This window comes from Acipenser ruthenus, chromosome 15, assembly GCF_902713425.1.
Source record: "Acipenser ruthenus chromosome 15, fAciRut3.2 maternal haplotype, whole genome shotgun sequence".
Lineage (NCBI taxonomy): Eukaryota > Metazoa > Chordata > Actinopteri > Acipenseriformes > Acipenseridae > Acipenser > Acipenser ruthenus.
In genome coordinates, this window is record NC_081203.1 from 26446757 (window position 1) to 26590935 (window position 144179).

The 144179-nt window shown below is 35.8% G+C and overlaps 1 protein-coding gene across 4 annotated transcripts; it reads right to left on the reverse strand.

Moving 5' to 3' along the window:
* Positions 1–24779: 24779 nt before the first annotated feature.
* Positions 24780–98106, reverse strand: LOC117422593 (serine/threonine-protein kinase D1). 4 transcript variants are annotated; one of them, XM_058987640.1, is made up of 19 exons: positions 97344–98106; positions 58546–58684; positions 47831–47962; positions 46939–47099; positions 45350–45373; positions 43176–43386; positions 42327–42404; positions 41312–41510; positions 40903–41026; positions 38848–38925; positions 37449–37728; positions 36422–36471; positions 34874–34946; positions 33925–34031; positions 33410–33571; positions 31301–31399; positions 30721–30988; positions 28613–28698; positions 24780–25792 (listed from the first exon to the last, which is right to left on the reverse strand). In XM_058987640.1, exons 1-19 carry the CDS (start codon positions 97506–97508, stop codon positions 25574–25576), a joined length of 2655 nt encoding a protein of 884 aa, XP_058843623.1. In that variant the 5' UTR covers positions 97509–98106; the 3' UTR covers positions 24780–25573. The 4 variants fall into 4 exon arrangements, with proteins under 4 accessions (XP_058843623.1, XP_058843622.1, XP_058843625.1 ...); XM_058987639.1 differs by having other exon boundaries at positions 36422–36474; positions 97344–98105; XM_058987642.1 differs by lacking the exon at positions 45350–45373 and having other exon boundaries at positions 36422–36474; positions 97344–98105.
* Positions 98107–144179: the final 46073 nt, after the last annotated feature.

A 144179-nucleotide genomic window follows, 5' to 3' on the forward strand; every position in this document is an offset into this window, starting at 1 on the left:
AACAGAACTTACCTATTTTTTAGACACCATGATACATTGTCCCAATAATGTTCATATTATAAAATATCATTTGTAAGTTTAAAACAAATAGTTAACAGTAGACAACATTTCATATAATAAATAGATTCATTTAAATAAATTGGTTCATTTATTTTAATGCACACTGTTCCCGCACACCGCCCTTTTACCGGCTCATGGCACCAATGTTACTAGGAGGCCGTTGAGAACAGTGACCCTGCACTCCACAAATGAGGCTCTTAACCACCATGCAAAATGCCAGGCTCTTCTGCACTCGTGGTATAGCTCTTCTAACCTCATCTCATCTCATCGACTGTGGATATAATGGCAGTGCATCACACAAAAATAAAAATTACACATAGAACAGTGTCATCATGATTTACCTGGGTTTCCCTAATCAACTGCAACAATACATTGAATACACAATATATGATAACTTTCAGTTATAAAGAAGGAGCTTCTTGATCTGTATCTAAATCTATTGGGATCTATTGTGGACCATGCTATCAGCAATTATGTAAACATTTTTGATGATATAGAAGTATAAAAAACATAAAACTAAGAATAGATCTGAACAGAGTCCTGTACCAACCTGTTTGGATTAGCAAGTCACCAAAACAATTATTTGTTTTTTTATAATCCTAGCTAAATATTTCACTTTCGTGGTTTCAAACAACACTATTTGGAGTAATCAGACAATTCTCTTTTGTTGTACTAGAAATTGAGACTGTTACAGTTTGCATTTTTACATCTCATCACATTTTCTATTCCCTGTTGTATTACTTCAAGTCCTGAAAGGTCAGAAAAGGTCAGGACCTTTTTGACATTTCTTCAAAAATTAGGTTGTGGGCATCATAAACAATAAATCTGTAGCCACTTCGAGCCAGTCTGGTGGGTCTTATGTATGTTCCTTTTATACTGCACCTGTGACAATTGCCTTGTGTTCGTAAAGCTAACAGGAGTCAGGTTAAAGGTCAGAGGTTGAGGCACTGTCAAGAGGAAGTTATTCTTCAGTCCACTGAGTCAGTTTTCATTTTCATCTTATGTGACATCCATCTGTCAATCAGGGAATTAAAGTTGTTGTCCTGTACTTAAGGCTGGTATGTCACAAAGAATAGTCCCACTCTTTCTTACTTGTTTACATCTAATTGCCCCTTTCTTCTAATTTAAACCTGGATCAAAACTGACTTTTCTCCCAAGGTGTTGTACTGTTTTGTGAGAAGCATTTGTCAAACAGCCTTTAGTAACTTAAAAAAAAATAAGTACTGTGAATTGGTATGGATTACAAAACTATGTTTCAAAAGGGGATTAGGGCTAATTACGTTATTCGGCTACTATTACTTTTTTCCCCTCATAAATAGATAATGACTAGATGGCAAATAGATGTGTTTTTGCCTCTTACTGGTCCTGTTTTCATATGCCACATAGCACTTTAGTTTTGTATATGTACAACTTTTCAAGTATCATACCAAACCAAAATAAAGCAGATAAAAGCCTGTTTGTTTTCTTCCTAATGAAAGCATTTCTTTTAAAAAAATATTGACACCCAACAGTCATCTACATAGTTCTTTTTCAGTTCATTCTGAATGTGCATGATTGTGGAGAAGTAATCAGATGATAGACTAGGTCATTATTATGCTGTAAACAGAATAAAAGCCGTACAATTATCACTTAAGAATCTGTTATAAAGATTAAATAATGCATCTATTTGTTACATATCTTATATACATACCGTATTTTGGTATAGACAATATTATCTAGTTATTATTAATAACTGTAGGCTGTAGCTATACTGTGTTGTTAAAAAAATGTAACTAAGACATAAGAAGATGATATGTAATAAGTAATAAAGACACCTACAGAGAACAATGACAGACCACCAGAAAGATATGGAGGGGCCTCATATGACCGTATCTATATTCTTGTGGTATTTACTTCTTAGATTTGGGCTCCTTACCCTTTCCTCTAACAGATTTTTTGATAAAATACAGGTTTGGAACCATTTTAAGGGTTAAACCTTGTTTTCCTACAGCTGCCTTACTAAGCTATGGTTGCTGATTTTGAAGAATTCACCTAGCAAAGTAAAGTGCCCCAGTTTCATTTTAAAATCTTTTTTTTTTTCTTCACATCAAGAAAAAAAAAACTAATAATAATAATATGGGATCTAACAAAAAGATTATTTTGATGCCTTCCTAACGCCCTTATTTTTGTAATCAATATTACTTATAATATTCTGCCTTTCCCCGCACAGTGTTCAATGGAGCATTAAAGGATTGCAAGTTGGTGATTAACGCAGCAGCTTCCTATTGGCGTATACATGTTTTACCCGCCAGGCACTGGGCAGTAAACATAATGTAGTCGTGGCTGTTTTTGGTTAGAAGAGGGAACAAAACAAACCTGTATTTTATTATTGAATGTTTCAGATGTTTGGAATGTTCTCTCTGGAATTTTTCCATCTCAGACACCCAAACTCATGGAAGTCCCGCATCAGCCGTGTATTCTTTTAAAACACGTTCAATATATAAAAGTGAGTGCAGTGGTTCAGCATGCTGGTGCGCTGACCCCCTACCTCTGACTGCGATCGCTGCACAGCTGGGAGTTTGATCATTTACCACAGGGGGTGCCTTTTCTCTATCAGAGGCTTACCGTCTACCCACTAGAAAAGAATAATACACGGTCTGCATTCCATACAGAATTGCCCATACCTGCTGTAATGACACAGTACAGTACAGTAAACTGGCTACTGGGAGCTGAAAGGCCAAACTTTAGAGCATTGCAATAAAAGTCTCTGTGTGTGGGCAAAATTAATCTCCTGTGGGCTTTAAAATGATTATAGGAAATTAGATGTGGTACCTATAAAGCTCTGTGATTTCAGGCAGTAAATAAATTCAATCAGGGCTGCTTTGAGTGCTTCAATGTAGTACATTTCAAAAGACCAGCAGCAGAAGAAGGCAGGACCAGAACAGTAGTTTTGTTGGAATTACTTTTTTTAATGTATTAAAGACATTGTAGGTCGCATAATAGTTCCATACAATTTCTCTTTGTACAGCAATTAATTATATAGGTCTCAAATGAGCATTTCTGAAAGAAACACATCAGTGTTTACAGTCACTGTTAACAGTCAGAGGAAAGTAAGACCTCTCCCCCACTTTCTGTTTGTTGTGAGTATGTAACATCTGCAAGGATTGTAGCCAAGTATTTTGTCAGATGCCACTGAGACAGGGGTTATTGAAACTCAAGTGATAATCTTCCCAAGCTTCAAATAATAAATACAGACAAAACTACTAGACCAGGAATGCTATTCAGTAAAAATAGAAAACAGAGAAGTGTTGAAATGAATAAGAAAGACAAATTTTGAATGGTTTCCTTTCATTATTTCCGAAAACAAATACTCCATCTAGCCCTGTCATTTCTAATGGAGTAACTTTTCAAAATGCATCTCCACCAGATGATGATGATGATGATGTCAGATCATTCCCGTTCTTTTTTTTTTTTTTTTTTAATGTTTTCCAGAAGTGAATTGTTTGATGCTTCATTTGTGTCAGCGACGTCTTTAAAATGTAGCCTGGGAAATTCAACCATTTTGACCGATGGAGACTCACAAACTTCGGTTCAACAATACCGAATCAGTCACTGACTGGAAGCAGGGTATGGGCCTACACAGTGATTACCCGGTAATTACGGTTTCTAATTATATCTGAATAATAACAGCAGGAGTGAGTTTTTACCTTGCAGGTAAACCATCAAGGAATAAAAACATATGAGACTAAACCAGCTGGAGCAGCACTGCCTTTGTTTCAGTGCTGCACTGCATGCAGACCTCTCAGGCAGGCTGTTGCACAGATGTTCCTATTTAGAAACAAACAAGCCTGTATGGTAAACTAAGACCCGACGCGCAAAGCAGAAACAGTTTTATAAAATATAGTTTTTAGTGAATAAGCTGTAACAGGTTTTAAAACAAATGATGGCATACCAAGTTATCAACAAGCACTGACATTATTTTATTGAGAGAAGGCTTCTCTTCATAAAGGAAGTTTATACTTTCAGGATTTATAGTATGTAAATAGAATAAGAAAATTGGCGTGATAATGATATAGTTACATGCTTGTCAGAGCACTGGTAAAAAATAGGTAAAAATAATAATTCTAATATATTGAAATTCAGAAGATTTTTTCGAGACAGACTGTATAGAGTAAACTGTTGAAATTAATCAGCAAATACTGAGAATTAAAAAAAAAAAAAGCTTTTTGGAACAATCTTCAAGAACTTCCAGGAGCTAATGGCGTACAAAAGCTGTGTTTATATTTGTATGTGTGTCTGCATGTCTGTCCTTGGTCATACCCTTTCTCTGTCACGTCTCTGTCCATTGCTAAACTATTTGCTAGTTTGGCACCTACAACTCTGAACTAACCTGAAACATTGTTCAAACAATGCAACATAGCTGCATTCTACACAATAATCCTGCAACATTTGATTTGTATGATCTTCCTTCATATTGGGCTTGAAGTGTTTGCAGGTGAATTAGTGTCAGTTATGGGTTTTATTTTGTGTGCTGTGTTTGATAATACTTGTAATGCTGTGCTCTGGCCATCAGACATGTATTTGTTTATTTTCTTTAGTTGATCATATATTTTAGGATAATGCATATTCTTGATGGTCAGTCAATAGCTTAAACTATTCCAATTATTATTGCATTTGTTAGTTTCTTGTGGGGAAAAAATACATAAATAACTAGTTACTGTTTTTCTAAAGTATTACCATGATAAAACAATATAGCAGCTTTGTGGAAATGCTGAAATTTAAAAGTCATTAACACACCCAATGTGTTTGCCATATTAGTCATGGTCTAGTGTACACTTCAGGGGGGAAAATTGAGAAGTGAGCCCCAAAATGGTGCTCCTATTATTTCAATGTCTGTTTGAATTCCAAAGTGCATTTCCTTATTATTCAATAGCAGGTCACATAGGAGGGTAGCAGAAGTCTTTGGGAAGCAACACCTGCAGTTACATTCAAAGGCCTGACATTTGCAAGCAGCTTCTGAAGTGGCTGGGCATTGTCCTGAGGTGAATAAAGGACCAAGTTTTCTACCTGAACAGCTGAAGCATTCCAGGACCATTACAACCCTGGTGCCTGATTTACAAGTAATGAGTCCTGCTGACTTCAGTTTGTAAGAAATGGATGTCCCACAGGGTCATCCATTTCTAAATAAAAAAAGGGTTGGGGTTTTTAATAAGTTTCCTATCCACAGATGCCATCCACCTTTTATTCTATTCTTTCCGTTACTATAGTCTTCACAGCGATTCCCAGAGTTCTGGTCAACACTCCCAGCACTGCATAGCATGCAGCTAGGCAGGGAACCCACAAAGTAAATACTGTACTGTATTTTCATGTGGTAACGAAATAAACCTATTAAAATGTAATCTGAGCAGCACTGTAGTTGTGACATATTTATAATTTGAGTAATTTGTCATTTTCCTCATATTCAATATGACCTGCTGAGTGCAGCAGTATTGTACTGAAATAACAATTCTACATCGTTTGATAACGTGTTGATGATTAGAAAATGTGTGTGGACAATTAAAAAGAAAACATGCTGCAGATTCTGAGTAAGGCATTCTATACAGGTTTCATCAGTACAGTACCTGTCTCAATGTTTTATTAATTGATTTTTTAAATGAAACACTGGAATGGCTTCTTGGCCTGCAACAAATTTCAACAGAGCCTTTCGAATTATTGTTAGATTTGTACTTTTAAATCAAACAACACAAAACTGAAGAGATGAGACTTTGATAGATCTGACAAATGTGCCCCACTCCTTTTTATTATTTCTGCTCAAACATGATTATTTATTGTATTTGTTATGTTCTCTCATTTGAATTTTCTCTTACTACTGATTTTACTGTATTTTATAACTGCTATTAGCTGTAATGTGATATTTTTTAATGTGATCCTTTGTAACAACTGTAAGTCGCCCTGCTAAGAAATAAATAAATACATAATAATAATAATAATAATAATAATAATAATAATAATAATAATAATAATAATAATAATAATAATGTGATCTAAAGTTTTTAAAAGCAGCAAGATCAATCAATCAATCAATCTTTATCTTTTATATAGTGCCTTTCATAGTGGACCACCATCACAAAGCGCTTTATAAGAAAATCCATGATACTTTAGATACAGAGAAATGCATAATACATGCATTTCTTTTTGTGTAGCTTTTCTAATTTTCTTTTTAAGAATAATCATCTTATATAATGAGGTGACCTATAAGAAGCTAATGCACCTGATAATTCCATGGTTAATGTTATGAGTTTAGCTATTTTGTGCTTGTGATATTAGTTTTTGGATCTTTCTTGAGAAAAGTATTTGTGAGTTATTACAGGAATATATTGATAGGGGTCATGTGCAGTTAGTATGGGTGAAATGTAATAATACAATTAGTAATGCTTAGAAAAAATAATTAGAAAGTGAAGTTAAAGTCAAGAGATACCTAACTGCTATTTAATATTACAGAAAAAAAAATTAATATACCATATTATTTTAATAAGATAATCTATGCATAATGTATGGCATACAGTAGGTCTGTTGATTAAAAATTAAAAAGTCATTGCTTAGAAAATGAATGTCATAAATGCAAAATTGAATTTTTTAATTGCTTTTATGGAAATGCTTTTTAATGAAATAGCTCATGAGAGACTGTAACTTCTGTCATTGGAAGTTAGTGGCACAACGAATGACATTAATCTTATTAGCTGGTTAAAATCAACAGTGGCACAAAGGTTAATAATATGGCTATAGTGGTTTCAGTGTTTAAATGGTAAACAAATATAACAAAAATCATAAACAGCATAGCACTTTATGTTTAAAGTTTGATCGAAAATGTACTGTTTCACGGGGGTCATGATTTTATGAATTTTTTGGTTTGTTGGTTGAAGAAATGGCATTGTTTATAGTATCTTAATTTTTATATTAACCATATAACTATATGTGAAAAATTGTCATAATAAGTATAATATAAAGATGACTAGAAATACTAAATCAAGTCTTATTTTTCAGTGAAAATGTGTAAAACACTTTAAATGGTAAAGGAGCATTCACACAGAAGGTTTAAATGTACAGCCTTAGTTGACGTCTAATGTTCTTTTGAATTTGCATATAGCTATACAAAAGTTTAGAACCACTTTTAAAAGGTTGCAGGATTTCATTCTTGGCCTGATAATAACGGTAATGCAAACTGCACTGTTATTACAGGACAGCAGTACTCTGATGTTACTGTCCAGATTGGCTTTGTTCTCTTTGTTTTATTGTCTTACCACACTCTAAATATCAGAACATACATGTAAACCTTCTAATCTTGTGCTTTTATTTTCCAAAGACATTATATTATGGTGCGTGGAATTCAGCGGTATGAGAGATGGAGCGGGACATGAACCAAATTAATATTATCTGAAGCTTGTCCCCCATTGACTTCCATTATGTTCTGGAAGGGACATGCACAGTATCAATGTGATTATAATACCATGTATGTTATTAACTGTCTCGCTAAAATTTTTGATAAAACAAACATCTTGAGAAACCACAGATAAAGGTATTATAAATAACCATCTTCAAAACATGCCTTTAAATAAAAGGTGGGAAATGGGCACAGTTTCTTAAAAAGAAAAAGGGCTCCTGGCTGATGTCTAAGTTTGCCTGCTCACCTGTTTTGTCCACACTTGCAGTGAGAGATGAGTAATGGTCAGTTTGCACATAGACATGTTCCATGTTGAATAGCACTGATCCCATTGCCCACCCTGGGTTTCAGGGCTCAGTTTCTCTCTCTGTAACAGATGTTTTGTGGAATTCTATTTTTCATTGGGTTGTTTTACATAAAATACCATTATTTTTGCTAACATTTTAATTACTTTATATTGTGCTTTTAATGCTTCTTACGCTTCAGTGTAGGTGGCTGCCTTTGGTGAAAGATTGGATATAATCAGGATTATGTTGAGTAATAACCACCCTGAAGTTGGAGATCTGTCTGTTTAAACTTGTGTAGCTCACTGTTGTGCTTGCTTTGCAAATACTTAACTTTGAGTCGTTATTGGTGCCATGTCGTCCAAAGAAAAGTACTCAAAATTCACAGCAAGGCAGCAAAATTAATTATAACCGTGGAATACTATGGTGGTAATTTTTCCTCATGCTGGAAGATTAATTGCATTGCACTTTCCATGCACTTCACTAAATGATCTGATGAATGTATAATCATTCACAGATTTCTTCAATGCTGAAAATTGATTACCTTTGATTAGCCCTGATCCGCACAAAGAGCCCTGACAGAGTATCAGTGAAACATTGAAACATACAGACAAAGTAACAAATGATTTAATTACCAGTGTGCCTGTTAATGTAAGATTCCCTGCAGTGATCTTGGCGTATCAGGGCTCTGTAATATACCTGTGGTTTTTGTTTAATTCTGTTAAGGTTTAGATAATATTTCCTTGTATTCTCCAGTTTTTCTACTTGGATATTTGAAATGCTGTAATTGCTTTAATTGCTACAGAAAGGTAGTAACAATTTTGGAAACTTTACATTTAACAAGATAGATTTGTGGTGTTATTATAGTACTTTTTAAATAGAGATTGTACAAACACATGATGTGTTTTCCAATGAATATCAGTTATCTGGTGATTACACCCTTGCATACCTTGTTTATTCATTAACAATATTGTATTATGCTTGTTGGCAATAATATCTTTTGCATATAAAATAAATAAGTGAGATTCTTATAATGCCTTGCAACCATAAGGTATTACCTATGCTTAAAGCATCAAATATAACCTAATAAAATGTATCTAAAAAACAAACAATACCAATATAATTTATAAATTCTATCCTTCAAAGAGGAATGGTGTGGTACATGTAATAGGGACACAGAATTTTTATATAGACTAAAAATATGCTTTTTGACAGTGGCGTAGTAAGAAGAAGAAGAAGAAGAAGAAGAAGAAGAAGAAGAAGAAGAAGAAGAAGAAGAAGAAGAAGAAACACTAACATGTTTTTGATTATAATACAAGATCATGTATTTTAAACTGGACCTTCATCATAAGATGACTTCATTTTTAAAATACCATAACTAAAACATTGTATCTATCAATTGTCTTAGTGGGCTGGAAGTGACCATAAAGCACTAATATATTATATTATCAGTATTGTTTGATAGGTGTAATATATGTGAAATCTACCTGTGAATTATTAGATATACAATAAAATAATCACATTATTCAAATGCAAGTTAGTCTCAAGGGGAATTCTTAACCTGTATGAGTTATACTTATAACCAAATTTGTGATTTGCTTTGAATCATGCAGGATTACACTTATCTGATATAAAGCAAAACAATGAATGCTTTCATTAACACATAAAACAGATTTGCACATTACAATTAAACAAATATTAAATAAACAGAATTAGCTAAGTACGGTCACATACTTCAGATAGTTTGGAGCAGTATTACTTGTACAAATTGTCAAAGCAATGGTTTTAAAAGGTGTTTGATGTGTTGAAACAGAGATAAATCCATTGCCTCACACAGCACAAAAAGCTTTTGTTTATGAAACATGTGACAGTGCTTAAAATGTGAAACTCACAGGTCTGGCTCATGTGACTTTTTAATAAGGAGTACAGGGATCAGCTTGTCCAAAAGGCAAAAAAGCTTTTTTTGTAAAACATGTAAAAGACTAATTGCAACGAGCATTTTAAAGCTGAGGGAGTACATTCATTGAAATTGGTTGTAATTAAGATGGCATTGAATGCACAGTTATTTGGAGGTATATTTAAAAAGAGGAATGATAGGAATGATAACGCTGTAACAATTACTGTAGACATACATTAGCTGAAATGTGTATCTACTTGGCTTATAACTTTTACTTGGTTATGAAAGTCATTATTCTCCACAGATGCATATGGCATTAAAGTGTACTTGCCAGAGATGTACCACAGCACTTAACATATGGAAGTACTCCTCAGTTGTGTAAAAGTAGTTTCCACAAAATGACACCAGTTCACACCATGACAAAAATGATGTATAGTTTTACTTGATCTAAAATAATATGTTATGATTAACTGATTCTGAGAGCTATTGTCTTTAGGCTTAGATCTATGTGTGGAGCAGTTGCCTTGCTGGGACCTAGGAGTAGACTTTCCATTAGAGTCTGCCTGAGTGATTTCTGACTCTTCCTGTTTGGGTGAAATGGAGGGGGGGTGGTTCTGCATGATTTCTTGGGTTGATGAGAAGCAATTATGCCTTAAATGAAGTCATTCTTGTCTGCCATTTTGTTTGCATAGTTTCCAGTGTTCATCTGTTATTAAACACATTTTTAAACTGTAAGCTACTTTCAAACAGACTTTTGTTTCTAATATAATTTTGCAATCACAAAGAAAACAGAAGTGGGCGTATGAAATGTGTTCTACTGTGGTCACTTGAGCGAAAAATCAAATAACCTAAATTGAAAATTAAAAAATAATATGGAGATGGAGATCCCTGCCAATTTGTCTGACGTGGGAAGAAAAACAAAAACATTTAATGTATCTCAATATGGAAGTTATGAATTGTTTTTTAATGTAAGAATCTGTCTCAGAATAATGCCAGTTAAAGCTGCAGTTTTCAATGTTTTATTAAATACTAAATTAATTTAGTAAAAATCTATTTTGTATTATTTCCACCTGCCGTAGTAGTAGTAGTAGTAGTAGTTGTAGTCATAGTCGATAGATGATGACTATGATAAATGAACACATAGGAGAGTGTGTATTACTCGTTAACATTATCTTTGTAGTACTCAGATAGTAGCTTTAGGATATAGAATACTATTACAATGTTACCTTTGAACCAAAGTAGGTATCCATTTCTGTCCAACCCCTTCCATAATATCTCCCTCAAGCTGAATGTGCTCCACACATGCATTTAAACTCTTGTTGTTGTGCTATGCAATGAAAAGTTTTCTAATTTAGGATTCAAGTAAGAGTTCCACAATCCTGCAAAATTCAGAAGATTTGTAAAATTCTCCATATAACTCCCACTTCTTTATATCTGCAATGCTTAAGGAGCTGAAGTAATAGGAGCTGCTTTTTGGATTAATTCAAAAGTGAATGTTTCACTAATTGGTGTGTTTGGTACGGCTTAATTTTGCATTTACTTAATTGATTTATTTAAAAAAATGAAACACAAACTAACAGCCATTTTGTTTTTATGACTAGAGTTGCAGTAGATCTAAAATATAACAACACCCAACTTTATCAAGAGGGAGAAAAACACAGACCATGTCATTAAAACTTTCCATGCATGAAAGCAAAAAGTTAATAATACAATTACTTCCAAAGAAATGTTGTATTAATAAAATGGGAAACACACTACACAGAATACAGATCAAAAAAGGCACCACAACAAAAAAATGATTGAAAGGTTTCCATATCTTTTTGTCTTTCCTTAACCCCTAAATTGCCAGTTTCGCTGATCTCTATTCTCTATCGATTTATCTTCAAATGGTCTTCCATTTCAGTCTGTTCATGAATTGACATTATACTGATTTCATTTTAGTTACTTGATTTCTTCATCCTTATTACTGCACGAGGGACCAGAGAGAGGAACACCACTCCCTTAATACATTAGATGTGTGATCAAATCTTTTACACAAGTCCCTGCATAGCAGGGCTCTGCACCTGATGGATCAAGAAACATGAGTTTCTCTTTGGGTAACTGTAGTAGAGAAAACAATATTCAGACAGTAACCCTAATAGTTTCAATATCTATTCTTACTTTTATTTTGTATCTAGACATGTTGTATGTTTAGGTTTTTTGGTGTCTAAATGCTTTTTGGTACCACTGCATTTTGTTGCCCACAGGACGCATTATTAGGGAAAAAAACTAACATCTGCTTCCTTGAGGTCTGGTCTTGAATGCAGTGTCATTTGTTATGTGTGTGTATCATATTTTTGGGTATGAAGGACCAACATTCATGAAAGTAATATCTTATAGTGACAGGTATTTCTTAAAAGTCAATAGCTTCATATATGGTACTGAGCCCATGACAGCCAATGCATTACTTGAAATAAGTGCGATTTGAATCACACTTGCATGGTTCAGCTTGCACTCCAGATTTCAATGTTTTTATTACTTGAACCACTGAGAACCTGGGTATTAAGATTCTCTATGTACTTACAGTGCTGCATGTTTGATCATACAGAGTAGGGCCTCTACAGGAATTATGATTATGGCGTCTAATAGGTGTTTAAATTATTCTGGAGAGACACGTGATGATTCCTCAGTGATTGCCACTTTGATAATTCTTTCAATGAAGTGTTGAAATGTGCTGTCTGTTCTCCAGAATAATCCATAATCATCACATTTGAAACTGCCGACCTAGTGCTTCTGCTATCAGCCCTCTAATAAAGTCTGTCGGATCAGTCCATCATGACTAAATCTGATTTTCCACATATCTGCTACATATTGCAAGCATTTCACATTTTTTTGTCCAAGTCATAGCACCAAGTGGCCTTACTAATTTTTCACCCAACCAAATTGGCAGAATGACATGCATTGTTAATATCAAGCTGCTAATAGACTATTATCTAATAACCATCAGTTCCATAAAGATGGTGTTGCTTCATATAAAATGTAATTAGATGTTATGTCTTAAAACATTGTTTTATCATTAAGACCCTTTATTAGACCAAGACTCAAATTTACTTCTATCACACTTTGGGTGATTTGCAGAGTCCTTTTATGATTATGGTTTCCAAGGTGATGTTAGGCACTACATCCATAGACAACAGCAATGTCACCAAAGTGAATAAAGCAGAACAAGGTGTGCAAACCAATGCTAAATTACATGCCATTACTGTTAATACTGTCTCATTAAAATAGCTACATTTCTGATATCTTGCTTCAGGCCTAATTTCCTAAATCAGCCTTTGCTCATACTGTTCATTATAATATCTTGAGATCTTAGCTTCACACTAATAAAGATAAAAATTGAAAATTGATCATATTTTGCTGGTTTGCAAAACCTGTTCTGTTTTTTTTCAGATAGGTTTAGTTGAACCTATAGATATTGCAGTAACTGCATTAATACAAATTATTTGTTCTCAAAACAGGAGGCAGAGCTTTTTGCTGACAACTTGGAGCTTTTGACAGACTTGTAGTATACTTGTAGTCATGTGCCTCATGTGCCAAGAACATGGAGAGAGGTTTAAATGAAAAATATAAACTGACAAGAATGTTTTAACAGTTGAGTTGATAGGTGTATAAATACCTATCCAAAGGTGTGTAGTGAAACGTCACTCAATGCATGAATAGAAGTGCATTATGAAAGTCAGACAATAATTATTACTGGAACTGTATTTTATGGCTTTCTAGGCAGGGGGTGGCAATTTAGCAAATTGTACTAAGGTGACCCCTGCTGTTTACAGGGATGATTTCAAACTTTGTCGAGCTCCTACAAAACAGCAATCCCATAAAACATCACTGCAGTACAGAAACAAGGCTTTGATGTATATACATACACCAGCATGTCTGTCCGAGCTCATCTCCTAAAGCATTGTTTTTCAGAAATGTGCCCTGCCATACACTAGAAGTTTGCGTGTCAGTTATGCTTGTTATGCCTGCACTCCAATGCCAGCTATTGATTTTCAACCACTGAAGAGTTTTCTCTCATTCTGGCAGGGCAATGTGGCGACCCAGAACAAATTGATTCATGAATTCTCAGGGTGCAAATGAATAAGCATGGCAGCATTTCTTGGTCAAACAGCTTCTGTAAAGATATGCTGGCTGCATGTAAAGTGCAACTTAAACATGCTCAGTAAGGTGCACCAACAGAGCATCAGATTAAACTAGCTGCAGGTTTTAAGGATGGCTATTAGAACAAATCACTCACTCTTGGATAGCAGTTGCTGTCATCATTTTTACAACTTCAATATGTTGTAACTTAAGACTTGCAAATATAATAGCTTTTTTTATTCCCCACTGAGGTATTACAGAAATTTGGTCTGGCTAGAGTACCGTGCCTACATAGGGTATTGAGAAATGTACCTTCCCATCATGCTTTGCGGCACTGTGCACAGGGGCACAACCCTCCTGCTGATTTCAGGACCCCACATCCCCTTCAGCTAACTGCCTGACATTTCAGTGAACTACGCAGTTGAAATGTTATACAGTAATTAATGTTGATCCTAGCACACACGCAGCCTGCAGTACAAATTAGGATGGAAAAGGTTATCATAATATTTAGCTAGTCCAATTGGCAGACTTGAACAACTCCCTGTAGGGGGAACAGGGAGGAAAAAGCATTTTAAAGTTTTTGCATTTCTGCACATAACACTTTAAGATGCTCTCTACTTTGCAAAAGTTCTCTAGTCTTTTGACCGTGTAGATAATAGAAGGGGAGATGCAAGTTTTACAGTGTTTGACTTATTGAAAACATGTTTCTTTACAAGGTATGAGACCCTCCTGACACAGCAAATGTGTCCTGTCATTAAAAGGTATTTGTGGACACTGTCAACGTCTTAGTGATTGAAACTCTAACATTAACAGCATACTCAATGTTGGAGCTCAATTCCAGGTACAGAAAGCAGCTGGAACCCTTCTGACTATCAGTAGTGCCTGAGAAATACCCTGAGACTAAATTATTTAGATTACCCCATTGTGACCTGTGTAATTCTTTAAACGAGCTGTGTAGCCACTAAATGAAAGAGTTCAACCATCTGTAGAGCAAACAGTCTTTGCTTACTTTCACCAACAAACTCTCATATTAGCATGGTAGCTTGGTGGCAAAAGCATACTCCAAGGTTGTAAATTATACCAGTTGAATATAAAGGGTCTTTTTTTAATTAATTAAATTAAGGTGGCAAACCACATTTCTGTACTAAATTCCAAACTTTATTATTAGTATCAAAACAAACTTTCAACATGTTGTTTATTTCTTAAAATGTTAACACATGCTTTGGTTTTGTCGCCACATGCCCCCTGGTGACCGCCTTCATAAGTACAACTTGAGAGCGTTTTTAGTTATTGAAGGAATAAAGCATATTTGAATGTACTCTAGCATGTACAACCGCTGCACGCCCGTTACGCTCTTTGCCTACCATTGGTTTGCAAAATGTCTGCTTCCTAATTATGGACTTGGATGTAATCGCGTGCGGTCGGTTGAAGCGAAACCGACATTTTACATTTAAAGGCTTCTACTTTTTATTCAGTGGTAGTAATGAGCAAACGGAAGCAGATAAGTTTGAAGCCATGAAAAAGAGCACAACATATTTCTTCTTAGCGCCAGAATGTCTGAGGGAAAAAATATTTTATTATGTCTTATATTAAAATGAATAACACTGTAGCGAGTTAACGCAGGCAGGCGCATCACACAGGGCGAGGCAATCCACGCACATGTGGTGGCCGGGTGAGCGGGCGGGCGCTAACACGGGAGCTCTCGCACTAAATAACGCCGATACCGCTGTACAAGAGCTGTCTACCAACCCTGCTACAATACATTAACACATAAAAGTTGTGATTATTATTATTATTAGTAGTAGTAGTAGTAGTAGTAGTCGTAGTAATCGTAGTAGTATTGATGTTAAATGTTTAACTGTCTGTTTTGTCACAACGTGTAAGATAATAATAATAATAATAATAATAATAATAATAATAATAATAATAATAATAATAATAATACATTTATGTTTATACGCCATGCTTAGAGGGTGGGTAATGATTACATTAGTTGTAGTGATTGTGAGAGTGAGATTAGAAATGGAACCATCATAACAGATTTGCGAGCTAGTTTTTCCGCTAGTTTAAGTCTGTATTTCAAACAGGTTTATTTGTACCTTTACTGTTGTCGTGGACTATTTGGCTGTCAGTGTAGTTGTTTTTCTGTCTCGATGGCAGTGTGCTGTGTTCATTCATTTTTAGAAAGGGAAACGGTGATGCAATTTGATTGCGGTTTTCTAATGTGACAGTGTAGGTGCTGTGAAACTCAGGAAAGAACAACAATGCAGCGCTCTGGTAGGCTGGAACACTTTGCAGCGTGTTAATGCACAGTCCTTATCGGCGTGAGATTGGATGTCGGTGTGGTTCAGTTTTGCGGTCCTGTGCATAACCACCAACAAATGCATTTCTGCACAAACAATATAGAATACAATGATAAATGCCCCAAAAGCATATGCCTGTACATTACTCTGACAATATTAAAAAAAAGAATATAATAATAATAATAATAATAATAATAATAATAATAATAATAATAATAATAATAATAATAATAATAATAGTACGAATGTTAACATAAGCGTAGACCCTTACATTTGGTTATTGCGCATGCTGCATTATAAGGTGATGGGTTCAGAAATGGGATGAAACATAAAGACAAAATGTTATTACTATTCATGTTCTGACACACTCGTATATAATGCAGAAGCTTTAAGTTTATGTAATAATATGGTGCCGAAAGATTTGGTGTTATTTATTTATGTATTCGTATTATTTGGTTTGTTTGTTTGTTTTCGCTTTTAAAGCACCACCATTATTATTTTTAAAAATTAATTAATTAATTAATTAATGTGTATGGGGCTTTTGATCACCTTTAAAGATTATATGCATAAAAACTGTCAAGAATTGAATGACATTTGGAAAAAACACAAGAAGGGCAATTCGTCTTCTATTTAATGTTTGTTATTCTATGATAAAGAGATAGTTGGAATGTGATTCCACTTACCCGAGTGTATGGCCGGTGTACCTCACACATGTAAACTGTTTGTTGTGAAGATCCCGTGTGTTTACAGGGGCAGAATGCCTTCAAGGATGAGTAGCGCTGATACCACTGCAGGTGCAGTGCAGGTTCTAAAAACAGGAACCTGCCTTTCCTCTCAACGATTTTCTCTTTCATCACCGCAATGGATTAACTGTTCACTTTAAGAATTACTTGGGGATAAAGGATGCTGCCCGCCACGAGTCCATCAGAGTTTCTCTGGTTTAATCTGAAGGGATTATTAGGGTTAAATTGTTATCTATCATTGAATCACTGCAAAGGTGTCAGTTAAATAAAAACAAATATATTGTATAGGCTAATCCTCAAATAGAGTTGGGTTGTATAAACTGTTAAATATATACAATTATAGGTACCCGTATTGGCGATCTATCTAAACAAAAAACGCATAGCCTATACTATATCTTCAAACAAACAAATGCAGCGTCGTGCCAACATAAACATATCAATCGTTTTTGGAACGTTTTAAAAGCCGTCAACGTAAACAATATTGTTCAATTTCGTTCAATTCTCTGTTGAAATTAATAATCCGATGTTAGGACTGGCTGTTTTTTGATTTTTTTTTTCTCTATTCGGCATTGGTTTTTGCTCGTGTATGCTCTGTATGTATGTCAAAATGAACACATAAGAAATATTGTATTGTTTTGCTATTGTTTTCTAACAGAAACACTAAATAATTCAGATGTGGGAAACTATTATACTTGTTTTCCTATAAGTGAAATTATCTGTGCCAACACTGGCAGAATGAATACATGAGTTACTAGGCAACAATCACGTTCTACCCTTTCTCGCAATATGCTGTAGAGCATATGGCTTATTATAAATGGAACTGTGACTTCTCATTAACATGCCAGCAACAATGTCAGAGCTTACAAACTGAATAAAGTTACCACTAGGCTACGGCTAACAACAATATATTCGAAAGCTGCGCACGTTTGCCTTTTATTAAAATTTTCATCGCGATTTGAAGAATTGATTTGAAGAACGATATACATATATTTAACTTATATGTCACTTTAATAGGTAACAATACTTGTATTTGTAAGCAATAGTTTTCTATACTTTTTCATAAAAGGTAATATTTGTACTAATTTTGTTACATGTTGTATATATATATATATATATATATATATATATATATATATATATATATATATATATATATATATATATATATTAAGGTGAATGCTTCCTTTCCCTTAAACCGAGAACCACGAAATACGAGGATTTTAGAAGTGGGAATTGGCCAAATCTGACGAATAGATTTATTCGAATAGCATGATTATTTTTTCTGACAAAACACCCTGCAAATCAACATGCCCATATACTACATAACATTTTCCAATTGCGTTTTAATTATTTTGTTATCAGATTATAATGTAAACCATCACAGTAATATATACATATTATGTGTAATATATCGAAGTGTGATAAAATGGATTAGAAAACGAACCACCACATATACAGAAAAAATAAAGAGACGAGTGTAAGCATCTAATACAAATGAAACGCGTGGTTTGAAACGGGTGATTTTACTAGAACACACACATTCCGATGGTGTGTGAATAATAAACATGTAATTACTGGTTGTGGGAAGCAAAAAGGTAGCTTATTGCTTCTAGGTATTGTTAGTTTCACCCACTGATATAACCAAATTATCATATGTAATTGCTTACTGCTTCTGTTACATATAGGATCTCAGCTGGGGAGATCAGTCAGCATAGTTTCATCCGATGCGTTATCTGTTATTTAATGAAAATTAATACACGCTTTCATTTGTTAAAATGAAGATCTGTCTCTGATTTAAGATGATTTAATTATTTAAGTATGTGTCTTAGTAGGCTTCTTTATATACTGTATTTTAAGGTTTTATGTTTGCCTGGACCACATAGATGTTTATTTTCAATCGAAAGGTTTCCGCGGCTCACAGACGTCTGAGATGTAAGTTTCAGAGGCTTGATTTGTAGAGGAATTAATTTGACAGCGAAGTAAGAATCCGTCCTTCTTATCGTTGGATCGGGTTCCTGTCATGTGGTTTACACCTATTGGAGGCAAACGTTTTCTCGTACACCTGCTTCCAGGTTCCATCGATTGTATCTGAAGCGTTGTAGTTTATTTAGGTATCCAAGAGCCGTAAAAGCCAGATGCAAAAAAAAAAAAAAGTATTGCAATCCTTCCTTTATCTCGAGTTGACTGTTTGTTTTTGCATTGATGTATGTATGAAACAAAGAGGATTTAATCATGTCAAACAAAAGGCTGTTGGTACCCAGAGGGTTCTCATTTACTCTGCTCACAGTGGCCTGGTTTCATGTTGCACGTTTTCCTCTGTGCGGTCGCACAACACTGACTTCCTTACCTAAGGCTTAAAAGTATGAGGTGTGAAACCTCTTCTTTTGTTTTCACAGGTGCACTTTACCAAACAACTAGGAATATTAGGGTCTTAATGTACAACAGATCCGATATGATAATCAGTGTGCTTACCAAAATTAACCAAACACTAATACTGCTTCGTTAATTGGATTTCTGAAAGCAGTAATCGCTGTTATATATATTAACTGTTAAAAAAAAGAAAAGTCGAAAGATATCAGTATTTAAGTCATTCGTATGTTCACACTATTAAACAACGAATGTGCTATCCAATTAAAACAAACATGTATAGACCTAAATATATTTATGACATACATTCACTGGCGTCCTTTTTATGCTGCAGCTTTGAATCATGAATTAGGGTCGCGTAAAACGTGCGCATTCTCGCTACTGTCCCAATATTGCATTATCAAGGTACTAAACCTACAGTATTCTTGCGTATTCATTTGTTAATACAGATCCTATTTGTGAATGCGAATCATATTTTGTTTGTTTGTTACGTTTAGTGCGTTTTGTAACACCTTTGTCCTATCTTATTTATAGATAGGCCTAGATAGATAGATAGATAGATAGATAGATAGATAGATCATCGATACATTTAATCGCTATCGAGATTATTATCAGAACATAATTTAATTTGCATCGGATATGGTTCTGTTTCAATTTTAATAATACGGTTGTAAGATAAAAATTATTTTTGACATTTCTGTTTTCACACCTACTGTATCGGATAATTATTTAAATAACCAACGTCGCGTATCCATATATATATATATATATATATATATATATATATATATATATATATATATATATATATATATATATAATTTCGATTACATTATATTACAATATTACAATTTTTTTTGTAAATATCCGATGATTGTTCATCGCCATATTTCAGTTTTTAAAGGCAATTCCTTTCGTGTGTGTGTGTGTGTGTCTATATATATATATATATATATATATATATATATATATATATATATATATATATATATATATATTGAGTCGTTTATTTGACGCATTCAGAGTTTGATTCTCAGTTACCTCAGTGTTTACAATTTGCGTTGGGAACATGTGTTAAGTTTAGATAATTTATCGCAGATGCCAACAGAAAATACAATAATAATGTTGTCAAGATTCTTTTGGTTGGGTCTAATGGGTGAAGAAATTGTTTTGCTTGGAGTGCCATCTGGCGGCAGAAAGATATTAACGACGAATCAGATTTTCAATGCGTTCGGCTTGTTGTATTACTTTTTCCCCCCAGCGTTCTAAAGAAGCGTTTTGGTATATTATGTTGAAACGTATATATCTCTGACGTGTTGCTTTCAGTAATTTTTCAGCTTTATTATTAAAATGGCGATTGATTTATTAAATGTTATTGTTTTAGCTACTGACCCCTGGTTAACTTACCAATCATGTCTAGAGGTACACATGTATCTACTTTACAATGTAAAACAGTACTGTTACCTGTTAGAATAGAATGTAATAAACCATGATGACAATGATATCTTCAAAGGTGTTTCTTGTAAAATATTGTCATTGTACAATCTGTTGTTTTTGGCTTGCTTCCCTAAGTTAATACAAAGCTTTGCTGCTATTGGTAGAAGCAAGTGTATGACACACACTTCATTGAGAGAGGAAGCTTGTGTTCATGTAGCTCAGACTACCTTGTATAATGTAACTGATAAGCCAACAATGTCTGTTTTGTGATTAAGCAGAGTCGACAGAAGGTAAACTGTGGAAGAATGTTGTGATCACTCAGCCATGAATTATATTTCAGTGAATGCACCTTTATGATATGAAACATTCCAAAATAGCTTACACCCCACCTCATTCGTGAAGCTAAAATACCACAAGGGGGCGAGAAAGTCCTGGTCACTAAATGGCATTTGCCAAATCTGCCCCACCACAGTGTCCTAAAAATTCAAAGGAGAGCTTTTGTAAGGACCTGTTTTCCAGTAGAAGATCCTGAGTATCTAAGTTTTCCTTTATAAAAAGAATTCCCATAGGGTTTTCATAAGGTATTGCATTGCTAGGGCCAAGTGAATGAATCTGATTTGGTTTAACTGGTCATTTTTAAGGTACTAACATGATACAGATAAAGAGCTCTTTCTGTCCACATTATGTACTTTATTTTTGCTTTAAGTAAAAAGATAAGCTCTCTATATGATATGTAATGGTTTATATTCGAGGTGTTGAGCAGCTCTTCTCACTATTTTCATACAGTTAAATACTGTAACCATCATCCAAGCACACTGGTTGCAGGGGGCTCAGACTTCAGTATTTTCATCCACCCTCCTAGTGCATTAAGTACTGTAGTACAGTGGAGTAGTGAACTGTGTTGCGCTTGAACTAAACAAACAGGAGTTTTAAGTCTAAATTGCTCACCCACCTTTCAGCTCAGCTAGATTCAACCCCCCCTTTAATTTTCTGTCCTTGCCCCTTTTTAACAGTCTACCCTGGCCTGCCGTATCAGACACAACTGCACTGTACATTTTTACATGGAGTATAGTTTATTCATTTGAGATGAAGCCTGGTCATTCTTTATCACAAGTTATTGACAAGAATCTGAGGATATATGGTAAAGTGTTATTCTGTCCATCAGCACAACCCCCTCCTCAGGTGGCTGAAGGTCTGTGCTGTGCCTTGAGCATCACAGCATACCTGAAGGGTGCGTTATATCAGTACAATCCACGCCTTCACGTGTCTTATTGTTTTCATGTTACATTTTTACAGGACATGTTTATATACTTTCACATGATACAGGAAGCTCTTACTTTGCACGGCATTGTCAGGGAAATATATACTACATGTTATTGCTTGGTTGAAAGCAAGGAGAAACTTTATTGAGCAATATGCAGAAATAACCTTTTTTATACTTAAATATTTTTTATTACATTTTTAAATAACATACATGCAATCTTATAATACAAACATATTGTTGAATATATCACTTTAACATCTAAACCCACAAACCATACCCATACCTTCAGTGATAATTATTACATAATAGAAATAGTATGATAACAAATGGCACAACATTTCTTTTAAATCACTAAAGTAAACTTTTTCTTTTTCACTTTGTGGTTCGTTTTCTAGTGGATGTTTAATCACACATTTTCCATTATCCCACTCACTGTGATGTTAATATGTGGTATCTGACCTGAATTATATAAAAAAAAAAAAAACAAGCTAGTTTACTGATGAGTAGGTTGAGTAGGATAGAATTTAATTTATTAAGCTATCCAAGGATGTAGGATACAGTTTCATTAAAAAAAAGTTGAGAGTATAAAATATTAACTGCAGCTTAACTTTGGTCTCTTGCCTAAACTATGAGTATAAATCCTCATTAGAAATAGATAATGATTTAACCAGTTTGCAGTCCCAAAGGTAAAAATGCAGAGCAGAGACACCCAAGGTTCTAAAAATGAGCAAGGATATACAATTACATGGTCCTTGAGTGCTTGTACCTGTACACATTTGAATTTTTGTTTGGTCCTTTGTCAATTAAGTATTTACATCAACATGTCACACAACCAAGCAGTGTTATCTGTTGTGAACGTGTGTAATGGGTTACAGGAAGGCATTTCCGTAGTATTTTAACAGCATTGTTTTTTTTGCATCCACATAAAGCCCTCCAGGTGTACAAGGTTATCCAGCAATAAGGGATTTTAATACTAATGTTTGTCTTTTTAATATACACTTCCCCTACTCTTGAAGTCCACCATTTTCTAACCCCAGTCTTCCCATTTTAGTACTCCGCCAATCAACATGTGCAAGTAATTAAAACCTCCAACTGAGCCTGATTTGTGTTATGTCTGCCTGTGTGAGATTGGGCAGACATAATGGGGAGGGATGAATGAGTTGGCTTAAGATTACAGTGGATGCCCCTGGATAAAACAGGAAGTGTCCTCATGGTTAGCGCTGAATGACCTTGTGGGTCTTTAAACCTAGCTTTACTTCATCTTCATATTTACTTTTATTCATCACTTCAGAATTTCACGATTTAGACTGTAGATTTCTCTTGTAGTCTGCAATACACACACACACACACACACACACACACACACACACACACACACACACACACACGTACTCAGGCTTGGATGGTCCTTAAAATAATTCTCAGTTGACAGGCACTGTATCTGTTTTGTTATTGGGTCACAAAGGTAAAATACACTATGATACCGCATCACAAAGACCATGTTGGCAGTTTGTTTACAATGTAGTTGTAGATGTAGATGCATATATGAAGGAATAATGTTACCACCTACACTGTAATATTTTTAAATTGTAAGTTAACAGCCCAGCTTCGTTTTAATGTAAATCAGCTAACACTACTGGGACATTAACCTTAAGGTAGAAAAGGGTTTAGAAAAACAAGCCTCCTGATAAACCCATCTACTGACAATTTTCACTTTCAGATTAATTGCAAATGAAAAGAAAATTGGCACAATTGTTACTTGCTGTTTTCACTGAGTTTGTTATCAGGTCATCGTTTCCTTCTTGAGATCAGGTTTAATAGGTACGTACTGTAAGTAATTAATTAAGTCAATATCTAAACATGAATAAAGGTGGAAGGATTGTTTTTACCTGTAAGGTGGTATTAGATAATTGAGGATTGATCAGAAGGATCTTCAGAAGCTGATTTAAGTGAAAACAGTCATTTACTGTTTGATCCTTGGATTTATAATGTTCACGTAACTCTTGTTGTGGGGATCTTATAGTCTTTGGTGGTCTCTGATATTGTGCAAGGGGGTGGGGGATGGGGTAATCTGTATCTGATTCTGCTTAAAGACTTTACTCTGTAAGACTAAATGTAAATACACCTGGTTATACTTACAATTGAAATAAAAAGGGATTACTGTGATCTACAGAATACAGTTAAAAGTGCATGTTATTAAGACGGTCAGTAAACTGACATTTAGGAGGGCACTTGCCAGTAAGTGGCCATGTCAATCTGTTACAGTATAGCTTTATAGGGAGCTACATTTCTGTGCATGTGCAGAATACTGTTAGGAGTAGAAGTAAATGGATCGAGGCTGAATGCCAAAGTCTGTTTACAGGCTGGGAGTGCCAATACAACCCATACACAGACCCTCATAATCCCATAAATATACTATGAGAATCAATATTGCTGCAGCATAGCTCAGAAACATTGAAAATGTTAAAGGTCCAATACTACCATTCTGTGCAAAATCGCTTCTTGTAAAAGTTGCACAATTTCCAAATCACAGACCCTAACATCAAAAGGTTCAGATAACCAAAATGGGCATGGATCTACAGGATCAATCATAATTAAGATGTCAGAAAGCTCATGGGAAGGCTTTGGAGAGAAAGTTGAAGCTTTTTTTGCTTAATAATTCCAAGATGAGCGCTGGCAGATATATGTGGATTGTTACAAGACTTAATCACTAATATGTGGAGACCCCAAAGGAAGAGAAACTAATGCAATACTACAATATATTAATATAAACAGCACTGGTTATAGAAGTGATACTGCACAGTAATTTGAAAATATATAAAACAATAATGAAACACATCTTGCAGATTCAAATGTGATGTAATGATCTACTTCACCAACAGAAATCTTGACAAGACTTTTATTGAAAACTTCCACAAAGAGGCCACGTGATAACAAGCTGCTGAACTGCATTAAGATCCATCTTTAAGAAAAGGGATGTCATTTCATCAGAACTATCCTGCAATTAACATGTTTCTAAGGCATTAAGGCTTGCTTTTTACATAAAGCACTTGCGCTATAATTGTACAGTTAGGTTTGACCCGTTTGCTCATAATTTACTTCTCTTTTAAAAGACAGCGTTCTGACGGTCTTCTGTGAAAACAAAGACTGCCTTCTTCATGGATCAGTTGATCTAAAGGAGTAAGACAATGCTCCTGAACAGCAGACAAAACCTAGGTTCTGAAAAGGTTGCTTACAATACTGCTAATAATAATAATAACAATAACAATAATAATAATAATAATAATAATAATAATAATAATAATAATAATAATAATAATAATAATAATTTACAAAGACAATACTATTCAAGGTGACATATCAGGGTAATACAAGCAAAGGCACACTTTACAACATTCTTTGTTTGACAGAAAAAAATCTGGAAACAAATGACAGACAATGATAGCTCTTGTGTTGAGAGAAACAGTTGTCGATTTCACATACTAGCATCAAGACGACACAACCGTTCTTTGAGGAGTTGGGAAACTGAGATGGGTAATACTTTACAATGTTAAGAAGATGGCAAGAGTACATTCTAGATTGTGCTATTTTTGGTGGGACGGCAGTTTTTGCAAGGCAAAAGTTAAAGCTGGCGGTTGTCTTTTATTAATTCCACAGTGTAAGAGGTCCGTGTTGTTGTTTAGAGGATGCTGACGCGCTCGCTGAGGGCCCTCATCTCGGCCTCCTCTGTCTCTGGCTCCTCGCTGCAGTCTGTGTGCTTGTTCACCAGGTGTGGTGGATACTGCAGGCCATGCTGTCCTGCAAACTGCTCCCAGCGTGAGTCGTCGCTCTCGTGAGTAATATAGCGCTCTCCCATTTTACATTCAAGGTCCCGCAGATCTAGCCATGTTTGGTAGTCCTGTAATTAAAGAAAAAAGGGACAGTAAATCAGGGTTTGCCTGCTATATTATTGAATACAGCTATTTTTAAGCTTCCTGAGCCAATGACTATTATGAATAAGGCTCTAAAAGTTTAGGCTGTATTTTAAACGTTTAATCAAAGAGGTCCCATTTTAGGAGGATCTTGCACTGATATTCACTTTTTCAAAATATTTCAAATGAAGACTGTAAATACTAATAAAAGGTTACTTTTTGATTGAAAATATAAGTTTAAACTTTGATTCACATCCTTAATGAACCAATTAATATATTATAATTATTGAAGTGTAATCTATCTATCTATCTATCTATCTATCTATCTATCTACCTATCTATCTATCTATCTATCTACCTACATGTATATGTGTTTATGTAAGTTCCTGTAAAAATGATCTACTGATTGTTTCAGCCAATCCATTATCACTGCTAAGAATGCTATCTTAAGCCACTTTCACACTGGCATGCTCTACCCGGGTCGGAATCTACCCGGGTCATGTGAGTCGGCTACACGATTTCACACTGTTTTTGATCTGTTGCAATCTAGCTCATGGTGTGTCTCAAGCAACAAAAATATAGCTAAACAGAATAAACAAAAACGTTCTTTGAGGAAGTGAAACCTTCACGCAGGTGTGGCTGTTTGTTATTTCATCCGGCGTCATGCATTTTGTCTCGCTCCACCCGGGTTAAAGCGTGCCAACCCACATCCTGAGGTGGGTCACTGGGACCCAGGTTAACCCAGGTACGACCCAGGTACATGGTTTCACACTATACAGGATTGTGACCTGGGTAGCCAGAACTCGGGTCTGGACCCGTGTAGGAGTGCCAGTGTGAAAGGGGCTTTAGAAAATGAACTACTTCCCTAATTAGATCCAGTACAAAATAAAAACAAAAAAAAAACTTTTTTTTTTTTTTTTAAGTGGGTGAAAACCCACCAAAATGTCTTATGACATCCTTTGACCACTTCAAGGTTCAACAATTACAATCTGCAAAGGGAAGGTGGAGCAATTGATCTAATGGGAAAGGATTGAGAACACTAAAATCTGCAATGCACACACAGTGAATCACACCAGAAAGAAAGGTAAAATGACTGTATGGCCAAAATCAGACCCCAAAGACAGTGACATAGGCCATTCACAAGTCTTGCCTCTTCAGAGGGTGGGGTCTTTATCCATGCCCAAGTTACATTTACAGCCTGTGTTTATTTAAACAACTTATTAGAATCATGCTGTGCTTTACAGGCAGGTATGGCATGCAGAACTGTTCTAAAAACAAACCTTTTATGCTTTCTAGACAGTTAGAACCGGTAGAGAATAAATATTTATGGCTTCAGAGCAAAAACTTCCAGAACTTTTATATAGACAAGACTTAAATGTTAAATAAAATAACCTGTAATCTCAGATTCTTGTCACAGACATACACAGAAGACGACAGATTGTTAGGTTAACTATGCTGAATCCTTCCAGTCAGCCGATAGTATACACACTGGTCTCATTCCTTCTGAGTTATTTAAAAGCCGGCAGGACTGCTCTAAATCATTTTTACATGGTTCATGGTTGCTTGAATTGTATCTCCACATTGCTGACACACTACAGCTGTGTCATTTTTGCACAGGCTATACTATACCTACTCTACTAAAGCAGCAGTCTAAAGACTCTACGGACACACCAGCTTATCTTTTCCAGCAGTCACTAGTGTTGTGTCATCAGTGGATTTCAAATCGTCTATCAAATGAGGAAAAAATGCAAATCAGGCTCTGCCCATAGGCTGAGGGCTACAATGCCATAAAGTCTCAACCCCCTGATCAATGTTCCAGCGCTTCAAATTGGCAAGTTATTAGTGTTTTTGACATGTTATTGAGTCTGCTCGTGTTTACAGTGATGCAAGCACCAGTATGATTGTATGTTGGTGGGCACAAGACAGATGCTGCTATTACATGCACCAGGAAGATCTTTGTACGAGTGGCACTGAATCGGGTGGCTCGACAGACGTCTCAAATTTCAGTGCCAGGGTCTCAGACAGTACCACAAACAGTATATTGTGACTAAATTACATCTACATTTTATATGTGGGTTCTAAAGAAAAAATGAAAAAGAGACCCCCATTACAAACTATGTGTTTATACCACCACCAATGAAACAACTGTGAGCTTAATTAATGCATTTCTTTCTTTTACAAAATTTAAAACTTGAATTGATTTAAATACTGTTGGTACTAACATTGGTCACTGTTTAGATCCATTGAATAGATCCCACTATGGGTGTATGCGTGTGTGTTCACTGTTACAGTGCCATGTAATTCAAGGGTATTATACTATGACAAGAAAGCCACAATAAACTTATAAAAAGCATTTCTTCATACTTTATTTTTATTGATTAAAATACTGACTCCTAAAATAGAATGGGAGCAATGACAAGGAAGTACTTCATTTTTTATTATTATTTATTTCTTAGCAGACGCCATTATCCAGGGCAACTTACAATTGTTACAAGATACCACACATATTATTACCCATTTATACAGTTGGGTTTTTACTGGAGCAATCTAGGTAAAGTACCATGCTCAAGGGTACAGCAGCAGTGTCCCCCACCTGGGACTGACCTTATGACCCTCCGGTCATGAGTCCAGAGCCCTAACCACTACTCCACACTGCTGCCCTATATACCCTGCAATTAATTAACCCAAATATCGAAATGCTTTAGCACTGAAAATGAACAAAAATAGCAGGCAGAAAGCTACTAGCTCAAATAAAGACTACGGCAAAGTTGATAAGTTAATGCTTTTTCTAGCAACGAAAGACTTACCTGTAACCAGGGATGACTAAGGGTTTTGTCCACACTGTAGCGTTTCCTCATTTTCACTTGCAATAAGTTATTAATGAGATCAATTGCTGCAAAACAAAAAATATCTTCAGTAAACATGTTAACATAAAAAGGCTCAAAGGTCTATATGCAGTGTTCAATAAGGGAATAAGGGCCAAAGCAAACAAAACGTTAAGCTTATTTTAGGGGGTCTGTGGATTTTTGACCTTGAGGCCACCAATTGCAAAACCCATCCATCAGCATTATTCAAATGAATGGACAGTCACAAAAATAAATATACCAAACATAAATATATAAGCCTATTTACAGATGCTTAGTTAAACACAGCAAATGTATCCTCCTCTCAGTACAACAGCTGCAAATCTCTTAAACTGTTCTTAAATTACTTTTCAATTGCTAACTCAATCTAGAGTGCGAACGTGTGATGTGTATTGTTGTGTGATTGTTAAGCAGCACTATAAAAAAAAAATCTGGGTTCATTTTCAGGGCAACATGAGTCACAGCAAACTCATCATATACTGTATGTCATTAAATACAATATCTGAATTGCCAGTTTTGACTAGTAATTGGTTTGAAAGCAGACATGATCATTTAAATTAGGTTTTAAGGGGGTCTTCCATACATGAATGGCAGTCTAGACCTATACATTTTAATCAGATCTACATTATAACTAAAGAGGACACAACATTCCAATACCAATGTGGATTGAAAAAAAAACAGTACAAGTGAAAATGTACACGTGGATATGAAATGAAATGGAAAAGGTGGAAAATAAAAATGTCTGCAGTTTGGGTCTACGTATTGAAAATAATTGTACTTTTTTCTGCAACATTTATCCTGATTTTAGTGGTTGAGTACAGAAAAATGTAAAATACCTGACTGGATGACATTGTTATTCTACTTCAACAAAGGAGGCTAAATAAATTGAAGTGTTCATAAAAGAAAGCAAACATTATTATCCTAGGGAATCATATCTGCACATTCTTGTAATCTTTTTTACTTAAAGACTAACGTACAAATAAACACTGGAGAGCTTTTCATGTACTGATGTATCGTTCAAACAAAGGAGCAAAGATTCAGGTTCTGTGACTGTTATGGTTAATGCGCAATGTAGATGGCAAGATACCTTTGAAACATGAATTTGCTTTTGCAGTAACTCATGAAGGCTGACTCTGCCTCAGTCTGAAACAAGGACTTGGAGGCTGAGGGTGGATGAAGCACTTATTCTAAAGATGACCAACACAATAGAACCCTAAAATCCACTTGTTTGACATGTGAAAGCAGTCATTTATCTAGGTGATTTTGTCAGTTAGGCCAATACACAAAAACACAGTAATTCCTTGTTAAATACATTCTATAGGTCTCAAGTCTTTCCCAAGCTAGCTTTATTAAAATTGTACCGAAAGCAAATATACTGTAGCTCAGTTAATACAATGATGCCTAAATGGACAATAACATTGCATATTGTTATATTATACTACAATGTCAAAGAGCAAAGAGATTATGTTAATCAGAAGTGAGATACAGTACATTTACATGTATAATTCTGTCATTGATAACCAACCTTTCATCATGGCACACAACCTTAATACTTATAGTTCTGAGTCCTATTTAATTTATTTTCACTTATTAGAACAATCCAAATCAGTGCAATTGTTTTTTTTTTTTTTTTTTTTACACATGTTTGTTTCTCAAAAAAACACAAAGAAACTTATCAGGATAAATCTAAAAGACACTTTCTTTCACTGCTGAAGAGCCATTTCTGAGTTCTTATGTGGCCACTAGCTAAAAAGATCTTAAAGACAACAAGGGCCTTTTTTTCACAAAGCATGGTTTTAAGGAATCATTTATTAGGGAATGTTTTTAAAAGCCTGTTTCCATTTTCAAGTTTGCAGTTCACAAAACATGTTGTATTGATTTATTTGTTTATTTTCATTTTTCAATGTAAAGAACATGTTTAAAAACACTCAAAAAAGGTTCCTTGACTAAACAGTCTTTTAAGACGCCCTGGGTTCTTTAAGCTTCCTAAAAGCAAACTGATACAGTACAGGCAACTTTTTGGCATACTAACAGAACATTAATTTACCTACCTTCTTGGGAAGTCTCCTTCCAGGGGTTTGGGGGATACATGAATGCTGCATTCTGGATTTGATCATGAATGTCTTCATCTTCATTAAATGGAAAGGTGCCACTGAGGCTAACATAAATGATGACACCAACAGACCACATGTCCAGCGATCTGTTGTAGCCCTTGTTCCTCAGGACCTCTGGAGCCAAGTATGCAGGGGTTCCCACCACAGAACGCCTGAAAGATTTCTCCCCAATAATTCGTGCAAATCCAAAGTCACACAATTTAACCTTGAAATGAAATGTAAAACAAAAGGTTATACATACATTCTCTTTCTATATCATACCAAACTGTGTTGAAATATGTTTCTCTAATATATAACTGTTTTAAGAGAGTGGTTCAAACAGTGCACAATTACCAACATTAACTACTGAAGAAAATGCTCTCCCGGTGCCTGTCAACAAATATCTGGACAATAAAACTTTTCTAAAATAACAGTTATGGGGCTAGATTCTCCAAATCGTCATTAGCTCAATCTTTTTTCATAAAGGACAACACACCAATTACAATTCTATAATAAAATAAATGTATTATCTGATTACCTGTGGAAAGGGATCAGCTGATGCCAGTAATACATTCTCAGGTTTGAGGTCACAGTGAACAATGTTTTTAAAGTGAAGATGTCTCAGTGCTACAAGAATCTGGAAATTAAAGACATTGATCATATTATTGCAACTATTCTAATTATAATGTGCTAACAGTGAAGCACTTCTAACATTAATGGCTGGTTTCACAGACTCAGCTTAGTACTAATCTTGAATTACCTGCCCTAAATTAATATTAGGTAGTCCAAGATTAGCCGGGTTAACCGGGTCTGTGAAACCAGCTGATATGGTGAGTGTTTTTGTTTTTTTTTGTGGTCCAATTCTTAAAACATGATTTCACATTTTTATTTCAATACATTTTTAAAACGGATTTTCCATAATTTGTTTGCTTTTCAAAGTACTTTCTAACTGTGTATGTTTTAAAAACAGTATTCAAAAGGCTCCCGAGTGGCGTATCCAGTAAAGGCGCTCCGCGTGGAGATCGCATGTTCAAATCCAGGCTATGTCATTGCCAACCGTGACCGGGAGTTCCTAGGGGGCGGCACACAATTGGCGGAGCACCGCCCGGGTAGGGAGGGATTAGGTCAGCAGGGCATTCCACAGTTCACCGTGCACCAGCGACCCCTGTGGCTGATAGGTCTGCAGTGGAGCCATTCAGATCTGTGTTGTCCTCCGGCACCATAGGTGGTGGCTTTGCTGTGGAGCCGCAGTGTGAAAAATGACGGATTGGCAGGAACACGTTTCGGAGGATGCGTGTTTCAGCCTCCGTTTCCAGGGGAGTCGCCAGGGGGTTGCTGTGGCGAACCGGGATAAAAATAATAATTGGGCATTCCAAATTGGGGAGAAAACCGGGCTAAAAACCATTGGTGACGACTAAATTTCTTAAAAAACAAAAAAACAAACAACAGTACTCAAGAGCAAATGTGAGATAAATGTGTGCTGTGTGCTGTCTTTTTGTGACACATTCTGTAATCTCTTTAACCATGACGTTCCACTGGAGCTTTCATAATGGTTCATTTTTCTTTTCAAAATCTTTGAATGCATTCATCCGTTTTAGGTATGTCACATTGTATTTAATGTTCCATAAAATCTACAGTATTTGACATTCCCAGACTGGCGAAATGCCATCTGTCACAGATTTACATGCTTCCTCTGCACCACCTTGCCCCCCTGCATGCCAATGCCTTTCTATCTTAACCATAAGGAATATTTTAACACAAATCCAGAAATACACTTTTTACATTAAAACCAGTCATCAGGGTCCATATTTCTATTTTGAATAGTCATAATGGGGTTGCTTGTGTAGGAATGCAGTGTGCTACCATGTAACGTGAATATTGTGTTGCCTCTTGGGACAACTTGAAAAGGGGGTGTTCAACTTGTTTTCCTACCCTGGTGTTGACATTTTAAATAGATATGTTTATCGATTGAACACCTTAAGGGTTACAATATAACTATCCTTGACTTAAAAATAAGCTCATTTTAGTGTTTAAGGTTCGATACCTGTCCTTCCTCTCTCTGGCAGGTAATGTAATTTAATCTGTTGTATGGTCTAACTCTAACTAGTCTTGTGTTGTATGGTGGCTTGAGGTGTACAGTATATGAAGTGCTTGTGACAGGCTTCCCGTCAATATAGCACCTTGGTTTTTAGTGTTGGTGCAAGGTGGCAGTTACTGTCTGTGTGATAATTTTAAACATCACAACTTAAGCAATGTACGAAATAAACAAGCAACATTCCTGCGGTTTGGGGGCAGTGATGATGTCAGTGAGGCAGAGCTGACATAATAACCAAGGAAACAAGTGATATGGGGCTCTAGAAAAGTACCATGCATGTAATTAAAAATAAAAAAAGGGCCCAACAGTTCAGATTTGCCTGAAATAAATGTGCTCATTTTTTAAACTGAATCTAAGTGCTTTCATTTATTGATATACTGGTAACTAAAAGCAATACTGTATTATTCTATAGGTATACATTTCCACATGAATCGATGGCTCTAAACAAACCATTTAACACAAGCATGCTTTATTTTAAAATTAAACACATATTTAGCCTAACAGAATAATTTTTTTCATGTACTGTATGCACTTTATAACCGAATGGCCTACCTGCGTAATTAAAAACTTTGTAATGCGCTCTGGCAGTCTTCCCTTTTCGCTTGACAAGATCATTTCCAGCATGTCGCCATGGAGCTTCTCCATGACAACAAACACGCGTTCAGGAGTCTCAAACATGCACTCCAAGTTGACAACACCAGGATGATGGAGGTTCTATGGATGAATACACAAAAAGCTTCCATTAGAGTGTTTTCTCCCCGTTTCAAGCTTCCTTTCATCTGACATTGGAAGGGGATTTCTAGCAACTAAATGGATGTTGTTTAATAGCAACATAATGGGGAAACTGAGTTTAATTTTGTAAAATAGTAGTTCTAAGGGTGCTTTAATTGCAAAATGTAATGACTATAATTCATAGTTTCCTTTCATTTTCGAAATATTAAATTATGTTTTTTTTTTATTTTTAAACAGTGGCTATTAAGCCAGTAAGAACTCAAAACACATTAGTTATAATGTTGCACAAAGCAACTCCATGCAGCCGTGTCACTGTTATTATGATTTTATTTTACCTGTAAAATAGCAACCTCATTGCGTAGCTGGCTCTCCTGTTTGGTTGGAAACCTTAGCTTATCGATTATTTTGATTGCAACATCTCTTCCTGTCTTTCTGTGTTTTCCTAAAAGAAAGACAGATTCAGTTATCACCTACACAATATGACGGAACTCATTAAGATGTATTATATATTGTACATCAGATTATAGCTGCCATAACACTGTGATTGGGGTGTAGGGCTACTATGGGCAGATATGATGGCATTCATTCCACAAGCCTATTGGATACTGATGAATCTTCAAACCATGTGCCTGCAACAGTGTCAATCTATTGTCAAAACATCTGCTGTCTTACTGAAACTGACTGTCAAAGGGAGTGCTTTTAGAGAATACAGTGAAACAATTTGCATAACAACTTTGGTTAGCACTCCTGTTTCAGAACACAGACCACTCGATTTAAAAATTCTGTAACCTCGTCCAATTTATTTATTTATTTTTTCTAAAGAGATTTTGCAAGATTTTCACTAAAAATTAGATGGCACACAATTTAGGGATTATTGACTTGCTGTAAAAATGTGTATCATATTAAACAGTATATACCCTAATTACTTCCTTTTAAAAGATTGCACAATTAGATTAAATGAAGAGAACGCAAATAGAAGGGGGTTTGGAGCAGATGAAACATGAAACAAATTACACCTCCAGAATTAACAGCATGCATTTTTTTCTCTAAATTGCCTATCAATTTCTAATTAAAAACAAATTTTCCCCCATAGTATTGCAAGCTTTGTTACTTTGTTTTAGATTTTTTTTCTTGAAATTTAAATGAATGTATGATTACTTTTAATCTCAAAACACTGTCAATGTTAGCAACACATTCATTTCACAGATTTCTTTTTTTTGAATATATAAAGTTCATGTTAATTAACTGCAGCAAATGTCTCATATTTATAAGCATGTTAATTACCTCCATATACTATTCCAAACTGTCCCGATCCTAGCACTTCATCAGGGAAAATCTGGTAAACCGAGCTAATGTCCTGTTGGAAGGAGAGGAAGGTTTTATAGATAGAGACATTTTTGCAGTTGCTTCTTGTTTTGACTTACAGTAAGGACCTCTGTAATATGACACTTGGCTGGTGCCAGCAAAGAATGAGAAAGACCACAGAAAGAAGCATCTGTAGCACTTACAAGCCGTATAGGGATAACCTGTCGATCTGGGGTTCTTCATTGACCTTATAGTGTGTTTCAATGTGCTTTGCAGTTGTTGGCTTTGCAGATGCTTAATTTCTTTAGGAACCTATGCATTCACATTCACAAATATCATCATTATCAGAAAATGAGTGCAATACCAAACCTATTAAGAAAAGTTTATGTCAAGACTTATAGGATAGACAGTAAAACAAAAATAAGGACAATTTTCGAATCGAATTCTTAATCAGGTAAGAAATTATTTATTATTATATTATTAAGAAACACAGTCTTCATTTTTTCTTATAACAAGAAAAAAAGTATTAAAATAAGACATTTTTTTCTAATTAAGAAAAGCATTTTTGTCAGTGTAGTTGCTTCTTGTGATACCTCACATTTACCATCTGTTTTTTCAGTAGAATAAAACAAAAAACAGCAAACATTGTCAATAGAAACTGCTAAAACATTTGAACAAAAAGGCTGCATTGTTGGCTAATCACAGTTCAAGCACAGTGCAAAAGAATACATGTAAGGGGCCTGATAAAACAGGTCCCTGGTGTTCACTTTCTTTGGAGTCAGAAGCCTCACAAGATGTAGGAAAATTAACTGTACGATCTGAACACCAGACAGTTAGTACTGTAGGTTGGGGTCTGTTTCAATATGACCTTAAACTAAACCATATGGCTGCTGACGTTATACATGTTCTATCCCAAAATAAGAAAGGCTAAGGTGAGAGATTAGTCTGCCATATCTCCTAAGAAGACCTGACAGGGTTGAGGCAAAAAAAAGTCAACACGCTGAAACAACAGTATGCTGTATTTGTGCCAGAAAGGGCTTTCAGCCTAAGTGAGGCCATACTGTACATTGTTATTCATTCTGCATGGCTATTTATCACATAGGCAGCAATATTTACATGCTACCCAGATACTAGGACATACAAGTAAGACGAGCTTAGACCCAAGTTAATTTAATTTCTCTTACATTTAAATATGCTTTGGTAAACAAAGGCAATATCCTTGCTATGACCTCAGGTTTGCAGTATTGAGTTAAAAAGACTTTTCATTTGGACACACAAGGTTAAAAAAGCATGCAACTGACTCATGAATACACAAACACCAACTAATACTGTCCACAGCTTTAAAGGGATGTGTCTTTCTGCAGATTAGGCGTGTACCTACTCTTAAATCAGGAGCTTAACGGTAACCCTAAGCCAGGCACGAGACTATGAGAAAAGCATGTCGCTGATAGTGCAAAAAGCGTCCCAGTGGGAATTAAGGGTATTGCAGTATATTAAAGGCATAATAAACAAAATGTAGTTACTTACCACGTTTTCCTGGATTTGGCAGTTGGACACAGAAATGCTAACAGAAACATCTTCTGTTGGTTAAACAAAAATAGATACGACTCATATGCTTATAGCATACAAATACAGAACAGGGACCAAATAAGCCTATGAAGACAAGGTTACACTTTCAAATTGCTATATAAGTTGAGTTATTAATTTCTTCCTTATTAAAATAAAGTGTATTTTTGTCTGTTTCATGTCCAATGTTCACAACAGTCAAATACAGTATGTCCTTATCTATGATAGGACAGAAATGCTCCCAAGTTAAAGCTCAATGGTATATTCTTTACTGGACTCTCAGTCACTACCTCAGTGGAAAAGTAGTACTAGTAGCCAATCACATACAGTAGCTCTCAGATTAACTTGATATTTCTCATGTAAAAGAGTATCTTCCTACATATCCCACTGCTTAAATTCCTGTATAACCAATTCAAATATATGATGAAATATTTTCTGTAAAGAACTATAGAATCCATGTTAAATATGGGACATTCTGTAGTTCTGAGAGCCATGCAGTTTACAATAATGTAAGATCAGGTCAGACCGTTACAGACACTTGTTAAAGTGTCATTTGAATAATACGATCTTTGCTGTTATTTCATCATGAAGTCAGGAGTAGCTTTGCAGTAGTTTTGCTAACAACATTTTAAAAAATAACTGGACTTAGTGGGTACTTTTCTTTTGAGTTTCTATAGCAACAGACAGTAAGGATACTGGTTTTGCTAATAATTTATTGTAGTTGGTTTATTCATCACTCTTTGGGTATGCAGGTACAGTGGAATGAACATCCTTTTACCTTCATTACCTTGACTTGTGAGCAATGATGCCATACACTGCATTACAGCTATTACTGCAAAACTGTAAACATAGACATATTGACCAAATTCGTTACGAAGGAAAAAGACACCAATGTAAAAGCTGGCAAAAGTATCAGACCCGACCCATTTGAAATAAATATCAAATCAGACAAATAAAATGAATAGATTTATACAACAGAGACACTTACTGTGCTGGCCATGTCTTGATCCATGCGAGACCCCTTTTGGAATGACTGGCATTAATGCATGCTGTATGGCCATCTCCCACATCCTTGCAACATCGTGCCCAATACCACTTATGAGCACATTGTTGTTAACTGGTGTGTTCCCGGTTTTGACTAAATTTTCACCAACACTATAAACCATATTTGCAGTGGTGATCTCAAAACAGTGCGGATTTACGCCTGGAGGCAACAAGCTTAAATTTTTTGCCGGCTCCAAGGATAAAACTTCAGATAATGGAATTTCCTGGAAGAGATCATTAAAACAGAATTAATGAAGCAAAAAGATAATTAGAACTTTAAAGTAATTATACTTCACTATTAAGAGACATAAAATATCCAATTTATACCCAAAGTTAAATGAACAACCACAGCATTTTCAGTTATCAATATGTTTAGCTTAATCAGTCACAGTGAACTATCTAAAATAAAAGCAAAGCCATTCTCTCCCTTTTAATTTAAGCGTGTGATATTCTTGATTTATTCTTGGTACTTGTATCTTGAGTTTACATCTAATTGTATAGGTATTTTGGTCAAATGGTGTGTTTCCTCATTGAGGTATATATTCAATATTCCTTACTCTACAGGTTTTTGCTCTTGTCAAAGTGAACGCAAACAAAACAAACTAATACATGCCTCTTTGAGTAAACATCTGGAGCAACACAAAAGAAGGAACAAAAAGCTGTTGATTTGGTCCAAAAGAATTAGAGAGGAGGTGGTTACAAAAGCTAGAGCAGGATATTTACAGCAAGCAGTAAAGTCAAGAGATCCTCTCTAAATTAGCCATGCAAACAATACACAATCAGGGAGAAAGATGTTGCAAAACAAAGGATAAACCAAGACAGTCATTTTCTAATTAAAAACATAAATGATGGTGATGCAACTGTAAAAATGCCTTGATTGTCCCCCCTTTTTTAGAGGTCATATACCAAATGATCAAGCTCCATGAAAATATAGATATGAGATTGTGAAAACAATGGTTTACTTGTTTACGGACATTTGTTATCATCACACATGTGCTGGAGACTTCTCAGTACTGTGCATCTAATATGTAGGGAATGGTCTGAAGGGACACCCTATGTGAATCCGACAGTATATTTGCATATACACACATTATCTTTATTAAAAAAAATATATATACAGGTCCTGAAGATGCCACTGAATAATATATTGTTCAATTACTTTATCTTGATAGGTACAACTACATTATTCTTAGCCCATAAACTACCAAAAGAATGTGAATAAACAGAGTACGCTGAATATTAAATAATACGCAATCAGAAATTGATGGGCAACCCATTTGTTTCGACAGTAGTTTGTCCAAGGTTGCAATCATTACTAATAGAAAGTTTAAAGTGTACTTTACCTTGTAGTATTTGCTTCCTGTGTCATTCTGAAACAGTGTAATACACTTGCTGTCCAGTCTCCAGTAGTGCCTCTTCCGCTGTTACAAAGAAAGACATGCAGTAAATCCCATTAGTAACAGTCAGATTAAGGCTTGAACAGATAATCCTCAACCAATGAGACCCCCAACTGTCAGATGCCTGTCTGGCTTCTATCCCAGCAAACCCTGTTGGGACATGTGCTTTTTAGGTGACGCTCAGATGGAGAGAGGCGAGAGTTTGATCAGATTTAGTCTGAGCTCATTCACATGTTATGAAAGAAAAAAACACATGTAAACAACGTAACCTTCAATCTCATACTTCTATTGCTGCTTTAAGAGTTTGAATCTGGCTCTCAAAGAGGCAGCAAGCTAAGTGAGATCTTATGTCACAATTTTACTAGATAGAGAGAGAAAGTTTCTGACTGAGCGGTAAATACAAAAGCTTAGCCAAACTCTGATAATGACATGTAATAAAATACCACTTTAAATGAATTGTTTACAGCGCTGGACAGTATCAACATACATGGGAGAGTGGGCCTGATCCCAGGTATTTTCTGATTACAAGGCTGTGTAAAATGTTTCTATTTCTGTTTTTTACAAGAGGAATATTAGAGGAATAAACAGAGCACAGATGAGACAGAGAGAATTCCTTATAACACAAATGTCCTCTGCTTAAAATAGAAAGATTTTTACTTAACAAATTGCATCTTATGAAATACAACAGTCTGTGCACTGCAAGAGAACCAGCAGCTACTACAAGGATAGCGAAGGACTGTATACAAATTGTAAACAGACAAAAATATAATCAGCATTCCTCAATAAAAGTATTATTATTATTATTATTATTATTATTATTATTATTATTATTATTATTATTATTATTATTATTATCGTCATTATTAAGTTTCTACATGACTGTTTCTCATTAACTTTTATAGTCTACACACACACACATATATATATATATATATATACATACATACATACATACATATCTCTTAGGGCTATCAATTAATTGCAGTTCTGTGAAAAAATCACTTCTGTGATTTTTTCAACGCACGTTAATCTCATTGCTGTGTCTTGAGTCTTTCGGCACACCATACTTCAATCCTGACCGTGGCTTAATTTTTTTAATCACGAGATTAACTGCTTGACAGCCCTAATATATATAGACTTTTTTGTCTGCTTCTATACAGTATGTTATGTACTATACCTTCCAGTTTTAAGCCCTTGATTAAGCGATCAGGAAGGAGGATGGTCACCATGAGATAGCCACACTGCCAGGGGCTTATAAAACACGAGGCACACTCAAGCATTCCTAATCCCCTGGAGTGTGGTTGTCAGCTCAGGGCAATCCAATGGAATACATTGGAATTTATTTATTCCCATGTTTTCTTGATTTTACTGCTTTTGCATGCTCTTCTGTATGGATGTCTGGATATTTGTTTCAGTGAAAGTTTGTATAACTTGTGAACGGCTTGTTGCATATGTTTGAACACGTGTATTTTCCTTCACAATGGTGGGGGAATGAAGCATGTATTTTGTTATTGCAAAGAATTCCCCCACAAACTACTGCTCGCTATTAATTAGCGTTGGAATGAACGTTGGGGTATTCATGTTTGAATGTTCTTTCCAAATGTAAATGAATATTCAAATTTTGAATTAGCTGGCAAACACAAGTCATTTCTTTAAGAAAGTAAACAATCTCTGTGTAAAATAAACATACGGTACCCCATCCAATCAAATAATTAATGGGTGTCCCCCCCCCCCCCCCCCCACCCACACACACACACACACACACATTTATGTATTGGTTTGCTTTGGATACCTTTTTGACACAACATAATTGTCTTTAATAACAGCTTTATTAAAATATTTGGCCACCAGGGGCCATGCGAATCGAAATAAGACGGGGAAAAATGACAGTTAAAAAAGTGGATACTTAAATGGCCCAAATATAAATGTATACACAGATATTTAGACAGAGATTGATAGAATATACCAATATTGATATCAATCGAGGTTAAAAGGTCTTACCATGGTATCCTTATTGGTAAAATGAACCATCCATCCTTCTTTCATCACATTGCTGCTTTTCCTTTTTGTGTGCTTGACAGACTGTACCACTCTCATCAAAGGTATATTGTTGCTTGTTGAAGGGCTAGGGAGAATTACAAACAAGGAGAATTAAAAACGTATCCTTGTTACTTTCACCCTCAGCCTATCAAAGAGTGAGCACAAAGCACAGCTGCTATTTAGAAGGTTCTGAAGCATGTTTCAACTTTGGTTCAGACATTTTGTCAATATCGCTAGTTTTTAAGAGGCATAGCAGTGTACATGCTAAGAAGGATAAAGGTGGCTGGCACAGCAAATACAATGCATATTGAAGTGTTGGCAATCAGCATGTACAGTACCAACTGTGTAATGTATGTCAATGCCTTCTGACCTTATCATTCTATTGGAGTCATCATGGTCTGGATCGTGGTCATGCATTTCTCCAGTGTCACTATGGCTCCCAGTCATTGATAATTCGTGTGCCATGGATTCCTCCATATCATCCAGAAGCCCACTGTTTCGTTCGCTGTCATTGTCATCACTGCCTTCTTCCATAACAATGTCCGACTCTGCACCAGGACTGAGTAAATCTAATCACAATTATAATAACACATATGGTATTTTCTATACTGCCTGAGCACAGACCACATGAACTCAGAATTCAAGAAGTACATTCATCCAAAAGAGAAAACTAAATGTTGGTGTTACAAAGCTTCCAATTCATGTAAGAGCTCTTAACTTCGTTGCTTCTTGCTAGTCTTGTAACATTCATCTTTTTTTTCATTTTACAAAAAAATATGGCAAACTTATTGGGGTAAATATGAATATAGCCCAAATGCTCTAATCAAATACACCAATAATCGCTACTAAAGGAACAGTTTCAGACTGACAAGGCATGCCTAGGTGATACATTAGATGTTTCTGAATTAATTCTAACAGCATGACCTGAGTTGATTGAACACCAGGTAATCTTAAACCAGAGTAGCTAGTAAAGCTTTAGTCTAAATCCATGTGGGTTAGAAGGCACTTCAGATCCAGTCCAGTCTGAGGTCAGATTAGAGCCATGAAGGCTTCACCTACACTGCCTCTCCAACAGGGGTTACTGTGGATCAACCTGAAAATGTCCAGCCCTTCTAATGAACTTTACTCCAGCCCTTCTGCTATCTGTTAGTGACATTCACAATCCAAAAGTGTAAAAACAACCACTAGGGTAACTGTATGTACATTTTAACAAATGAGCCACTAGCCCTGACATTTAAAATCATGTTCATATTCGTGCATCCTCTTCTCTTTTTAAAGTGTTAATCTTAATGTAGTTGTGTTTCAACAGAATAAATGATTGTATCCAATGTTGGGATTTTTGATATGTATAAGGTGTGTTCTGAAATTAGTATTAAGACACTTGCCTCCATTAATGGCTAGTTCACCAAGACAGTTGTTTGGCACTTTGGGGGCACAGCGTTTATGGCAGTTGAACTTGCAATCTATAAGAAAGAAAGAAACAAACAAACACACATCAAAAGAAGATTTAATTGTGTAGTTATGCCATACGTACTGCTCCTTATTGATCCACTTTGGGGTTGGGTGGGGGTCACAGTTCTATTTTTATATATACAGTATATATATATATATATATATATAGAACTACTCAGTCTAAAGGACTGTAAAGCTAATCCAATTACTTTTTCTGTATGTATGCTTGTTATTTCCAATCTTTGGACTAGATGATAGTTATATAGGAACCCCCCTCCCCTCCTCCAGGTACAATTACAAAAACATGATTTGCAAGCTATTCTGGCTTAATACAATATAGGAATGTGTGTAAATTAAATGAAAGATCTGAACATAAAGTTGACGTGGTGCTATGAAAACCAACCGATAATCACCAAGGTGTGCGTTTATTTGACATGAATTCATAATTTCCTGCAAACAAAAAAACAAAAGGGCATATTTCCCTACAATAAGGGTATCAGTTCACATGTTAGTGTAAGAAACCGTTTACCATAGTAAGTTAGCAGTTTGCCTTGTAACACTTTGCATTTACTATCCAGGTTAAACATTGGTTTTGCAGTACCTTGCCATAATTCTATGTGTTTTTACTTTCACTTTGCTATTCTATCAACACAGTCAACATTTGAACAACAAAGATGAGTCAGCAGTCTAGCCTTATTTATTATGATCTCTTTAGCTGTTGTAGGCACATCAGTTTTGACAGGCACATCAGTTTTGACAATGCAGAAGTGAAGGATACCTACCTTTACATTGCAAGCCCTGCCTAAAAAGCCCTTTAAGTAGCTTCTTACAGTACTGGCAAACAGTGGGACGTGTGTATGAGTGGACAACAAGAGTGTGAGGTACTTTCACTTTTGACAGCAGGATCTTGTCCAGTTGAATCGGGCGTCCAATGTATGACTGCGAGTTTGACCTCTTTTCTCGTCCAATGAATGACTCAGACTGAGTTTTTTGCTATAAGGGAATGTAAGAGGTTGGCTTTTTACAAAATACAACCCTAAATACTGTACATTTAATTCCACATTACAAATTCCTGTTGACTGCATACATTGTGAAGCGCATTTCTAACAAAAATGAACATTTCTTTTCTTGCAAATTTGCAGATTTTTGGTAATTATGTAAGTTCGATGAAACTGTTTGGCAAATAATATATTTATTAATGTTCAAATTGCACTGTATATTAACAGTACTATCCATTTTTCAATTGTTTACATAGTTATATCTGCTTGTCACTATTAAGCATGCATAATACTACATTGGTATGTGCAGAGTATTACAACTAAATAAGCAAAAAAACAACAACATATCAGGTTATAACATTGTCTAGTAGATAATAATTGTGTGAGAAAACATAAATAATACACAGATATACACATACAACTAACAGGTTTAAACAAAGACATTTAAACACAATTATACAAATACTGTATGAGGAATAGATATATATATATATATATATATATATATATATATATATATATATATATATATATATATATATATATACAAACCACCCACTCGCCCTCGATATATAGCGGATTTATATTGGACCCCAACACCTGCGATATATCGAGGGCCGCGATATAGCAAGAGACCCATAGAAAAACAAATAGGCTAACAGATACTATACAACCACTCCCTCGTTTTATCATGGGCATATAAATCCTCTGCGCATCCCGCTTTTTCTCATTTTTCGTATAAAAAGCAGCACACCGTTTTAATTCATACTGCGGAGGGTAATTGCTTCTCATCAACTTAAGTCTCCAATTAATTTCATGAATCTTCCTCTCCTTTCTCAAATGCCCAAAACGCTGCATTGAAAGAATCTTTCACAACACAGGAGGCTTGTTGCTAGGTAGCTGACGTCACTGCCCTGTGACTTCTGCTTGTGCATTGCTTAAAAAACTGCTTCAGCAAGCATATTTAATATGCTTTGTGTTGCTGTGCAATGTGTGTGTATATGATAACAGTACGATATTAATGCTTTGTTTTTACTAGTTCTGTATATTTTAGTTTGTGATGTGCAGTACAAAATCAAACAAACAGCAATTCTAAGTGAAATTGTCTATGTATAGTGCAGCTAAGGCATGCGCAGTTAGACTGTAAAAATGGGGAGCCAACTCCAGGACCACAATATATCCGAATCCGCAGTATAGCGAGGGGCGATATAACGAGGGGTGGGGGTGTGTGTGTATATATATATATATATATATATATATATATATAGTTTTTAACTATAGAGAATTTGCCACTCAAATGTTCTGAAAGTTGTATGTTCAGGATTGTCTTGTCCACATATCACAGTGCTAAACTTCAACCAACTCATATTGGTGAAACCAGGTAGTTTTGCACTACCAGATTAGAAATCTATTTTCAGTGTAGTCAGTGTAGTTAAGAACTGGCAGTGAGGCACTGACTAGTACAGGCCTTAAAAAATGTACTTGGCAGCACACTTTTCTTGGATTGCTGAAATAGATCCCTATATCTCTTTGCCTATTGCTGGAGGGCTATAGTGATTGATGTCTTTTTTAACAGAAAGCTTATTAAGAAAGGCGATAGTAAACCAGCACTGCGGCTTCATAAAAATAACACTTAAAAGAATTTCACATCATATGCAGAGTACACATATATTACATTTGGGTTTTTAACAAAATGTGCTTTTTTAGTGGAAGAAATGAATCCTTCTATTGTTCAATCTAAAAGTGATTTTAGCAATAAAATATGCAGGGATGGTTTAATTAATATTCAGCACTGAATTCTGTATATCAAAATTGGAATATTGCTACAAAAGGTGTTTTTCTTGAGATCAGCATTTTTAATTCAATATCTAAAGATTAAATGTATATCTTGGATTACTTTAAGGGTAGAGGATATCATAATCTGTGAAGAAAAACTGTTTGATTAAGACAGTACATACCTCAATGCTGGGGCTGAGAGGAGACTGATGCATGCAGAGAAAGAGGACATAAACAGGCAACAATGCAAAAGGGAAACAGAAAGTAGTGATTATTTAGCTGGAAACCCTTAACTATGCCATACCATGCAAACAGCAATTATATTTGCTAACACGTGATATGAACTTATAAGTTGCACACAGTGGGTCGCTCATTAGTTTAGATTTTCTTTCATTCATTGTATTGCTTCCACTATTGTTCAACTGCTCAGACTAATTGGGAAGTTTGCTGATGTCAGTGACAGTGCTGTCATTTGTAATGTGTTTTACAATACCCCGCTGTGCTTTACCTTGCTTTCACTATGACTTATTACACTTTGCTATGTTTTTACTGTGATACATTTTTTAAGGGAGGGCCTGGTGCACAGAACAGTATAGGGGTGTCCAGAAAAATCATATTTTCCCTTAAAGATTTTTTATTTCCATTGTAAACAGCTACTGATCCTATAATCCTAGCCACCAGGTGTACTTCCCTTTATACAGTACAAATGACCTTTAAATAGAATATAGCAAAATAAAAATATGAATATTATTACAACCACACAAAATTAAACATACAGTATATAGTAGGTACTTGAAGGATTCAATGTTTTTTTGGCTGTTTTCTTATTTCTTATTTCCCAAACTTTACTTCTTCCTAACAATATGCAGGACTGACCTAGTATAAAATTAAATCACAGCCTCAGTTGCCCAAAGACACACACCAGTGGTTGACAAGAGTTTTTCAATCTTGGCTTCTTCGCTCAATTAATAACATTGATTTAATTTATCTAAAGAGTAGTCTTCCGAGTTTTATTTTTTTTTAATATAATGGCAAAGAGGCATTTCATAACTTAGTAGTGTGTGTTTAATGATTGTCTCATGCTACACTTCCATCTCCCACTGGGACATGTAAGCAATTTTAAATTAGGCTTGTTCATTTTCATCAGCAGCAGATCAAGTACAAACCGATTTCAACTGAGACTCTCTCAGACCCAGTTAGGATTACAGGCTGGCAGAAATCGATCTCTCCAACAAACGCTGATGCAGGAAAGTTACCTGATGACCCAATGTACTGGACACGAGAGGAGGGTTTGTGAAGTCCTATATAACTAATAGGAATCATACAAATAAATATGCATACAGGTGATCAACTAATGGTAATGTCTGGTTGTGGATTGGATTGTATATTGCAGATGGAACCGACAGAAGCCCCAGTTTGATATTGGAAATGTGGCTTTAATGAATGTGCTTGAACTCAACTATTAAGACTTAGGGAAACCCTAACATGTTTTTTATATTTGGAAAATATATTCTATAAGGCTGAAGTGAAATGTTATAAACCTCACATTTTATAATTACAAATAATGATGTTTGTCCTTCAAAGTCCTTGAAGGTCTGTGCTTATCTCTACTAAGAGGGACAGAATGACATATTGACATACTGTACAGATTGACAGACATAGACTTACATAGAGTATACAGTATTGCAACACTCTATAATTTAAATACTCCATAGCACAAGAACCATTGTTTGCAAAGTAGTGGTCCTGATAACCCCTAAAATAATCTTACCAGTAGTGCTTCATCTGGGGTGCTGGGGGATGGTTCAGCCGAGACTGACCTGGAGGTAGTCAAACTAGTTAAAGAAAGATTGGACAGTCGTCTCTTTCGTATTCCACTACAGTTGTTAGGAATTTTGAAAGCACAGCGCTTATGATAGTTCAACCCACATCCTTTTGGAAAGAAAGAAAGAGATGGGACATTAATGTACTGGTAAGTCAAGTGAAATATGCCTTGAACACTATTATTAGTATAGAGAGAGTATACAGATATGTATCTATCTGCAGCAATATGATGTTTGGTTGCAGTCGGGTTTGCTTATCTCCTTGTACCCTTATAAAGTTTACTATACTAAAAGCATAGCAAAGTGTAATCATGCATAGTGAAAGTATAGGTAAGCATTATAAAGAATAGCAAGGTGTGGTAAAGCATATTAATAAACATGTCAAACCAGGGTAAACTATGGTAAAAGCATGGGAAAACTGCAGAAATACACAGCAAAAATACTGTGGTAAACCTTTACAAGGGTAACTGCACTTAAAACTGTTTGCAATCATTTCAAATCGAGTGACTAACTAAAGCTAGTGCTTGAAATATTACTCCACCAAAAGTATTAAAGGAAATAGCTTGGACAACCTTGCAGTAATAGAGGTTTGTGGTACTGTTATGTGTCCTAAAATAAACAAGTGGGTAACAGTGAGAAATCATGAGTCGCTTAGCTTAGCATTTAGAAATGACAGCTGGATACCCCTAGTAGTACTTAAACCATCTCACTTAAGAACTTCTGATTTTAAAAGTATTTTCAGAAGCAGACCTTGTACTAATACCTGATTGTGATATTGTTATGTAATGTATCCTACAACAAAAACAATTGGAAAACAGTGAGAAAAGATGACTGGATTACCTTCACATTTGAGACCCTGTCGTACAAGTCCCCAAAGCATCTCTCCACAGTGATCACAAAATGCTGGTGCTCTGTATGAATGGACAAACAGTGTGTGTGGTCGGATCTGAAAATCTTCAACTGTAGCAGAAGCTGTAAAACAATAACAAACCATCTTATAAGTTAATATATCGTGTGTAGGGTGTCTCTTATTGTATTTTACAAAAGGTACCAGGTCTGTGTGTTTTTTGTTTTGTTTTGATTTTTGAACACTGGAATTAGGTGTGATGTTCAATACACGGGAGATCTTGTGACAGGACATCGTCACTGGCAATGATGTTTTGACCAGAAAGGGAGAATCAGAAACAGAAGTTGCAGGTTTCAAGCAGTAATACGTACGTTTAATTAAATAAACAAATACACAAAACACTGGACAGAACACACTAACAAAACAAACGGCACAAGGGCCAAAACACTAACTATTCTAACACCTGGGATCACCCTATTTACACACCTGTGGCTGGAGACTTAATTAAGCATTTAATCACTTATTCAATTCCTGGTGCTAGCCACATTCCCACGTTTTTGCTGGGAGAATTTGAACTCCCTCCCTGCCACCCAATATTCCCCCCCACACACACATTTCATAGTGCTTTCACCCTGCCACACTACCACACATCTGTACACAGGATAAGGTGTACTGGAATTTTGGTAAATACTTCACCGTGATTGGTTGATTTCTGATATTTGATTTCTAATGAGCTATATTGTTACTTGATGTTTGTTTAAATCATGTTGCATCACCAGACACAAGCTGCCTATTTAGTCACAAACTACATTATTTTCAGTGTCATTGCATGGTTCAGTACAAAGCAGCAGAGGTATTACAAGGGCAGCTGCAGTAATATAGAAACATAGGTGTGGGGGGGTGGATTTGAGCATATATTATTGAGTTTTCATTTATTCAACTTAATTAAAAGAAACTGCTCCTGAAAAGATACTTAAAAACTGATTTGAAAAAAGTGTGTGCAGCTGTAATGTCTGTCCCTTCTGAAACTGTGATTTTTGTATATTTTCCATAAACTAACTTCACGGGGGTGGGGGGGCAGATATTACAGTTGCACTCTCCTAGTGGTCAATTCTTAAACCAACTTATTTCAGAAATCCAGAAATATTAGTAAGTAAGCCTGGTCTAAACAGCAGTAGATAATTATACATACTGTAATAGGTAACAGGTAAGAAATGACATATTCTGAAAATGTCTGTGCTTTATATAAGGATAACCAAAATATTTGTATACTGTTGTCAGTCTTTGGTTTGATCAATGTGAACATAGTGGACATGCTGATTAGGAAGTAGGTTACTTAACATCATTCTGCTGATTTCTGGTTACCTGCTGATTTAGATAAAGAAACGGTTGATGGACTCTGCTCTGGTCCCAGCATGACTGCAGATCTGCTATCTGAGACGTATAGTCTCAATTTCTACATTGGCACGCAGCATGTAAGATTGAGTCTGTATTGACTGAAAAGAAGAATTAACACAAGTATTTGAGGTCTACGTGTAAGCAGCATTTAGCTTATCGAGGAAGGCCTGATAGATAATGAGTGACAGTCTGATCGATCACTGAGACCCATTTTGGCCACTTTATTTAGTACAATTGTTTCCTGGATGTTTTATGGGCAGGTCCAATACCGCCAGACACCAGAGGGGATTGTGATGTTATAGGGCTGAGAAAACATCAGGGTGGCCTGGACTCGGCAGATATCCCAATAGTATATATATAGTATATACAGTATATATTCTCTTAAACCAGATATTTGAACACATGAAAACAATGTTTAGATAGTTCAAAATGACTATTTACAATGTATAATTATTTTGTTTAGATTACTGGTATAGCTTCCTGTTTCTAAGCCTAAACCAGTAATAAAACAAATAACATTTTTAACGTGGATTTTTATTACTGTATCATATTTACTTTTTCTCATCCAGAAAATTAAGCAACAAGGTACTTTTTCTGTACAATAGTCACTGAAGGAAATTGTCATAGCATAGACATACATTATACTTTGTACGTCAACCAAAAACTCACAGCAGGATATGTAACTATTTTAAATACAGCAGCACAGATAAAGTGCTGCATCCTGGTACCTTTCCTGTAGGTCACATGGTCAACACATGAAGTGACAAGGCACCTGGAAGGAACAGCAATTTTCATCTAGCGTTAAATAAGGTTTTAAATGTGACAAAAATACCTTCAATGAAAGAACAGGAGAATCATTAGTAGTAGGAGCTACCTTTCCTTTTAAATCTCATTCAATGGACCATGCACTGTAAGCTATGTTACGTGTTTAGTATAAGCATATAGAAAAACTGTACATTTACCATGTTAAACATTTAGACAGTATAGGTTCCCAGTTTTTCTTTAGGAAGAATTAAAACCTGTGACCCTCGGGTTCACAGACGAGTGCGTCTTCATGAAACGTTTAACCTGGCCATTAAAGTCATCCCTAGTTGTTACATGGTTGTACTTGTGTTTGTATTATAAATCCCCACCCAATTGCTTTTTCCAAGGGTGTTTGACTGTAATGAATGCTGGTAGTGGAGAGGCATAGCCTGCCAGTCCTCGGTGGGTGTGCATGTGTTGCACCGGTGATAATCGTGCCCAGAAGAGGACTGGCAGCGTTTGCAAGGTTCTCCACGCTGTGTGCGGAAAGAATGGGAGGGATTTTTCTCTCCGAGGTTCAGCAGTTCAAAACAGAAAGAAAACAGCAGTGACAGATGGAAACTGAATACGCCGAAGAGCACAAAGGCATCTTCTTACTAGCTTAGAATCACTGAGCAAACACAATGCGTGCCATATGACATTTTTAGCTACTGCCGTTCCTCCTCTTGCAGTTACAATACCAGTGTATTTTGAGGGCGGGTTATCTTTTGTTTTAGCTAAAGGCAAGGCCCTACTTATGTATCACTGATCACCTGGAGTCCTGTAATCCCTGTCAAAGTCAAGCTATTGTCTTTCCTTGTTTTTGTCACCTTACACAGGGATACATTTTCAGAAATAATACCACAGAAAAGCTCAATATTACTGTAAAGCTGACAATGCTGTAGTCGTTTTAGCCACAGTAAATCTATACTGTTCTAAAATTAAATGTTTTGTATTTGTATTTTTAAACCACAGTGCACATTATATACCCATGGTAATACTATAAAAATGAATATTGTTTTTGTTATTCAATATCGTAGTGAGGCAGGTAAATAACAGTTTTCAAGGGCAATTCAAACATTGTTAAGGGGACTATTTTTAGGATTTATATACAGTACTTTGTAACACAGTACATGTCAGTGCAGACCTTTTTTTCACATTTACCTAAATTATATTTGAAATCCAAATGTCACAATGTTTCTCACTGCATCAATGTTCCATATCTTGTCTCTATATATTTTGTATGTGCCCGTTTTATTTAAGCTTGTATTTAAGGTCAATTAAGCAAGAGGATGATGTGCAAATTGTCTTACACTGCCTATCTTAGTGGAAAACATTTCCTTTAAAGACAGACAATAGCTATGTTTACAACAGCTTCTGGCATCCAGAATGGAACATTCTTTTTCTAGAATTTTGATGTTATCATTCCATCATTGTACTAAAAAAGCATGTTCCAAGCATGGAGTGCCTGGCAGGAGTAAGACAATGCCAGTTTGGTACGATTAACTTCCTTCCATGGGTCAAATCCAAGGTACAAATTGAAAAACCGTCATCTTTCTAAGAGAAAAAGAAATACACCCCCTTATCTCCTGTAATCCCATTGCAAATCACAAAAAAAATGCCAACCAAGGACAGGGCAGAGAGCTACATCAGTGCTTCCCCACAATTGTCAAAAGTACACTCTCAGGAATTTAAAAAATACATCCCTGAAAAATGTCAAAATCTGCTTATACTGTATATTTGTTATACATATAAATTATAAATGGAATAAATGAGTTGATATACATACCTCCAGACTGTGACTGATAAATCATTGAAATCTCAGCAACAAGCTGAGCGCTCTGTTTAGATAAAGCAATAAATCCTTAGCTTAAGATCATAGCATCAAATCCTACTGCTGAAAAATATTTTAACACTTATAATAATTACAGCAGTTATAGCCTTTCTTTGAAAATCAAGCGATTTCAAGTTAAGAATCATACTACTGGACACATTTTTTATGAAGATCATGTTACAGTGTAGCGATTCTGAGTCGCAATAAGTAATGAGTAACCAAAAAACAAAGCACATGCTAACTTACTTAAAACAAACCAAATAAAAAACAGAGATGACCAGTAGAACGCTCCAGTTAGATCTGCTGTAAACCCGGATGGCCACAATTAGGTAAGTAAAATTGTAACGTTTCTGTAATATTATTCTAAAACCTTACAAAGTCGATGTAAAGACCCTTTTTAATGCAATGCACAGTTAATTGTTGGTACGTTCTTATGATGCGTGTGTGCTGTGTGAAATATGAGCATAGCCCCTCCTTAACTATCATAAAATGACACCCACTGGAGTGGCACTTAGAAGTTTGTTGTGAACCCTTGTCAAAATAAAAAAGGACAGGGTCATGGGGTTTTTTTTCAGGAGTAATAGTGCAACACTCATAGCGTGCTATCTCTATTTTCAATGGAAATGTAGCCAGTGATACTTAAGTGCTTGAGGTCTTTTCTAACACTAATATTATCCCTTCTTGAACAATCAACAAAGTACTTGTTATCCATCACTGATGCTAATTAGTGCACAGTATTTTTGCTTGAAGATAAATAAAGCATCACAAAAGCCTGTTGTAGATTTACTCACAATTTAGACGAACAACATCAAAGCCTTTGTCCATTTTCAACCACACGGTAATTGATAATCAAGATTTTATAAAGCAATCAGAAGGAAAACTTAAAAAAAAAACCTGTATAATTCCACATCAGCAGAGCTTCCTATCATGTAATAGGTCCTTATGTAAATCCCTGGTAGTCCCTTTAAAATTACTCACCTTAAACTGCTATACCTTAAATCCTGGCTGCCATGGTGACCCTACAAGCTATTTAGCAGTATTACTGTATGTCACGTTTCTAATTATTATCAGTACCCTTGTTTAAAACAGAAATTACAGTAGGGATCGTACTTAACAATTCCAGTCTCGCATTCACTATATGCTGTTTATTACATAAAGTCTGTAGCTGTACATTCTTTGTACAATCTGAGCAACTTACTCCAATTCCTGTGGGGATGCATTTTGGGTCTTACCGTAGAGGTTCTCATGGGGATTGAATTCATGTCCTCCAAATACTAACCACTAGGCCATCTGGTTGTCATAATTGGATCATTTTCAACTATTAGTTAAACTGCAATAGTCCATCCATATGTAAATTTTATACGTCCTAATCTTGTCAGAAAGTTACAATAAAAAATACAAGGTCATTTATACATAATATACAGTCATCGTAGCAGAAATGTAACCCTCATTAAGCATGTAGACAGAAGGAAAATGTTGCATTATAAAATGACATTTCATAGAAGTATCTGCAAATTAAATTATTGATAACAATGCTCTGTGGTGTATCACAGTCATTGATCTGTACAGAAAGTGAATGTAAAAAAACATGTTATTTTACACAGTTTATAGAGCAAAATCTATTCCTGGAAATAGCATGTACTGTAGTTGTCTTGTTGAATCATGTGTACAACCTGGAAGAAATGTTCAGTATACAATATATAAACATCAGCACTAACAAAATAGTACAAAATCTAAATCTAGTGACTAAAAAACAAAATCAGATCTCTTACAGAATGTATTGCATATGTATATGACCTCTAAATGGCATGCGCTCTCATCATATGATGATCTAAGCAAAAACAGTAACACTCAGAATTATTATGCAAAATGAAGCGCATGCATAAAAGATGTTCATCTGGTGTAAATAATAAGTGCCTGAATTAAATTAAATACATTGAAATCAATGCAATACTGCACATCCTGGTTCACAACGGTTGCTTATTCTAAAGGGTACTGTCAATACCACTCTCTTGTATTGGCTTTAGCCACAGAGTGAGTTTTGACACTATGGTCATCTTACTTGAGGTGAGGAGAACAAGAGGTCACTCAGTCACTGTTATAAGCATCACTTGTTCAGAATGTGTAGCAATGTTTTGATAAAAGGTATATACACAGATTGTGAATCACTACAGTAGATACAAGATGGCACTATAGTAACTTCCCTTCTGAAGTCAACCAAACTTACTGTGCTTACGAACAAGAAATCCAACCAATGGTTTTTTGCAGTTCTTCCAGTTATAATAACAGTTGGCCCTATTAAAAAAAAACGTTACGGACTGTTTTAAGGAATATTTTGTTTAGGACTGTTTTTTTATAAAAAAAAGAAGGTTAGAAGTTTTGTTTTTTTTCTGTTTTTAAATACCTTTAACCTGTTTTTGAACAGTTCTTAAAATTTTGTGAATGAATCATCTCTAAGACATTTTGCAAAAGTGATATAAAAACTGAACAGTTAAACCTATCTTCGTCTTACGTGTCAAGCGTTAATACAAAAATTGCTACCAAACAGAACCCTTTTTCATGAGGTTATATTCTTTAGCCTCTCTCTGGATGGCTTTAGTTAACAGTGATTTATTCAATTAGGAATTGTGATTGTTCTGATAACACAACCCAAACTGTGCCACCAAGGGGTTTGATTGCCAACTAAAAGGTAACATGCAAGAATCTATGAACAGTGAAAAAGAAATGCATGTTGTTCCCCCCAAGCCTATTTGGAGATGAAAATATCTGCATCTTCAGTGTGTGCTATTATATGGTTAAAATTTTAAATATAAAAATTCAAATACACTAATAAAAGCGCTCACATATGGAGCAGAACAGATGTTACCAAATAATGACATGACATGAAATTTAAAAAATTGGTGGAGCTATTAGTTCAATAGATTGTATTTAAGAATTGCATTGTAGAACACTTCTTTTGCCTGCTTTAAAAACATGATATTTCTAGCTCATTTCCCATGCTAATGTACTGAAGCAATGGAGTTAGACATGGCCGACTATGATGTGAAGAAAGACAAGAAACCCAGACTATTCCCTGAAAGAGTCTAGTGTTAACTTATTTACTCTGTTACACACACCAGCCTTCTTGGATAAGTCAACACCAAATGGCATCCCTGTGGGGTGTCGAGTTAACCGAGGTTGACTGTATATATATGTATATACAGACGTGCTCAAATTTGTTGGTACCCCTCCACAAAAAACAAAGAATGCACAATTTTCTCTAAAATAACTTGAAACTGACAAAAGTAATTGGCATCCACCATTGTTTATTCCATATTTAATAGAAATCAGACTTTGCTTTTGATTTTTTATTCAACATAATATTGTAAATAAGAAAACAAATGAAAATGGCATGGACAAAAATGATGGGACCGCTAACCTAATATTTTGTTGCACAACCTTTAGAGGCAATCACTGAAATCAAATGTTTTCTGTAGCTCTCAATGAGACTTCTGCACTTGTTAACAGGTAGTTTGGTCCACTCTTCCTGTCTCAGGTTTGATGGGTGCATTCTCTAGACTGCAAGTTTCAGCTCTTTCCATAGATGTTTGATAGGATTCAGATCAGGACTCATAGAAGGCCACTTCAGAATAGTCCAATGTTTTGTTCTTATCCATTCTTGGGTGCTTTTAGCTGTGTGTTTTGGGTCATTATCCTGTTGGAGGACCCATGACCTGCGACTGAGACAGAGCTTTCTGACACTGGGCAGTACGTTTCGCTCCAGAATGCCTTGATAGTCTTGCGATTTCATTGTGCCCTGCACAGATTCAAGGCACCCTGTGCCAGGTGCAGCAAAGCAGCCCCAAAACATAACCAAGCCTCCTCCATGTTTCACTGTAGGTATGGTGTTCTTTTCTTTGAAAGCTTCATTTTTTAGCCTGTGAACATAGAGCTGATGTGAATTGCCAAAAAGCTCCAGTTTTTACTCATCTGTCCAAAGGACATTCTCCTAGAAGGATTGTGGCTTGTCAATATGCATTTTAGCAAATTCCAGTCTGGCTTTTTTATGTTTTTTTTTCAAAAGTGGAGTCCTCCTGGGTCTTCTTCCATGGAGCCCACTTTCGCTCAAAAAGCGACGGATGGTGCGATCAGAAACTGACGTACCTTCACCTTGGAGTTCAGCTTGTATCTCTTTGGCAGTTATCCTTGATTCTTTTTCTACCATTCGCACTATCCTTCTGTTCAGTCTGGGGTCGATTTTCCTCTTGCGGCCGCGCCCAGGGAGGTTGGCTACAGTTCCATGGACCTTAAACTTCTTAATAATATTTGCAACTGTTGTCACAGGAACATCAAGCTGCTTGGAGATGGTCTTGTAGCCTTTACCTTTACCATGCTTGTCTATTATTTTCTTTCTGATCTCCACAGACAACTCTCTCCTTTGCTTTCTCTGGTCCATGTTCAGTGTGGTGCACACAATGATACCAAACAGCACAATGACTACTTTTCTCCATTTAAATAGGCTGAATGACTGATTACAAGATTGGAGACATGTGTGATACTAATTAAAGAAACGAATTAGTTTGAAATATCACTATAATCCAATTATTTATTATCTTTTCTAAGGGGTACCAACAAATGTGTCCAGGCCATTTTAGAATATCTTTGTAGAATAAGCAATAATTCATCTCTTTTCACAGCTTCTTTGCTTTATTCTATGTCATACCAAAGGCATGCAAGTATACATGATAAAATAGCTTTTAATTTCATCACTTTTCAGGAGGAATGAAGCATTATTTCAATGAGCTGTAAGGGTACCAACAAATTTGAGCATGTCTGTATATATATATAGATATATATGAAATGGTTTCCTACGTGTTTTTTTTTTTCCCTACAGAAAATGTTTTATATACTATAATTGTGTCTCTCTATTCTGTTTTACCAGTTTTGCTATGATCTATAAGCAATCAGGTGTAATTACTGTGTACATGCATAAATTATGTTATGCAAAAACAGGCTGACAATATAATGTACATTATTAATCTGCTGGAAGCTTTACCTAATGATTCTATCACTGCTGAATAATGTGACAGTTTCATAGAAATTGGTTGATAATTTATTTGTTCCAGCTGTTTCAGAAAAATCATTACTGAATTACGTATTGAGCCACTGCTGGAGACGCTGTGATTCACTATGATTCCCACAAACCACATTTTAATCAATTACTTAAAATAAAACTGGTGTTCTCCCAGAAGACCTGCAAAGCGCTTGTTAAAACACGTGTCATACATGATTTCAAATAAAAATCTCAAACTGAAGCATCTGTGTCAAATAGCTTTTTGCATACTATAGCAGCCCAGCTGAAAATAAACCAGGTTTTCAATAAACCCACAAAAACAAACACGCTAAAAATCTGTACTTGTTCAACTCGATCTGGAAGCTGTTTGCTCATTTTCCTATAGTTTTTAAAATATGCTATAAATCCTACTTTTTTTGCGTAAATAAACAATGTAATCGCTGGAAAACATAACCTGAGATGATCTCCTAGAGTTAGTGGAAAGAGAAAAGTTATTTTAATCTAGTTTCTTGCTTAGAATAAGCTTAGAACTAGAATAAACTTATTTTAAACTTGTATGCAAGCGTGAATGGAACAAACAGTTTATTCAGCTTTTACTTTGATAAATCCATGGATATACAGTCTAGAATCAACAGATTATATCTTAATTCTGACTGCTTTAAATGTGGAAAAATGACTGGAAATTAGAGACCTTTGCAGGAAGACGAGAAGAGCAGACAGCAACTGAACCCAGAGACATGTTCCACCAATTCATAGCTAAGACAGCAACATTTTAACCAATGACCTGTTCATCAGACTGGACCTTTTATAAAGAAGGCTTCGGTTCACAAAAGTGTGTTATAATTTACCTTTGATTTCTATAATTTCTGAGAACCAGACATCTGTGGATATATCAGGGTGAAGAGCAGTGGCTTTTGCAGAGCACGAGCACGATGATTTTTTAAGTAAAGCTTTAGTCTGTGTGATATTTTTGTAGATTCCTAGCAATATGTGGTGTACTGATTCATTCAGTTGTTGACACATTAAAAGTGATTCAGGCCATTATCCCACCTCATAATACCATGTTCAGGTGATTTTAAGCAGGCCCAAGGTCCAGGGCTCTAAGGTGCACCCAATTTGGTCACATATCGGACAACAAACATTGCAGGTGGGATCATCAATTTTATTTTAGGTCGTGACCGTTGCTTTCACGACTTTAATCATAGATCAGAATTTGAAAAGTATATATATATATCACTGCATCCTTGGGATTGTAGAGGTTTCTTTTTTGTTTTCTGTGCAGACAGAAGGCGTAAAAAAGTGGATCCTTGGGACATGTCTCAAGGCAACATCAACATGATGACGCAATGTCTAAAATAGATTTTTTTTTGGGGGGGGGGGCATTCTTGAAAAGAATCAAGAAAAAAAGTTGTCTGTACAGTATAGTGTTGCAAAAGTGATAAACTCAGGGGGTAGGGGGGCAGACAACTATTGAAAAGAAAATATTTTTATGTGCACCTAATATTTGTCAGTGTGCAGCAATATATTTCATTTTAGGCCCCAAGGCATCCTCTAAGATCTAGACCTTCAAGTAAACAAATACAGTATGTTGTAAAGCAACAGTGACACATAACGATAAAAGGCAATGTTGGAATAATTACCTGAAAGAACAACTTCAACAAGGTTTCCCTCTTGAATTTCAGTGGCAGATTTTACCAGCTGCAGAATATTGTCTGAGTTCGGATCATGTCGAAACAACAGAATTTTATCATACATTCCATAAAAGCCACATTCTGGGAACTGGAAATAAAAGAGAAAAAAAGGCATTACTTTTTATGTTATAAAAAAAAGTGTTACAAAAACACTAAAAGGAGCTGTTACAAGATGTCTGAAGAATGTCATGAAGAATGAAACTGGAGTATTGCCTACCTTTTATGATATGTTAGATGTTTCTTTTGTTTTATTGTTCGTTGATCCAAGTATTTTCTAGGCTTTTCAGCACCTTCACTTTAAATTAAAGTCAATGTTTAATCTTGCTTTAGTACAGATGATCTCATTTGATCATTTGCCAACTCTCTTGAAAGTTCACAGGGACTAAATTACTGATTTCCATAGTAAAATGGAAAACACATATATTTAACAGTTTCCACTTTGCATATGTTCACATACTGGAACTGTGCACAGTAATTCTCTCAGGCAATGATTTGTAAACACAGAAGAAGAAGCTGTTGCTTGACAGAAACAGCCAGGCTGTTATCTATTCATTTCTGCCATACGGATTCTTTTCTATTCAACTACAGTGAAATCTTACTATTGAAGCTTGTCCTTGAAATAAAACGTGGCCTTCACAGGATGGGACCTAACAACTGAAAGTTCTGTACATTGTCAAAACATCTGTCAAAGATGTTATTTATTTTAGTTTTCTTCTGTCCAAGCTGTTCTAACTTACTGTTTTAGTTTTTAATATTTGTATTACAAAATCTCAATGAAATGTGCAAAGCTTCCCAAGGATAGTGTAGCGCATGCTGGTCTTATTAGAGAGGTCATTTAACAGTGGCTTGTTACATTTGGGACTGTGGATGGTGGCCTTAATAATCAATGCAGGATGGCCTTCTTATTGAAGATGGCTTTGTATTGCTGCCAACAGAAGCAAATCGCAACTGTTAAAAAGTGGCTTTAATTGGGAGGTAGCCATTTTCTGATGTGGCTTTAATACAAGGTTTTACTGGAATTATAGTGTACACCCCGATCCACCTTCTGGTTCTGACTAAAGTTCATCGATGTTCATTAAAGCTCAGTTCATCAGTTCACGGGAATGTCTAATTGTTAGAAAATAGGTGTTGGCTATTTTTAAACTGTGCCCTTCATACATCAATGCAGTGTCACAGGAAAACAATATTGATTAAATGCTGTCCTCTCCTGTAAGTGTTGTACTGTATTCCAACGTATTGATTGTTTTCATTTTGGTCACACTACTGCTGTAGACAGTTCTCTAACATGCTTGCTATCAGTTCAGCAACAATACAGAGAATTGAGAAACTGACATTCCAGGATAGCAAAGCTTTCTGAGAATCACACCACACAAACAAACAGGTTGAAAACATTTGCAGCCTAAATTAAGAAAACAGATATGTTTAAAGAAAAAAGGAATTAAGGGTGAAATTAGCAGGCATGTTCCCTAATAAAAATATCCTGAGCTGAGGCAACCGTTCTGTAGAAGATAAGGTACACTAATTAGAATTTCTACAGCAATTACATATGTGTATACAGTAGTTAGGATTGTTATTTGAAGTAAGTTTTCACCTGTATTCACAATTTACATTTCATACAGTGTCAGTTTGTTGATTTGTCATCACGTGATGTTAGAATCTCTTCATGTACATTTTCTAATTATGTTGCTCTCCAGGAGTAACAACTGAGTGGGTGGACACTGACAAATTTACATAATCACAACAACAGAAGCTCTTTAAGTACCTCACCACTGAAACCATCATTCCATTCTATCAGATATTCAGCAGGATTCTGCAGGTCCTCTCTAACCCTACTTTCTCTGATGGTAAACTAACCTTCATTTAATTTGCTGAATAAAATTGCCTTCAGCAGCTTGGGGGAAATGTGCCTTAAAGTAGCATTTTTAGAACCAAGGGAAGAGTAACTTCAATATATAACATTGTAGGTGAAACATTTTTCCTCCACATGTTTGGCTGTGTTGGGATCTACCAGCAGATTCAACACATTTGTCATAGTATCAGCTTATAACAAAATGTTCACAGAATATGAATATATTTGCTTCTGGGCTAGTTTATGGTATTATAATAGTTTCAAATTAACCTCATCCATAAATTATTAATTTATTAAACACTAGATCTTGTAGTAAGTGGAAAAGAAATATTAAACAGTAACTAGGCTACTTGCAGCCAGAGGATTATTATTATTTATTATTATTTATTTTCTTAGCAGACGCCCTTATCCAGGGCGACTTACAACTGTTACAAGATATCACAGTACAAAGTATCAGTTGACAAAATATTGCATTATAAAATATCACATTACAGAGTATCACATTATAGAATATCACATAATAGAATATCACATTACAGATAAGACCAGTTATAAAGTACAGTAAAATCAGTAGAAAATGGGATCAAATTCAAATAAGAACAACGTGGGAGACAGGATGTGGGATACAGGAGAGTTTGCATCTACACTACACAATACCTTACTTGAGAACTGGACGCCATACCACCTCAGGGGGTAGTCCCGAGTTCAAAATTAGATCGTATCGGGTAGTGTGGTTTGTCAGAAGTGTGGACCTTGTAATACCGAACTACATTTTTTGTGTATCCTCCAATATCCCAAAATGCTTTCTGATATGTTTGGTGAAATACTCAGAACAGGCACCTGAAGGACTTGCTATCAGTGTACACTCTGCACTGGGTATTCATTTTTCTGCTTAAAAAAAAATCTGTCAGGACATCTCTAAACTAGTAGGGAAAATAACAAAATCACAACGCTAAATCAGGCGACTGCAAAAATGAAATGCGAGTTAAAAGTAGGACCAGGGATGAACAATTCATGTAATTTGTCAGCTCTGTTTGAAATAAAATTAAGGGTATCAGAATTAGGCTCAGGCAAGATATGAAGGTAAAAATAGAGCTTTTATCAGAATTTAATTATGAAACAGAATCAGCTTGATTTGTTTAAAGGGATGTCACCTGATTAAAAATAAAACCCCAAAACTTGTGTGTTTGCATTTACTTTTTCCAAAATACTTGTTTTATTTATTTTTAGCAATATGGACCTTTATTAAGACATTAACACATTATTATCGTGTGTGTTCGCATTTACTTTTTCCAAAATGCTTGTTTTATTTATTTTTAGCAATATGGATCTTTATTAAGACATTAACATATTATTTTAAAATAAAATACAGTGCATAGTGGGATACTATCGTATTCATTTCCACTGTTCATTGCGCTGCTAGGAACTGTGACCAAACTATTTTAATAGTGTTAGTACATATTAAGCCGGACTAAACATGAAACGGTACTTCAGTGTGGACGCTCTGAGCTGGATTAATTAAAACGTTTTTGAGTACAGTTCTCAAGATCGGTTATGTAGTGTGGACAGGGCCATATTTCTGAGCACACAAAAAAAATTAAATTCCAAATGAAATTCAACTATTAACCTTCTAAAGTAAAACATTTACATGCTTTTGTTGTTTGTGTGGTTTTTTGTATAATTTTACACTTGTTACTGTTTTGTTTTTTCATCTACTCTAAACATGGCTTTTTCTTATGCTTCTAATGAGGTCTTTACAAAAAGCTACACAGATACTGAGTATGGTACTGAGGTCACCATGACAGCAGATCCACTATAACAGTACAGTTGTCATGGCAGCACAACCCAAGGCTCTTTCCTGATTGAATACTATTCATTTATTTGACTGAACAAATGCACACGTATAAGCTGCATGTTTCAGCCATCAAAAATAAAATGGTAAACCACTGTCTACAAAAATATGTTGGAAAAACAAAACAAATATTTACCAAAAGTGTATTCTATAGATAATTGAAGAAATGCCATTAATACCTTTCATACAGTATTAGTCATACAATAACAAATATACAGTAGCCAGTCCAAACTGACCAATGGTCTTAACCATGCTATCACAGTGAAATGCAGACTGAAAACCACTGTACAATCCATACTTCCTATAATAATTTTATTAATGAGTATTTAAAACAGCCGTCTGTATTTTGATTCCAAGGGTTCTCACTGATTTTTGATGAACTGTATCAAAAACAAAAAAAAGCAAAGACACGACGAGGAATTTTAATATGGTTCAGATAACGAACAGGATAAGGTCCAGACCCGACTTTACCAGTCACACCTACTGTAAAGGATCCTTCACTAATTCACTACCCTCAATATTTCACTTTTATTTTTATTTTTAAACTGGTAACTAATTATTTTTTACCACAATTTGATTTGATGTTGGTGTTGATGACATACTATGACATACGGTATAACTGGATGTAATCAAGTATGTTAGTAACATCCCCCTACATGGGGTAAGATTATCAGAAAACAAAGTTATTTTGGAATTGCATTCTTTTGTAATGTTTTAGATAAACCCGTATATGTTTATGATATTCGCTCAGAAGGTTCACTGCATGGTTCTCTAAAATGAGAGCCACTCAGAGTGTTAGCCCGTTCTTCATATTGATCAGACCCTATACCTAAGCATTAGTAGCCTGACCCCACCCCCCACCCAAGCTGGTCCATCAGGTTGAACAGAGGAGTGTTTACAGTGAAGGGACTCACTTCCTAATACTTCATAGCTTCTTGAAAAATAAACAACTGACATAAAAGGACAATGCAGTTAATCGCACATAAGTCCAAAACACAAGCCAAACTACTTGGAATGTAAATCTGGCAAATCTATAAACCCTGTGGCTTATTATGTACCTGCATGCATGCAATCATTCATTAAAAGATGCTTTTCTTTGTATTATTTAACCAGAGTTATCACATATGATTTTTGTGAACAGTTGGATAATAATGCTAATAAGCACTTAATTACTGTTGATGCATTTGGTCAACTGCATTTGGTCAAATGTCGATAAAATGCCAACATTTTGTTTGTGAAAAATGAAGTTTTTTTTTTTTTTTTTTTTAACTTACAAATACCTACAGTATTACAACCTACTAAGAATACTAAATCTGAAGTAAATGACAACAGATTTTTACCTTTTAACCTTTTGAGAATTTTGCTCAGGTTGTAAATACAAAATTAGTCCTTTCAGTATCATGAAAAAATAGGCATATGAATGGACAGACAGTCAGAGCGGGCCTTGATGTACCCCCAGATTCTCATACTCTCAATAACTTTACCTTGTGGTAAGTAGTATTGCAATTGGAGATGTGATTCTCTACATATAAGGCATTGCTGACCAACTACAGACCATTGTATTTTATTTCATAGAATTGGGTTTTAGTTGCTTAATTGTATTAACGATTCTGCACAAATGAAAACAAAGTAGTTTGCAACAAAATCCAAAGTGCAGACAGTATCAGTGGGATTTCTGTTCAATTATAACCACATTTGAGACTTGATGCTGAATAAGGCCTGTTGAGTTTAGGTGTAATGAAGGAAAGAAAATTAAATCTGCATCAGATCCCTTCAGGGTGTAACTAAGTTTAGTTCAAATTTAATTAGCAGTTTCAGAAAGAGAATATTTGTAGAACAATAACCAGCACAACTGCAGACATAGTTTTGACATGATGGAAAATGTAATTTTTACTAGTTTGGTCAAATGCCAACTGGCCAATAAAGAGAACAAAACTAAGCAGTCTGTTTTGGCAGAAGTTAGAAAGTTACTTGTTGAATTTTCTTTCAAATATATTGTTTACAATTCTTTGCTGCACATCATCACCATGGAAATCATGGCCTATGTCTTTATCAGCAGAGCTCCCCCTGAGACTGTTTTCTTTGAGTCATGCTTATGTAACATGATCGTGATTATAAGTTATAAATTATAACGTGATCATTTTCTAACCTAAAAAATACCCTAAAGTATTTCAGTTTTATTGTCAGTGTAACTAACATAGACAATAGGCTCTGGTTTATGCAGCCGATGACAGTTATTTATCTCACTCGTAGATCAATGCCTGTAAACCATGTGAGTGTGTGAGACGGGGAATGAAGCGTAAAGGTTGAAGTGTCACAAACTACTTTCACAATTGGCAGTGTTGTCATTGTGGTCTGTGGATGTGTTATATATTGGTCTAATCACACAGTTATAACTGGTCATATAAGGCTGGCCATAGGGTTTCTTAGATTCACTCCCCTACTTTAAATCTTTGTCCTCAATGACTGAAAATAACCTGTTCCTTAAGATCCTAATGACAACTGACATTGCCTTGTGGCAAAAACAATAAAGGACACTGGAACTGTATGAAAATAAAATACAATAATTAGATCTGTAGCATGCTCAGTGTGGATGGTCTGATGTGGTTTGCAGTGTTGACCTCACATTCTCTTATTTATATGATTTGTTTTTTTTATCCATTAGAATGGAAAAAAACTTGAAAGAACAAATCTACTTTCACTCTGTTTCAGAGTATGTTCCAAGAAAACACTGGCCAATGCAATAGCTTCCTTTGAGTGCAACAGTGAAAAGGAAGTGCAGCTAATTAGGACACAAGCTTAATCTACCTTCTACATTCCCTGCAATTAGTTTTACTCCCAAAATATTTTGTTTCTATAACCACTCAATACAAGCCTGTACAAGAAATGATCATGTAAACCAATTACAGGTGGTGATAATTAAGGAATGAGCTTTGCCACAATTGTGCAAAAAAACATACTATGCTGACAGATTATACTGAAAAATAACCATTTAATGAGCTTTAGTAGGCACCCTAAACTTATTCACACAATAGTAATTAGATGTACTGTTTTACAGCTGAAATAAAAAGCACTTCACACTGTCTCGCATGCAAACAAAGTTGTCACTGTTAAACAAAGAAGAATTTTTGTGTTTAATAAGAACACTGTATGTTTCGTTCATTATCTTAATGAGGTACAAATGATGCTCACACATTGAGCAGAGTGGACTGTGTACAGCATAATTAGCCCAATGCCTGAAATGAATGCAGTGAAGGCAAAATGTTGTGTGTTATTGTTGATTGTCACAAAATTTAAAAAAATACTTTAATGGTTTCCCAGAAATGCCTCATGCGTACAAAATTATCCTTAAGGCACCCGTGTCTAGTGAATATATTTAGCCTCAAGCATGTCAGAAAACTGTGTCCTTTGAAAAGACACACAGCACCTGCAAATTAAATCCTGGAAACTTGCTTGCTTTAATAAAAGCAATTAGAACACATCCACTACTCACATTATTCACATGTTTTGCTGACTGGTCCTATGTAGGGTCATTTGGGATAGGAAATGAGAATGCATACTGTGATTTAAACATTTAAACAATTAGAAATATTTTAGCACAAGAAAAGTCCCATGTCTTGGTTAATTTTTATAATATCCCATTAGGATAGTCCATCCCCTGAACACTCTCTGTGGGTTCTGGTCTCAGGAAATCAAGAATCAAAAGAGATATTTTCACAAGGATGCAATCTACTTTATACTGTAAAGGCCTACTGTATAGCTCTTACTGTAGCTATTACTAAACCAACTTATTCTACTTTGTCATCAGTGGACTACATTAACCTGTTAACCTTTTACAGTTTACAATAAAGGGAAAAAAACAACAACTCAGTAGCTTCACAGTAATTATCAAATGTAAAATGTAAAAAGTGCATACTATAAACCCTAAATTGGTTAACTTAAAATCTGACTAAATATTAGCAAGAAAATTAGATAAGATACTGCTGTCTGTACTCCTAACCCACCTCACCTCTGGGTTGTAAGTGCAGCCGCTAAATAGCCCGATGCACAGGCGGTGCTCATTGCGACCCTCATCGTCATGATTGCAGCTCATTATTTGTGCATGTTGAGTAATTTGCATTGCTCTTAAGTTTACATAGGCCGCAGTGCAAAATAATTGCCTGGTCACTAGGCAATTTGGATTGTGCAGCCGCAATTGTTTGCACTACGCCTATCCTTACATCAGCCCCTGTATCAGGTTTTTTTTGTGTTTTTTTTTGTTTTGTTTTTTTTGGTCGATTTTTTGCCAAACATTAGTTTTGTGTAAATTGACTGTATTTTACATAAAGGAGTCCAGTTTTCCTGTATTGTCTTTTAACCTCTTAGCAGCCTATAATAAGATACTGTACCTTTAAATTATAAGAGCCATACTCAATGAGCCATAAATGCCTCAGAAGCCACCCATTGGACAGTCCATCCTTATGTTATTATAACTTGTATGTGCAGTTGGTTGCTAGTGTTGTGCTTGGTTTTATACATTTGGTTTCAGTATAAACTTTTAATATACAGTGATGGAAAAACAAAGTGAATGTGCGAATTACAAACCCAACACTTGTTTCTTTTATCTATCTATGATGTTGATAAATACACCGTGTTGCTGCTAAAATAGGCAACTAAAGAAAATAATTGCAAACTAGATAATATACTGTCATGCTCATGCTAGCAGAGCTTGTTACAAACTTAATTAACTGAAAGAGTCAAGTGTTAAGACAGCCTTGGAGATAAATTATTAAACATACTGCAGCAAGTGTTATAATTTCTGGGCTCAAAGAGACGGTAGATTTTTATCAACACATTTTATATTATTTAAGAAATTAGCAGTAGGTTAAGGTGAGTAACTGATTTAGTGCAAAAATCGCAATACATGTTTCCCAATTATACTTAAATGCTGCTGTATCAATTAAATTTTCTTCCAAGGTCAATTAAAAAACAACTTGGTATTTTAATGAATATAAAAGGGATCCTTTAATGTTTAGGTTGCTTATTTTCAAAGTCCAAGGAAATATCTATCCATATTAACTAGTAGTAACTAGTAACACCCTGTATTTTGGTCTACTAGGATAATAGGACATGCGTGTCTTGGTAAGGAGAATAGTAATGACCCAATTTTAAAAAGCATAATGTGAATATGAACCAGTTTGAAACTATTGTAAACACATAGCTAATACACACTTGAAGGTAACAACTGGCAATCAAAACACAATTGTTGTGTCACATAGCATGACACATTGATTAAATTGGCCCAGACTCTATACTGGGTTCAATGGGCTAAAACATCAAGCATCCATCTTACTTATACATGGCAGGTACGTATGCCCTTGATTCAATTTTGTTTTATTTACACGGGTTAGATGGGCTCCTTATGTTAACAAAAACAATATAATTTTTTGCATGACAGCAGCATCTTGCAACACATTTCATAACAGATATTAATCTAGGTAATACATTCTAATAAAGTGACAGTACTGTGAGACTACATTGAAATACGGTCCAGCACTAAATGGATTAAAATGCCTGGGGCTGCTTTTAGAAAACAAATATGCTTTTTAAAATCGCTCATCAGAAATAGGAGGGTTCTGTAGATTGACTCTTGTCAATAATACATTCGTTGAGACGTAATTATATTACCCCAATCAACGGTGCTTACACTTCAACAAAAAATCCTACATTCCAAACAACACGCAATGCCCTTCACATGCTCAGGCCTTTGCAGTTTTTTTTTTATTTTAATACATTATTATCCCATCACCAAGTTGAGGGAATCAGCTAAGAAAGTGCCCAGTGTCGGTTTGGTCTCAATGGAGTCAGTTGTGTACCACCAGGAAGAGGACGATAGTTCAAGTGGCTCATGCATAATGTATCCTTCCTGTGTCCAGTGCTTTCCCCTAATAAAGAATCCACATTCCAGTAACACAAGATGACCTTGCGGAGCCCCCGCATGGAAAGTCTGAGTCACCCAAGTCAATAGTATGAGATCTAAACTCCCTTTAAATCTCTTTGTCCAGAGGCCCAAGATAAGTGAGGAAAGTCCTATGTCAGGCAAATCTAATACATTATATTCACTGAATAGCAAAAGTAAACTAGCCCTTATTGGTTAATATTCAAGCTCTAAAATCTTGCATATCTTTATTAAGAAATCTCCACCAGGAATGAGTTATCAATTAAGAGCTCAATTTAGATGAACAATGTTAAGCCATCTACTCACTTCTGTAGCTTGAAACTGAATAGATTATCATTACGAGAGATGCATTTTGACAGCCAGATAACTCTCAAATCGTATCAAAAAATGTATGCACTGTTACGGCCGTATGATCCTTTGTACCAACGTGGCCCATTAGTTTCTAAGCTATTAAAGAAAAAATGTAATCTCCTGAGCCCAGCTTTCTTCTTTGTATTTCATTTGTTTTTACTGGTGCACCAATATTCATGTGCTATATAACTGTATTTCATATTGTTTTATTTTGCTCCAGAAAGGTTGTCAAGTATTGACAATAAAAAAGAGAGTACAAACCATAGATGCTCAACTGGTTGGGAATATTAGGACTGTGCTGAGCAGGTGTAAGTCTGCATTGTGCACACAAACAATTCCACAAACATATTCACAATCCAGAACGCAAATAAGAACTTAATGTGGTTCAAAGCTCTATTAGCATTTATTTCTGTGTAAATGAAACAGAAATGTAGTGCATATTAAATGTCAGTGTTCCTGACTTTAAATATGACTCTCTCCATCTTTGTCAGATTTAGTTTCCTTGTGAATGCCTGCATTATTGTGAAAAGCAAATGGAAGCCAAATAAATACTTCCAGTAGATATTTAATATTATCCAATTAGGCATATCAATCAGTGAAGTAAATATTCCTTATTTGAAATACAAATTATTTGGGGTCCCTGAGTGGTTCACCTGGTAAAAGCACAGCCGCATGGTGTGCAGGGTGAGTCATACAGCGCAGGTGCACATCCTGGCTGTGTGAAGTGGACGGTCTTTGCTGGGGATTCTGAAGGAAGCGTCGCATTGGCTGCGGTGCTCTCAAGGGTTAGGGAGGCAAAACCGGCAGGGACTGTTTCTCCTCATTGCGCTACAGCGAACCCTGTTGACCAGACGCCCAGCAAGCTAAAAAACCAACACCTTCAGGGCTGGCCTTTGTCCTCCAGAGGTCGGTAGTTTGCTGACATCCACTATCGAGTTCCTAGGTGTAAAGAGGAAGCTGGCTCAGTCGTGGGATTGGAGGACACCAACTGAACCTTCAATTCACCTGAGGTGTGTGGAGAGTTTGCGGTGAAGGGAAAACATTACTGGGGAGAAAATCAGGGGTAAAATAACTGGACACACTAAAAAAATAAATAAAAGCATAAAAAAATAAATACAAATCATTTGATCTGTGCAAGTAAAATAAATTGGGCACACTAATTGTGCTCCTATTTTCTTATGAATGCCTGCTTGATTTAAAAAAAGAAATTAAAGAAAGCAAAATAAATATTGTATGATGTTATTTAATTTAGCAGTATAATAATGTACAACTAACAGACAAACAGCTGTGCCCATCCTTTGTCAGAGCACCTAATAAGCACTACTGCCAACAACCAGTATTTAATGAAAATCATCAAAGAATAATTGTCTTCATATGCAGATAACCTTTTTATAACATGGTGCTGCACAAAAGATCAAACATATGCAAGTAAAATGAAGGTTATCATGTTCCAGATAACCACTTACTTAGGTCACTTACTCAGTTTAGGCCAGTCACGTTTTCTGCTCCCTTAAATAATACATTGGGGAATATTTGTACCTTCTTGTTCACACTAGACTCGAGTTTTGATTTTACAACGTCTTCACAGCTCGCAAACTAGTCTGTGTTCGCGGTAGGTAGTTCATAAACGTAATCATTACAAGGCGATACCCAGCCCGAGTGTTCAGTCCTACTGTAGCCTGTGTTAGAATTAAAGCTAATCACTCTAGTATTGATATCTCAAATAGGGGGGGGGGGGGCAGCTGGGGGTGCAGAGCTTCCCAAGGTCTTCCCACAGACTTACATCAACACAGATCACGACAACATGTACTGAAACCCCTGCTGTCTAGCCAGTTTCTCCTTGTTTTCTCCCATACCTTATCAAGATGCATCTCCTATTAAAAGTCTATGGGAAGATTCATTTTCTTTATAAACATTCCTCTAATAAAACAGCTGCATAATTGTGGCAATGTGCTCCACCCCTGTGTGCATTTCTGTGTTGTATGTTGCGTGTGTTAATGTTGGTGTATAGAGATTGGTACACGGGATATAAACGGGTCTGTGTTTCACGTGTATTTAAAAATGTAGATTTCTATTTAGGCACGAGGATGGCACAGATCACTTCACGTGCTGGTTAAAATGTAATGTGTGGTCACGGGAGTACACTTAGTTAATTCACGTGCAGTTGTACCGAGATTCCAATTGAATGATTGACTAGCAATCGACTCTCGGTACAACTGCATAAAAGCAGCATGTTTTCACTCACTCGGGGTTGGGTGTTCGTGAGTGGAGAACGGGAGAGAGAGAGAGGAGAAAGAAAGTAAGAAAGAAAGAAAGAAAGAAAGAAAGAAAGAAAGAAACGTTTGTTTTGCTTCACTCACCGTTTGTCTGTCCGTTCACCGTTTGTTAAGTGTTAGTTCGTTTTATTTGACTGTTTATTTTGGCCTCAAGCGCCGTGTCCTGTTTTGTGTTTGTATGTTACAACCTTTTTATTTTGCTGTTCTGTTTATTAAATGCTGAGCGAAACCATTCGCTCAGCTCCACCAAACCACACCTCTATGCCGTTTTATTTCCTGCTTCTGGTCTGACGCCACCCACTCCGGCCGTCTTTGTGACAATAATGTATGAGCATTATTGCCGAAGTCATTTGATATTCAGCTTGTCTTTTTTAACCACTACCAGGAAAAAGTGTAATACATTCAAAATGAATAAGAACTATTAATAATTTTAAAAAATACCATAAGGAAATTGGTAGTTTTTTTTTTTTTTTTTTTACACAGACACATGTCATTTGTAACCAAAGTAATAATAATAATGTGGTATTGAACACTTGCATTTGGATTGTTTCTTGGTAGGAAAATCAAACACATGTTCATGACTGGTTGTTACGTTTCAGCTGCAGCGTTAGGATGTTATTGCTGTTCAACAGTACATTGCTCTTGTAAAGCTTCTGGAAAGCTGCCATTCAACAATTTCCTTCTTTGGAGTCTCTTATCAAGAGCAGACCAGAGGGGCTTCCCTGATAAAAAAAGAAAAGTAATCATTTATTTCCAGTGCTGTATGTGCTTCGTTTACAGGCCTTCCACTTATAAAAATAAAATTTATAAAGCAGTGAACAAAAATGCCCACAGGCCCTAGTTCTACAGAACAGTTTATCCTTATTCTGTCCTAGCTAAAGACGACATGAAGTGGATCATGCATGTTTCTAACTTTTCAAGGTCACAAGTACCATTTTCAAAAATGCCACACTGCAAGAATCGATGACTTGTCTTGTTCTGTTGCAAGATATGCAAGGGAACTAGGCCAGCTCAAACCACTACAGCTAGAACTAGCTATAAAGATTTCCCACAGGGACAAGAGATAAGTGATGTTTACAGTTAGGAGGGAACAGTGTTTTCCCTCCACCTTGTATGGTACATTAAAACATGTTGTCTGATTGAATGAAGAAACTATACTTTTGTGTTATTGTGAACAAAAACAATGCATCCCTCATTGCACAGTGCAATGCATTAACTTTTAAGCTAATATATAAACATATTTGGTCTCTACTATCTATAAACCAAAAAGCAAATATGAAGAGCAATCGTCTACTTTTTGTAAATGGAGGCAAATCTAAATATCTACACAGTATTGTAGTCCCATATATAGTGGCAGCATTTAGATCCATGTTAAGTATAAGGATATGAGGTGTTTGAAGAGCTCAGCAGTGGCTGGCTCCAGTAGCATCTACACATACACTTTACATTACTAAGATAATACAATATTTTTGACTGTGCTGACTACACAGAATTTTTTTTTTTCTGTGAAAGTTTCTAGCAGTTTCTCTCACAACACAAAATTAACTGCTACACTCAGTCATAACTAAAACAAACTGTCACCTCACATCCAATTAGGCCAGACTTCGGTCTATGGCAACCGGAATAAATCCATTCCTGCCATTGTGTCGCTGGAAAACAATACAATCCTGATTTCACAAATGACTGAAAAACCAGGATGGGATATTCTGAAACCACGTCAAATAAACTTTCATCTCGCTGTGTAAAAGTCTCTTTCAGGAGATAAAGCTCCAAGCGGATATAAATGTATACTTGTAATTAAGAGATTAGTCCATAGTAATCAGTCCCACAAGTATCACAGCAGTGAACTTTCTCTTTATAAACATGTGGCTTTATTGCTGGCTCTTGCAGACATAATCAATATTGCATGTGATTATTTTACACACTGTGGTGACATGCTGTATTTTCAGCGTGTACCAGTGTTTGCAGAGATAAATTGTATTCAATACTGCTAAAGTGCAAGACTGTTGTCCCCCTCCCGCCAAAAGGAGACATTAGGGACTGCAAAGATTCTACTGTAAAATCATATAAGAATTCACTTTTTGTATTATCAGCAGAAATTCCTATGATTCAATGTCAGCTTTATCTTTCAGGTAAAATATTATTTTATTAATAAAAACAGCCAATCCTCCAACAACCCCCAAACTGTAAAATAAGAATAATTTGTAAATAATCCTTTTTAACTCCAATACCACAGGAATCATCTAATCTAATGTATACCCGCATAAGAAATAATCTGTTTCCAATACTGCACTATGAACCCTTTAAAATAACTGGAACAGCATTAACTGGTACAACACTGACTGCTTTTGTGGATGGATGACATTCTTGTTTTGCTTTCTTCAGCTGGTTCTGGGGGTTAATATAAAGTTAGTGTTGAAAGATAAAAAAAAAAAAACTATTGATAGTCATATGAACCACACAGTGGGTTTTTGTTTGTACAAGTGTAATTGTGACCATAAGTGAACAAAAGGTGATCATTTTATTTTCTTTGTAAACAGTAATTACGTCTTTGTTCTCGTGGAAGACTGCTGTTTAAAGCAGCCCACCTACTTGCTCAGTAAATTGCTATGACTGTTTGCAACACATTATATTATAAACAATTTGCAATAAAAAAAATGTTATTGAAATATATACAATTAAATGATATCACATTATTAGTGTTTACATTAGGAATTACACACTGGAGAACTCCTGCACATAAAATACATTCTATCACATTTATTCATTCATTTCATTTCTTCAGAATCACTACAAGTGTTTACTAATGTACAGTAAAATAAAAATAAAATTGACTGTTTTTGATGTTTCTTAGATTACTCAAACTTTTATTTTAGCTATACACCACTAATAAGTTACACTCACAATAACAAAAAAGAATGTATGCAAATACTAGTCATCACTTTTTTAATGAGAGGTTTAAGGTCTCCAGCATGAGAAACAAGTTTTCAGGATGTTGTTTTGCCAAATAATGTGTGTGTGGGGTTTTAAACATGTCATTGGGATAACATATAGTCAAAACTACTGTAGGAATCCCTTTCCTGGAGAAAACAGCACTATAGCAGGCTCTGTTATCTTTTTTTTTAAATGCTCCCCAAGCATAGACCTTCCACCACTATTACACACCAGAAGAGCCCACTCCGTGGGTTGTACAGCACTGTGCCTACATACTGACACAAGCTCTCAGGTCACACTGAAGCATTAAGTGTTACTGTATGCCCTAACATAGGAATGAAGTGGAACTAAAATGTTGTCATTAACCAATGATCTAGCAGATATCCTTTACTGTAAAATCACCACTATATAAACCAAGCCTTATCTTAAACATTTGTAAACTTGTAAAGCTATCTTTAGATATTTCGGAATTCCACAAGGCTAAAAAATGCTCTAATAAACCTGTTACTTATTTTTTCTTTAAAACACAAAATTATTGTTGTACTTCAAATGTGATAACTTTTGGTGTTTCCCAATTTAGAAATATTGAACTTTACTTGGGTTGTTTCAGGGGAATTTTACACCCTTCTTTTTGTATAATAACTGTATAACTGTGTGAGGTAAGCATAGACTACAAAATTGTATATTTCTATAATATATTTTTTGACCCATGGATTCAATATTATCGTATTTGGGTGAAATTTGTTGACAACATCCAAGTGGCAACAAGCTGCTGTCAGCATTCATTTTAATTGTCACTGATATCCTAGAAGTGGAGCTGTCACTCATTTGTTTCACTTCCAGTTGTCATCGTGTAAGGATATAGTGTGATCCAATTCCAAGGCAATCAGCCTTGAATATCTTAAATTTCCAATGAATAAAAATGCTATTCACACTATAAGCGTCTTAGTGACGACTCAGCTAATGATGACAATATGTTGAGGCTCAAGTATCAGGTGAAACCCTAGGCAGAGTCTTTTTGAAGACATTCAGAGAGTATAGTACCTCAATTAATGATGTTATGATGCATGCCCAAACCTATTAAGAGATCAAGTGAATAGACGGCAGTTCTGAACATTACAACGATGACTGAAAAGCTGCATTCTAAAACAATGCCTGCTTTCTTTGAAGACATGTTTGTGGGCAAAATTAACCTGAAACATGCCTCTCTGAGGTAAATGCATCTGCTTCCAAAAGACACTTTATAGTGCTAATGAAACGAGGGCCCTTGGAGCTGACTGCAGTCCGGTACCATGAGAGCTTCCCCTTCAGCTCTCTCTTGATTAACCCCAGCTACTAAAGGTATGGAGCCAACAACCTCCTAAAAACGCTAATGACCAGTATCTTACTGTAAACATTTTATGTTGCCAATGGTCTCGAAAAATACATTCAAATGAAAGCCTGTTGTTTTACTTAATGATATAATTTCAACATTATCGCCGACCAACGATGGTCCAAAGGTCTTCAAATGCCGTAATTTAAAATAATGATCGGTAACATGGAAAAAAGACACGCTCCTATGTTGTTTGTTTGGGTTTTTTTTAACAACATCCCAGGTACATGATAATAACTGTATCTGATTAGATGATTATAGTATTATTGTATCACATTAGATACCTAGTTGATAATTCTAAGAACATTATTCTAAAAACATAATGGTATCAACGATGGTCCTTTTATATGTCTTATTCTGATTGTCTCCTGTAGAATCTCAGGAACATTAGAATGTTATAAGACAGACTCAATTTTCTGTCCATTTATCTCATCTATAAAACACAATGTTCTAGCTACAAAAGACATATGATAAATAAGAATGGAAATTTCTCAATCAGAACGTCATAATTATTTTGCTTAAAAGAAGCCCAAGATGATTTGAACTAGGCATGTAGATTCTATTTAATTTCCTAAACTCGTTTCTAAATCTTTTTTACATTTTAACCAATCGGATTACCCACCATGAGAAGCATGAGAAGCCATGCTTTTTTTGTTTTACTGCAGGATTTATGTATATAACACTAAATGGTTACAACATGAATACATATTCAATAAATTATCTTTATTCTGTTTAAGTACAAATATACAAACAATAATGGCTTGATTTTATCAACCTATGCCTTACAGGGATAGCCAAACTGGATTTTTAGAAGTTTTACAGCACTGGGGAATCTCCCTGGTTTGCAACAACCACTTATTTTTTATGTGAAATAATTTAAAATAAATCCTTCTGTGGTGTATACCTGCATGATATAGGTTGAGGTATGTTTAAACGTTTAGGCAAAATTGTATGTTTGGATAGCATTTAAATTATTAAATTAAGAAATTATTAAAACCCCAAGTTTAAATATGAGGGTCCTGATTTTCAGGTTGTATCTCCCATATGGGGTATACTAAGGCCCTGGTAGTCATCAGTGCTGTTTCTTCATCTCTTTAAACAAATGATTCATTTATCATAAGATGAAAAAACACTCCTTAAATACCATCCTTTTTTTCATCATTGAATTTTGAGGAAAGGAATCAAATATGGGCCATCTCAAATACATTTCTATTTGACAGCCATTTGGCATCTTTATCAAATGAACCCCACCTGTCTAAGGCCAGATAGTTATGGCTAACACTTAAACCACTGTAACTAAACCACTGCCACATTTAGCACTAATTAAAAACCCATTTGTGTCTCTCAGCCCAGACAGACCAGAACAAAAACACAGACACTAAGAAGAGAGTGTACAAGGCTAATACTAGCCAAGAGTGTGCTTCTGAGGCTAAGTAGATGTGACTTGACAGGATTTTGAAGGAGAAACCTGATAAAGTAACTCTATATAAATGATCTTAAAATCTTCCAGCTCTCAATCCAAGTGAACTATTCCATCCATTCCATCTCATAGTGTGTGCATCTTATGCACCAATTCTATACTATTGTAGAACATATAGTATATTTTACGGAACACTATAATTATACTAAACTGCATACTTTGTATTAAGCACACATTTTAAAATGTTTATGTGGATTATATAAAAAAAATGGCAGCATGTGCTTAATGAAGCTGGCCATGCCTCACATGACCTGCACATGACTGATTCGCTTTGCTATGAAAATAGAATCCATTATGTGTATTCTGCAATATATAAATGTCTGAAACTGGCCATCACATTTCATATATTGAAAATGAGCCAATTAAAACAGATTTCTGAAATTACTCTAGAAAATATGAATGTAATGTAAACAAACGATTTATTATAAAAAGATTTTACTTAGGAATATGTCTGTATTCCTTATGCACACATTTTTTTTTTCTTTTCAAATAGTCTCTACTTCGTTTCTAAACTTTTCACTTGGGCAAGAATCTGATTGCTAAGTTAAATAGAAGGTGACCATTAGTTCTTCTCATTGTCAGCTTAATCACTATAATTATACACGGTCACACATTATTAGTGACTACTTTACAAGTGTTGCAATGACATTCTCACACCCATTTGACATCCACTAGTTACTTCCAATCTGCAGAGGCAAAATTACAGTGGGCTTGTGGGCTTTTTCAAAACTATGACTATTCATTAGAATTATACACTCAAACCGTACAGGGGCAATTTAAATTACTGATTGTAAAAAATCCACATTACTTCCATGAAATGCGTTCTCTCACGATCTCTAGAGGCCAGATTTCACAGGTTATCAATTTTAAAATTAAAATGAAAGTATGCTGTATAATGGCAATAATGACACTCTAATTAAGTCTGACCTACAAACGTGTATCATTCTGACTGCCCAATCAAACCTTTTAACGAATGCATGGATGGGAACATTAGGCGATGAAAATAAAATATGTCTGATCTATTCAAAAGAAAGACGTTTTTCACAAATGTGATATTCAGAATGCAGATTGACAGTGGTATTTATGATTTTTATACATTGTTGTAATAAATGGACTAGGCAAATGGCTTTCTACAGCGGTTGGATGGAAATGAGAGAAATCACCACTGAATTGTCAGTAGTGTTTTGGACTACTACAGGCCCAACTAGGACAGCACCAATTTAATGTGACGAGACTACAGGTTTGTTTAAATTGTTCTGCAGTGTCCATTTCTTAATTAATACAGCTTGTTTTTCCAACATGGAAATGGCCCACAGTCATCACCTGCCAACCACGCCTATTACCAAAGATCTGCTGTCCTACCCATTCTCACTGAAACTGACAGAATTTTTGTAATGGCTTCTAATTGCATAATAAATAAATCGGCAATGTGCACAAGTGTGTGCTATACATTCAACCCCTGTATAATTCACGTAAAGATTTTTGATGCTGGAAGAGTCTGCAAGTAGGACAAAGATCCATTTGCATTCCCTCTCACTGGTACAGCAAGACAGTGGTTGCTAGGAGCTGCTGTTTTAAGACAAGGTAAGTGAATACTTTTCATCAAATGCATGAAGACACAGTTGCTGTATGACAAATGACATTCTTCTACTCCTAAAACTATGCACACGCACACAATAAAGTATAGTATTTGCACGAATATATGAACACTTCAGTTTTTTAAGTCATGTTACACCAATGATGGAATGGTTCAATTTTATGAACAGGTGTTTAATTCTAGTTGACTAGTTTAAGTGATAGGGGGTAGATCTGGTGCCCATAATAACAGCTTTTAGAGCCCAGTTTTTCTCTACTTCTTTTAATAGTACCTTGCGTCAGACTTACAGCAATATTTACTAGAGCAGAAAATGATTAAGGATTTGGCACTAAAATCATCCTGATTACTAAGCTTTTCGCAGATTTCCCATGCCATAGAAATCTGCTAAAAATATGAATGCTATAGCATTTTTTGTCGCTGGGTGAGTTAGATACATTTCTGATAATAAATGTGAATAACATAAATCACACAGCTCCCTTATGTTCAATCATGTTGTGTTATATCAACACATAAACTTGAGAAAATGGTGAGTGTATATGACCAGGAATTTTAAATATGATAGCCTTGCTCATGTCCAGAAAGGTAATTAAACAGATCCCACATTTTACAGGTTGTGAATACCACATATAAGATAAGAAGTGGAAAAATAACACACTTATAATACAAAGAAAACTATATAGCCTTTACACAAATGGCACAATTTCTTCATAAATAATGTCAGGGTTTAATTCTAGAAATTCTAGAAATAAATTAATGTAGCATCCTATGTTTCCTTAAGAACCTCTAACAACAATTCGAGGTAATGTGGGCTAATGTACACAATAGACTTTAATGAATCGGCCTTCATCTCCTTTGTAGTATTTAATGGATATCCTGTATTACTAGATAAAAGAGATATAATAAGACTTTGATAAACACTTAAATTACTTAAAGGTTTAGCGTACTTAAAAAAAAAAACAACCTTTGTATACCTTAATGGAAATGGGTAATTTCAAATAGAGAAACATAACAGCCCATACCAGCACAATTTGTCAATTAAAATAAACCAGAGATATGTGTTACAGCTTTGTGATCATTTTAAACTATTTATGTAAATAGGTTGAGCACAGCTTTCCTCCTATGAATAAAAAACTTGCTACTGGTAAATCTATAGTCAAATTAGTCCCGAGATACTATGTTTGGACGGTCTTGTATCACATGTCTGCTCATGGTTTGCAAAAGAAGCAACGCAACTGTCAAATTCCTTAATTTGCAAACCACATTTTATTTAAATGACTGTAATATGTATGATTGCAGTACACGCTCATAATTGCCACTTATGCCCCATATTGTAAAACAATATTAGGCACGTAATAAATAGCTGTGAAAGAAAGACTATGTCATGAGATTCATGTCATAAAACTTAACATAATTATGGCTTATGTTCTTTCACACATTTCCTGCAACACAATTATGTTTGAGGCACGTGTTTCCTTATCCTTTTACCCTGCTTTTCCTGTATGCACTTGAGTACAGAGAGGAAAGCGGATCAGCCGATTGAAAACTGATACAAATATCATACTGTATGAGGATGTATTACAGTATGTATAAAATACCTCCTCAGATGTCTTTTAAGCATGCTTCCTCTAAATTATCTGAATGTGTTTGATTATTCTCCTGTATTATGATTGGTTCCTTAAGGAATACAGCAATTGTGGGGAAGTTAAGCCACTTCTGTGTTTTAATTTACATTCCAAAGAATAATAATTTCTACCCATTTTCCAGTACATTTTCTTTTAGATGCAGCAACACTATAAGCCAAATCATGTGAAAATTAAGTCCAACCCTTGCATTTCATGTGTGTTTGTCTTTTGTAACAGAAGTAAAAAAAACATTGTTGTTCCTGTCACCTGCCTGTGACACTGGCTGTGAAGGGCTCTTGCTGTTGCTTAGAGGAAATCAAGCTAATTGTACAGTTTGGTTTCAGTTCACTGATCTGGAAAGAGGACACATTAGTCCAGTGTAATGCTACGAAGCACAGTTTCTATTACATTACACTTCAGTTCAATTAGTTTCAAATTATTGATGCTGTACATTATTGCAACTATTTTGCAAAAATATACTTACAGAACATCCAGTATAATATATCAAGGGCATAAAATGTTATAAATCTTTTTTTTTTCAAATATAGGCGTTCGTTGTACTTGAGCACAGGACTAATTACGTTCATGTGGTTTCCTGATTCAATTCCACAGAGAAGCCCTTTCAGATGTTTTGATTATTCTGACGGTGGTACCCTGAACAGCCCACACAAACTATACTGATTTCATTGACTTGCTAAATACTGTGTGACACTCCAATGTCTCATTAAGTTGATGTGTCCTTTAGAAGAGGGATAACATAAGGGATTGCTAATCATAATAAATTCTGAGTATAATCTTTGATCACAATAAGAATAATATGGGTCTACCAGCAAGTAAACAAAACTGAATCAAACATGCAGTGAACTACAGTTTTGCAAGTCTATAACAGTTGTCATAAGCACAAAGAAAACAGTAAAGCCTGCTGAGGTATTTAGTGCTCGAATATCTTGTAAATGATGGTTTATCATACTGAGAATGGCACCTTCTTATAATTTGGTAACCACAGTACATCATTTTACAGTTACAAACATTGCCCTCTCCAAACTAATGCAGTTGAAATAACCACTTTAGAGTAAATCACAATGTGTTGCTGAGCAACAACATTATTCAGGCAGAGAATACCAATATCATCATTTTAGAGTGGCTGAACCAGTCCACAAAAAAACATGCGAGTTAAACTCTGATTACTCTGGAAGAAAAAAAAAATTCTCTGTATGAAAAGTAGTATTGGTATTTCATACAAGAATAAAAGTAATTTGCTCTCTGTCCATTACATAGATAAGATATACCTACAACTTGGTTTTAATATCACAAGGTAATATGGCAAAATAACTATATACATTTAAGGCCTGGGGCCATGGTCCTAACAATAAAGAGCCTGGAACAAGAGAACAAAAACATAATTCCTGGAACAGTGTTTTTTCTATTTGGGGTTCTGTTATATAAATTTAGTTAAGAAAGGTGTGACAGCATAAACAGAATAAAGAAAAGAGAGAAGGAAAGGGATGGTACAACACTTCAACAAGCCTGGGTGGATGTGTGAAAACAATATCACAGCTATACTGTAAGGCCTGACAGAAGGAATACGCTCACACCTGCCAGGATTAACGAATAGCTCAGTGACTAATAAGGACCCAATAGGAATGGTGCGAACAGTATTTAAACATCAGCATCGCTGGCCTAATTTTACTCAATCAAATCTGCTGTAATTACTTTTTTAATTAAGCCAAGTAGCACTACTGATGACTTTTCACAGCTATGAATGAACCCAATGTTACAAATTCTGCACTTTGGTTTAACTGTAAACAGGACTAAAGGTGGCGGAGGGGGGAGGGGGGAGGGGGGAGGGGGCGGGTGGCGGGGGGGATGGGGTATGTTGTCATTAATATTTTGGCCCTGTTTTTACAGATGAAATGCCCAACTTCCGTTTAAATGATGCTCTACGTTTAAACAAAAAAGTGCTGTTTTAAAACTTTTGAATTCCTATGTTGTCTGCATGGGTTGGCATCTGTAAGATATACTGTAGATGTGCTGGAATTTTGATAAACTGGTGCGCTTGACTTCTTATATGTGATTTGCTGATTATATTGGAATATTATATGGGGTTTTAATGGTTTTAAATGGCTAAACACATAAGAGAACTGAAAAATGTTGATATTATTTTGTCCGCATTTTGTCATTATCCAGACTTTATATTTGTTTTTCAGTGTCACGTTGTCCTTATACTTCATGGTTGAAAAAGTTAGAACAGAGGGGGGCTACTGTTAACATGAGCAGATTTTCACAATTACATGTTGCAGAGTAAACTTACAGGCAAGCTTTAACCCTTGACCTGTACCCAACACTATTGCATATGCTTTCAGATTTAAGGTCAACAAGGTTACTTTGCACTCCAGCTGATAAAAGTAATGGTAAAATACCATACCTGTCAACAGTGAGTTTTCAAAATAAGGGAGCTTTTGTAAACTGAAATGTTACTGGCCTAAATTGAAGAGAATACCTACATAAGATGAAGGCATACAACTATTTCACTTTATTACTTCCTTTGAATTGTTTTTAAAAAGGAAAAACATCACACAGAAAAACAACCATGCCATGCTTCACAATCAAATTCTCTCTTGGCCCCTGTGGTTGTTATTGTACTGTAGGTGTAAGTGGATGATTTGGTTGAAGCCTATACAGTAAACAGGTCCAGTTGGTGGTGTTACTTTCATCACACAGCACACCTAAAGCCTGAGTTTGGTACTGTACATTGACCTCGTCATCAACGGACAAGCTATGGCACCTACTTTATAACAAGAAAAAAACTCTAAAGTCAAAGTCCATCATAAAAACAATATATATATATATATATATATAAAGCCAAAGTACACAACGACGTGATACTGCAACGCTACTCATTACACTGCACATATGTGGTGGATCAAGAATACCACTGTCAGTAACATTTCATTGTCAACTATCTTCTATTTTAAATGAACACACTATTGCTGTATATAAACACATTTTACCAATCAATCTGAATTTCTAAAGGAAGGTTGATGCTGAAATTGTAATAGACATGCTTGTCTTTCTCTATTTGTGTGGCTTTTAGACTTTCCTGCAGAATACTCTGCAATGTGTGAGTCTGGGAAAAAGTCTACTACATATTTGCTGAACTAGTCACACATGCAAACGTCTCTGCATCTCCGTTTTTCCTTTGGCAATGAAAAATGTTATTGAAGTGCTGGTTTTCTGAGTGTCACTGGCTTTTGGTGATCTTTTGAGCTTACCACACACATCATCATTCTCCCATGAACTATCGTTAAAATCAGTTCTGCATAGCTTACTGAAAGTATGTTTTTTTCCAGCATTGCTTAGGATTATGTGAGAATATGTTATATGTTGTGGTCCAAGAAGCTTGACATTATTTTTTTTACCAGACCAGGAGAGCTTATCGCACATGCAACCATCTTAGATTATTATTATTATTTGTTTATTTAGCAGACGCCTTTATCCAAGGCAACTTACAGAGAGATGGTGTGTGAACTATGCATCAGCTGCAGAGTCACTTACAACAACGTCTCACCTGAAAGACAGAGCACAAGTGACTTGCTCAGGGTCACTCAGTGAGTGAGCCGAGATTTGAACCCGGGACCTCCTGGTTACAAGCCCTTTTCTTTAACCACTTCTCTTTAAACACAGGTTTTGTATATAAAGGGTGCCCATGTACCAGCAATATATTGAATTTGGTAATCTTCAGATTCTGATTGAAAGTATTAAGACTGATCCTTTTTGTGTTAGATGCCATACACAATAAACTCTCTGCACCATTTTTTTTTTTTAAGAGTACAGTGTACTGTGTCTCATTATGGCTAGTCACAACAGACACACGGTGTTGTGCTATGTGACAGAACAGGGAATAAAAAGAATCCATTTTTTAAAGTACAAATTTCGTGTTTGTTTACAAAACTGGAGCTGAACTGATGGAATATTGTTGCTTTGTGAGTGCAAGTCAGTTTTGAATTCAATGATGTGTCCTTGCCCGACTACAGATACTAGGCCGAAGTGCACATACTGTATGCTGCACCTGGTCACTTGGGTCTACACAGAGACAAACACAGGCAAAATAAAACATGTGGAGCACAACTGAGAAGAATTGTACATATAAGTAGCAGAATTTGTGTATACACTACTGTACAAATAATGTTCAATGTGAGCACAGCGCAGGGCTTAGGTTTGAATGGACTTGTATGTTGTGCTTTAGGATTCAAACAGGCTACCAGTATTTGTATTGGCTGTCAATAAAATGATTTTAACTCAAGACGTAAAGTAGATCTCAGGGTTAATGTAATGTCTATGTTCTCCATAAGTCATTAAACACTTCAGTCCTAGAATATACACATTTACACAATTACATTGTGGTCACATGCATTAAACCACACTGCCTCTTCTAAACTCCCTTATAAGGATTTGTTTGGAGAGCTCTTAACAAAGCCCAGTGCATGCAGAGGATACAGCTGAAACAATCAAAATACTTATCATGGTAACAGAAGGAGTGGAAGCTGGGTGTGCAGCTTTCAGTGCACGGTGTTACAGCCAGACAGTCTTACACTTATTTAATACACAGAGTGAAAAACAGTAGGCTTTTTGTTTTAAACAACTGTTTATTCTGGTGTACTTCCATTTCTGTTTTCAAAAATTTGTGAATTAGGTGAAAAGCAGAAGCAAACTATTACTAGACACATCCCAGTGTTTGGATGACCTGTATTGATATTGCAATAATTTGTGTTATTCAACAAGCCAATTACTGGTACAGTACTCGCTAATCCAAACCAGAGTACTATTCTCAATCAGTGCCACACTAAAAATGTCCAGTCTTTTGTTCTATTTTTTATACTGAGATTGCAATGTACATTTTTATAAATTGCAATGTAGCGCAGAGAACACAGCACTTTCACATGAGCAGGGATAGCGGCCCCTAGATTGACGGTGGGTTCTAGCTAATCCCTCAACCTGTGGAGTGAGACGATAACACTTTAGCACCGCATCCTCCAACATCCCAAACACCTCATGTTGCCCTTCTCCGAACGTGTTTCTTTCTCTCTTCAACAAGAGCCAAGTGTCGCCGCATCAGGAAGTGTACCACAGCAGCCACCCTGAAGCCAGTGACAGGTCTCTGCAGGTGTGTGTTTTTATACAGCTCTTAGTTACTTGCTTCTACAATGGTTTGCACCTTGTAAGAGGAGGTGTAAAGTTTTTGGAGGGTCAGCAATTGCCCAAGTGCAAGGCAAAATCCTTACATCACATTATAATGATTGCGCCCGTTTAGTATCCAGATCTCGCCCAATTCCATGCTCATTTCTTCATTTGAATGCATTTCAATATAATTTTAATGGATTAATGATGGCAAAGAAAACAGAATGTCAGGTGAACACCATTCCTTACATATGCCCCATATTTAGTGGCTGGTAAAATCAGACTTAAGGCAGCATTATGGGGATTTTGCACCCGCAAATCACTGTGTGTATCCTGTGTGTACATCACCCCCTATATGAGGAAAATGCACTATGTAACTAAATATAAACATAGGCAATTAACATAGTTTTGTTTGAGCTTCAAAAAGAGTGCTGGTAAGAATAATAACATACAGAGAAGATGAAAACAGTTCTGTAAAGTATATTGGTATTAAATGCATGTTCAACCTCTGACAAAATAGTAGTAAATAACCCCTGTTTGTAATGTAACCTGGTGTTACAAAATATGTGTTCTACGTTTGTACTTAAAGAAATATTGACCTATTTGTTTTTTCTTGTTTATCCAGTTCACCCTCCCTCCTACAACAATGTTGGTCTGATTGAAATGAGTGCTGTATTGTGGGAACAGAAAGCCAGCTTTGAGGGAGTGTTAAATAGCGAACTGGATACACTGCAGTGTTTAGAAGATAAATTATTTCTCTCCTGGCGAACATTTCAGAGTTAATGTTGATTAAAAGAGATTAAGGGGTCTATTCATAAAGGGTCAAAGCCTGTCGAAATGAGAAAACAGGAGCACATCATCGGATATCGTCCACAGCTGCCTATTTAACCTCATTAACATAAAGTTTTCACCGGACCTGAGCATCAACCTGCTATTCATAAGAGTGAACGCCAGCAAAATGCTATTGATAACTAGGAGTTATTGAACGCTTTCTGCAGTCAAGTCTAAACTAACGACCTATTTCATTACTACACTTGCTCTGTTATACAGATTGACATACCCGTGATTAACACTGTCTATTTAGAACAAAAAATGTGTAGCTTTATATGAAGGAAAATGTTTAATATAAATATATACTCACACAGGAACGTATTATTTGGCATTATCATTTTAAAACAGCACTGTGAACCGGAGAGCAAGTGAGAGACTGAGAATAGACAGTTATTTTATTATTATTATTTCTTTGCCGTGATCCGCAGCTGACAGCGGTCTTTTTCTTTTTATTTCTTTTACCTGTGTTCACGATAAACAGTTTGGATGAATACTGGCTGTGTAAACCTGTTTATTTTCATGGAGTGTTACAATATACAGTATACCAGTGCTGCTGATGCAGTCGGTGGGAAATTTGGGCTTGCTTGGTATTGCAAAATTATCCATTTTGTGTACAGTGTGCAATACAGCGTGAAACTTTAACTCATTCATAAACATAAACACAAAGTATTCTCATTTTTTTTTCTAAATTATGACATGTCCTGAATTTTTGGCAGATATGATAGGGGCATCAGAATCTTCTGCAAACTGCCTGTGACTGGCAGCTGCAGACTCAGGTTTCGGTAGTAGGCTACTGTCGGTGGATTTCATTTATATTTTTTGCAACAGCTACCAACACCACCCAGGGAACATTAATAATGCTGATGATGTCATCAAAAAGAGGCAGATTTTCATTCTTGAACGACTGTATACCCATTCATAAAGTGCTTTTATTAATAGGGCCCTAAGAGTCTGCAATATGTTGAAAATACAAAAGCAATACATAGCAAAGGTAACATGGTGTCTTTCTTGTAAACACTGCAGGATGTTCTGTAACACATTACGCTGATGAAAGTTCTTAGCATAGACAACACTTCATTGGGAAGTCATGAATTCAGTTTTGTTGCCTGCTATTAAACATCATTCTTATGAAGGGCAGGCATATCACTCCATGGCCACCTGTCTAAAAAAATGAAATAAAAACTTCAACGTGAACCAGATGGATGCTTGGATTCTTACTTTCCTAATGGAGAGGAAACAGGTGCAGACAGCATTGTTTAACAAGATTATGAATACCTGCTGTGCCCGTATGATGGTGAGCAAGTGAACAAATTAAAAAATGTTCAGGGAAATTATCAGCAAAATCTCTGCTAACGTCTAGGCTAAAAAGGAAACTGGACTCTAGTGGAATTATATTAGCACTATTCAATGGCGGGCTCATGACTCATAAAGGAACCTTTTTAAATCGATTTACCACCTAAAAGCGACACTTTATGATCCATGCTATTTCCCGTATTTTTAATAATGTTAAACAACAAAAGCACACTCGTTAAACATTAAAAAAGCATTCAAACTGTCAAATTACCTCTACCCATATCACAACACTAATGCAGTTGCTTGAACCAAGTATAGCATGAGAAATTTATCCTGAGAAAAAATATGGTAAGAAAGGAAAATTCTAAATATAATGTATGTAAATTAAAACAGACGACCCCTAAATATAAATTGTGATCCAGAGAAACTCATTAAGAAGACAAGACGATACCTCAGTCTACTACCTATTACAATCAATTAGAACAACATTCATTTTTATTGTAGCTGTTTTGTTAACACAAAATGCATTACATTCTTTGTACTGTGTTCTGGTACAGTAAGTATTATAATAAAAGACAAAGTGTGTTCTTCTAAGGTTTTGTAGAACTCACAAAACCTAAAATCTAAACAATATAAAGTATAACCTGTTTTAAAAAAAACACACTATTAAGGAACCATCAACATGTAAAAATGGTCTTTATATCCATGTTACTTAACATTGCAGTCTTTAATAGTTGGTTAACATTTAAATAGAAATCCACCACTAATAAATCCACACAAGACTATACTTTATAGAGATCAGTCTCAATGTGAATGTCAAAGTGTTAATACAGAACGCCCTACTGCATTACCTGTATCGCATCAATTTATTGTCAAACATAATCACGATTGTTTTGATACTTTTATACACATCATGAATAATGCATCACCTGTGGAATTCTCTTGTAAACATTGCAGAATATCCAGATCATGCTCCCACCTACAACAATGTTTTTTTTGGTTCCTCTCATTTCAATCAGAGCACCAGCATTCTTGCAGAAAGAAGCAATATCTGATACTTGATTCTAAATATTGCAGGGTGTTCTATAACACTTCAAGTGAGGTACTGTACCTTTAGCAGCCACTGACCTTTGCGATGAAAACTGTGTCTCTAAGTTCATAACCACTTTTAAACTGCACTTAGCCAACCTTATGGACATCTGCTCTTTTCCTGAAGCCCTGGACGTCCGTTTACAGGTCACTTTAGAGTTAGTGGGCTTGAACAACATCTCAGTCGTGGGACATTTTGAAGAACAGGCTGCAGATTCCATCTCTGTTTCAGAAGGGATTATGGGCAGTAATCAGTGAGCAATGGACAAGTACTACTGTATGTCGCTCCAGAATAAATTAAAATGACTTGCAGGCTTCAGAACCATTCATTCAGTTTGTCTATAGTGACACTACACCACAATTACAGTATTTGAATACAAACACAGTCCATTTACAACATTTGAGTAATTCCATTTTGTAACCCTGGATCTAGTCCCAGAGTAAAATGTGTGAAACAGCAGCTGCATACCAACTTCTTTCAGCAGCTCAAAAAGCTTCCATCTTTTTGAAAGAGGACTGTGCTTGCTGTGTAAGGTTTTCAACATCTGCTGGTAATTGAGTGAGCACAGCTATGGCCAGTACCCAATCTTCCCACACTAATGCCAATTTCAGCCTTTAGGTGTGGAAAGCTAGGAGCCCAGTTCTGAAATATCAATAGACAACAAAAACAACATTATTATTGTTTCATTGGCTTGTGCTTCACAACACACATTTCTAAAGCTTATTGTCTATAGCTTAATGTTTTCCTTGTTTTTTGCAGTGAAGAATGCTTTGTGCATTACCAGAAAGGCCACAATGAAGAGTGGGGGGCTGCTTTTTCAAAAGCTCCTTTCTTTGTTAATTCAAAAGGAATAGTACATTTTTTCCACTTGATGAAAGCATTTTTTGCAACATCCCCAGCATTTTTTAATTTTCTCTTCAAGTACATCTCCACGCGCCAGTTGCTATGGAGCAATTCAATGTGCTGAGAGCAGCCAAAACAAAAAGTACTTTCATGGAGCGTCTCATATGACAAGATTTACAGATATTTATGTCAGCTCACGTCTGCCCCATTGTAGCTAAGCCTCAACATTTTCTGAATATGTTTTACTAGTGAGTTCCAACAGATTTCACTGCTTCCAACAGACTCTACCTTACAATATCAAAGCAATTGTATTGTCTTCTCTAGCTGTTTTCTATTTAAATGGTCTTGACTTCAAACACAAGCTACTTTTTATCACTGTCCAACAACAATGTATAAGGCTCTTAAGATTTTATGTGTATATATATATATATATATATATATATATATATATATATATATATATATATATATATATGTGTGCATATTTATATTTAAGAATTACAGAGCCCAAGAAAAACAAATATTGAGCAAAGAAAGTAAATTTGGGGAAGAGGAGGGCCATGTTCACAAAACATTTACCATTGGCCTGTCAGCCCCAACACAGATGACCAAAATCAAGTGTGGATACTGAAGTTCACACCATCCTCTACGTTTGTACCAAAAATCAGACTGGGACCTTGATGGGCTCAGAAGGTATTCACTCATTACACTGTGTCATCGTAGTTTCAACAATTCAAGGTCAAAGGTGCATATGTGGATAGAGCACAAGGAGAGCTGTCCATCAATAGTTTACTTTTTACTGTAGCATTAACAATAACAATTTTAGCATCAGTTGCTTTAGAAATTCAGGTTAATTGATAACATGTGTAGTGTAATGAATAATGTTGCAATACCACATTGTTGTGTATTTGGACTTTGAGTGTGAAGCATTTCATGGTTGTTTTTCTGTTTGGCATTTTTTCCCTTTTAAAAGCAATTAGAAGGAGCACCATATCACAGTCTATTATTCTATCAAGTAATAAAGTGGAATAGTTGTATGCCTTCGTCTTATGTAGGTATTCACTTCAATTCAGCCACTAAGATTTCAGTTTACAAAAGCTCCCTTATTTTGAAAACTCAATATTGACAGGTATGAGTTATACAGAGTCCCTTTGGATATTTGTATCACTGTTAGTTATTATAGTTTTATCTTCAGGTTAATGTTTTTGATGTTGTAAACATTTAAAATGGCAGACAGAATTATGCTGAGATGGAAAGTAACATGATAAACATTTACAATGCAGACTATTTTGTATTATTTATAATAACTTTGCCAAATAGAAAGCGAATGTCAGTGTTTCCAAGGAGATTCCTAAATACTGCATTTTTATTATGTACACCCAAAGTCATTAAGTTTTAAGAATTAAGCCTACTGTTTGGTATTCTGTCTGAACCAGCAGTTTGTCACTCCCAAACTGTTGTGAAAAACTATATATTAAATAAATGGGGAAAAAAATAGTTAATCAGATTATTCTGCCTTTTATTGCAACTGTGGTACCATTCAGTAGAAAGAAAATTATAAAGAGTACTTTAGCTGAAGCCTCCTAACAGAAGGGGTACAGTTTAAAAAAAAGGTTGAAAACCCGTGTTAGAGGCTCAACAGTTCCACCCACATGTCCCAGACTGTAAACTGATTCTGTACCATAAACTACTGTAACTGTATGAGTGAACTATAAACAACAGCGTGATCTGAATACTTAATATTCTGTTTTATAACCTAAAATCTATTAAATTACATGTCATGCTGCCAGAGTTGTAAATTAGGGTACTACCAGATGTCAGCGCTATCCTGCAGTATTTATACCTGCTCTATCTTCAGGCCTACAAAATGACACATTACACATCCCCACTCTAGATTTACTAAAATAGCTTATTTTATTATTAGACAAAATAGTAAATTCTAATATTGAATATTCCTATCACCTATTCCTATTCCTATTTGAATGCAGACACCAATTAATTTGCCACTTTTGGTCAGAGATGTATTTAGTGACCTACGTGATTTTTGAAAGGAAGTTTTGTTTTGTTTTGAATGTGTTACTGTAATGCCATAATCTTTAGTACTTAGGCCTAATCATCTGTTAGGCTGGAATTTCTACTACAAAATGAATGGATTCCTTCCCCTAGCCTAGTCTATCCCAGTTACATGTTTTACACATGACACATACAAGAGACATATGTCATAAGCTACAAACAGCAGACATACCCCTCTTATTTCGAGCTCATATTTTTATTTTTTTTTAATTTACCCCGGTTTTCTCCCCAATTTAGTATGCCCAATTATTATCTGTATCCTCGGCTCACTGCTCGCGACCCCCCCGCTGACTCGGGAAACGGCGGCTGGAACACGCGTCCTCCGAAACATGCTCCTGCCAAGCCGTAATTTTTCGCACTGCAGATCCACAGCAATGCCACTAGGCCTATAGTGCTGGAGGACAACACAAATCTGACGGCTCCACTGCAGAACCACAGGCGCCCTATCGGCCACAGGGGTCGCTGATGCGCGGTGAGCCGTGGATTCCCCTGCCAACCTAAGCCCTCCCTACTCGGGCAGCACTCAGCCAATTGTGTGCCACCCCCTAGGAACTCCCGGTCACGGTCGGCTGTGACATAGCCTGGATTCGAACCTGCGATCTCCAGGCTATAGGGCACAGCCTGCACTCCACACGGAGCGCCTTTTACTGAATGCGCCACTCGGGAGCCCCCTATTTTGAGCTCATAAATTATGCAAACCAGCATTTAGGTGGAATATCTTCTGCTCTTGTCTGAAGGACCTATTTAAGGAAAATGAAACAGACTACATACTGTATTATAAATTTCCGGACGTTGACAGATGGTTGCTTTACATTGTGTTAATTTTTACTGCAAGCAAAGAAACTGGGCTCGATTTAGATAAACAGAACTTAACTGTGATGTGTCACACTTTTTTGCTGAAGAACCACAAATGCTAACACCCTGGCTGTCAATACAAATTGCTCACCATAAACGAAAAGAACAACTTGTTACAAATCGCAAAGTTTTCATATAGGTCTTTACAACAGCCTGTCTCATTCTGTGCCTATTTTGACACATCAATTAGACTTGTCTTCACATATTTATAGTTGCACTTACTGCTTGGGAGAGATACACAGCAAGGTTTATAGAAAGGGGGGGTTTGGAAACTACTCTGAATTTTTCATTGGGCATTATATTGGATCAAACTGTAGACTTCTGAGTGTGTGAGTAAGTGGTTATTTTATAAGCTGCCAATTTACCCTAAATGACACCCTGTGGCAAAGTGGTTTGCAATGCACAGGTGTAGAGGTGATGCAGTGTTCAAGAGAATGATAACAACAATGTTACTGGTGAAATTATGGTTTATTTTGTAATCCAATAGTCTGATGACAACAGTAAACAATAAATGGAGGACTGGCAGTGCACAACGATGTGTACTGCTCAGCTAAATAAACACGGAGTTCAGTCCCGAAATAATAAGCACAGTATTTAAACACACACCATACACCAACACGAGTCCTCCCAGGTGACTGCTATTAGTGCTAGTGGTGCAAATACAATTTATCCGTGAACAAAAGTGCAGTGTTGTCCGGGTTTGTGCTGGCCGTAAGCGACAGCTCCGGATCGTGTTAACCGTCTAATAAATAACAAACAGGTATATAATTAGACACGACAAAACAAACAAAACACTCACGATACTTTAACACAGTTCTCCTTCTGGGTTAGTGTTCACCATAACAAAGGAACAGCTCACCTTGCTATGTCCCCTTATATACCGTCAATCATGACCCCTTGGTTAACGACTGCAACCACTCCTCCAATCCGCGGCTGCCACATCGTTTCCCTTCCGGGTCAATGATTTAGTGTACCGTAGCTCCGCCCCCTTTCTAGATGGCCGACTTCCGCCTAACCCTAGGAATGAATTGTCTGGCCATCCATTCCAGGACACTCTGTTCCCTTTACACAGCGCCCTCACAGGTCGGGAGGGAGATTTATCACCAAGAATCATTCTGTCTCTGTCACACACCCGCAAAATATCAACCTTGATACACAGGAGGGAAACTTCTAATGAAAACTATTTACTAAGTGTCAAGCAGGTGTACTCTTTACACTTGTTACTGTATTCCACAAGGACTGAATTGAAAGTCATTTCAAAGCAGTCCTGTTTGTTTCCATAGGCAGCATACCAAGATCAAAGCATGTCCATTTAACAAAACACGAGGCTCAATTTGATTTTGGATTGAGATGAGATTTACTTTTACAGCCTGGGATTCATGGTGCAGATGGAAATATAGTATTTGTGTCACTGTTTTTAAAAAAGTGTATAAACCACAAGGGAGCAATAGGTTTATGCACTATAACCATTTCTAATGCTAAATAATTAATGTGGAGGTGAGGATTTTGAAGGTGGCGGTCGGAAAAGTATTATTAATAAGGGAATCAGTGTGGGTGATCCCTTTTAGAGGGCTGTTTACTCATCCCAATTACTGTGGTCAAGGATAAAAAAGGGAGCAGATGTGTTCTAATGCAGGCGATGGAGTCCTCATGTAGGCTTTTAATGATCTCAGCACAAATTACCTGTATCTCCTACCCTATGCAAAATAATACAGAAATGTTGTCCGGTTTACACGAGTGTTTAAAATGCAGAAGTGGAGATCGGCACAACAAGGCCACCCAATGCCAAGAGGAGACTAGGGGCAAACTTAGTACCTAGTGCTTGCAAGCCCTGCTTCTTAACCACCACAATCAGTTACAGAGTTGAAGTATTGCTTTATGTAGATTTCCTCCTTTTTATACCATAGGAGTCTGACTCACTCCATATTTACCCTGGGCCCTGCCCTCTACCCTAAATCTTGCATTGCTTTCACTACATGGACAGTGTCTGCTGTTTCTAATTTTCTTTTTATGAGTAGAAGAAATAAGATACTTGCGAAAAAAGAAAACAATATTAAATACAGTTTTTTTAAGTGAGGTTTTGATTTGGTCTTGGCCTAAGACAGGAATCATATAGTTCTGTGTAGAAAGTTGTGAAACACAACAGTACTGTAATCCTAGCAGTTAAAAACAACATCCTGTCTGATCATGAATAAAACATTTCACTGTTTTATTCCCCATTTCATATGGGTAGATAGATATCCTGTTTCAATACTAGTTTGCAGCAGCTTGAACTCTAAGTTGAGCTGCCTAGTAACAGTCTCAAGCAGCCCTCATTCCAAATATACAAGCTTGTGGGTTCTACTCAAGCTGAATGGATACTTTGTAAACACTGCTATTATTACTGTATTTCACCCACTAAACCATGGGCGACTGGGTCTTCAGTTATGTGTACACATTTCACAATTACTGGTAATACTAATCTCATCATTTCAGCTGTGGGAAATAGTATTATTTTTTCTTTATTTTTATAGCACTGCTGAACACATAGGACATAAACAGATCTGCCTCAATAATATATTTTCTAGTAATTCTCTGGAATTCAGTACATTACTACAATGCGCATGAAGACAGTGAATAGTCATTAACTGATAGTACCATATTCAAACAACTTATCTGACCGTGTACCAACAACAAGAGCACGGAAATTCTCACAGACACAAATTAGAATATGACAAATATGGTGCCATATCTACAGTATATTCTATATACTTTATGGCACTGCCATAACCTGGATTACATCTAGGCCAAGGCACATTATTTGTTTGTTTATAAATGCACTTTTTTAGAGCCAGCACCACAATCTAACAGAGTAACAGCAGTTGTTCCTATAGAACACTTCATTGAAAGCTAATAGAAATAGGCTCCACAGCAGGTATTCTTTTAACAGCAGTGAGTCATGACATTAATGCATTCATTTTTAATTAACGTGGCATTGTACAGCAAGCTCCTAGAAGCTCATCTTCCTTTGCTTTGTTTTACTATTTCTTAATGGGCTTTACAGTACTGTTTTAACAAAAGAAGGCCAAAATACATTAACCTTCATAGATCAAAAAGGGTCTCTAGTGTACAGAGTCTAAAACTCTGATGCCTTATTTTTAATTTAAAAAGGCACTCTAACTTGAGGGACATGAATAGTAGACTTGAAACCTTGTGTGCAACTGGTGACACCAAAGCTGGTCATTTTAGTTGCTCAGTGTATGAATTAAATGCTAGTGAGTTGCAATATTATCACTGTGTGTGTTTTTATTTATTCTTAACGGTTTTGTGTTATGAGTGTCTTTTTCCCTGAATTTTACATACCCAGGAAGCAGCTCAAAGGTCATTAGCATGGGAACCTAAATACGTTTTGACAGCCTATGGATCAAACTGCCATTATAACTTCCTCAGCCTCTAAATGGCAATCTGCAGTGCCATTTTCTTCTAAAGCAATACCAGTATAATGTCAACTATGCATCTTAGTTCTTGCTGTCAGTTGGGATCTTGGCCTCTTGTGGTCATGTGATACAAAAGTGACTTTTATCAATTTTTTGTACTCATTTGACAAACTAATTATTGCATGAATTCCTTATGAACACCATTTGGCTTTACTGTAAATATTCAAGAACACGTCTCCAGTATTTAGGCCTACATCACCTGGTAAGTTGAAGTTTTGCCCCAAAGTACAAAGTTTTCAATATAACACTATTACATTCTTAAGGATTTCATCATGGTCAGAAACTCCCAACCAGATATTAAGAGATTACAGGTTATGCCTGAAGCATTCTCAGAAATGAGGCTAGCATGTACCTCTTCCCACACATCCCTACAAGTAAGACAATGTCAACAAAAAATATCTGCACCTACTAACAACATACTAGTTGCTATGTATCTAGCTATTGAAAAGATTCTGTGTATTCAGGAATGTACTTCAGTTAAATATATAAAGTTAGAATAAAATGTTTTTCTGTAAAAAGCAAAAGTCTGTTGCAATTTTAAAACCTGTTTTTGTTTGTTTGTTTGTTATGAACTAATAACAATATTGTAGACCTATATTATTTATGTTTTTGGTCTCATGCTGGCTTTGAAACATTTTGAAACAATGTTGTTACTGTATGGCCACTGGTAAATGTAAAGCTACAAATAAAGTGAAATGTCATACTTAAACACTTTTAAATGTGTGTCACTTGTTTTGCTTCATTTGTTTAGATTCTGAGTGCAAAAGAATTCTTGCTCAATAAACAAGTGCTGTTATTTTGCCATATGGTATGGAAAGCAATGCCTTTGACACAGTTGTTCAAATTAACCTGACTGAAGTCAGAGATGCATCTGTCATTGTCCAAACTAAATCTTACAAATCCAAAACAATACTCCTTTAAAATAAATGTTTGTATGAGCCTGTTATCCTAACACAAAATTGATCACAGAATACAGAACCTTATGTAAAACATGTATTACCATTTTATTAAAATTACATTGTGACGTATAAGGCGATTTTGTTTTAAAATCCATTTAGAAATTCCATTTAATTTCCTTGTAAATAGTTTCACGCTATACTCTGCAGCTCATATTGAATTAGTATATAGGCTCGTGTCACCCCAGGAGACCTCTTCGTGCTGTACTGGTAACTCAACTTTCAGGAAGTTATTGCTTTTTTTCATATAACTGTATAGCTCCTGAATGGTCCCGCTTGTTTCAGCAGTTTTAAACCTTACAAAAAAAAAAGTACAGCATATAGTCCTGCACATTCACATATGTCAAATGTTCTGCTCGGGTTTTGACCTATTTTACATGAAGATATTGATCATGATGGTACTCGTGTAAACTTTTTTTTTTTTTTTAATTAGTAGCCAAAGGCAACATCTATAAAAGGCGCATCGTGTCCTGCAATGTTTGTTATTTTGACAGCTGACCAGATGTTAAGCATTACCCAGCCTCCCTTAACATCTTTCAATACTGTTAATCAACCCTCCACAGCTGCATTGAGCTACGGCCTTATTTGCAACATGACTGCGTTCTGTCTCAATAATATAAGATTCTACTCACTAGTGCAACATCAAAAACATGGAATGCAGGCGATTGCAAAGCACAAGAAGCCTAATTGTCATGCATTATTAAGCGAAACTTCCTTAATGTAAACAGCATGTACGAGACTGCTGATTTAAAAAGTTTGCAATCAACTTTACAGTCCAGTTGCATCAGTTGTTTTCAAGCTGCCGGTCGGATACCAAACACCATCACGTTTGCATTTTTTTTTTTTTTTTTTTTTAAAGGAAATGTTCGTGTTTTTGTTACCTTCTGGTCGACGATGGAGCATGCCATCTCCCTGACGTGTGACAGGGTGAAGTCACTGGAGTCAAGGAGCACCGGTTCCCTGCTTAGCCCGATCTGAATTTGGAAAGAGATACCTTGCGCCCCCGGGATGGGGCTCGGAGGACGGATCACCGGAGGGACACTCATGAGAATCCCCCAAATGTCAAAACAATATAACTTCAGAAAAAGAAAAGTTTAGGATTTAAAAACAAACTTGAAATCCCCTCCCAATCCGGGAGGAAAATGACGAGGAAAGCGCGCAACAGAGGATGAAAACAGGAAAGCACTGAGGTACTGAAAAGCGGTCAGTTGTATAGAATGAAAGGCGATGATCAAGCCACTAGTCGGCATAGATGTTGAAACGTTCAGATCTGATCCCGCCTCTTCTCAATTACCCCCACAAATGCAGTGGCGTGAGTGATACAAACAGTATCAGCTAATACGGGACCTATGTGATATTTGATTGCCACAGACTTTCGTTCTCAATGGGGCTTCTGCGTTTTCTCTAAATCATGAAATCCTGTTTGCAGTTACATGAGAGTGCCAGTCTGCCAGTAATTCACGAAGAACATACAGTAGTAGGACTACACTGCATGTGATGAGAATATATAAAAAGAAAAAATCACATTCGTATTTATAGGTAGATATCTGGCCTACATTTTCTTTGTTGCAACATAATAGTATACTGTATTGAGTCTGATTGCTGATTTTTGAACCGCTTTGAATAAAGAAGCCTGTCTAAGCTGAGCTGCAGGCTGCTTCACAGTGGTGTCGTTTGACTGGGAATGACCAAACGGATGTATTCAATCGTCAGTAAAGAAAGAAAAAAAACACAATCAGCGCATAGATAATTACATGGGAGGGGTTAACAGTAACAGACCAAAACTACACTATAGAAAATAGGCAAACTTTCACAATATAATATGCATATTTGTTTTGTTTGTTTAAAATATTTCTATTATTTTAGTTTCATAGGTAATTGCTTTTACATTAGTGATATTTTTTTTTTTTTTCATGTCAGACCAGTAAAAGTTAGGTATTAATTTAGAACACCATTTTTACTGACTATCAAGAGGGTATCTAAACCCCAGCACAGATTTATAGCACTCTGTATTACAATAATTTAGTTATTATTATTATTATTATTATTATTATTATTATTATTATTATTATTATTATTATTATTATTATTATTATTAAACATGCATGTCTGGCCTTTAATCAGCATTAGCATAGCCTACCAGGATCCAGATTCACATATTTAAAATAATGCATTCAGAGGAAATTGGTTAATTCATCATTAATTTCTGTTATGTTCTTTATGTTCTTTGCCAGTTCCAATAATTAGCACTTTACTTCAGCAAGATAAGTGTGGCTATACCCCAAGCCAAGGAACTTATTGCCAGTCTTGTGCATCTAAATCTTTAGGCCCTAGGGTTAATGTTCTGAGAGGATTAAAACGCACCTAATGATATAAAATGATCAAGTAGGAAGCAGTAGTTTCTTATTATTTATTTTATAATTTAAAATATTTTATCCTTCTGTGAAAAACGTACAGCTCATTTGCACCTTGTCTTCATTTAAAGGAACTGCCTTTAAAAATCAATAAATTAGCGGGACAGGGTAGCCTTAGGAAATAAGTAACATTTGATGCCTGGAATATGTTCACAAACATCATCTTAAAGAAAACAATGTAGTTAGTATGTAGTTAATAAGGAAAGTGATGTAATAAATAAATTTTAAAAAACTCTATAGGTCCTGTAATTAAGAATTGTAAGAAATCTTAAACTGACTTTGGAATAATTCCATACATTTGGATCCTTGCCATAAACGGTTGTATTAATAACATAATATAACACACACATGACCTAAGAGACCAAGCACTGTCAGTGAATTAAATTTTCCCAGTGACTAGCAATATTTCACCTGTTATCCACTATATGAGCCGAAGCTTTGTCTCTATAAATATTGTTTAAAATTTAGATTGTACACAAAGAGAACTTATATTTAAATATCATTCTCATTGACGCATATTCATGGAATTATCCCATCTGCTGGATTCTAAACACATTACACCTATTCGATGGCACAATGAATGGTAGAAGTAAAGCAAACATCAAAAACTTTTTAACAAAAGTTGTCCATAAAACCTTCAAAATCCAGGGATCTCTTTTCAAACAGAGACTGACAGTTTTTGGGATGTGAAAGATGTCCACTTGGGGTCTCTACTAACACCACGAGTTAGTTTCACTTGAACCCGGTATTTCAAAACTGCTTGAGAACTAGTGAATTACCTTGCTAATCAAAGTACTATCCCCCACCCTCCACAAAACTTCTGCAAACTTTTGACACCTCTATCACCACCTGTAAACACAACATAGTCTTTTTAAAAAAAAAAAAAAAGGCTGACTGACATTACCATAACGCTGTCTCTAGTGCTGTGGACAACATTATCAAGTCATTCAGTGCCTGTGCATGGATGCCAGAATGTTGTGTGCTTGTAAACACAGAGACTCGTGCAAGAGTTGTATGCTTTTTAGTGTGTAAGTTAGACTTTTTCTAAGATGATAAACCATTGTGATCAGTTTGTGTAGTCATATGTCCCCCTGATTTACACTTTCATTAAGGTGGATTTCAGTTGTTTGTTTAGGCATTATCCGAATGACCTTACATTACATATACAGTAAATAAATAATGCATGTCTCATACCTCAGGCTATTTAAGCTGTTACCAGATGAATATAAAACATGTTGAAGGGGTTTGCGTTATACAATATGTTGCATGTGTCCGGGGGCTTGACCCATCATTACCCACCTGCGATCAGAGTTGTGTTTCACAGTGCTCTCAATGGATACTTTGCTTTAAAATTCATATTATCACAATCTCCTGTTGTAAGGCTATTCAGGACCAGTAGTGTCTGTCAAATGGGATGCTCCAGTTTTACTGGCCTTTTTATATACAGTATATAATGGCTCTTTTCCATTGTTAATCATGCTGTCTCTTTAATGCCCAATGTATAGACATTGATTGCCCTTAACCACATTCTCAGACAGTATTTCATAATTCCAATATTGCTTTTCACAAAGTGGCATTTTAATATTGAAATGAGAAAGAAATGAAGGAGCCTGTGTTAATAACTGAACAATTAGTGTGGGGGAGTAGCTAGACATGGGCTCCAAAACAGAGAGCAGCATCACATCCTATTAAGAGGGTCCTTTTACTGGTTGTTGTGGTCTTGTCTAGTCTGACCAACAGTATAACCGTGTGGAATAACAACCAGACATTTACTGGGTTGCATTGTCACAGTGGCATAAGATAATTGTAGACTCTAGAAATGTGAACAAAATACACTAATAGAAATAATGACACAGAAACAGGAGCGATGCCAAAATGCTGAATTGTCCTTCATCTTCTAAATTCCCAAATAGAATCCAAGTAGAATTCCACCAAGATCATTATGCAGAGTCCCCACTGACTATCACTTTAAAAAAAAAAAAAAAAACTTCAGAGTGCTGTTCAAGAAAAGCTTTGACAAGCAAGTCCATTCTTATCTTGCAAGCAGTTTTTTTAACAATAGCTTCTGAAAGCCCCGATGAATGCTACACATGTCTTTTCAGAGATTGAAATAGGGAGCTTAGTGCAGGCTGACACAAATATAGTTTAATTGCTATGGATACCAGTCTACTGTTCTTCAGTAAGCCAAAGACATGGATAGCAAATGACTTGGTTATTGTGCAAGGGACACATGCAATAGTTAGAAAGAGAGTGCTATTGCAAATCTTTTCAATTGGTTTAGCAGTTGTTGTTTTCTTTTTTTGTGCCCAGCAGATGCTGCCTGTCTTTGATGCTTCCAGATGACCTGCTCAATAAATGCAGACGTATCACCCAGCCAAAAGGAAATGAAGCAGAAAAACAGCATTACAGTGCTGCAGGGCAATCCTTACAAACAACCATCCTTAGACCTAACCATAAGTGATAGTCTCTCATTCTGCTTCTGCTCTGAATACAGGTCCCTGACTTCACATACCCTGTATGACCTTGTGCAGCACAAACCTCATTGGAACATTAGAACTGTACAAGGAGTAGTTCCCCCTTATGGTTTTGAAGATTTACATACATGAGAAATGAGTTAATAAGACTAAAAAATATAAGTCGTGCTCCCGCTTATGCTTGCAGCAATAGTAGGGATAAAAAAGCAATTACATCAAGAGGCAGGAACATGTTGTCTATCTGTAAATACTGTATGTAAATAAACTGGTCTCAACAATGTATATTTATAATAAAGCAGAGTGAGGCTGAACTATGGAAGAATGGAATAAAGAGATACGAGTAATGTTATTGTAAACCTAGACATAGAAGGCAGTGCTATTTGCTTGGTTTGTTTCTTGTTTATTAAATATTCATACTTCATGAAAGTAATAGTTTATATTAGCGGTAACAGGAAATTCTTAAAAATCAACAGCTTCCTGTGAGGAATTGTTCATGCTTTGTCTGCATGGTTGACAGAGTCATGGGAGAATTTTATAGTCACAGAAAATAGACAAGCGGGAAGACAATAATGCTCAATACAGAGGCAATTAGGCCTGTAATCCAATGTAGGCAGTATTACAAAATGGCCTGGACAGGTCCTGTGCAGGTTATTAAAATGAATTGTGATGTTTTGTAGCCCATGAAATGTCACGTTTTGATATCTTATACAAAGACAGACATCTATAGCACACCTGTGGCAAGGCTATCTTTTTTAAAAATTGAAATTAATGTGACATCATTGTTCCATGTATACATAATATTGTATAGCAATATGCATTGTCAGTTTGGATTAAGCTAAGGGTAGCAAAAGTAAAAATCTAACCAAAAAAAAGCATATGTATATGTCCTTGTAATATAAATAAATACACAACAATAAAATCAAAATATTTGCTGGAAATAAAAACAGAAGTTTGTTTAATTGTAAGGTCACTGTAAAACAAGAATACATCCTTCTAATGAAACAGAAATTATCTCCAAACAAATTAGTCTAAAATTACATCTGTCATAAAGTGAAATAATCTTTTATTGTGTGATTTTAAATTGGAGTGGATGTGGAAGGGGAAAAGTTATCAGTGATTGGCAAATTAAAAGAATTCCCTGGCTGTCATTCTGTCAGCGCATTTCCTGGAGATAATAAAAACCTTTATATACGTATGATAAAGCAGATAAAAACCCTGTGTCAAATGTCATAGCAATTTTGCTCATTGCAATTTATGTAATGAACAAGAGTGAGGTTTAAAAACTGTAGGTATGTATCGTGAAGAGAAAATAAATTACATCTTGTCAAAACTGACAGATTTCAGTTAAGCACTTCCTTTTCACTTCAACTGCTTGAGACCTTCCTCTACCCAGCAATTAACTCTGTTCATATTAATATTCTACTGGAATGACAAGACTGACAGAAAGAAACTCAGCGCTGTAAATGCAAAACAACGGCCTGCACTCTGTTATTCTGATCTCTCTCATCACCGATGTATGGATCTTGGTAAATTCATTTTATTGCAGTTGACTGTTGAGTTATTTGACTCAATAAGATTGTAGCACCTTGTGGCAGAGTGGTGAATACGTGCAGGTGAGTGCAGTGCAGAGTAATTACACAAACAACGTTTGGTACAGGTGCAAGGGTGTTTATTTTATTCAGAAAATGCCCAGAGCCTTAAGGCAAACCTGCAAATAATAATACTGTTGGAAGTGGTACAGCGGCGTGTATCACTCCAGTTTATAATCCAACGGGTTTGACCCGTAACCCAAAAGTCCCGTTTCGTCACCCACATGAAACACAAAACACAGACATAATTTAGACAGTGCGTGATTTTGGTGTTAGTGGTGCAAACAAAGACAGTTCCTGCAGTGGAAAAGTGAGTGCTGAGGTCTGGGTTTTCGCTGCCCTGCGGCTGCAGCTTTAATTCAATCTGACAATTTTAATTTGCTCTATTTCACGTTGTGTATGGAGATGAGATGGGAATTTTTTTTTTTTTTTTTTAATTTGCAACTATATGTAGTTCACATGCCTTTCAAGTCCCAGGGGGTTCTGTAACTCCTAACTCAGCACTAATCTACATTCTCTGAATTATGTAAGTTCATGATAATAGGGGAAATGTGTCTTGTAAAAGCCAATAACAGTGCTGAGATCCACTTTTTAGATGATATGGAGGGCAACACATTGTCAACAATTGGAACATGTGTTTAAGATTAATGCTAACACAAAACATGTAAAACCATTTCTGATAATCATAGACATCATAGACATCATGATCATAGAGCAGTACTCTCAGGGTCATAGCAGAACACTTTGGGCCATTATATACACTGGCATTGAAATAGGGGAAGTCAGCTGGAAGCAGTTTCTGTGCATTTTCTAAAGCATGCCCTGACACATTGCTGTGGGTGAGCTTTTTTTTTTGCAAATCCAGAGTATGCATTTGTTGCAGACTGCACATCAAACCTTATATAATGTAAGTATTGATTTCCATTTATACATCCTTTTATTTTTGCATCATTGGCTTAAGGCTGATATGATAAGGACCCTTCATTAAACATCCAAGCCAACTCGCCTCCCTTCATTTTAAAAACAAAATTAGATTATGCAAAGTAATGGTTGCTTCGGGGCTACAAAAGGGTTAGTCATCCAAATGTCCCTGGGTGATTCATTTTGTACAGGCTGCAGTTATTTAATGAGCTTTGATAATACTTGATAAGTTAACCTTTACATAGACTTATTTACATGTTCTATTGTACAATTGGTGTACCCTCACTATTTTAGGACTCAAATAGTTATAGATGTACATAAAAGAATGTTTACAAATACACAAGTTTGTTCAAAAAAGTATTTATTGAACTTTTTTTACACAGAATCTAATTTTAGTTCATTGTGCTTATAAAATGGGCTGAAACATTAACTAATATACAGGTATTATTGTGACGAGGCAAACATTTTTGTACCTGATTTAGTTTTGTGTGTTGTCTCATTAATCTTGAGTGCCTGAGCAACATTTTAACTGTACTTCCCTGTCCTCTCCATTGTTCACCAGATTACCCACAACCCCCATCACATGTAGTGGCAACATGGAGATCTGAAAAGACATTCCCCTTCTGCAATCCAGAGAGGTTTTGCCATAAATTCATACCCCACAAAATGAGATGGGAACGCCAGATCGTCAAGAACACAGGCTGGGTATGTGGATAGTCCGAGCTAGTGGAACTTTTCCATATTCAGTTTCTGAAGAACAGCTTTTTAAAATGTCATGAAACTTTGTGTTAACATTATTATGTTTAAATTATTTATAAAATCAGATTCTGGGAATATAGGGGGTGTCTATCTGTCTGCAAAGACATCCGTCACTGTGTCACACTTTTTTGCACCTATCTGGAGAAACTCTTATCAAATTGTGATTAAACTTTCCATTGCTGGTTCTATTCTATACTATTCTGTATACACTACTGCTATGTCATCATGTTTTCCATCATGCTGATAGCTTATCATACTGATCATTTTGAATTTACAGCTTGAGATGTACTGCATGTTGCTGATATAGTTGTTTACCTGCTGGATATTTAATACACACTATTCTTGCTTGTCCATTGAATCAATTAAAAGGCATAAGCTTAATTCTGAAACAACAAAAGACTGTAATTTGCATTCTAGTGCCTGTTGTGTCCATATTCACTGCTGGTCCCTCTTACCTCGAGTTATTGAGATTTTCCCCTACTTCATCTTGCTTTAATGTGTAATCGTGTTATGCTGTTCTGATGTAACCTTGGTTACCAAGTCTTTTGTCTCTCATGTTAGCATTCTGTGATTCCCTCTGTAAATGGTGCACTGCTTGCCTATTGCTTATGTCAATTCCAAAATTGGTTCTTTTAGGCAACCATCCCTCTTTGAGAATTGGCACGAGAAAGATTTGAAGTCCAAAAATGTGTTACAATTTATTAAGTGTCTTTTGGTATTTTAAAGGATTTATCTTGTAGCGAGATGATCCAACCGTTTCAATGTATGGTTGGTTTTGATGATTTTTGCAGTTTGGATGTTTCCTTGTTTCTTTAGTAATTACACAGATGGTTATGTACAGTAGAAATTATGCAAATATATGTGTAATTACAAAATGCATGTTGTTTACATGTAACTCTATTACTTTATATTACATGGATAGTATCTATAATTGCATGTTGACCCATGCAAAAACAACAAATAACAAAGGAGCTGCTAAATTACAAGCAAATGAATGAATACCATGTTAAATGACAACAGGAGAAGTGGTTTTCAGGATATGTGCAAAAAGCAGCATTTTAAACCTTTGTAATATATTATTTGGTGCTTTTAAATAGTCAACATCATTCTAAAACGCAATATTTATTTTAAAAACTCCATGCTATCTGTGAATGCCTCCTAATTGTTTTCATATTCCCCCCATGTGAAATATCTGGTTGCATTGATAATTCACAGCCCTGGGAATCCTTACCTGAGGATGGAATCTTTTGCTTCAATTAATTTGCAAGCTACTATACCTTATACCATAGAGCCCTCCAAAGTTCGTTTTTAAAATCGCATCTTCATTATAACGCATTCCCAGTGCACTGGCAGTTTTGTCTCTGTAGCCATGCCTGCTGTTCAGATAAAACACAGACATCTAAAATAAGATAAATTAGGGCAAAACCTGACACTTTAACAAGTTGTTAACATTTCAAATAATTGATATGCTATTCATTTGTCATTAAAATTACTTAAGTGTTATTCAGATTGTATTTGCAAACTCCCAACAGTACAGTAGTCGTATAATAAGTAATTGACACTTGTCAAGTAATGCTTTCACCATAACTTATTAACCCTTTGTACCTTAGGACCTATTATAATATGCAACACTGCATGTCGTATGCAATTTGTGTTTGTAACGTGTGACATTTGTAACTAATGTACACCATTTAATGTAATATGTAATATTACTGGACTTTGGGACAGAAATAATTTACATACAGTTGTGTCAATAGGGTGAATCTACCAGAACCCTGGTGTTCAGTACATGTAATTACATACAGTTTTGTATGCTCGCTCCCTCATACAACACTGTCTTCCCACTTATGACTGTTAAATTGGAGTATTGTTTGTAATGGTCTCCCTCCGTAGTAGAAGACAGTTTAGAAGTTTAATAATACAAAGACATGGATATTTCAGACACTATCTGCTGTGTAAATGACATTCTCAAAGTTCTCAGCAAACTTATTTTGGAGAATTTTGTTTGTAATAGGGATTTTACTTACCATTTCTGTGAAACAAATTGTTTGTGACTTTCATCAATTTATTGTCAGTGAATAATATGTTCACAATATGATGGGAAATGTCTTGCAGCGTTTGTTAAATGAACATTTAAATGAATTTATTGGTTTATTATACAAGTCTTGTCTTGCCTACTTTCTTTGCTGTGAGTTTCATATTATGATTGCAGAACATGAAAACTGAGATTTATATGATTACTATTAAATCTTACTTTAATTGAACACTCAACAATTAATTAACACACATACGTTTCATTTTTGCAAATATCAAAACACAGAGTTTGAAGCAATTAATTATAAAAATGTATTATTGTAGAAAGGTGTTGCACTGTCATTAGCAACTATGTCACGCCAAGCTTGGGGTAAATACCTATGTACTGTAATGTACCGTGAACTTAAATTGTACAACAAGTATTGGGACACTATAATAGGGATAGTTTATACACATACTGTACATTAATGAACTACACAAATGAAATAGTCCTCACTGCCTATGCTTAATAAAACTACTAACTTTAGCTGTTGGAGATTGAACTTTACAGTTGTGGAATTGTCTACTAATAAATAAATAAATAAATAAATAAATAAATAAATAAATCAGTGATGTCTTGAAAGCTAGTGTTTGTTGATAACAGGTCATCCAATAACCAGTAAAACCAGAACTGAAAAAATATATACAAATAGCCTCAGATAAACGTGGGTAATAAACTCTGTGAGGTTAATTATGTACAGCTATGGCCACAAGTTTTGCATCACCCTATAGAATGAACTCATTTTGCTTCATAAAGTTGAATAAAACCAGTTGAATTACGTTAACATACTGAATTACATACCGTTTTGCAGTTTTCCACATACTGAACGTAAAACTGACAAAAATTTTAAAATGTGACATTTCAAAATCTAATATGAAATACGGTACTCATTTTATGGCTTCCGGTAGACTTTTGCAATATCATTTTGTAGTTTCTTTGATTACATGATGTTAAATAAAAGATCTAAATTATGTTCATATAGTTTTTTTTAATTGTTTTTTAATTATGTCTGAATCCTAAAATTCTAGGTGATGCAAAACCTTTGGCCATAGCTGTATGTGTTTTCAGATGACGCCTAGGTTAAACCTAGAGACAGTGAGCCTTTAACTGAAAGCTTTTAAAAGCTACTAAACTAGTCTTTGTGTTGCTTACTCCTGTACAATTACCTACAAACAATAGGGTTTTTCTAAGTCTTTTAGAGATATATATGCCTGTGTCACCAAGTGAGACAGCTGATCTTAATAAAGGCATAATTAGTTACACTAGAACTGATGATGACTGCATGTTTATGAAGACAAGGCTATACTCCATTACTGTGGGTGACACCTGTTTTTCTTTTTAATATTTAAACAGGGAAATTGAATAGTAAACATCACAAAACATATTGCAACACTGCTGCAAGCAACCCAGCTCTGAGAGGGAGAGAGAGAGAAAAAAAAACAAAGTACACATTTAATTATTTTTCTCCTCCATAAACAACTTTAATTGGAATCTAAAAACAGCAAGGGACGACGGTTCAGTTCATTAGGGACTAACTAACGCAGGAAGGGACAGATAAAGACCTTTTGTATAATATGGTTGTACCTCACGAGCATCATCAGAGTGCAACATGCAGAGTCCTAATGACTAAGTAACTGGCATTCTCATTATTAGACTTATGAGGCATAAATCAGGTCCCCACAAGCTTCCAAGGTACTGATCATCAATTATTTCTCTAATTGTGTGTTATGTTTGCATGTCTCACAGTGAAAGGAAGGAACCGTTGGAGCGGAGAAGAACAAACATAATAATTACTGCCTCACTGACAGTTGGTTTGTTGGTATCTCATTATTTGTGATCTGTTGTTTAGAATATGTGACTGCACATGTAGGCAAAGAAACTATATTTTTGCAACTCTGTAAGTACAGTCACACCCTGCTGAACTGCTTTTAACAGAGACATTTGTATGGATACCTATAGCTTATTTTTTATTCTATAGCAAGTGTTGGTGACACATTATTTTAAGGGGCACGTTTTTGGGATAAGGCTTTATTTTATTATGCAGTTTATTAACTGTAAAAAATTAACTTTATTGTCACTGATGTATTGACACATGTTGTTAATTTAGTATATATATAAAATCTCAGCTGATGTAATTTACTGAACATTGCTACTTCAGTAGCATCTTCACACAAATCAATCATTCGACTTGGAGTTGATCGTCTTGAAGTAGTGATCTGATGTTGTCAGAACATTTTTAGCATATTTCTTCAGATACAGGGAGTTAAAGATGACACATTTTCAAATAACAATACCGGTACATAAATCTTGTGATTGTTCATGATTATCTTCATGCTGCTTATTTGCAGTTTCTATACCGTATAATTTGTCTGCAGTTTTAGGAGCTCAAATGACTGATATGTTAAAAATGCAGTTTTCACTGATTGACTTTCCAGTGCTAATGTGGGTACGTTTTTTAAATGTACGATTGGGATAGTCTAACCTCTAGTTTAACTATTCTTTTATCACATTGCTGTCTGGAGCATGTACGGAGGACACCTCATTACCATGCAAGGTGCCCAATACTAGTTGCTGTAAAGTGCTTTGAGATTTCTTTTAATGAAAGGCGCTATACAAAATAAATATACTGTATTATTACTGAAGAATACCCAGATCCTGGTAACAATCATTTCTCTAGAGACAGGTACCAGCTCTCCTTGTTATGTGTTATTCCAATATGTTTCTTTTAACCTTGATTATGATACAGCTTGTTTATAATGGGAGGAGGAGGAGGGGTGGTACAGTCTTGCCCTAGGGTGCAGTCACATGAGTCCTGCCCCTGGCCCCTGTGTAACCCTGTGTAACACTTGTGTAGCAATGGTAATTTCTTACAGACATGACATCAGCAGCTGAAACTCTTTACAAAACAGCCAGCTGGCGATAGTACCCAACTGCATGTCATAGACAATATAGACATGGGTATAGGTATATAGACAATGCTTTTTCACAGATATCTAATAAGTAGTACCATATTTTCAGAATAAATTACAGTATAATATTGAGTATTTCTATTACTCTATTTTTCAGCCATTTCTCCCCCTTTGTTTGTATCTTTTGAATTTATCAGACAGCAATTTACACAATGTCAGTTACTATGGATATACCAGCAAAATCACTCTAGCTGACAAAAGAGCTTATGTCATCTTATTGGTGCTCTGCAAATGTGACAACTGTTATTTCATGGTCTCCACAAGGAAAATATGTCCCCATTTATTCTGGAAACAAATATGTTATAAAATGTAAGAATGCAAAAAAATAAATAAATAAAATAATCTACATTTTAACTACAATATTGATGTCGATGTTTACTTTATATATGGGAAGATAAAATGGGGGTAAAATGATGAATTGTGGGAACAAAATCTGCATCTTTAAATTTGCTATTTTAACCCTGGACACCAGATTGACAAATTCAGGGCTGCTGGTTTTACCAGTGTCTAGTTCTGTCACGTTAAGAAGTCATCGTTTTTCCCTCCGGCTCTTTGGAATCCTTTGCCAGTGATCATCAGACACGCTGATTCGCTGGAAAAGTCATGGCTGAAGACCTGTTTGTTCTCTCAAGCCTTTGGAGTGTGATTGCATTTGATGTTTGTATTCTGTGTTTTATTTTACTTGTATTCTTGTATTGTTCAATCTTATGTTACAGACCTTTTTACTTTTTTCTGATTGTGAAGCGCTTTGAGATGGCGTTGTAATGAAAGGCACTATATAAAAATAATTTGATTGATATGATTGACATAGGTATAGCAGTTCCATAATTAAATGACAATATAATTGAGAAGTTGAGAACTAACTTGTGCTTTATTAGACTTTAGTATGGTGTAATCATACTAACATTTAGTGCGAAACCTTGGTAAATTACTGCCAACATTTTGTTTGGGAGGTACAACTGTATTTGGACATATACAGTATATATATATATATATATATATATATATATATATATATATATATATATATATATATATATATTAGCTCAAAGAGCCAGCTGCCCAACGTTTCGATATGTTGCACATATCTTTCAGAATGATACAGATATTCATTTATTACAGTCTTGTTCAACAGATTTTATTAAACATGTCAAGTCTATATTTATTTGACCTTTTTTACTGTGTGTGTGTTAATTGACAGAGAGAGGATTTATGAGTGACCTTGCAAGGTCATTCACATGTAATCCCAACTTTTGAAGGATGGTTCTTTTCATTTGCCTGTTTAGTATACAATACTTAATTCATTGCATAAATCTGTCATGTAAATGTTTTATCCATCCATAATTCATTAAAATGTTTAATTCAGATCAGAAAAATGATTTGCTGAGCAAGTCAAAATGTATAACAGTTAATCATGTGTAAAAGTTTACATGACCTTAGTTTACCTTCTAAGGTGTATTGGCTAATATATAAATCTCTTAGGGCTATATTGATGTAAGCACCAGGTGTGCCAATAGGTGGCTTGCTAGTATTTCATTGGGTTCATAGATTTTCAGAATTGGCTTGACAATTTCAGCCAAGTACTTTATTTCTTATCTGTTTTATATCCTATTATGTTTTAATATAATTCCCCTTTGTTTTTTCTGTTTAGATCATTGTTTAATGTGTCATTTGTCATTTGTCAGCTACAGGGTTTGCTTCTGAAAAGACTAATAAACTGAATTTCTGAAGTAATTTCCATCACCTCAAGTGTGGCAACTGTGACTTTGTCAATGGAAAATCACTCTAGTGGTCCTCTCCAAAACCTCACTTCATAAATTCAGATAGAAACAGCAAAAGAGAATACAGCACCTTCTCTCTAATAAAGCAACATATGAAAACAATGTTACTTTTTTTTTTTATAAAACAACGTTTGTTGTCTGTCACTGTCACTATATTGCTGCCTATGCACCATGGGGGTGAAACAAAGAACAAGAAAGCAATGGAAAATCTCTATTCCCATAAGATGCATATTGTTAAGTAGGTAATTATCCGCAGCAAAAAACAACAGCTAAACATATTTCTTATGGTAAACACTTACAAACATTTTCAGTGTGGTTTGAAATACACTTCCCTAAGCGCATCACAAGAACTTGTTTAGTTTTATCAAGAGACAGAAGTAATTATTGATTTTGACACTGGCACATCTTGATATAAAAAGCAACTTTATAAAAACAACATCATCAGAACTGTCTCTCGTGGTTCTGTGTGTTGCACTAGAGGAGGCCCTGCCTTTGAAATCTTTGTCACAAGGTTCTGCACCACCCAGAGGGTGTGGTGGTTTGGATAGTCACCTTTGGATTGGATTGCTGTGGGCTGCAATCTTGCTCTGTGTTGCATCAACCTAGCCCCTTGATGCCAGTCTTAGAGCACAATGTGGCTGAATGCCTGCTAACTTGGGAAAACTACTCTTGGGGAAAGGATAAAGTTCTGTTCTGTACTTTCTATGGAGACATTTCAACCTTGCAATATACTGGTCAGTTTCAGTAGGAATTTCAACAGTAAATTACTAAAGGTTTTCAGTGTGAAAATCCAAGACTCTGTCCTTGTTTGCACTGTTTAACCTTGGCATGGGTAACCAATTTAACTGGTTTCACAGCCTGTAATCCTTAATCTCTATTAGATTAGCCCAATCAGTTGAAGGTCATAAAAGATAATTAGTCATTAAAATGCTGCTTTAAAGAAGAGCACAAGATGCCTTTTCCAAGTGCTTCAATGCCATAAGGATTTTTCAATTAGCAGTCTTTTTTAGATGAAGATTATAATGCAGAGCAAAACTAAGAAAAGGACATTAACTTAAAATAACCTTCAGGAACCTTGAGAATAATAATAATAACACAAAGGGCACAAGAAGACAATGATGCTGTATAGTCAGACTGTAGTTCTTACAGTATGACAAAACAACCACTGGTTACCAATATTGCCGTTTGTTTGTTGCACCCAGAGCAAAAAATCCTCACTCAAAAACCGCTCCATGTGTGCATCAAAATACCACGTTTCTCAACCTGTGCTTTATTTTAAATGGATGCTAAATACTAAAGCCGTCAGGCTAAACAGCGTTTTTTTGGTTTTGTGTTTATGGCGCTTAAGCTCTCCATGACCATCGGTACAGTCTGGCTCTTTTTGACAAAAATGTTGGGTTTCGAGCCTTGTTTACTGTGTGTACTTACTATTGCAACTAAATGTTTTTCATTTTCCACTGGTTGCATTACTGATTTAGGCATGAAACAGTCAAATTATACAAAACACCCATCATAGGATATTAAACAGATAAGTAATAAAAAATTCCACAAATGTAAAGAATAGAAAGAATCACTTTAAGTTCAAAGGCACTTTTGGTTAGTTATTGACATAAAAAGTGTAAAAGTAAGCAAATATATTCCAAACCCCTTGGTAGAATTAGCATTCTGAACAAAGAGAGCCTAAATGTCACCAATTAGAACTTGAATAAATGTGTTTTTTATTAGTCTATTAACTGTTAAATATTTATCAGATAAGATGTTGATAGCTAGTGGAAGAGGCTAAAACTTCATTTTAAGGTTTCTTTTCTGACCGTCACAAATTGCAGACGAGGAAGGACAAATAACCACAAGACATGAAAGATATGAAGTTTGTTCAGGGGTATGTTACTATTTCAATACATTATTCATGTGCATATTCTGTCCAGATTAAAAGAAAATCATTTTGAAATGATTTCTTTGGGATTTTGACACATTTAATAATTTTTGCTGTTGGGCTATTGGTATTATTATTTATTTCTTAGCAGACACCCTTATCCAGGGCGACTTACAATTGTTACAAGATATCACATTATACATTATTTCACATTATTTTTACATACAATTACCCATTTATACAGTTGGGTTTTTACTGGAGCAATCTAGGTAAAGTACCTTGCTCAAGGGTACAACAGCAGTGTCCCCCACTGGGGATTGAACCCACAACCCTCCGGTCAAGAGTCCAGAGCCCTAACCACTACTCCACACTGCTGTATTGGGAATGCCTTCTGTATGAACTGAGCCCAGAGCACTTTCCATTCATCAACAGCACAGCATACCTACACAATACTGTATATAATAGTATATGAAGATTCAGTAAGTCCATATTTTTTTTCTATACTGCTATAAGGATTTAGACTTGTGACACTGTACTGGAGACAAACAAGCAGCATTATGAATTAGTATTGATTGCCATTGTCTGCTCTACCCATAAGAAGAAACAATGAAGCACACTATACTGCAAGGTCATGGTCTCTGAATATCTGCCATTATAAGTACTCATTTGTTCTCTGACCTTGTTATTTATCTCAAATAAAAGCATCATTTTGGTACTATATAAACTTCTACCAAATTGGATCATGATGACATTATGTAGAATAGTGTAGTTATACCACAGCAACCCACCATGTCTATCAGGGTACTGAGGGAGCACTCAAGAACCCACCATTAACAAAACATGCACATGCATGCGGTCCTGATATGGTAGCACACTGTTTGTATGATATGGTACCATGGTAATGCATTGCATTGCAAGTCTGTATTGGTACCATTTGTATGCCAAATAGGAAAATATTATCCCTTTGACCATTAAATCAATATCTCATGCATAGCTGACATAGTGACTATAGCCCCAAGAACTAAACCATTGCCATTGTAGTGCCACTGAATTGACACTCAACAAATATATTTTAATTGCATTAAAAACTGTATTTCCCAATTAATATGGAATAGAAAATGGAAATATAACATGTATGTATGGATAGAAGGATAGATACTGTCAAATGTTTTTATTGACTAATATTTGATTACAGGAAAGTATATCAGTTCACCAGAATAAACTAAAGCTTCCTAAATTCATACAATTTAATATGCAGCTCTGCTCATTGCATTCCCGTATTTACCTCTCACCTCTCAGCCACTGTACATTATCTCCCATCTGAAGGTAAACACACACTCAAGTCAACATTACTCCTCTGCAGTGTTTCTGTTTTAGTGCCTTCATAACCACAAGAACTCACTATGTATATTTTGCAAGCTGCAAATCATCTGTGAGATACTACTGTTCCACTAATTGCCATACGAAGCTGTGCTCATTAACCATCTTGCTTGGTGCACAAGCTAAACAACCTCAAATGAGCCAGCAATTATTGCAACATTGCCACTCATTCTATTACTCATATCAAAATATCAGCTGTAAATAATGTTTGGTATTACACATTTCATCAACATATCGAAACAGCTTATTAAGGATATTTGTTTGAAACAGCCTACAGACACATTATCTTACAGATCATTTATTGACCAAACTAAGTTTCTTGTTTACCCCTAAAATGGTGCAACATTGGCACTGGCAAAATCAAGCTGTTTGTCATTTCAAACCCTGCAAATATTGTGCAGCTGTGGAAGAGCTCTTTTATTTATTACCAGACAAAGTGCAACCCGGAAAACACACACCCACTTAAATAAAAAGATATGCAGATTATTTTAATGTGTTCGCTGATTGCAAGCCATTCATCTAAATGTCCTACCTCTGTGCTATTGTCTGCCATTGTAAAGGATGAAAGGGAAACTGAGATTGTGTGTGGGCGGATGGCTTGCTTTTCTGTTAAATGTAGAGAAAGAGAGAGAAGAGGCTGGGATTAAACAAAAAAAACTAAGGTTGAGACAGAACATCTTTTGACAGACCATTAGCAGGAGGATGATTGGCAGATTGAACAACACCTCTTACACATTATCCAAGAGACCACTGTAATTATTCCAGGTGCTGCAACGGAAATGTCTCTAGGTTTTTGTTTTGTTTTTCATGAGGAACTGGCATGTTTAATATTGGTGAGCAGCTGTAGAGAAGCATGCTTCAGGTGCGCACAGGCATACAGAGAAAGAACTGCTCTTTATACTCCTGGAAATAATTGGATGAGAAGGCTAATTGAGCATTGGAACTAGATACTTCTTAGAGTCAGCACATGCTGTCAGAAATATGTAACTCTTGCTCGGTCTTTGACAACATTGTTTTTATTATGAGTAGCTGTATAAACAGCAGGGGAATGATCCATTTCCAGACTTGTTCTACCAAAGAGCTTTTACAAGTTGGATGGTAATACTGCATCAACTGGTGTGGAGTAGTGGTTAGGGCTCTGGACTCTTGACTGGAGGGTTGTGGGTTCAATCCTATGTTGGGGACACTGCTGCTGTACTCTTGAGCAAGGTACTTTACCTAGATTGTTCCTGTAAAAAAAAACAACTGTATAAATGGGTAATTGTATGTAAAAATACTGTGATATCTTGTAACAATTGTAAGTCGCCCTGGATAAGGGCATCTGCTAAGAATTAAATAATAATAACTGATCTAAACACTGGAAGACCCAACTGCTACCAATTACTGACAATATTCAGGTTTTTTGTCTGTAAAGGTAAAATCACTATTTTAATGACAGTATTTTGATTCCCCACCATTTGGATCAATTGGAGAGCTGCACATATATTTGCAAACAGATACCATTAATGACTAAATCAGGTAATATCAAAGGTACATTTTCAAACAAATTCCCATCTGAGTTTTAAAAATTTCCCAAACAGTGAAGATGTACATTAAGATGCTTCATGCGCCAGCAGCACTCCATTTATTAAGCCCAAGGCTACATGTTGTCAAGGAAATGAGCAAAGCTTGCAAGAAAGGCAAACAGATCCTGAAACAAGCAGTTTGCAGTCTCAAGATGCATCGTGTCAGTAACATCCATCCGCCACCACGGCTGTAAATTCAGAACTAGACATATCAGTATGATGAAACAGTATGTACAGAATAGTAGAATAAAGAATTAGCCATTAAATGCTTTTATCACAATTTGATAAGCAATTCTCAAGATATATGCAAAAATACAGACAGACAGATACACACCAACATCCCCAGAATGTGACGCTCTAATTAAGAATGTCAGTAGTCACTTTCATGACAATTGGATAACAGTTCTCCAGATACAGTATATGCAAAAATGAAAGTGTGACATGCAGATGGAGGTTTGTATATACAGACAGAAACCCAATAACTCAGGTGATATGATTGTTCAGTTTGTTTAGCAGTATCCCAAAAGCTCTTTCTTTTTTTAATTACTGAACAATAATGCAAAAAAAAAAAAAAAAAAAAAATCTCACACTGAATGCTTGTGTATGCTGTGAATGTGTTTGGGTGCAAAGTCCATCAGAGCTGAAGTAAAATGTGATAAAATCCCACTCTTCCTAGTGAGCTACTTAAGCAGAAAAGGATCCGAATGTGCCACATAAGATATGCATTAATAGACCATTATGACATCTCTGTGTAATTATTGCTTTGCTGAAGACATACTCAGCAGCATTTGAGATTTAATTATAGTTTCTGTTATTTATTTTTGCTTGTAAAGTAACACTTTTTTTAAAAGGAAATATTTAGTTAGTGCTGAAAAGAGGATGTGTAATTCCAAGGTTCAGATGTTTTATGCTTGCTTGTATACAATTAAATGCATTGGTTTTGTATCATTGGGATAGTGTATTTTTGGTTTGTTTGTTTGTTTGCTTGCTTGTTTGCTTCCAGAGATCATCCTATACTTGTCTGTACTGTACCTGTCACTTACCAGTATCTTCCAAAACATACATCTTTAAAGAATGGGAGCTGATTGGGAGTCAGTGACTTTACCATGTCTTTCCTTTCTTTTCAGATTTACAAATTCTTATCATCCTCTATTAGCAAGTCAACTTAACTGAATATTGACTTAAAAGCTTTGAGACTTTTCATGAAAAGGAAAAAAAAACAGTTGACAGGGAGCAGACTGGCATTGTGGCAACCAACATGCATTGCAGCCAGTGGGAAGATTTGCAGATCAATTTGTAAACCCTGTCTTAGTAACCTGATTTGATCTGAAGGACATTGCACAAGGGGATGAACTTCCAGAACAACAGTATTCATTGCATTTACACTTACAAGTTAGGCCAGTTATAAAGATTCTTATCAGTTGCAGCTTCTGTTTACACTTGCTTGGGCCCTACTGTATGTCATTTTCATCCTAAATGCATTTGTAGACCCCCCAAAACAAACACAATGTTTATATTTAAAAGAGAGGCAAGCTCAGTCAGCAGTGTAGATTTTGTAAGTTTGTGTAGTTTGTGAAATAATATGGCTGTGCCAGAAGCAATGGACTTCAAGTTGTGTATTGAGTATTGGCATGGGTTTCCAATTCATTCATTGTGGGATTATTTCTTCAAGACGTGCAATGTGCAAGGTGCAAGGCATTCATTTATTTTTATGTAGGTGAATCGATTTCACGTCAACTCAAACAGCCATTCCTTTCTTGCAAGTAGTAGTAGCCTCTTAATAATTGTTCAGGATTCTATGCATGACTGAAATAGACAACAGCTGATCGCTTGGGTATCTTGCATGGAGAGATACCTACATCCAAGAGACAGCTGTGTGACACTGTGCCTCTGTATGAGCCAACTAAGGTTTTAAGTAGAACTAGCAAGTGTCGGAGTTGGACCTTAGCCACACCTGAGCCACCACCAGCATCAGACACCTGCGTTTATAAATATTGCCTTAAAAAGCAGTCCTATGACCCAATCACTTCAAAAAGTGAAAGGAAGGCTGTTGTAACTGATAGCTCCCATCTTCTCCCCAGTACAAGTGCTTCTTCCACTTGTAATGGATCTGCTACTAGTGGCGGATGAGTTAATAATTCTGAGAGCACCATAAGACAGGTACCTCCCAACTACACAGCTTGATCTCTAGTAGAGTGGTAAGATATTAGTCATTGATGCCAATTTATTACAGCACATGGCATTGAACTGAATGTAAAGCCAGTTCAAAATGCAAACCATTCAAAATGCAAACCTCAAACCATTCAACTAAGAGTAGGCTCTGCAGTCGTGTGTTGTGCTGATGTCAGTATTATTAACTCATTAGCCGCTAGGAGGAGATCTGTTACAAACTCATCTGAGTCAAGCCCCACTGGAATATACTGTACCTGGATGGAAGCTGCGACCAACCAATCCAATGAGGCTGACTAAGTACTCATTCAACCATATCAGTAGTTAAATGCAGCTCATAGTGTTGACTCCTGCAATAGAAACAGTATGATATTAATAGTTGCTTTAAAATATTACTGGTACCTATTTTCCATTGTTTCTTACAATACTCCTGATTCTCTTGGTTTTACTTAAGATGCTTGTTGTAATAAGTGACTGCATAATATGATACTAGATTTTGAATGATTATTGTTTGGATTTCAATGGTTTATTCATCTCTCTCTCTCTAAAAAAGGATACATTAATGAATAAATAAATAAACATATGTCTTAGAAATATCACCAGATCCCCCAAGGAGAATCAACCTAAGAAATAGGAACATATTGTGGTTAGTTCTGTACAATTCTAATTAATGAAGCAGACGGCAATCATTTTTTTGGGAACATTGAGTACCGTTACCAAGGGATTTGACAGGCATGTTCTCTTTTTCTGGTTTTAAGAGATTAAAGATTTGGAAAGGTTTCTGTATCTTTCCAACTTTCTTTATCTCAGATAACAAATGAAATGGCCAACAAGGCAGCAGAGACAAATTCTGAACAAGGCAGACAAATCTTGCAGTCAGTTCTTAAATAAGTGAGGCAAGGTGAATCCTACATTGGGGAGTTTGATACAATTATAAACTCCTAAAGTTGTTCTTTTGTAGTTATGGGAACTGTAACATGTACATCGTATTGTATTTGAGTTTTGCCAAGTGATAATATCCTTTTAGACAGCATGCAGCAAATAGCATTGATTTGGCAGCTAAATCAAAGTTTTTGACTTAGGTCTGTGTGTGTTAATTCATAGTTGGTTGAATGGGAGTAATACAGAATGCTATCAGTCTACTCTATATTAGCATGTTATAGTTAATGGGTAGTATCAGGGATTCTTCCACGTTATAGTGAACATTGTCAAATCACTGCATATATCACAGTCTGTGTTCAATAATGAGCAAGTGACTTCACCAAACGCATCCTCATTCGTTAAGATGTAAATGGGGGGGGAGGGGGGTAGCCAACATGCTTAATGTGTGGGGAAAATGAAATTATAACAGGGTGAAGAAGCTTCAGGGAAGCGATACAAAACTGATTTTAAACAGGAAACATTGACAAAGGTAGTAACAAAAAAGAGATGGACACCAAATCAAACAATACATTTTAAAGATGATATGAAGTTTTTGACTTCCATAATAAAATCCTTTATTTATTCTCATCAACATATCTCTGTATTTCATTAAAGTAACCGAATACACATCACTTTTCCAGAGGTGAGGAATCATTTTTGTGTGACAGCAATGAAGACTAAAAGCCACCAGTTTGGAACAGCAGCGGCTTTTTTTAAACTTCACTGGAACATCTCGATCTTGAGTGAAAGGCCTCCTCACTCACTGTACGTACTCAATACACCAGCTTGTGTCTGTTATGCAAAGATTAGTGTTTATGGGACTCAGTGCTGGGTTTGTGCATTGCTACCAGAAGGCAACTTGAAATAGATGTACCTGATTTATATATATATATATTACTTACAGTTTAATTTAATTTCAAATAAACAAAAAATAAAAATGTGTAGCACTTTAGGACAACTTGTATTAACTTGTATTAAATTCCAATATACCTATATGACAAAGCCACTACCCCTGATAGTAATTATGTCTGCAGCTAATCTGACATAACCTATTTACAATGTTTGAAATGTGAATTCTGCCATTTTAAAATCCTTTCCTCTAGCTGATAATGATGTTTAAATGAAGAACGTACATATACAGATAAACCCGTTTTTACCCGTACAGTATTATTAAAACACTATTCTTTAATTAGTTTTCTTTCTTTTTTTCTCTTAATGTGCTTTCATAGGCAAACGTGAAACTCGCTTTATATGACATCCCAATTTACATCACGAATTATACCTGCAGGGCAATCGTGATATAACGCGGGTTCATCTGTATGTTCCTTTGTGCTTCAGAAAACACATCAAAATATATGCTGTACTTAGCCGTTGTTGCTCACTTTATGTACTGCACTGACATCTAGAGGCAAGTTTGGGAATCAACACAACAGCGTGACACCAATGGTAAATGTCGAAACTGCTATACAGGGCTATTAAGAACTTAGCAGCAAAGCTTCATTTGTTAATTTGTATTAAAGTATTAACGTCAAAATACAGTTAACTATTAACGTCAGAATACAGTTAACTATTATAATATGAATACCCTTTATAGTATATTTTAAACTTTTACAATGTTAACAAACACACATTATACATATAGTTTTGCATAGACACACTAGTAAACCTTTAAGATAGTTTGTGCAATTACAACATTCAACTAATAGGTGGCACTGTGTGTTAGGAATCAATCCCGGTAAGAGTAAAGCATTCACAATTCTGAGATCATGCTCCTTTTGTTTTGGTATTAATTGACCGTTTTACCTCCCTCTCAATCAGGATGCAGGATTCCTCAATCCACACGCCTCATTTGTGCCTCCTACTGGAGCAATAAGGTATAACAAGTGCTGCAGCAGATACACCACTAATTTGCTGCCTGTCAGTACAGCCAGTTCTGGTCGAGTACTGCGTGTGGTTCAGGGGCAACAACCAAGTGCTTTAAAGCCACTTTCTTACCTTAGCTCAGCATTCTCTTAAGTTGTTGCTGTAGATTTCTTTAGGTTTTCACTCAGTGATGCTTTTGTGTTACAGGTAATCATTCCATCAATACTCCAGCACAGGAGCAGGAACAGGCTGAGAAAGCATTAACAGTGTGTCTGCTACCCATAGAGATAAAAGGGTTAAGATGCCTCCCTTTTACTGTACCTTACAGGATGGATGTAGTTTGTATTTGTCTTGCAGATACTAATTATGATCGGTTAAAGACAAAGTCATTCTGGCTTAGGAGGATAATGTCAGTGTATTTTTAACTTCAGTCAGTGACATGTGCACAATAGCTACAGTAATGACAAATGTAAAAATAAGCAAATGAATCATCTTTGACTGAACATACTCGTTAATGTCAACCATAAATATGTTCAGCTTCAATCTTTTTTTTTTTTTTTTTTTTTTTTACACTATTAAAGGTTTTGAATAGAGGCGAAATGGAATAAAATGCAATGAAAGCCACATAGATTGTTTACTTCACCCCTTGATCTCAAATATATATATATCATTTAATTCATTGTCATTGTATGATTTCTCAATCTTTCTAATATAGAAGGTTACTACAAATTGCAATAGGAATCCTTTTTATAGCTGGGATGGCAAACATCTATGTGTGTCTGGAAGTGACTGATGACTAATAGGGGTATATATATATACCATGCAGGGCTAGAAACACATCCTGTATCTCATTGTCTATTAAACATGCATCTGGGTTTCTGGGTTTTCATTGGTGTCTATTATTAGTATATTATTTAATGTATTTATATAAACAGTATAAACATATGTTTGTGATATAAAAACAGTCATCGGCCTCTGGAAATCATCTGGAAATGTTTTTAGTCTAATTGATTTAAAATTCAATATCAAATATTATTTTGGCCACACGAAAGACAAACTTTTTCAAATGTGCTATTACTGTTAGCTGAGTTGTGCTTAAAAGTAAAGCTACAATCCTATAAAAATAATGTTTTTTTTGTTTTTTTTTCAATGTAATGGATTTGCAATTTTCAGTATGGCTCAGTTTAGAACATAACAATAATGTTATGAAATAAGCCACCTCGGGGGCTTTTTTCAGAACAGCCTTCTGCTTATTGCTTTGTCCTCTGTATTTCATACTATAAAAGCAATTACTCAGTAAATAAAAGCTTTTTTATAATACCACACATAGAACTATTCAATAGCGCACTATGTAATGTATGCTGTATATATGCATAGATAGATAGATATATAATCTCAGCTCAAAGGTATGCTGCTTTTTTTTTTTCAAAAGGACATAGTCTAAAGTTATGGTAGCCAAGTTTCAAGCAGTGCTTTCAACAGGAGCTGAGTGCTAGAACTGAAAAAGATAATTAGATGTGTCAACAACATACTGTATTGCCAATGGCTTTCTTGTTAAAGAACACAATAAATATCCGGCTAAAAAAAGAACACATGCAACAGGGCTTTGTTATGCGCGATGAAGCATATGGCTTATGGATTAATCATACATAATGACAAAAAAAATAAATCATATTGTATGCCATGGTATTTCAAGGTAGATTGGAGAACATTAAAAGGAGTGAGGATTGACCTGCTTACTAAACTTCACGCTTTTGTCTGTACATACTTAAAAGACTCAACAGATGCTGACAAGGAGTCATCATATTAATGTAATTTGAAAGCTTTGCTGTTGGTCTTTTTTGTTTAGTTTTTTAACTCTATTTTATGAAAATACAGCTATCTTTTGTTCTTGTGATATGTCACAACCTTTTATCTATGGTTGTGGCTGTATTCTAATTGTATTTTGACCCATAAAGTACTTTATTTTGCTCCTCAATATATTTAGTCTTACTTAGTCATGGATTTATTTATTATTTATTTATTTATTTATTTTTTAGGTGCAGCTCAAAGCATGCTAGCTCAATATAAAAACAATTAAGATATTTGCATATAACCCAGAAACTGGAGATGCGGTACAAGGTGAATGTTTAAACCCAATATACCGCTGCAGTTTGTTAAGGCACACAGCTACAATGAAAAATTGCTTCAACAGTCTCAGCTGCTAATTATGTTTAAAAAAAATGTAAGCATCGGAAAGGCAATTGAGCTTGTGTATTCTGGCCTGTTTCAAAAGATAAATATGTTACATTCAATTGGAAAGGTTGCCCTTGAGAATTTGTGATATTTTATACATTTTAAGCACCCCATTTCAGTCACAGTGACAAAAGATGTTCAGATAGCAGTGAGACTGTTGCTATGGAAACAGCTATTTCTAAGCACATTTGATGCATGCTTTGTGAAAATGGAGGGGGGGGGGGCAAGTATGTGTCACTGGATATGTATATGCAAAACTAAAATGTAAAAATGTAATGACCTTGAAAGGGTAGAATTTTCTTTTTCAAAAAATGAAGACATGACTAAATGACTTGTGTAGTCATTATTGTGATTTTTTCAAAATGCTTGGAGTGTTTGGCATAATATTTGAACATCAAAAATGCATTATCATTTTTAGACCCTTGAAATATATAAAACTATCAAGGTTGTACCAGAAATAACAAACCTAGTCCCCTCAAATCAATTATGCAATGTTTTGATCAAAGCCAGTCATAGTATCCCTTTGGTATGTGGCAACTGCAGAACCCCATCTGCCTACCAGTTTCTTGATCCCACAGCACAGATGTATTGTGGGAGCCTTTGGAACTACTGATAGACACTATAGCCAACAGCACTCCATCTTTCATCAAAGCCTTCCATTATGTAAAAAAAAAAGATTTTAAAACATGGCACAACACCATGTTATTTGCGCAGTATTTTTGCCTGCACAGTGCATAGAGGATATACCATGATCGTTTATGGAGAACTGTAACTATTCCACGAATGAGCGTGGCCAAATAACCACTGAGTGGGCTGTTTACGGCATTCTCAGGAGTAAAATAACCTCAGCACTCCATCGCTAAATCCCTCAACACTTAAAATGCATAAATGTATATTAATTGTGGGTATTATCCTGAATTACCATGGTTTTTACCCCTGTCATTTAATTTCCAGTGATTTGCCATGCTTTCCGTAGGCTTTGTTATGGCTAATCTTTTAAGGGTTTTAAGGGTTTCTTTGGAAATGTTATACACACATGTATTTTCATTTTAAAATATGATATCTACACTTGATTAAAGAAATCTCTTCAACACATCTCTTCCTCCCACAAACCAACCAACTGCTCCCCCTATTAACTGACATACTTTTCAGCTAGTGACATACAGGAGTGGACAAAAAAATGGAAACCCTAATGTAAAGTCACTTAATAGGGCGTTGGGCCACTATGGTATCCCGCTCTGTGGAGTTCTCGGCGGACCGTTTTTGATGAAACTGGCTGTTCGCTCCCCAGGTTGAAATTTCCATGCACGGATATCACGATCCTGGAGTATGCGCTTCCGCCCACTGTTGCCCTTTGCTGATGGTGTCTTTCCCTCTGAGTTCCATGCCGACATCACCTTAGACACCGTTGCTCGTGAAACATCAGCAGGTTGAGCTGTCTTGGTCACTGAAGCTCCTGCCAATTGCACCCCAACAATCACCCCTCTTTCAAAGTCACTGAGGTCTCCTCCTACAGCTATGCTAGCCATAGGTAACCAGGCCTGTCCAGCACTTTTATACATGACCCTAAGCATGCTGGGATGTTATTTGCTTAATTAATGCATGAGCCACACCTGTGTGGAAGCCCTTGCTTTCAGTATACTTGGTCTCCCTCATTTACCCAGGTGTTTCCATTTTTTTGTCCACTACCTGTACATTGAGCCGTAAGACACTGCTAAGGTGAAATGACCTAGAAAGTGTAACTGTAAAATACTACTTTATATTCTAGTAAGGCAAGGACACATTTGTATTTTGTTAGCTCCTTTAATGAGTGGCAACATACTGAAATACAATTCAATCATGCAGACTTAACTGCACACGGTTACATTCACGGTTGTGTTTTGTCTAACAGGTATAAAAAGGTATTTCATTATAAGCCTATACCCTTTCTACTCACGACAAGTTTATCAAATGCACATCTGTATTGAGTTCCATTTAACAGCTGCCCCAGAGCACACTACACAAGGGTTAAGTGAGCAGGCTCTGGTTTGAATGAGGGCTTATTTAGCCTTTGCTATGAATAGGAATGCAATTACCAGAACGTCTGATTCTTTTGAGGAATAAAATGTACTATCCATTCCAGAAGTGCTTCATTCATGTGATCCAAAGTTCATGACAGCAAAATTAATAAAGAAGAGTTGCTCCAGGATCCAGAGAGTTGACATTTTCTAGCTACTCAAACACATACGGAGCAGAAGTAACTGAATGGCAACATTGCCACCTATACCTTTGGCCAAAAGGGAAAACACGCACAGTAAAACAATCAGGGATTAGAGCGCTTTATGTTCAGCAATTGTATATCTATACAATGTACCTACTGTACTAGCTGATTACAGTACAGTAACATTACACTCAATATAGGATAGGTCATCATGGGCAGCAAGAATGGGATTGATTTCAGGAATGGAGATATGTCAATATGCAGTTTGGGATAGAAGAAAGTGACTGGCTAGCTAGTTGGGTACATCAGGTTGGGGACATTAGAAAAAATAGCACACAGAATTGACAGGGAAACTGCAAAACTCCAGTCAAATATACTGTTGTAAACTTTTAAAAGGGATTAGAAAACACAGATACTTTGAACGTATTACAGATGTACAATCATAGATATACCTTAACACACTGGTTTATCAGACAGAGGTCCCAATAAATAGACCAGCTGTTTAACCACAGAGCCTTGTCAGGAGCTGTAACAGCAGGTACCAGTAGCAGGCAGCTGCAGACAAGGTGGCAGAGGAACCCTGGGGCAAAGAGGGTTCCGAAAAGCAGTGTCATGTCTCATATTAATAAACCAATAGGGCTGCACTATTGCAGTTTCCAGCAATTGGGTGTCTCATCTGCACCATCCAGTAATAACATTTAAATTATTTCTAAGTAGTATTTATGGGATGCTGTATGTCATCAGTCAACCATGTGAAAAAATATTAAAATTTCGAAGAAGAAAATTAAAACAGAATTTTAAATGAAATACTATAGATATAAAAGCATATCATGTGGAGTGTTTGTTTATGTGTTATCAAATGGTAATTGCAGTGCAGCCTAAAAGGAGCAGCTGCTGGCAGTGGGCAGGTAACAATTGTGTGAAAAACTACAGATGGTTACAGCCCTCTCCCACCAGGTGTCGCTATTGAACAGCAATATTCTAAATCTAAATCATCTGGTGTTATCTGTGCTATACCTGAATATAATGACCTTCATCATTCTCAAACCTTCCCATATCAGGTATGGACTTTTTATTAACATATTAACATATTAATATTAATTTTATTAACATATATATATATATATATATATATATATATATATATATATATATATATATATATATATATTAACATGGAGCAATAAAATAAGTAAAGTCACATTCATAGATGTATCCTTAAGTTAAAACTGGAGCCGTATGTATGTGTTTCTAATGGATGTATTAAAATAAAATTACAACCCATAGATATCTCACACTCCTCTGCATCGGATGATGTGTACAGTCATTCAGTTTTACCATGACAATGTAAAATGAAACCCACCTACACAATTAAATACTTAGTTAAGAATAATAAAGTTTTAAAACCTGACTATTTCACCACTCCATTGAGGGTTTGTGTGGGATGTTTAATTTACATCAATTAAACTGCCCACGAAACTCTTTCATTTTCTATTCATATCCATTTAAGTTATAAAAATAACAGCTGGTTGGAAAGTTTGTGTCATCCAGTGAAAAAGTAAGACAAGATAGCAAGAGGCAAAAGATAATCAGATAGTTCTAATCCAACCTGTTTGGTATGAGCCAGCCTGCGCTGCAAGGGAGTCTGTGCCAGATAATTTTACAAATGGCATAGCAGGCCAGAGTGAATAGTGAAAGAGTTTGCAAGATGCCCCACCCCCACCCCTTTTTTTGAACTGATAAAAAATGTATTTGCAGATTCTGACGGTGCTTGGTTGTAACAGAAAGTTCTTGTTCTGACAAGGTCAGACAAAATACTGCATGAAGTTTTATACATTGACACATGACACATAAGTTCTGTCTACCAATTGAGTCTTTAAACCAGGAGAGACAGATCAAGATCAGAGGTGTAATATGTTTATCGATCCATATGTGAGAGACTGCATTTTGAAAGGCTGCAGATAGAGATAATAGCAACAATGGAAGGCAAGTGAAGCACTGTATGAAAATATCTAAGCACTGACATAAGCATGTGTGAACGGGAGAGAAGGAATCTGAGCTGGGGATGGGCCGACTCGATGGGAGGATGGAACCGGAAGTCAGCCATCTTGGATAAAAGCAGTGGCGTAGCGCCACGCTGATCACAAGGAGGAGTTTAAGAATACAAAGGGGATGCAGCTATATGAATATGGCCCCTTACACTGAAACACTAACGCGCCGGAGCGCCGTGTTTTTGTTTGTTTTTTGATTTTGCAGACGGAGAGAACGGGAGCTGTCGCTAATAAGCCAGCACCACCCTGAGCACCTGCACCATCATAGTACTACCAAGGAGTAGAGCACCACGGAGCACAAGCACTGGCACCCTGGACTGTAAATATTTGTGGATACTTTATTGTGTGGGACTGCAAGCCCTAAATTGTTGGTAGAAGGGAACTAAATAAATAAATAAAAAATAACACTTGTAAATAAACTATTATTATTAATTTCTTAGCAGACACCCTTATCCAGGGCGACTTACAATTGTTACAAGATATCACATTATTTTTTACATACAATTACATTTTTTTTTATCTTTACACATTACTATTTTTTTTTTTACATACAATTACCCATTTATACAGTTGGATTTTTACTGGAGCAATCTAGGTAAAGTACCTTGCTCAAGGGTACAGCAGCAGTGTCCCCCGCCTGGGATTGAACCCACGACCCTCCGGTCAAGAGTCCAGAGCCCTAACCACTACTCCACACTGCTGCCCATTTGGACCTTCTATTTCTTCACCACACCACTCAATATCCTGACAGTCTAACTGCATTGGATCTGTGCTGATGATAAGTCCACATGTACAGTTGGTTGTTTTGAGTGATACATCACCAGGGGATGATTAGAACATTGCGAACAGGCTTATTAAGGCTGGTCAGCTCAAGAAGATACATTCAGAGAAAAAGTGATCGGGCTGGATGCCTGCTTTATGGAAGTGTTCCGTGACCACCATGTTCTGCAAACATCCCAGGGACAGGCTGGAGAAGTAGGCATCCTGCTCAGGTGATTTCAATAGTGCTTGTGTAATTAGAAGTATGAAAAGTAAAAGACACAAAGGAGGACTTCAACTCACCCCACTGATTCCAGCCACCCAGCTCATTATAATGTATTTTTTAGAAACATTGGGCCATATTTTCAAAGCGATTCCTCTATTCTTTAATTGACTCCTATTTTTTGAAAGGAGGAAAAATCATCTTAATGTTACAAAATGAGAAAACACCCTAAGCGTGCTTAAGAGAACTTGGGTTATATTATTTAGTTGTTTGGTTCTAGTTTTGTAAAATGAACAGGAGTTTGAATAGGAGTTAATTAATGACTGGAGCAAACACTTTGAAAATACTGTATGGCCCAATATAGCTTAAAAAACAAATAATAGCAGATGGTTCAGTGATTATGTTTTATAGCCCCTACTATATTCAAGACATTAGAGCACTAGCTACAGGGTGTAGATGCCAGTTAATGTCTGTCAGTTTGTGACACAAGGAATTGTGGCGTATAGATTAGCCACTGTCAAGGGGCCCTCAGGTGTGGATGCCTTATCAGAGAAAAAACAAAATAATTGATGACTGCTTGTGGCAATGTGCCCCGCCCCTGTGTGCTTATTATGTGTTGTATGTTGCGTGCGTGTGTTAATGTTGGTGTATAGTCATTGGTACACGGGATATAAACGGGTCTGTGTTTCACGTGTATTTAAAAAGTGTAGATTTGTATTTAGGCACGAGGAGAGCACAAATCACTTCACGTGCTGGTTAAATGTAATATGTGAGCACGGGGTTGCACAGAATTAATTCACGTGCTGGGATTCAAGTGAATAATTAATTAGTAATTGAATCCCAGCACAATAGTATATATAGACGCACATTTCTTTCAGTCGGGGTTGGGTGTTCGAGAGTGGAGAACGGGTGAGAGAGAAGAAGAAATACGTTTAAATATCAATTGCTTTTACGTGCTGGTAGGACCAGCACGATACTTGTTTATTTAAAACTCACTGTGTTTGTTTGTGTGTCTGTCCGTGCACTGTCTGTTTACTGTATAGTCCGTTTTGTTTGTCTCTTTATTTTGGCGTGAAGTGCCGTGTCCCGTGTTTTTGTGTTAAAACCTTTTATTTTCTGTGCTGTTTATTAAATGCTGAGCGAAAGCATTCGCTCAGCTCCACCAAACCACAAGTCTCTGTCTGTTTATTTCCTGCTTCTGGTCTGACGCCACCCACTCCGGCCGTCATTGTGACACTGCTATTAACACAGGACTAGGAACAGCCTTTCACTGCTGGACAGATTGAGGTATGGGGATAATAAAACATAATAATAATAAAAGGTTAGGAGAATTCAACTGTATAGTGCTTCTTGCCATAAAGTATGTTGGTTGGCATAACTTAAAGCACAGCAATGTACCCTCAAAATGAAAAGTTGCAATCACCAATTAAATAAGTCCTACCTGTAGTGCCTTACATTTTTTTAATACATCTCATTTGTATATTAATGTGTTTTATTCTTTGACTTTTTTGTTTCCTACCTACAATAAAGAAAATAAAAGTTCCCTGCCTAAAGGAATACAGGTTGATTAATCACTCCATAAATGGTTGTGCACAATCTATAACACACGCCACATGCCTTCCGTGAGAACCAGTTATCACAGTAAATTGTTAAATTTGGTAACAAGCAATTTGGCGCTGTCTAAAATAATTATTATTTGACTGGGCTTCTGGATAACAGGACCAAGAAGAAAAACTAACCAGGATAACCACTGTATGTGTGAATCTACTTTATGATGCCATTAGTCAGAGCAAGCCCATTGCTGTGCCCTCCTACTGTTCTAATTAAATTAATTAGTATTGCGGTAGATGAACTTCAATTCATCTCGAGTTGTCAGTGTTTGAACTTAATCCAGAGTGATCCACTGTGGCTAACCACAGTGTTGTGAAAGGGCATACAGCGGGTTCCACACCAAAGTTGTAGTTTTTTCTTTAATGTGAGAGCCACTGAAACGAGCATACTTGTAGGCCTCACTGGATGGCAAGAGTGAGCCTTGGTGTCTGTTGGCTGTGTTTGGTTTTCAATGGAAAGTCTGTCAGTCTACCATTTTACCTTAAAAACTATTTTTTAAGACTGGTGATAATAGATAAATGTGTGGTTTTTTTTAATTGATTGTACATCTAAATTAATATGACTATCAAATTACAAAGGGAAATATCCCAATCCTGTAGCACTTGTAGATCTTCCTCTGAGAGTTGGGTAGATGTCCATATCCTGGAAGAGAATACATTCCATATAGTTCAAGTCTAGTTCCCCATAGTTCAACAAGCTGGTAAAATACTTTCTTTCTTAAGTTATGTTCCATCCCTTGTTGATAATGCAAGTTGGGAAGACCTAAATATTCAACTTCCTATGCTCCAATATTTGTTGAAGTGTAAGTTGGAAAGCTCTCTCTTCATATGCTTTTGTTAGTATTCCTCCTACTTCCATCACATACCTTTTACCTCATAATAACAGTGGAGTGGCTCACCTGGTAAAAGCTCTTATTTCTTTTAGTTTTGTAATCAGGTATTCAGAAAGTTGACAGGGTTTTGGAAGCTGCTATTAGTAAATCTGAGACCAGCCTGTACCTAGTGTATAAAAACAATCAGTCATTTAACATGGAACCCGCAAGAGCAATACTGAAAAGTAAAAGCTTTTAGAATTGTGTTAGAAAGTATTCTGTAGGTCAGCTATTTGTTGGGTTTTACTATAGACACAACTATAAGAATGAAATGGATTGCTCCCTGTAGATTTAGAGAAAGTCAAACAGAACCAAACACAAACATGTTCTCAGCTTGTCCACTCTTTGGGCCCTATTTGGAAACAAGTACAAAGTAAAATGTTCTCAGAGGATTGTAACAGTAAATGGCTTTTTTTTTTTTTTTTTAAATAAAGCCTTTTTTCTTTTTATACTGTATTTTAGTCCTGAAGATAAATTCTAACCGTTTATGCAATAAAGCCAAAAAAGCCTTTTCTCAAGCTGCAACCAGCTGCACAATTATCTTCTTGTCTTGCTTAATATCTGCTTGTATGAGTTGCCTATTGCATGTCAGTGTTTTATATGCATCAATTGTCAGTTGGGCCAACTGCTAATGTTTCTTTTCCCTCTGCCAGCCAAGTGGCTGTTTATGGACCTTGTAATGTCAAAACCTATTAGTCCTGCTGAAGGGAGCTGTGGTAAGAATGTATATGTTGTACATTGCAGTAAATTGTGTTGTGAATTTCTTCTGTTGTGTTTTTATGCTTTGGTCATTATAACACTGCAGCTTGTGTGATACAAAAATGGAAACTGTTTAACTCTTTCGGTCTTTTTCACTGTAAAATACCTTTTGTCTTTACTAGACTCAACTAGTTCAAATTTGTACAGCACTAATTCTTAACCCAGAGTTAAACCTGGCTTTATACATTTGATTTTGCATGGCTAAATTCTTAAAGACCTTAAATGGCTTGAAGCTGAGATGTAACTGAATTGAATTCCTTCTATGCCTAAGCCACATACTAAAACCTCCATAACACACAGTTGTTTGTGTCAAAAATGGTTCAAATCGAAATGTTTCTTGATACCCTCTCTGGTCCGCATGTTTAAACCTGGAACCACATGGTCACACAGCTCACAGAATTATGAGGCAAAGCTCTTGTGGTGTCTGCCGGCACTATGCCTCACTGTATCAAGAGTAATTGCTTCTCTCCTTTCATTAACATTATATTCAGAAGGACTGGAAGCTAAAAACAAATACATAAACAAAACCATACTACAAATGGTCTCGTCACACTTGAATTACTGTACAGTTACTGATATCTACCCCACAAGGGGTCAGAGCAGCTTACTGGAGGGCTGGAAATCACTTTGCATCCAAATGATATTCTGTATAATGCAGTATCTTTATATAAAGGAGTCCATTACAATACAGAATGTAATGAAAAAATAATAAATAAACAGTATATCTGATATTGATATGACCACTAGCCCATCTAGTACAAACTGGTATAAAGAAATTTCAGATGACGGTATCACATCAATATCAGGCTCTATTATTATTATAAGAAGGAGGCACATATGTCAAGCATCATCAGTTCTATTGTTGTTATTCTGTGCCTTATTTATAAATCTCAAATAATGATTCTTCAAAGTCTACTTTCATGAAGAAAAATCTAGTTTGATATTAATGTTATATAAACCGACAGCAGTTTCATTAATATAAAGCTGTATTTTTTTAAAATAACAGGTTGATGCTGTATGTTTAGATACAAAGCTCTTCAGATGGATTATGGATGACAGACAGTGTTTTATACATAGAGGCTCATTGAGGTACAACAGCTCACTCAAAAGGAATCCTGTACATGGTAAGAGAAATACAAATACAGTGTTAAAAGGAAATGCATTATAATTTACAATAATTACCCAATTCAAACAAAGCATGATTGCCCATTAGAAGTATACACTCACAGTTCAAAACTACTAAGCCGTTTGCTTCAGAAGTTGTACATTCAAATTAAATGTGATTATCATAACAGAATATGATTTTTTTTCTGATTTAATTCAGAAAGCTTTGCAGAAATTCAACTGAATGTTCTGCATTATATTATACAGTATGTGAATACAAAATGAAATGTGATTTAAGCCTCCCATTTTATGTTTATAATGCTTAATGCTTTTTAAAAGTATTAAGCGTTATAAACATAATAGTAACATAATATTAACTACTAAAATACAAAACTACTTATTAAACATTTACAACAACAGATTTATTCATATTTAAAAAACGAAAATAGATGTGTGGTAGGTCACACATAATTACTGTACAGTATAATCCTGGACTCCTTTTGCATTTGGCAAAATCTAAAGCATTGGTGTGATGTGGAGGCAGAGCAGTGACTCATGCCATAGTGAAAGCAAATTATCTTTGCTTTTTAAAGATCTGCCTTTCCATTTGTTTTTGTTTTATTACTCTGCAACACTGTTGTCTGTCTCATGGGGCAGTGACTCTGGCCATACTATGGCTGATGTTGAAGCCAACAATGTTGGAAGTTAATGTAGCCTTCTTACAAGGAGATTTGGTAACGCTTTAGACTTAGGGGCATATATAATGATGTAATAGCACCGAAATGACGGTTAGTGTTCTCACATAGTTACTACTGGTGGAATAAGTGTGTAATTACGTGGAAATAGATTGCACCACATGTAATTACATCAGGTACATACAAATGTTGTTCACAAGCCCAACACCATGTAATTACACAATAGTTACTGTGTAAGAACAGTAACCATTGGTAAGCACTTTGTTATTACAATGTAATTACACGACTGTTCATCCCTTGTAATATAAAGTGGCATCATACATGTTTTATAGTGAAGCTTTAATGTAATATTTAATGATATTTTACAAATTCTAAAAAAACAATATAACCTGTATTACAAAAAATGCATTAAGAACTCTTAAGGACTAAGGTGTTTATTTCCCCTTTATTATCTGATCAGAACCAGTATTTGTAGTTTATTGAAAACCAGTGCAGTACCACTGCAAACAGAACCTGACCCCCAAAGCGCAGTGCCAAACAGAACAGAGACATTGGATTTTATGTAATATTTAAGATAAAGAATAAGATACTTCATAACATTTCTTAAATGTATTGTCAAAAAACAGCCATTTTTGCCTTGTTACTACAGTATATAAGATGGGCCTTCTGAGTACTAAATGATTATCTTTGAGTTTATATGTTTTAATTATCGGTATATGACAGAGGCTTTTAAAAATGCTTTTAAATGGATACATTTTGCTTGCTTTTAGTTGTTTTTTGTGTGTGTGTGTGCGTATGGTAACCCAGTGGTCTTTTTAATAGACTCGTAACAAGGGAGGAAATGTACTTAAAGAAAGTTTAGGCCAATTAGTTCCAACGGAATAGTGTTGAATTGGCTCCTGCTTTCTTGTTCATTATATTCTGTCACAGACCCGGCTTGATTTGTCAATTTTGTATTACATTAGCTTGCTGAGGGAAAAAAATAAAAATACAACAAAGAAGAAAAAAAGCAGAACAAATAGCTAGCTCTGATAATGGGCATTCAGTACACGGTGTGACATTTACTATCCAGCTGTCTACAAGATAGGCTGGCACTTCAGATTTAGGGGTTTATTTGCCACTGCTTCAAAGAGACACTGAGCTTCTCACAGAAAGGAAACATAGATACTAATGGTTAGGATGAAATGTGCTGCTGATACTCTTTATTAGAGATAGGATACTCAGGCTTTGCTCACAAGCCCTGTCACCTTGGGGGATGAGTGGAACAAGCTGTCCATCACCCCCTGCACAAAGGACTACTCGTTAACGAGAAGGAATGAATTACAGGCACACCTGTTCGTGATATCACACATAAAGCTACTTGTTGAAAAGGTCTAAATTCATAAGGCAAATGTTACACAATCAGCTGTGACTGCAGATACAGTTGCTTTCGATTTTTGTTTATTTTTTTTAAAGACACCAGGACTCATTCCCCATGCCCGTGCCCTTCAAACTGTTGATGTTGTTTATGTACTTAAACAGGTATTAGACAGTTTTAACCATGTTGTGGTTTGAGACTGTAACCTGTAAAAATCACAAAATTGGCATTGAAATGAAGAAAGTTAAGATAGTGATTTTAAAGGCACTGCAACATGTATGGTATTATACTTTCAATAAAATGAAGCGTGTATTACAGAAAACAACTTTTTATTATCAGATGATCCATTGGAGGGGATACATCTGTAAAAGCCTTTATTGCAGGTAATGAGTTCAAATAGCATACAGCCTGGAGGATGTAATCAGTATTATTTGTTTTTCAGGTTTTATTGCATTGTACTGACATGTGTAAAAACGAACCACTGCACATTAACAATCCCAATATTTAATAATAATAATAATAATAATAATAATAATAATAATAATAATAATAATAATAATAATAATAATAATAATATGGCATGATAGATGGTTTGGAGTCAACTGTCCAGTCAACCATATATCCTGTATGTTTAGCCATGTTTCAGATCTATGTATTGGCTGCAGGCTTGTATTGAATTGCTTGTATGTCATTAATAGAAATCAGTCATGTCTGTCATTCAGCTTCTTGTTGACCCCTGGTACCTTTTGCCTAAAGGAGGAATACAGTAACATTTTGTATTTTACAGATCCAATCATTTGACCACAATACTATTAGGTGTGAATCACATGGAAAGATAGGGGTTAGGCATAAGAACAAACATATTTATTACAGTGCTTCTGCTTTAGGAATACAGGATCATAGTCAATAAAATAGCTGTATTCATAACTCTGAGATAGAAATACATAATATGAAATGTATTCAGAATCAGAATCATTTCTCAACTAGATTTGTTCTCCTAAATCGTCAATGAAGAATACAGTAATTATCTGTACAGTTTACAAAACCAATTGAAATCACAGACAGAGAGCCCTCCCTGCTATTTGTTTTAGTACTGATACTTTTGAAGGCAAGCAAGCACAACAATGTAGAGATGTTAGTAGAGAATGGGTCCTATATTCAGTATATACACACAGAGCAGGATTTTACTCTCCAACAAGTCAATCCATTAATAAAGGCATGTTGCGTCAGTGTGCTTTCCATCTCAGAGAGTGCCGACTCACTGCACTGCTCATTGAGAATGTGTGGGGCTATTGCTATGGCAACCTTTAAAGACTACAGTGCACACTGAAAATGTGATGTTTTAAATTTGTAGTAATTATTGCAAGTATTTTGTATATCCATTTGATGTGTTGTTATGTGTCCCGCGGCGCCCCCCACCCCCTCCCCCATTCGGTTCTTTGGTTATAACGCTCATATTGTGTCTCCCCAGAGACCCGCGTTATAGCGAGGGAGCACTGTTTCGCACTACAAGTCCTCCTTCAGCTGGATGGGAAAAGCAGATATATAATATATAAAGATAGAGAGATAGATCGATAGATAGATAGATTTCTCAATAAAATAAAATATAATTTTTCAAACAAACAATTATTTATTTACATCCTTTAAGTAGTAATGTAGACATGGATATACTCTGACTTTCAGTTAAGAAACAGATTGTGGCCTACAGCCATAAGGTGATTTAAATTACCTGTTGTTTGTTTGTTTGTTTGTTTTTTGCTATAGGTTTTTATATGACATTCTCAAAGCTCTTTAGATATTTAATTTAGAGGTTGTAGATAGCATTGTTTTTTTTATTATTATTATGTTGCATTGCTACAGTAGGTGTGTGTTCTCTAATAAGAAAAAAAAAACATTTTGGATTTATAGTCATAAAAAATACAAGTTTTTTATTTAAAATCTGTATCATACTCTATTAACCCTCCATGACATACTGTGTGCTTAACATACATATCAAACACTATTAATTCTAATAATATATATTATTTCCATGATATGCAAGAAGCAATTAAACCATTGTTGGGATGAACAAAGAGGGCTTAGAGATAAAACTGTTCATTACACATTTCTGTCACATTTGCTATTAAGCCTTAATAATCTCCGAAACGTCTTAGCAGAAGAATACACTCCAGTGTTTCAGACATCACTACCCAGCATTACATGGACAGGGACCTAATAAGCGACCAATCTGGTAATTTACAGTAAATCAGTTGACAGCTCCTTGACAAAGCAAGACCGTCTATTCAGGTCGATGATAAATGCTCTGTGATTTTCAGAATCCAAACCCTCGCACAGCTAATCAGGAATAGAATGGGGGATCATCAGAATGATCATTACACAGCAGGTGTGTTAAAAATATGACATTTGATGGCAGGTGTTGCAGTGTGCAGAACCCGATTCACGTACCAATGGTGCAACTGGAGTTAAGATTGGAGGTGTGTTATTATCACTCCTCTAAACTCCTTACTGTAATTCACAAACACCCTAATGGTGTTTTTTTTGCTTGCCGTTTGATCAGCTCTTACCATGATAGCAGGACTCTTAGTATCTCCATCAAATGAACTGCCACGCGTAATACCTCCAGTACAGCTGGCTGTAGGCACATTGGGATAATTATTATTATTTGTTTATTTAGCAGACACCTTTATCCAAGGTGACTTACAAAGACTAGGGTGTGTGAACTATGCATCAGCTGCAGAGTCACTTACGATTACTTCTCACCCGAAAGACTGAGCACAAGGAGGTTAAGTGACTTGCTCAGGGTCACACAATGAGCCAGTGGCTGAGGTGGGATTTGAACCGGGGACCTCCAGGTTACAAGCCCTTTTCTTTTACCACTGGACTACACAGCCTCCTAGGCACAGCTTGAATTTAAAAAGCCTTTGCTTTAACTAAAATGGCTCAACAAGGAACACATTTTAACATGAGTTACTTTTTAATCTTTTTTCTTGTGAGTTGTATTCCTGTTATTTTCAAGCAACAGTAATATAAAATGTAGTTTTAAATCCTGTATATGATTTTCTATAACTAATAATTTGTTTAGTGAGATTAAAAAAGGTTAATTATTATTTTACATATTGAGGTATATAGGAAATGTACATCTGAGATATCAATATTCAGACAATTCCTGATTTAATTAAATTGATTACAATTTCACACTAAAATGAATACTTTTTTAATTGTACTACCTGTATAAAAGCTGGACCAAGACAAAACTGCCCGGACTGGGCACCAATGCGAACTGTCTTGAAAACAATACCACACAATTACTTTGTTTCTATAGTCTACATATTAACAAGAATTATCATTATATGAATTTTCATATGTTTTTAAAACATTAAAATGCTTCCGGACCAAGACAAAACAGCCTGTATGGGGCACTTAAAGTCTTGAAATCTAAATTGGTCCTGTTGGTAATTTGATATTATTGTACTCAGCAATGGTTGTGCTGATTGGGGGTCTGAAGGCAAAAGCAGAGGACTTCTAAACCAAATCAAACGTTTGGCATCTTGTTCTGGTAGTTAGAGTTGTAACTGAGCTTAGTGAGATAACATTGTGTACTCGCGCCAACATCCACATGAGCATGACAGTGATGTTTGTCATAGTAAAAGAAGTGTTGGAAAGAAAGTGTGTTAATTACATAAAGTACAATTTGAACAAATATCCATCCCACACATTTGATTATCTAAATGACTAAATCATATAACTGATAGAAAAAAACATTGAATAAGCCAGATATCCATACAGTGTTAAAGTGCAATGAAATTGGGTTTGACAAGTTTGATTTATAATTCATTGGGCTAAATTTATGTTTTTGTTCCTTTCTTTATTTGCTTGACTTCCCATCTCTCATTTGCATCTGCCTGGTGCTATGTTACTGCAATAGTAACATCAATTAACTGTGCCCACTAAAGCATTGTAGAAATCTGTAGCTAAACACAATTCAGTCTGGCATGTCTTAGCGCTGATTGCGCTGGGGGTGGCCTGATCAGCCCTCAATCAAGATGGAACCACAGTAAGAATTGGATTGTGGATTGACCACAAACGGCTTGACTAAATCCAGCATAGTGTGTGTACTTGTCCTAAAAGTGACCTTCATAGTAGCACATTTACTTAATGTCTTTGAATGAGCAGCAGTGAAGTAGAAAGTGAAATGCTAAAAATAGACTATGGTTTGACCGGGTTATCACTGCTACACTGTGTAGTCACAGTAACACAGAGCTAAAGCAAAGATGATTTTTAGGTCAGGTCATAAACCCAGATAAAGAGGCTGTATTGTCTTGATCTTCCCTTGTCTTGTGTATGATGTTTTACACGTATTTAAAGATAAAAGAAAAACTACAGTAAAAGCATTATTAGCACCGCTTATCTAATATTGGACACACTTTATAACTTGTGCACAGGGATATTTATTTTTTCCACTGGCATGAAAAGGAAATCTTTTGAGGCTCAATGTTGAACAGTATTTTTGCAGAGAGCAGAGCTTAATTGCAAAATAAGTAATAAGCAACATCAGCACACTAGTTTACAGATGGTTGGACATGAAACCTTAAAGTAGAAGCTGTTCACCTCTCGCGTCACCAGCGCAACCTCTACTGGTCCAGACAGAGACTAGCCAGCCTGGGACTCGTCTCCAGGGTATCTTAACAATATCTGTTGCTTATGTTTAGCGGGTTAGAAAGAGCCATTTACTAATATTTATTATAGGCTCTAAATTCTGTGATTGTAAAGACTCCATACATTAACACCATGCATATGTGTTTAAAATAATGTATAGTGTATAAGAACAGAGTAATAAGAGTATAGTTAATCTACCTGTATTTTGATGTGTAACCACATTTCCTATGCAACCTCATATTTCTGGATGGAACAGCAGGGTATATAAAATCTTGCCATAAGAGAGTTAATCTCAACCACTGACATTCTGCAGTCTGACACTAATACAAGGTGACACAAAATTGTGCTGTGATTAGCATCTGCAAAACGAAAGGGAACAGGGCCCTCTTTCTCTCATGATGGAAAGTTGTACTGTCAAAACAAGAGTAAATGAGTGAACCCAGAAAGTCAGAAATCTTTCATCACCAGGTATTAACAGAGCATTTAAAATATCCCCCGTCTTTCAGGACAGTTTTATCTATGTTGTAGCACTGCAAAACAAGCATTCTGGATTAGAACACTAGACTGATATGTGATAGAATAGCACTCATGGGACAAAAGTCTTTCCAAACACTTTTTTTTTTTCATTGTTCCCATTAGCGTTACATTTATATACTGCAGGTTTTAACCTACAATGTGGGTACAGTGGGTAAAATGTACTTTAAAATAAGCTTGCTTCGAAATTATTTAAGATAATTTAATTTACAACTCTGGGCAAGTTAAACTCATTGCATAACAGTTTACTGTTAGAATATTTGAATGACACTGTGCTATCTTTCATGCCATGTTATAAAGTAATGAATACTGTTTCTTCTTAATCCCACTGTATTGTAACTGGCTAATATCTTCATAACATGTTTATAGATAAAAGGTTGATTGTTTATAACTACAGCATACTGTTTACCTAATCTTACAAAATCTAATTTGAAGGTTTCCATTTTGTCCTATGTGCTATATTTGAATGTTCTTTACTAGAGTTTATGTTTTGCATACATTACAATACTTTTGTAAACTCTATCATGCTTGTCTATGCTTGGTATGAGATGTAAATGAGAGTAACCTGTGGAATGGCTTGTAGTGTACATGACATCAGACCATATGTGGAGGATGCTAAGTGTCACCTGCATTCAGTGTCAGATTGCTTTTACCAGTGCTGCAGGTCTAAGAGAAATCTAGTAGTAAAAGTTGTAAAATCTGTAATATATAAAAGGTTATATATATATATATATATATATATATATATATATATATATATATATATATATATATATATATATATATATACTGTATGTGTGTGTGTGTGTGTGTGTGTGTGTGTGTGCGTGCGTGCGTGCGTGTGTGTGTTTGGAAGGAGATATCACTGCAATGTATAAAAATTATTTATTTTTATTTCAGAAATATTTTAATATTATATATATTATCTTAAGTGAATGTACAGTAATCACTATTGTAATTAGGTTTTAATTTTTTAAATTAACATCTGTTGTTAATTTGAATTAATTGAATGTGTGTTTATATTGTATTACCCATGTATGATTTCAGCCTGGATTAAAAATAAATAAATAATTGTTTTAACTGCATAAATTGGTTCTATAAATGTTTGCTTTTAAAAAAAATACTTCAGTTGAAAAGATGTTTTCATTGGCAAAACTGTTTGATGTGCATGTGCCTTCCTCCTTACCAGGTCCCCCTTTTGCGTGAGAAGCTGAAAATGTTCATCGATGGGCTGCTGTGCGTTTGTATTTGTGTGCTGTGTATTTCAGGCTGAGACATGGCCTGGAGTTTAGCATTGAGTTTGGCCTTTTCATGTGCGTGAGGCTGGATTAAAACCAACAAAGATAAATCTGAATTCCCTGCTGACGTCATGTCCACAAAGATCAGTCTGTTTTTAACATTTCATGAAACCTCATTTGTGACCAGGTAACCGGCCTCATCCAAAGGCAGGAGTTGAACATCGTGGTGCTTAGCGCCTCGTCCAGCAAATCTCATCTTCACCTCTCCTGTAAAAGCACCAAATAAAGCAGGGTCTTGTTGAGGTCTTCTGTTTACAGCTTTCTTTTGTTTTTAATTATTATAATGTGTTGTACATGTACAGTATATTGTATATTGAGAACTCCCAATAAAGTCAACTCAGTTGTAACTGGTTTATCTCAGTGCATTCGAAGTGATATTAAAATGGTTTGAGGATACGAGAAATTGTTGCACAGTTCTGGTAAGCTCATCATTCCCCAGCCTTTGTCCATTAAGCCTATTTACATAAAATGTCCTACAGTATGTCTGGACTTAAGAGGGTATTTTAAGAGGGTCTGGGATCCAAAAACATATTCCAGGTGATTATAGCAGAACTCCATCTTTAGATCATAGATTAGTACTCATGATTCCAAAAACACCCTAAATGTATGCATGCACACCCACACAAGCTGACGTTGTAACAGCCTCCCACTGTTTCAAAAGCTGTCACCAACACAGAAAGATTAAGGTGCCACCTAACCTCGTTCACTTTAATTTGGGTTTTACACAGCTTCCTCATTAGAATGCAACCCTATTGTAGCACAGAACAAGTTATAAGGTGCTGTGGCATTCCAGTTTCCTCTCTAATTCTATTCACTCACACGTTCTCATTTTTATGCACACATCTCATAACTATGCATTATAATGAAGGAATATTGTATCACCTACAATGCTGATTTAGAGCAACTTTTTATTTCTTTAAGCCTCCTCTTGTTATCCACCCCCAGCATGCATATATATATATATATATATATATATATATATATATATATATATATATATATATATATATATATATATATATACACATCTTGACCCCAACCCAACTGTTCTGAAACTTGCCAGGGAGATTATTTAACAAATGACTTGGCAAATAAAGACTGTCTTTCTGTCTGTCCCTCTATCTGATTTGTCCCTCTCATCCAACTGTGATGAAACTTTCTTATGCAAGTTATTGAAAGTGGAGTATATGAAATAATCTGGGAGTATATGGAGGCATAATTGCATTTGTATTGATTGCTTGATTAGTGTATAATTTAGTATTACTGAATACTACATGAACAATATATACTTACCAAGCATTAATAAAGCACCAGATTTTCACAACATATCAATGGTTAATTACAATAACACAAAAGAATAGCACAAATCCCATATCCCAGTAAGTACATTTTAATTAGGTATTAATTAACATTTCATCTGCAACCCCAAAAATGTGTGAACAAATTAAGCAGCTATAAAAACCGTTTTATATTTTCATCATTGAATATTTATCCAAAGGCAGTGGCAGATTTCTTGCCTGTGCACCGCATACCTGCATTAACACTTCTGTGGATCACACATTCAAATACTCTTCATTTCAGCAAGTCCTTGTGTTTTAGACATATTATCAAATCCTACAATACATCAATTGTACTTAAATACATGTACTTAAAACAGTGACATCAATATTTTCAAGAAAAAGGTTGTTGCAGTAGGATGGGAAATATAAAAAGTTATATGTTAATTATTAGCTAGTCATATTCATTGTCATCTCAGATTTCTTCTTGCTATAATATTTACGGACTGGCATTTGCCTACAAGACTTCACAGATCTTTCCTGTTTTTTTTTTTTGTTTTGTTTTTTGCTGTAAGAGTTTGCGTGCCGTTTCATAATGTTTTCATTGATGTCAAGACCTTGGTATAAAACATGACTAGCACTGCACTAATTTACCCCATGGTCTCCTGTGTCTTCCCTTGGCTTCCTCCTTGAGCAACTGACATAGCTGCAGGACTATTTACTCTACGCCTTATTTCCCCTTTATCTTAGATGTCCCATGATGTCAAAGGCTGTGAATTTAATATTGATTTCATAAAGTACTTTTACTGTAACATGTCAGTAAGGATTAGCCTCAGTTGCAAGGAAACTCAAGCACTGAGCTGGATTTGCACGCAATGTGGCTCTCTGGCTCTCAGAGACTCTTTACCCAAACGAATGTTTTATTTATTAGAGTGACAGTATGCTGTGAAAGCAGGGACAGCACACAGCCCCCAGCTATCTCTGTGTCTTGTATACACAACGTCAGTGCTCTGTGTATACATTAGGCTTCAAGATGTAAGTGGATCGGAGAGACGTATCGTTTGCTGGTATGTAAACAGACAGATGAGTTTATAGATCACATTAAACCCCAGTGGCTGTAAATATTGGAAGGAGAAGACATATCTTCCCATGACTCTTCCCCTCTTTATTTTGTTTCTCCTTTTTTCCCCTTTTTAATTTAGTCTGAAAGATGAGATGACAAGCTTGCAATGAGTCAGCAGCACAAGGTTTTAGCAAAATAACGGCAGCAGTCGTGTCACGGCAGCTATGTAGAACGCAGAAATAATCTTCACATTTTCAATACACATGTGTGGT

Bases quoted from the DNA above. Each gene is read 5' to 3' on its own strand.
- LOC117422593 (XM_058987639.1), bottom strand. From the start codon at position 97,508: ATGAGTGTCCCTCCGGTGATCCGTCCTCCGAGCCCCATCCCGGGGGCG. The intron at 47,100-47,830 runs GTAATCCAGTCA...TCTTTCCAAAAG, and splicing joins ACAGGGTCTCAAATGTGAAG to GATGTGGGTTGAACTATCAT. The intron at 41,511-42,326 runs GCAAGTGTCTTA...AATTGTGATTAG, and splicing joins TGAACTAGCCATTAATGGAG to ATTTACTCAGTCCTGGTGCA.